This window comes from Pecten maximus, chromosome 4 (assembly GCF_902652985.1).
Source record: "Pecten maximus chromosome 4, xPecMax1.1, whole genome shotgun sequence".
NCBI classification, from domain to species: Eukaryota; Metazoa; Mollusca; class Bivalvia; order Pectinida; family Pectinidae; genus Pecten; species Pecten maximus.
This window is the reverse complement of record NC_047018.1, coordinates 34108990-34250323: the sequence shown is the minus strand read 5'-3', so window position 1 is coordinate 34250323 and position 141334 is coordinate 34108990. Positions and strand designations below refer to the sequence as shown.

The 141334-nt window shown below is 36.3% G+C and overlaps 3 protein-coding genes across 4 annotated transcripts; 2 read left to right on the top strand and 1 right to left on the bottom strand.

Moving 5' to 3' along the window:
- Positions 1–27193: 27193 nt before the first annotated feature.
- On the top strand, positions 27194–41629 carry LOC117325904 (nucleolar GTP-binding protein 2-like). The gene is made up of 14 exons (XM_033882410.1): positions 27194–27348; positions 30792–30879; positions 31714–31808; positions 32807–32940; positions 33543–33641; positions 33904–34056; positions 34948–35106; positions 35296–35409; positions 36436–36564; positions 37092–37196; positions 37936–38094; positions 39291–39389; positions 40000–40722; positions 41486–41629. Exons 1-14 carry the CDS (start codon positions 27276–27278, stop codon positions 41576–41578), a joined length of 2223 nt encoding a protein of 740 aa, XP_033738301.1. The 5' UTR covers positions 27194–27275; the 3' UTR covers positions 41579–41629.
- An 8335-nt stretch (positions 41630–49964) lies between these two features.
- Positions 49965–93083, bottom strand: LOC117325903 (neurogenic locus notch homolog protein 1-like). 2 transcript variants are annotated; one of them, XM_033882408.1, is made up of 15 exons: positions 92972–93083; positions 88546–88581; positions 87429–87639; positions 85385–85590; positions 78442–78645; positions 77586–77692; positions 76570–77075; positions 75648–75799; positions 73669–73896; positions 72994–73131; positions 68375–68512; positions 66278–66340; positions 56171–56276; positions 55544–55668; positions 49965–50678 (listed from the first exon to the last, which is right to left on the bottom strand). In XM_033882408.1, the coding sequence occupies exons 1-15, from the start codon at positions 93021–93023 to the stop codon at positions 50086–50088; spliced, it is 2865 nt and encodes a 954-aa protein (XP_033738299.1). In that variant the 5' UTR covers positions 93024–93083; the 3' UTR covers positions 49965–50085. The 2 variants fall into 2 exon arrangements, with proteins under 2 accessions (XP_033738299.1, XP_033738300.1); XM_033882409.1 differs by having other exon boundaries at positions 55586–55668.
- Positions 93084–118076: 24993 nt separating this feature from the next.
- On the top strand, positions 118077–121127 carry LOC117324811. Its single transcript, XM_033880643.1, has 4 exons — positions 118077–118395; positions 119477–119713; positions 120224–120481; positions 120655–121127. The coding sequence occupies exons 1-4, from the start codon at positions 118317–118319 to the stop codon at positions 120864–120866; spliced, it is 786 nt and encodes a 261-aa protein (XP_033736534.1). The 5' UTR covers positions 118077–118316; the 3' UTR covers positions 120867–121127.
- The last annotated feature ends 20207 nt before the right edge of the window (positions 121128–141334 follow it).

Here is a 141334-nt window from a genome sequence, read left to right as displayed (position 1 = left end):
GTATAGTTCTTATTTGTGTTAAAGAAAGGATTGGTGATATTGTGAAGATATTTTGGTACATGGTCATTCATAATTTTATACATTAGTATGAGTTTGTGATGATTTCTTCTTGTATGTAGTGTTTCTAAATGAGTTTCCGAATAAAGGATATGATGTGAAGTTCCTCTTCTTAGACCTGTAATAATTTTCATGGCTTCAATTTGAATAGATTCTAAGAGGTCTGATTCATTTTTTGTACAATTGTCCCATACAATATCTGCATATTCCAAAATAGGTCTAATATATGATATATATAATGTTCTTAGAGAGTTTCTATCAAGTGTACGTTTTAACATTCTTAGTATTTTTAGTCTGGATGAAGCTTTATCATAGATGCTATATATATGATCAGACCATGTACCTTTGCTATTAAATGTTAAACCTAGGTGCCTATGAAAGTCATGTATAGATATGAGTTGATTATTGAACATTAGGGGAGGATGTAAGTTGGTATATTTTCGTGAGAATGTTAGAGATACAGTTTTATTGGGGTTAAAAAGAATCTGCCATTGATTAGCCCATGATGATATAGAAGAAAGATCATCATTAAGAATACTAGCTGGTGTAACCAGATCATCTTTATTATCAATTATTATATATAATGAAGTATCATCTGCAAATAACTTAATGTTTGAAGAAACATTGTCTGTTATGTCATTGATGAATAAAAGAAAAAGAAAGGGGCCAAGAACAGATCCCTGAGGTACACCAGCATTTATGAATTTTGTATTAGATTGGTAGTCATCAACAATTACTCTTTGTTTTCTGTCAGATAAGTAGGCCTCAAACCAATTAAAAAGCTGTCTCTTTATACCATATTTTTGTAATTTATACAATAGACCTTTATGCCATACTCTGTCAAAGGCCTTACTTATATCACAGAAAACAAATCGTAAATCATGTCCCTTATCCAGATTAGAGCTTATCGTGTTAAAAAATATCAACAAGTTGATTAGTAGTTGAGTCTTTTGGTTGAAATCCAGATTGATTTTCACTTAACATGTTGTATTTCATAATGTAATTGTACGTATATTTGAAAATAATTTTTTCCAACATTTTAATAAACATTGAGGTTATTGCAATAGGTCTGTAATTATTTAGATAATTTATTTCACCTTTGCCTTTATACAGAGCATTGACATTCGCAGTTTTAAGTATGTCTGGAATTTCACCTTGAGAAAGCGTCCTATTAAATAATAGTTTGAGTGGATATGTTAAAGAGGTAGATAGGTTTTTTATTAGTCAAGGAAGAATGCCATCAGGACCAGCAGGTTCATTTGCATTAAGTATATTGAATTGATCTTTAATATCTTGTTCAGTTATGTTTATTTCATTGAGTTCAAAAGGGCATAGGGAAGGTAAGTCAGGGAGGTTATTAGTATCATTAATATCTGCTGCTATAGAAGTAAAAAACTGATTAAAGGCTTCAGCTTTATCTAGAGGGTGGGTTAATGTTTTACCATTAATTTTAAGAGGATTAGAGCTTGTGTTGGTATTGTTTATTTTTGTAATTGATTTTACTATATTCCACCATTTTTTTGGAGTTGTAGATTTATCACAAATTTCATTTTGTAATTTTTTTAAATAATTATCTTTAGCTTGCCTGATTAGATCTATTGTTTCATTACGGATGATTCTGAATTTAGCCCAATCTTGATCTCTATTGTTATATTTAGCTTTTTTATGAATTCTATTTTTTTGCCTTAGTTTTAGTCTAATTTCCGAACTCATCCATGGTTTATCATTGGGACGGATCATAACTGACTTGTGCGGAACATGTAAGTTAATAACTTCGTTAATTTTATTTATAAGTGCTGTATACAAATCATTAATATTAGTGTTATCTTGGGATATTGTATTCCAGTCAGTATTAAGTAAATCCCTGTTAATAGTATCCCAATCAGCTCGATTACAATCATACATTCTTTTCTTGTATGACTTAGTTTTTAAAGTTTTAAAACAGATATGAGTTAGAATTGGACAATGGTCACTACATAATGGATCTAGAACTTGACAATGGGTTAAATTAATATTGTAAGTTAAAATTATATCAATTTGAGTAGCTGTTGTGTTTGTGATGCGAGTTGGTTTATGTATAATATCTTGTAGTTGATATTTAGTAAGAATTCTTGATAAATGAGAATTTGTTTTGAGTGTTAGTAAGTCTATATTAATATCCCCAGTAATAACTATGTTATGGTTAGTATTTGTGAGATTATCAATAATGTTATCAAATTTGTTCCAGTAATCAACAGAAGAATTTGGAGGTCTATATAGGCCACAAAGAAGAAATTTTTTGTTTGGTGTGCTTACTTCAAGTATTAATACTTCAATGTCTTCAGTTTCTAACTCTTTTCTATGGGTAACTAAAATGTTATGTTTGGTATATATACTGATACCACCACCGAAGTGAGTTAATCTATCTTGCCTATAAATACATTGTATTAGGATGAGAACTTAATTGTATGTCAAGTGTTAGAGCACAGTATAATCATAATCAGAGAATTCCGAGGAGACAATATCAAGTTTGTTTCGAAGAGATCTAATGTTTAAATTAACTTAAGATAGGTCATCATAAAAGTGTCTATTGTTATCATTTCGTGATGAAGGTCCCGGGTTAGGATGGATATCACCAGCTCTCAATAATAATTTAATCAAAGTTATTAACAAAAAACCAATATTGTTTAGTAGATATGTGGAGTATAGGATAGAGGATATAAATAATGGGACACTATCATTCCACACATTCTGAGGCTGAAAGTAGCAATGTTCTATGTATCTATAATTCTATTTTTAAAAGCATGGCCATAACTTCCAAATCTTCATTATGACGTCATTATTATAGTGACGTTATAATTGTCACGTCGGCGATAACGAAAGATGGCTGTTGAAAAGGCTGTCTTTGACGATAATAAGTTGTTTATTCATTATCAGAGTTAAATTCCTGGATATAGTCTTTCAAATTTGTTGTCAAATGTAAATATAAGCATTGAACTGCTTTCGTTTGGAAGTTATGGGCTGAAGAATGCCAACTGGACAAAGGCAAATTCAACATGAAGCGCTAGCGCGCTTCATTAAATTTGCCTTTGTCCAGTTGGCATTCATCAGCCTATAACTTCCAAATGAAAGCAGTTCAATGCTTAAATACATGTATCAGGAAGAGAACTTGGTCCCTTGATCTAAAAAATAAATTTGCTGCAAGATGTGGCCATCATGGATTTTGACAATTAAAGTTTACTATCGCTATTTCTTCAGAAGTACGTTTTTTTCTCAAACTTCACAGGTACAAAGGTTCCCCTTCCTGCCTAGATGTGCCCATTTGATTTTGAGTCTGATCTGAGAACCAAAATGACCAGCAGGTGGCCATCTTGGGTTTTTGACAATAGAAGTAAGCTATTAATATGGCCATTCAAATCAAGTAAGGTTTTACAAATAGGGACACCCCCCTTTCATTCGGTTGATGCCATATATACCCACTCCCCTATTATTATGACATTGACAATAAGATACTGGACCCAAATCTATCGACCAATAAGATAATAAGGTACACTGGACCCAAATCTATCGACCAATAAGATAATAAGATACACTGGACCCATATCTATTGACAAATAAGATAAGATACAGGACCCAAATTTATCCACCATTAAGATTAATGTTAATGCATTCTTCTATTCTAAGGTTTTATTCAAATTCCTTATAAAAGCTGGTGAGAGAAGGCAGTGTATGTTTGAGTTTCTGTTTGAATATCAGATATGTTGCTAAAATCATTAGCATGTTTATATTTTTAATATTGTGGTGAAAAAAACCTAAAATTACACAACGTTATTTAAATGTAGAACAATACCTGTAGGGTTTCTATGCACAAAGCTAATTCTTCTCAGAAGTTAAGATATTTTGGGACGTTCCCAAAATAAGTGAATAATTTATTTAACATTTCTATCACAGAATGAACAGATCGGGGAGTTTTTAATCTTAAATGTGTTCAGATATTTGTTTGTGGCTATTATATATCCTGTGTACAATCTTAGACTGAAACCGTGGTACTTTGGAGTCAGATGTTGTTTTTACAATAATTGCATTTATTCTTTTCCACCAAAATTGATCGTTTTGTACATCAAGATCGATTGACCATTTGTCTTGATATCTTGAATTTATATTTAGCTGATTAATAAAGCAAATGTATACAGAGAGTCCATGTTCCATGTTTGTTAAAACACGATACATATAGATGGGGCAACATTTCTAAGAAAATTTCAATTAGCTAGAAAAGCATTCCTTCTACCATAGAATTATGTCATTATAGAATGAAATTAACATTTCTTCGTATATAGCACTAAATTTCCTCTATATTTGGGAGATCTTATATATATATATAGAAACAAGTGGAGATTGGCTTAAACCTTTTTCCAGACCCGATTCTTAATAAAAGGTAGGTATACCCTTTTATTCCTTGAAAAATTGTGATAATAAACTTCAACTATCAAAATATGAGATGGCTCTCTTCCTGCCATTTTGTTTTTCTGATCAGACTGAAAATTGAATGGACACAATTAAGGACCAAGGGGAAAATTGGTCAAGTCCACCTTAGGATCATTCCAGGTAAGCTAGAGCTGAATCCGACTGGTAGAACTTGAGAAGAAGTTTGAAGTAGCTGTTGTTCAGGAAAACCATGATTGCACAATCATGTCACAAAATGGCTACTGTGCCTGCCATGTCAAATTTTTACCAGGTCAAAAACTAACAACACTGTTGACACCCCTTCCTTAACATCCCCACCAATTTCCAGTGTGATGGCACCTGCTGAACTGGAGAAGTTTAAATGAATTTTTCAAGATGGCAGCCATCTTGGATTTCCCATCAACCCAAAAAATAACAACACTTGGTAGGACCATCTCAGGATCATTTCAGGCAAGTTAAAGGTCAGTACCACCGGTACGCGGTGGAACTTGAGAAGTCTGAAATGTGAAAGTTTACACATGGCGTACAACGGACAAATAATAATGTAGTTGACCAGAACAAAATTCCAACTGATCAGCATACGGTAAATTCTCTTGAAGCGGTAACACAAACACTTTTTGATCCGTCTATATTTTGGTTATGGTTTGAAGTTTGTGACGCTCAATTAAGCTCATTTCTGTGAGTCCCCACCTCAATAGAGGTGCAGATGAAGTTTGGTCAAGATCCAACCTTCTTAGTACTCTTAAAGCTTTAACATAGCTGATGCAGAGATATAGCATTAGCATTAGCTGCCAACATCTGCGCAAGCTAAAATTGGTTACTCATAAAAACACAACCACACTGGGTACATCAAGATTGGAAATTGAGAGAGAAGACGTAGAGAAATAAAAGTTTCAGACTGACACACACACACCCTGACAAAACCATGCCATAATATACATGTCAAATTTGGACAAGCTTATAATAAAAATACTTTTGGTAGATATGCATTCTTATCTTATTAATTTCAATATATGAATTTCACATCTACACTGAATGATAGCTCTGTACCGGTATTTGGTATGAGAGATGTACATGAACTTGTCAGCAATCATTTAAAAACTTTCCCTGTTAAATCCCTAAATCATACAAGTAACAACTACCAAATATAAGCTGAAATTCCAATATATCAGGTCCATGTATGTTTCATTGTACTGCCAAATTATGATATAAACACCATGAACGTGTGCACATTTTTTGAAAACAAAACTTATCAGAAGACAACATAAATTGTGGGATGGGTTGAAATTCAGAATTAGTCTTTTAATATTAGGTCACTCTAACATCAGCAAATGTAGCACCACTTGTGACAAGGAACACATGAAAAAAAAACATGAAAGTGCCCTTGTATGTGGTTATTATATACTGTGGCCAAGGTGAACTTTTTTTAGAAGTAGGTCAAAGGTCATAGTCAAGGTCAGTAGGTACACAAACGTAGTATCAACGAAAATGCCATGTGACAAAGAACACACAATATGAAAACCCTCTACCTAGTATGGTTAATATATACTGTGGTCAAGGTTAGTTTTTTTTAAGTAGGTCAAAGGTCAAGATCAGTGTCAGTAAATGTAGTATCAATGAAAAAGTCTGGTGACAAGGAACACACGTCAAATATGAAAACCCTACCTGGTGCTGTTAATATATACTGTGGCCAAGGTTAAAGTGTTTTAAAAGAAGGTCAAAGGTCATGGTCAAGGTCAATGTCTTGGAACAAGGAACACACATGAAATACCTACATGTAAGCTGTGTCCTCATTAGTATTGACAATTTGACACAACACTGTTCTATATAAAAAATTTAAACCTAGCGGTCTATGGATGCTGACAACACCTACACTTGCAGAGGTATATATAGCCATATACCTCCCCAGGACTTATAATAGCTTATAATAAATGATTTACAGTTATCATTTCAGACGTTTTACAGTAGTTTGCATATATATGTAATCACATAATATGAATGTGAATTATCATACAATATCTGATAAAATCTAAATGCAATTCTCACTAGACCTGTCAAGTCTTATAGATGTACATGTACATACACAAAATTCTAAACAGTGACTATGAAAATTCCTGAAAATACTGAAATCATGTTAATATGAATCAGAGACGTATATACCTGCTTAACAAACACAGTTTACTGTTTACTGTACATGTACATAGTAAATATGCAATGACGGAAATAAAATCAGAAGTGGCATTATTCCATTGCACAAAACTTCAAACACAATGTACCATGACTTAAATAATATATTTATACAACTGGGTTACATGTTGCATTGATTCAAGTATATTTTTTACATTTGCTTATTTCAAAGATTGACTTATTAAATATTTAAGGGCATACCTAATCAATGCAGATTGAAACACTTTCTCCAGAAATAAAGTTAAGATAATCTACTGTTGTGACAGCTTTATTAAAACTATAACAAAGTTTGAAGCAAAAATGTCATTAATTACAGACAAAATACAGCAAAAGGCATAAGGGGCAATGAAATGATAGTCCAATGATAATGGTTGCTTTATGTAACTCTTGTCAAATTTTTCATGGTGAGAACAATTCTTTTAAATTAGAAGTTAATTTGTTGGTACAGTTTTAATTGAGTGATATTTAGTGGACACTTTGCGTGCCCATACAGCCGACCATTCAATCAGGTGGAAACAAAACATATCTGTGACAGGCACCTAAAATGTGAAAGCTGTTAATCAAACATTCAAACAATATCAGTGCTAGATAAAAACTTTATTCAAGTGTTTCATAATTCATTAATACTTAATAGCTGGATGTTATATAGTTTTTATGCCAATATGTCTCAAATACCTGTTTTAAATATGTATATGTATCAATATGCAGCACTTAATAAAACAATGATTAATTGATTGATTGCGATATTCTATTAGGAATCCTTTACAATTAAATGCTTGTAGACACACTGTTATAATCAGACCTTTAATTGTGAACTTTGACTGATATACATATATATATATACGGTAATTATAAGTTTACTCTAAAACCTTCATTGTTGGAATAGACCATAACTTATAGCAGTATTCCATTGAAAAATTGTCCAAACAGGTTGTAATCTCCTGTTAAAAGATATTTTTTACTTTCACACATAAATATCCTTCCTGTGAATGACATCTGCAAAGTCTGAACTTTCAGAAATAACTGTTCGTACATGTTACAGTTCTGCATTATTAATGTAAATGCTGAAAGCACCAGAGCCTCACTATAAAATGGCATGTTGGATATATGTGTCACTGACAGATGAATCAATGAGTCTATGCCAGGGAAAGGTTGTTTTCTTCTTGTCCATTCATCAGATGAGCTTCAACCTTTTAATGACTTCATCACAGACTGTAAATAAAATTGTAAAAATTGGTAACAAACTTGTCAATCTAATAAACTTACAATTTTATTAAAATGTGGTATTTTGAAAAAATGGTGAAATGTATTATAAACTGTGGTACATTTTATTGTCATCCAGCACTGCTTACAAAATCTTGCTCAAAATATTTTAAATTATATATAACCCCTTTTTGGACTAGTAATTATGTCTTGGCATATTGATAATTTTCCAAATCCATTTTTTTTTCTTTTCTTCCTGATATATATATATATACATGTACTGATAAACAAGATTTAACATATATAACACATGTGACTTGAAGTGTTTCATAGGCCCATATTGGTCCCAATAAGGATATCGTTCAAGATCTTATTGATATGTAGTTCACACCATAACAAATTTCATCACAATCTATTCATATTTACCCAAGTTATACTCAAAATGTCATATGGTAATAAAACTACAAAGGGCCAAAACTCTGAAAGTTACCTAGAATAAGTCTCATTGTTAAACTCATGTATAGATCTTATAATCAATGATATATGGCTGCATACCAAGTTCCATAAAAATTCACCCATAAAGACTGCTCAAGTTATTGTGTTCAGAATGTCTAAGGAATTAAAACTACAAAGGGCTATAACTCTGTAAGTTACAGCTGAACTGTTTAACTCATGTGAGATCTCATCAATGTAAGGCTGCATACCATATCTCATAAAAATCTGTTCATATTTACTCCAGTTATTGTGTGCACATGGAAAAGTTAACGCACAATGACATACAAAAGGCTATTGCAATATAGGTCAACATGAGCCTTTGGCTCGAGCTCTGGTGACATAAAGATGTTGTTCAGTATATTCAAATTCTTTTTATTAATGACTTAAGGTACTCGTCTCCAGTTATGTTTATTATTTTGTCCACCCCCTGACTACTCTGACAAATTGTGCTTTTGTCGTTAAAATCAATGTTTGCGGATGTTTTTCACCAGTTACGCCTACTGTTTTGTTCATCCCTCTATAACAATTAGTTACATATTGTATATATGTGTATGTTGATGCTTCTATGTTATACTTATGAGCCGTAAGGCTTCAAGTTGAATAAACTATACTATACTATTCAAATCATAATGTTTCAACTGTACAATAGGTAGTAATTAGATTACATGAAACATTGCAAAAATTTAATTGTCAATTAGATGAAATGTTAGAATGAATTGGTATAAGGAAACATTGTTACCAGGAATGATTAACTTGGAAAACTTTAAAAAATGGAAAAAAAATGAATTCTTTTATTGTATTAAACTTGAATTTGTGTTTCAATTATCACTTAATTATAAAATGTTGAGTTGCTACAAGATAAGTTTATATTTTTAAGACATCTTAAACTTTTACATGCTGTATATTTTAATTTACTACTGTAGTATTTTGATTAAATATAATAACTATTTTATGACCTTTAAAATTGAATAATTGCTGCATTGTAGAATCAATAATTTTATCATTTAATGTTTTTAGAAATCTTACAAGTACATGGTAATAGTTTATTTCTACCACTTTATGTTATATATATACAGTCTTAAGTTTAATTGTATTATATATATACAGTCTTAAGTTTAATGGTAATTATATATAAGATGCTACATAACTTAACATAAGTCTTATACATCATATGAAGTGGTCATTTCATTAACAACTAAAATATAGATCAACAGATTTTTTTTATCTCTTTGCATTGATCAAATTTAAGATATTGTTGGTCATAAATCTGTAAAAAAATAAATTTCAATGTCTACAAATTAAAATAATTATGAATTGTTTGAATACAATTAAATCAATATCAAAAACAAAATCTTCTCTGTACTTATAACAAAGTTCAATATAGATGACACCTTACCTGTAATTAGTGACAATGACACCCAATTACCTACAGCTCAGTCCCTAATTCGACTAATTTTCACACCTGTCACAGGTGAATCACCCTGATGACCACATCTGGCCCTTGGACATTTCATTGTTCTCACTTCCTTATCAACACAAAACAATTAAAATATTACTCTTGTGAAGTTCTTTGGAGTATGAAATAATTTAAGGCATGAACTGTGCTTGGTCTTGACACCATAACTCAAATTCAGGGCTGTATATAAGTCTGACCCAAACCACCCTCATCATTAGCGAGCAGGACAATCAGAGTGATAACACTTATATCAGGTAAGTAATTATTGATTAGAATTGAATCATTCTTCCTCTATGAACACTAAACTCTGATAGATATTGATTACATAAGCCAATGATATACTGAACCTCATTATTCAGGAGTCAAGTTTTTACCTTACATTTAGAATTTTTTTTTGTAAAACTCTGGATTTATTACTTTTTCAAAGTCCAATTCTTGGAATCACAAGATTTTCATCTTATTTCCCTTTCCCAATACAAGTTATGTGCTTATGTGAAACAAACGATTAGCACAGCTAGCTTGCACTGGTAAAGGGTCCTTTAATGAAAAGAACCAGTTTAATCTGCAGTTTATTTACATGAACTGCCACATTGTGGGCATTAAGAATTGAACATTTTTCTGTAAAAAAAAAACCCTTGAAAACATCTCTACCTGTATAATTTGCGCACTTTATTTTGGTACAAAACCTGTGCAAATTACACAAGTTTTTATGGTAAGCATTTTAGTTGTCTTGTAAGGCTCCTGTCTGTATCACTATAAAGTTCCTTATACATATGTTGTCGCTGATAATATATATAGTGTATATATACAAATGTATATATATATCACTAATCCTCTACAGGTAATGGATAGACTCAATCATCAGAGCTAGATAGATTTATAGCACTAATGGTGCTAAAGTTTTAATTTTCTTTTCACTTACTAGATTAGGGATTACTGTATTTAATGATTGAGGTTTGAAGAATATGTTGTGTCCAAGTATTGGAATTATTCCTAACTCTTTCTAGTACTTGCTATGTGTCGTTGTATAAAATGTCAACAGCACTAGTTTGTGCTTGTAAAGAGCAGGTTTCATTTTCCATCTAGCTAGCTGTGTTGTCATAAATTTGCAATATCATTGTATGTAATAGTACTAGATATACTTGCTATGTTCTGTTGTGGAAACTGTCTGTAGCACTAGCCCATGCTTATAGAGAGCAGGTTTAGAGCCACCCGATATAGCTAGCCAACACCTTAAGATCTGCACTACATTTCCTTTCCCAATACACACTTTGTGCTGGTTTGTAACCAATGATTAGCACTAGCCTGTGCTGGTAAAGGAATGAAGTCCTTTCTTAAAACCAACATTCAACTTTTCCTTTCAGATGTTATCATGGTAACTAACAGATTTGGCCTCACTCTTTCCTAGTACTTGCTATGTGCTGTCGTGTAAATCATCAGTAGCACTAGCCTGTGCTTGTAGAGAGAAGGTTTACTCTTCATTACTGACATCAGACATCTACTCCCAATACCATACAATCTGTGCTACATTTCCTTTCCTCATACATGCTATGTGCTGGTTTGTAACCAATGATTAGCACTAGCCTGTGCTGGTAAAGGAATGGTGTCACTCTTCCACTGACATTCCTCTCTACAATTCAGATGTGTTCATGGTAACTAATAGATTTGGCCTCATTCTTTCCTAGTACTTGCCATGTGCTGTTGTGTAAATCATCAGTAGCACTAGCCTGTGCTTGTAGAGAGAAGGCTTACTCTCCATTACTGACATCAGCAAGCTATTCCAATACCATATGATCTGTGCTACATTTCCTTTCCCAATACATGTTATGTGCTGGTGTGTAACCCATCATTAGCACTAGCCTGTGCTGGTAAAGGAATGGTATCACTCCTCAACTGACATTCCCCTCTTTCATTCAGATGCTATCATGGTCATCAATACAATTTGCCTGACTCTTTCCTAGTACATGCTTGACTCTTTCCTAGCTACATGCTATGTGCTGGTTTGAAAACAATAATTAGCACTAGCCTGTGCTGGTAAAGGACAGCATAAAAATCATCTTTATTATCAACCAACACCATTGGTGTTCCTTCACAGTTGTAATATCTGTCATGCAATGATAGTTAGAGTCATAATCACAAGATGTCTTAAAATCCTTTCCTTTCCTCATACATGCTGTGTGCTGGTTTGTAACCAATGATTAGCACTAGCCTGTGCTGGTAAAGGAATGGTGTCACACCTCCACTGACATGCATGATCCCAATATTCCATTCAGATGTTAATATTTGTTATTATATTATACAATCTGCCTCACTCTTTCCTAGTACACGCTATGTGCTGTTGTGTAAATCATCAGTAGCACTAGCCTGTGCTTGTAGAGAGCAGGTTTACTCTTCATTGCTGACATCAGACATCTACTCCCAATACCATACGATCTGTGCTACATTTCCTTTCCCAATACATGCTATGTGCTGGTTTGAAAACAATAATTAGCACTAGCCTGTGCTGGTAAAGGACAGCATAAAAATCATCTTTATTATCAACCATTGGTGTTCATTCCCAGTTGTAATATCTGTCATGCAATGATAGTTTGAGTCATAATCACAAGATGTCTTAAAATCCTTTCCCTTCCTAGTACTTGCTATGTGCTGGTGTGTAACCAATGATTAGCACTAGCCTGTGCTGGTAAAGGAATGGTATCACTCCTCCACTGACATCTCCATATTCCATTCAGATGCTATCATGGTCATCAATACAATTTGCCTCACTCTTTCCTAGTACTTGCTATGTGCTGTTGTGTTAATCATCAGTAGCACTAGTCTGTGCTTGTAGAGAGCAAGTTTACTCTTCATTACTGACATCACCTCGCTACTCCAATACTATACAATCTGTGCTTCATTTCCTTTCCCAATACATGCTATGTGCTGATTTGTAACCAATAATTAGCACTAGCCTGTGCTGGTAAAGGACAGCATAAAAATCATCTTTATTATCAACCATTGGTGTTCCTTCCCAGCATTACTATCTCTCACGCACTGACAGTTATAACTACAAGATGTTGGATATGTTTGACAATCCTTTCCTTTCCTAGTACATGCTATGTGCTGGTGTGTAACCCATCATTAGCACTAGCCTGTGCTGGTAAAGGAATGGTATCACTCTTCCACTGACATTCCCTATTCCGTTCAGTTGTTATCATGGTCACCAATACAATCTGACTGACTCTTTCCTAGTACTTGTTATGTACTACTGTGTAAATCATCAGTAGCACTAGCCAGTGCTTGTGGAGAGCAGGATTCACCATACCACACGATAATGGTTTGTGCTGCATTTCCTTTCCCAGTCGACTAGTTTGGACAATGATTAGCACTAGTCTATGCATGGTGCCTCACTTTCAATCATACTTCAGATTCAAACCTCACTTATCATTCTTGTAATCAAGCTTATAGCTTAGAACACTTGCACGATGTTTTGCCTTTTGGTAATTTTTCATCCTTTTCTATTCTAGCATATTCTAGTACAGGTTATCTGCAAATTCAGATAATAATGATTTGCTTATACTGGTTATACTATTGTGTCACCTCTTCAATCAACATTCAACTTTTCCTTTCAGATGTTATCATGATGACTAATAGATTTGGCCTCACTCTTTCCTAGTACTTGCCATGTGCTGTTGTGTAAATCATCAGTAGCACTAGCCTGTGCTTTTAGAGAGCAGGTTTACTCTTCATTACTGACATCAGACATCTACTCCAATACCATACGATCTGTGCTACATTTCCTTTGTGCTATGTGCTGGTTTGAGTATAGCAATTAGCACTATCCTCTGCTGGTAAGAAACAACAACAAAATTATCATTTGATATCATCCCACAATATAAGGTTGATAGTTTTTAGAATTAGTATTTTTTCTTTCTTTGTAGTGCTTTCTCTCTTGACAATCATTTATACAAGATGCTTTAAAACTTTTCCTTTCCCAGTACTTGCTATGTGCTGGTATGTAACCAATGATTAGCACTAGCCTGTGCTGGCAAAGGAATGGTGTCACACCTCCACTGACATGCATGATCCCAATATTCCATTCAGATGTTAATATTTGTTATTATATTATACAATTTGCCTCACTCTTTCCTAGTACACGCTATGTGCTGTTGTGTCAATCATCAGTAGCACTAGCCTGTGCTTGTAGAGAGCAGGTTTACTCTTCATTGCTGACATCAGACATCTACTCCTAATACCATACGATCTGTGCTACATTTCTTTTCCCAATACATGCTATGTGCTGGTTTGAAAACAATAATTAGCACTAGCCTGTGCTGGTAAAGGACAGCATAAAAATCATCTTTATTATCAACCATTGGTGTTCATTCCCAGTTGTAATATCTGTCATGCAATGATAGTTTGAGTCATAATCACAAGATCTCTTAAAATCCTTTCCTTTCCTAGTACTTGCTATGTGCTGGTGTGTAACCAATGATTAGCACTAGCCTGTGCTGGTAAAGGAATGGTATCACTCCTCCACTGACATCTCCATATTCCATTCAGATGCTATCATGGTCATCAATACAATTTGCCTCACTCTTTCCTAGTACTTGCTATGTGCTGTTGTGTTAATCATCAGTAGCACTAGTCTGTGCTTGTAGAGAGCAAGTTTACTCTTCATTACTGACATCACCTCGCTACTCCAATACTATACAATCTGTGCTTCATTTCCTTTCCCAATACATGCTATGTGCTGATTTGTAACCAATAATTAGCACTAGCCTGTGCTGGTAAAGGACAGCATAAAAATCATCTTTATTATCAACCAACACCATTGGTGTTCCTTTCCCAGCATTACTATCTCTCACGCAATGACAGTTATAACTACAAGATGTTGGATATGTTTGACAATCCTTTCCTTTCCTAGTACATGCTATGTGCTGGTGTGTAACCCATCATTAGCACTAGCCTGTGCTGGTAAAGGAATGGTATCACTCTTCCACTGACATTCCCTATTCCGTTCAGTTGTTATCATGGTCACCAATACAATCTGACTGACTCTTTCCTAGTACTTGTTATGTACTGCTGTGTAAATCATCAGTAGCACTAGCCAGTGCTTGTGGAGAGCAGGTTTCACCATACCACACGATAATGGTTTGTGCTGCATTTCCTTTCCCAGTCGACTAGTTTGGACAATGATTAGCACTAGTCTATGCATGGTGCCTCACTTTCAATCATACTTCAGATTCAAACCTCACTTATCATTCTTGTAATCAAGCTTATAGCTTAGAACACTTGCATGATGTTTTGCATTTTGGTCATTCTTCATCCTTTTCTATTCTAGCATATTCTAGTACAGGTTATCTGCAAATACAGATAATAATGATTTGCTTATACTGGTGATACTATTGTGTCACCTCTTCAATCAACATTCAACTTTTCCTTTCATATGTTATCATGGTAACTAATATATTTAGCCTCACACTTTCCTAGTACTTGCTATTTGCTGTTGTGTAAATCATCAGTAGCACTAGCCTGTGCTTGTAGAGAGCAGGTTTACTCTTCATTACTGACATCAGACATCTACTCCAATACCATACGATCTGTGCTACATTTCTTTCTCAATACATGTTATGTGCTGGTGTGTAACCCATCATTAGCACTAGCCTGTGCTGGTAAAGGAATAGTATCACTCCTCAACTGACATTCCCCTCTTTCATTCAGATGCTGTCATGGTCATCAATACAATTTGCCTGACTCTTTCCTAGTACATGCTATGTGCTGGTTTGAAAACAATAATTAGCACTAGCCTGTGCTGGTAAAGGACAGTATAAAAATCATCTTCATTATCAACCAACACCATTGATGTTCCTTCTCAATTGGAATACCGGTATATGTCATGCAATGACAGTTTGAGTCATATAATCACAAGATGTCTTAAAATCCTTTCCTTTCCTAGTACTTGCTATGTGCTGGTGTGTAACCAATGATTAGCACTAGCCTGTGCTGGTAAAGGAATGGTGTCACACCTCCACTGACATGCATGATCCCCATATTCCGTTCAGATGTTATTATGTGTTATTATATTATACAATCTGCCTCACTCTTTCCTAGTACTTGCTATGTGCTGTTGTGTAAATCATCAGTAGCACTAGCCTGTGCTTTTAGAGAGCAGGTTTACTCTTCATTACTGACATCAGACAGCTACTCCCAATACCATACGATCTGTGCTACATTTCTTTTCCCAATACATGCTATGTGCTGATTTGAAAACAATAATTAGCACTAGCCTGTGCTGGTAAAGGACAGCATAAAAATCATCTTTATTATCAACCATTGGTGTTCCTTCACAGTTGTAATATCTGTCATGCAATGACAGTTTGAGTCATAATCACAAGATGTCTTAAAATCCTTTCCTTTCCTCATACATGCTGTGTGCTGGTTTGTAACCAATGATTAGTACTAGCCTGTGCTGGTAAAGGAATGGTGTCACTCTTCCACTGACATTCTTCTCCACAATTCAGATGTTATCATAGCCATCAATACAATTTTCCTGACTCTTTCCTAGTACTTGCTATGTGCTGTTGTGTAAATCATCAGTAGCACTAGCCTGTGCTGGTAAAGGAATGGTATCACTCTTCCACTGACATTCCCTTTTCCGTTCATTTGTTATCATGGTCCCCAATACAATCTGACTGACTCTTTCCTAGTACTTGTTATGTACTGCTGTGTAAATCATCAGTATCACAAGCCAGTGCTTGTGGAGAGCAGGTTTCACCCTTCTTTACCTTTAACCAATAACCCTGTTACTAATTACTTGTTACTTCAGTCAAATATGTACATGTACTTTAACTACCCTCTCCATGTAGATTTCATTGATAGCAGTACATGCACCTGATGAGATAGGGCGTATTTAACCATATTGCATTCTTTCATTTTCCATTACCTGCATTCATGGGTTCTAACTGATGCCTAGCACTAGCCAAGAGGATAGCATTGACAGATGACTAGCACTAGCCAAGAGGATAGCATTGACAGATGACTAGCACTTTCCAGGAAGTATAGCATTGATTAAGCATCACTGCAGAGTTTCTCTCATCTTTTCTTTTCCTACTATTTGCTATGTGCTGATTCAATAAGTAGCCCTAGCCTGTACATGGTGCCTCACTTTCAATTATACTTCAGATTCAAACCTCACTTATCATTCTTGTAATCAAGCTTATAGCTTAGAACACTTGCATGTTGTTTTGCCTTTTGGTATTTTTTTTTCCTTTTCTGTACTAATATATTCTAGTACAGGTTATCTGCAAATTCAGAAAATAATGATTTGCTTATCCTGGTGATACTATTGTGTCACCTCTTCAATCAACATTCTCCAAATTCTTTCAGATGTTATCATGGTAACTAATAGATTTGGCCTAACTCTTTCCAAGTACTTGCTATGTGCTGTTGTGTAAATCATCAGTAGCACTAGCCTGTGCTTGAATTGTAGAGAGCAGGTTTCATCTTCCATCAGTTAGTCTTCTCCCAAACCACCTGATCTAAGCTACATCTCCTTTCCCAATACATACTATGTGCTTGTATGTAACCAATGATTAGCACTAGTCTGTGCTGGTAAAGGAATGAAGTCCTTTTCTTCAATCATCACGGTTTTCAATACAATCTGCCTGGCTCTTTCTTAGTACTTCTATGTGCTGTTGTGTAAATCATCAGTAGCACCAGCATGTGCTTGTAGAGAGCATTTCATTATTGCCATCAGCTAGCTACTCCAATACCACACCATTTGTGAATTCCCTTTGTGCTATGTGCTAGTTTGAGTATAGCAATTAGCACTAGTCTCTGCTGGTAAGAAACAACAACAAAATTATCATTTGATATCATACAATGGTTGATAGTTTTTAGAATTAGTATTTTTTCTTTCTTTGTAGTGCTTTCTCTCTTGACAATCATTTATACAAGATGTTTTAAAACTTTTCCTTTCCCAATACACGCTATGTGCTGGTATGTAACCAATGATTAGCACTAGCCTGTGCTGGTAAAGGAATGGTGTCACTCTTCCATTCAGACATAATCATGGTCATCATTACAAGCTACCTATAGCTATTTTTCAATCTTTCCTCATACTTGGTATGCGTTTTTGTGTAAAACATCAGTAGCACAAGTCTGTGCTTGAAATGGGGTTTCATCAGCTTGCTATAATCCAAAACCATATGATATGCTGCATTTCCTTTCCCAATACATGCTGTGTGCTGGTTTGTAACCAATGATTAGAACTAGTTTGTACCGGGTAGAGGGATGGTGTTACTCTTCAATGATCACGGTGGATGAATATTACAAATTTGGCCTCACTCTTTCCCAGTACTTGTTATTTGTTGTGTAAATCACTTCTACAATCAACATTCAACTTTTCCTTTCAGATGTTATCATGGTCACCAATACAATCTGACTGACTCTTTCCTAGTACTTGCTATGTGCTGTTGTGTAAATCATCAGTAGCACTATCCTGTGCTTGTAGAGAGAAGGTTTACTCTTCATTACTGACATATCAGCTAGCTACTCCAATACCATACCATCTGTTCTACATTTCCTTTCCCAATACACGCTATGTGCTGGTTTGTAACCAATGATTAGCACTAGCCTGTGCTGGTAAAGGAATGAAGTCCTTTCTTCTATCAACATTCAACTTTTCTTTTCAAATGTTTTCATGGTGACTAATATATTTGGCCTGACTCTTTCCTAGTACATGCTATGTGCTGTTGTGTAAATCATCAGTAGCACTAGCCTGTGCTTGTAGAGAGAAGGTTTACTCTTCATTACTGACATCAGATATATACCTAGCCTGTGCATGAAGATTTCATCTTGCATCTGCCATCAGCAGCTACTCCGAAACCCGCACATGTAACACAATAGCTAGGTTCTGGTTTCTTATTACATAATGTAAGTAAATTTTTTATGTTTATGTATCTTCAAAAATTTTCTGAATTTACGTAACTACTGTACAAAGATATATATTAATATAATTATAAGTAATGAGGAGAGACTACAGCTAAAGCACTCTATCCAAATACCATCAGATATGTACTGCCTGGTGGAGCTACAACGAGCATGACCACCTTGTGACAATATCCATATAGTGTGTCCCATTTAATGGCCATTTCATAAGGTTAAGAATTTAGTATCCTGAGATTTCAGACCATGTATATGTATTTGTCTGTGCTTAAAGTGAGGAGGTTTCATCAGCTTGCTATAATCTGCAACAATATGATCTGTGCTACATTTCCTTTCCCAATACATGCTGTCTGCTGGTTTGTAAACCATGATTAGCACTAGTTTTAATTTGTACTGGTAGAAGGATCTGGTGTCACTCTTCAATGATCACAGTGGATGAATATTACTATTTCCTAGTACGTACTTGCTATGTGTTGTTGTGTAAATCATGAATGCTGTCCCTTCTACAATCAACATTCAACTTTTCCTTTCAGATGTTATCATGGTGACTAACAGATTTGGCCTCACTCTTTCCTAGTACTTTCTATGTGCTGTTGTGTAAATAATGAGTAGCACTAGCTTGTGCTTGTAGAGAGCAGGTTTACTCTTCATTACTGACATCAGACATCTACTCCAATATACCATACCATTTGTGCTACATTTCCTTTCCCAATACACGCTATGTGCTGGTTTGTAACCAATGATTATAGCACTAGCCTGTGCTGGTAAAGGAATGAAGTCCTTAGCTTTCTTCAATCAACATTCAACTTTTCCTTTCAGATGTTATCATGTTTACTAATAGATTTGGCCTCACTCTTTCCTAGTACTTGCTATGTGTTGTTGTGTAAATCATCAGTAGCACTAGCCTGTGCTTGTAGAGAGAAGGTTTACTCTTCATTATTGACATCTGCTAGCTACACTATATAGCTAGCTTGTGCATGAAGACAGCAGATTTCATCTTGCATCTGCCATCAGCAGCTACTCCGAAACCTTTCTTATTACATAATGTAAGGTAAATTTTTTATGTTTATGTATCTTCAAAAATTTTCTGAATTAATGTAACTACTGTGTATAGATTTAATATAACATAATTGTAAGTAATGAGGAGAAAGTAAAGGTAAAGCACTCTTTCCAAACACCATCAGATATGTACTGCCTGGTGGAGCTACACCGAGCATGACCACCTTGTGACAATATCCATATTTTTGCGTGTCCCATTTAAATGGCTATTTCATAATCTCAAGAACCTGTCAGCTATTGTTATTGAATTAGCCTGGTGGAACTTCATAACATATCGTCATAAGTCATAAACTGATGTAAAATAAATGAACTTATTGATCACAATCTGGGATGTAGTTGATTTATCTATAAGCACATATAAACATATATTGCTTAATTTTGGTGCTGTGACCAGGATTCCATGGCTTCAAAGGAGGAGGACAAATTTTGTGAAGAAAACTTTTGGTTTGTTTAACGTCTTATTAACAGCCAGGGTCATTTAAGGATGTGCCAGGTTTTGGAGGTGGAGGAAAACCGGAGTACCCGGAGAAAAACCATCGGCTTAGTACCTGGCAACTGCCCCATGTAGGTTTCGAACTCGCAACCCAGAGGTGGAGGGCTAGTCTTAAAGTGTCGGGACACCTTAACCACTCGGCCACCGAGCTAAAGCTGGAGTCTTTTGTAACTTTTAAAAAATAACTTACTCGTGTGAAATAAATTCCATATCCAACAACCACTCGTTGTGTAACCTCTATTTCTTATACCAATTTATTGTTCAGGTATGTAAATCTTTGATACTTCAGAGGATATATACATGTATATTCAATGCTCACTTTCAGTCGATCATGATCAGTGTAAGCCTGGAAAATCGTAATTGTAGTTAAATCAGTGACTCAGTATATACATGTACAGTCAAACCTGTTATAAAGGACACCTCTATATAAAGGACACTTGTCTATAAAGGACAGACTTGCCAGACCCACTCCTTCCAATTTAACCTCTGTATAAAGGACACCTGTCTATAAAGGACACTTTATCTGTCCCTTGGGTGTCCTTTATAGACAGGTTTGACTGTAGGTCACTGCCATCTAGTGGATAAAAAAAAAAACAGTTCTTAGGTGGTGGCATCATCACGATCTGATGTCTGTGGCAGTATCTTTTGTCGCACTTCCATCCAAGAAATCTTGTATGTGATGTTTTGTAACATTTATCAAGAAAATTGATTGTTGAAGTTTAATATTTGAACAAGAAACCAAAAATAATCCTTTACTAAAATCAATAAATTTTGGCCACCTTGAATGGGTTAGACATTTTCACCACACTGTTGTAAGTGTCTAGAGATATGTTGTCTATTCTTGAGTGAACGGCATTTGATCCCTCGATGTATAACGTACATATTTAAATATATATATCATGCCATTGAATTACCCCCCCCCCCCCCCCCCCCCGACTAATGAAATTGTAAAGTCGCCTTACATTTTCCCATGACCTATTACAGAGGTTCATGAACGGTGCATCTTTTAATTTAACCAACTTAATTCATGAACCAACCAGAGTCACCCAAACATCATCTAGCCTCATTGATCCTATCCTGGTAAGCTTAGCTTTCTCAACATGTGAAAGTGGGGTTATTAACACAGAACAACACATCAGTGATCACAGAGCAACTTACACATCCATACCTGTAAACTACAAATGTAAATCCTTATCATACAAACGCACTATCTGGTTATACAATCATGCCAATTTTGTACAACTAAACTACGAAATAGCCAACACTGACTGGAATAACATCATTAACAGTCCAGTTAGTTTAGATCTAGCCTGCGCATCCTTTACTCGAGCAATAGTTGACTTAACACGAAAACATATACCCAACAAACAAATCACTATTCATCCCAGGGACAAACCATGGTTTGATTCCGCTCTAAGACGTCAAATCAGGAAAAGAGATAGGCTAAGGAAAAAAGCTCAGACATCACAAACAACAACACTTATCAACTTGTATAAAGCAGCTAGAAATAAAGTATGTAACATGAAAAAACACGCCATCTTAAATTATTACAACAATATTGATGAACAAATTTCTGATGCATCTGTCAACAACCAGAAATTATACTGGAAACTATTTAAGCAGCTAATTTACAAAACATCATCATCAGACATTCCTCCTTTGCAACATACAAATTATGATGGAAGCACTTCAACCTCCTTTTCGGATTCAGATAAGGTTAATGCTCTTAACTCTTATTTTGCATCAATATCAACTATTGACGAACCTAATACTGACCTACCACAACCAGTTACTTCAAACTTCTCTCTTACAGATGTAAATCTTAATGAAACAGAGGTCGAAGATGTATTAAAAACATTAGATATTAACAAAGCTACAGGACCAGATAAAATTAGTAACAGGGTGTTAAAGAATACAGCTTCTACTATTTGCAAACCATTGTGTATTTTATTTAATAGATCACTTTCTGAAAATTGTTTCCCAAATAGCTGGAAAATCGCAAATGTTGTTCCTTTATTTAAAAAAGACAATCCCAGCCTTGTGTCAAACTACAGACCAATTTCATTATTAAGCTGCATAAGCAAAGTGTTTGAGCGTCTTGTTTTTAAAAATCTATATAACTTTTTTCAATCTAATGATTTATTTTACAAATATCAGTCAGGATTTTTACCAAATCACTCAACTGTCTTTCAGTTATTGGAGATCTACCATAATATTGCTTCTGCCATAGATATTCAAGAGGAATGTTGTATTGTTTTTTGTGATCTATCTAAAGCTTTTGACAGGGTATGGCATAAAGGATTACTACATAAACTAAAAAAATATGGAATAACTGGAAATTTTTTATTATGGTTAAAAGATTATCTATCAAACCGAAAACAAAGAGTTATCTACAAGTCATGTAACTCTAAATTATTAAACATATCAGCTGGGGTACCCCAGGGCTCAGTGCTGGGTCCTTTATTTTTTTTAATTTATGTTAACGATATTGCCGAAAATATGATAAGCATCAGTAGACTTTTCGCTGATGATACCTCACTGAGTAAGTCATCCCGATCTACTCAGGAGATTGAAGCCTTTATTAATCATGATATGCTAATATTAGAAAATTGGTCTAAAAAATGGATGATGAGATTTAATGCTGAAAAAACTAAGGCTATCCTTTTCTCAAGAAGACGAAACTCACAAATACCAGATATTGTTTTTCAAAATGTCAGCTTGTCATTTACTCAACACCATAAACATCTAGGGCTCAATTTCTCAAGTGATGGTAGTTGGTCTTACCACATCGATTGCATTGCCAAATCAGCTTATAAAAAATTAATTTTACTAAAAAAACTTAAATACACAGTGTCCAGATTTTCATTATCAATACTCTATAAAACATATATCCGTCCTCTTTTAGAATACGCATCTGTAGTTTGGGACGGTTGCTCTCTTCAGGACTCAGAGAAACTTGAAAAAGTTCAATTATTGGCCGCTCGAATAGTCACAGGTTTACCTGTTTATGCATCAAGACAATCTTTATATTATGAAACAGGTTGGGAACTACTGTCAGAACGTCGTAAACAATTAAAACTATCAACTATATTTCGCGTTCAAAACAATATGACACCAAATTATCTTTCAGATCTTTTACCAAACTTGCGCTCTGTAGCATCTGCATATCCCACTCGAAACTTAAACGACTTTACAATCCCAAGATGTAGGACCGAATTATTTAGGAAATCATTTATACCCTCTTCTATATCCCAATGGAATTCCCTTGCCCCCACATTAAAAACCACTAACTCTCTTGTTGGCTTTAAAAATCAAATAAAACCTGATATAATCTCAACTCCAAAATTTCTCACTATGGGAGACAGGAAACTCACAATTTTACACACAAGACTTAGAAATAAATGCAGTATTCTCCAGGATGATCTATTTAGGGCCAATTTAACTAACGATCCGTCGTGTTCATGCGGAGATTTTGAAAACAATTTTCATTTCTTCTATTCTTGCCCTTTATATACACTACCTAGAAATCAATTACTAAACAATCTCAGAAGTTTAAATCTTCCAGACTTTTTGTTATATGATATTAATACCTTGTTGTGGGGAAACCCAAATCTGTCTGAAGACCTGAATAATGAGATTTTTAACTACGTATGCAAATACATTAAAGATACAGACCGTTTTTAGCACCTCAACATCTTTTTTAAGAAATACAACTTTTAATCAATTCATGCGGCAACCAGGTAAAAAATGTTGTGCAAAAAATTGGGCATCGAAACAGCTGTCAACAACCAGTTTTAAACTATTTTCTTTCTATCTTTTTTTTTTTTTCTTTTCTTTTTCTCCTTTGCTTATCCTTTTCAACAGTGCTATTTATCCAAATAATAACAGTCGGACCTTGTTATCTTGAACATGAATTATCACATATCCAGAAATCATAAGCAATGTATAATCCTAAAAAATTGAACACACAACTTAATTATTATTGAGTCTATATTATTAAAATTGATACAGTCCCATTTCTAGCAATCAGGAGAGCTCGAGATAACAAGGTCCAAATGAAATTGAAATTGAAATTGTAATTCTAATTCACTGTAAAGTATTTACAAATTTATTTATAGCCTATATGCAGCCTTTATACACTGTAAACATTTGATGTATGTTCAGGAGAGGGCCTCGATAAGTTTGAGAACTTGTGCCCAAATCCTATTTGTCACTATAATTATGAACCATTTAAAGGCAAATAAATATGTTTAAACCAACGGTGCATGCAAAGAGCAAAGGAGAATACAAAACCTTGAGCATCAAGGATGCATCTTGTACACATAGTGCATGTAATAAACATTTAAAATCTCATTAAATTTGTTTCATTATGTCTGTAGATCCTGTTTCCCGGTACCTTTTTGACTTTTTGTATGTGGATAGCAGAAACTGTGGGGACTTTGTCCTCCTTAGCTGCATCCTGTGCTGCATTTGCTAGTCTTTGCATCACAAGCAGATATTCCAGCCAGAGCTGTAAAACGTAATATGACATCAATCATTAACAGTGTACCTGCTACTCTGCAGCGCAAAACCATTTGGCACTATTCACTAAGTAATTTTTTTGGAAAAGTAGTCAAAACTGCGAAGTGTCAATTGTTTTTCCACTACAATAGTATTTTAATTTTAAGTTATTCATGTGTAATTATATTTGTAGTAGTATTTATTTAGGTTACCATATAAGGTCATTACACATTAATTGTTCTTATCACATTTAATGTATAAATAACAAGGAATCACATCATAAATGGTAATCAATTCAAGTATAACAAGACTTCCATTCATAAACATATGTTTGACCCTTCAGATTTCTGAGAAATAATGATTTGACTTTTGGAACTGCTAAAAGTCAACGGTCAACTACAGGATGCTCTGGATAGGTGATCACTGTGTTCTGGCCATGGGTAGTAACAAAGATTTTATTCAATTTGAAAACTGATTTTTGTCAGACAATTTGCAACATTTACTTGAACAATTTTTAAACATGTCAACCAGTATAACATAAGTTATATAGTAAGTTATTATGAAGTTGATAAAAACTCATATCACAGTGACAATTGAAATATATAGAAACCTAACTTTTGAAATTATTATTAAGAAACATGTTTGACTTTGTAAAATAAAAGTTAATCCCCACATCAAAACCAGATATTATATTTTATAGCCTTCAATATACCGTATTTGACCTAATAAGGGCACCCCTACCTTTTTTCAAGGAAATAAATCTTTGACTGAGTGTCAAAATGGTGTTCAAAAGTAATAATTCATGTGAAATGTTTTGCTACTCCAGTGTTCAATTTTCTTCAGCAAATTAAGTAACTGGAGCACAAGTTTTCGCCACATTTTGTCTATTCCTACAGATTACATGTCAGTGCAAAGAGCACCCAAAACTAAACACACATACAAATAACAACTTACCATCTTTATTTGAAGATAAAGTAAAACACTTCATTCTTGCTGATAAATAACTTGTTTTGAACAGAAAGCTATAGTAAAAGACATTGTAAATGAATTACAAATGTATTAGGTCAAAGAAAACGATGTCTGATATGATTGGGAAAATCACCTGTGTCTATAAATAGAACACAAAAGAGTTCCATTTGAACATTAATGGTGGAACACACGTTCTCTGGTCTAAAGATCAGCTGGCATGGTTTACAAGTTTACAGGAATATTCAAGTGATGTTTATAAGCTTAATATATGATAATGAATAGATATTTTCATCTGGAATATTTTTATGACTGAATATTTTGCCGTTTCCACAGCCTTGGGTGTTCTGCTATAAGGTATAGTTTGTTTCATAAAACTTCAGAATAACTAATCTTAATTTAATAAGGGCGCCCCCAATGTCAATTACCCGCGCCCTGCGCCCTTATTAGATCAAATACGGTAATTATAAACAGATTTACTGATGCCTTTCAACACTTGTATCAAATTTGGATTAAAAAAACTTATCAGATTTAGCATAAAAAGTTTAAGTCCAAAAATGCTTTTTTAAATAGACTATTTTCCTAAAAAGTATTCATGATAGATCATTCTGACTCCAGGGTGTATATATATAGTGTACACTACAGTTTAATTATTGATTCCTGATGTCTTTGTTGATTCCTTCTAACACTTGCATTACGTACATGTAATTGAGTACTACAGTATCCAAGGATGTACATATCAGGATTGGAAACTGTCTCTATCTATTAGTAAGGGTGTAGCAAGATAACATCAAGTTATAATACAGTACCTTTTTGTGAACCAATCATTTCAATTTCTATTTTTGAATCTGTAAAAATCTGAATGAATTGGTCCAAGTGTACGTATACTGATCAAGTTTTTCTAGCAAATGATTTTGAGTAATTAGTTCAAATTTTACATGAATAATCACTGATTTTATGTAATGGCCGCATATATACTTTTCATAGCAAAAAAAACCCCAAATATTATTGAAATAGCGGCTCAGTGCCCCAAGCAGGTTTTATATCCATAAAACCTCTCTCTTAAAAATCTTTTATTGACCGGCTAGCAGACATTTTTTTAACACTAGCCCCTAAGGAACTGTTGCTGCAATAGCTTAAGATTGTACTTTTAGGCTGTATATGTTAGGTCTCTGTCTCTATGTATGGACCTGCTTTTCGACGGGTGTAAACAACTTACCAGAAGATCAACTTTAGATTTCATATGAGTTGAACGTTTTACATTCTTCTTCACTTCTGACCTAAATTTTGTCTGTGGGCACTTTGGAATCATTTTCTATCTTGCATCGATTTACTTCAGCTTTCGTTTTGATTCGAAAAGTGCGCGTCAATCGTGTTCTTCCGGTACTCGGTAGAAGATTTCCATATCCGGTATTTCACTTCCTGTTTAGGTCTCCCTCGTGTCATACATAACTTGTGACTGTCTGGTTCAGTATTCTAGCAGTCATAATGGCAAAAACAAATGCGAAGAAACCGAGAATCAGAGATCATGTTAATAAGTCGAAGCATAGCATGAATCCAGGTAAGACTGAAGTTTGTTCTCGATCAAAGAAATGGATGTACCGTAAGATTATGGTGGAAATATTGTCAGTCTCAGTCTGTATCTATTTCACAATTTCGCTTTCTAAGGTGGTTCCTGACACTTTTACTCTCCATATTACGCCAGCATCAATATTAAATATCATCATATATAATAACGGAATCATAAAAGAGAATATATTTATTATATTTATGCCACTTAGTTGATATCAATAAATGACTGGTGTAGATCAGTATACGTAGTTGACAAATAACTTTAGTATGAAAATTTGAGAAAAGGTGACTAGCCGACGAATGGTCTGAATGGCAACGCACTTGCACAGGACACCGGGCCGTCTGTGTCAAGACACACCTGGAATAAGTGTACACGGGTTAGACACACGCTTAGCTATGTCTGGTTAACTTGCATGCCTTTTTGTGTGTAATGTAAAACTAAAGAATCCAGAAAGCCTGGCATGACATGTACATAGATATATACAATGATATAATTGTAAATGTTTCACAAAAAATATTTTAGATAAGCTCTCTGAATTAGACTATACGGACCAGTGCTCGAACGGGACCAGTGCTCGAACACTTTGTTTATTTTTGCTTCTCATGATCATTTCACAAATCGTACTTTCCGTCCGTTTTTTCCACATGAGTATTATGGGGTGTAACAGCACTTTCTTACCTCCGGTAGCGATAGCTCTCTATCAAGGACGATAATCCAAATTTGAGCAGACGACAATGGTCATCATATAGTGTACAATCAAATATCATCAAACAAACATCGTTTCCGGAAAGGTTATAGCATTCATGGAAAAATCTGTATTTTGAAAGAATTATAGCAAAATACATAATTTAAAAGAAAAGTAATGATTCAAATGTAGATCTGACACAGTTTTGAAAAAAATATCAAAATGACGGACGAAGACAGATTCTGAGTTGGGTGCGACAGCAGGTACCACTACGATTGTCTACCGTCACTTGTCCCAACAAAGGTTGACCTTAGCTTGATTGTCGACGAGTACCAATGGTTGTGTACCATATGTAGACAAGAGGAATAAGTTTTTTGTCATTTCTAGCAAAATATAATAGGTATGGGACATCTTTACTCGTCAATGCTACTATGATCTGAATCGGAAGATATGCGCACTGGTCCAAAATGTCAGCTTCCGCTGTGTTCCGATCTATTTTTATCCCACGGGATGTTTGATAATATGAACAATATTTTTTTAAGAAAGGATGTATGTAACATTACAATATAACCGACTTTACCACAAAAAAAACTGAAAACAAAATTTTTATAGGGGTGTTCGAGCACTGGTCTGTACTTACGTAAATACCTGCCATTGCACAGATGTCATGTGACCTGCTGCCAAAAATAAACCAACGTGCAAAAGTCACGGTGATAGGCTTGAAATTACTAACGGTAAGTCTGTCCTGTATAATCACAATTAAACTTTAACTTTTCAATAGGTATTGGAAATAAAACAACAAAAAACTATGTTTTGTGTTCGAGCACTGGTCGAATGAGTCTATATAGTTTCTGAATTGATTATATACCAATTATAAACTTGGTCATTTTATCAAATTCAAATAATTTTATATTGAAATACAGTGTATATGTTTTTAATGTTTCTGTAACTGTCCCTTAATTAACAAATCGTCCACATCAAAATATTAGTGGATGAGTTCATCATTGATTACAAACCATTTGGTTATTTCTCAAATCTTTCTCGACACAAGTTTGCTGAAGTACCTGAACTCGGTTGTTGCTTATCATATACCACATCATATTCTCTAATGCTGTTGAGAATTGAAGGAAATTTAGACTGATATCTTTTATAAAATATGTAATAAAAAAGCATAAAGAAAAAAAAAAGAAGGTAATGTGGTCTGATCATGAAGAGTGTAAAAGCCGATATTGTCGAATCCAAAAATCGACAAAGTTTCACATTCTACTAGAAAATAAAGATAAAAAACATTTCTGATCACTGTACAAAGACATGCAATGTATTGTAGCATTGGAGAGACCAATACTTTTTCTGTCATTTAAATATAACCCAATACATTCATAGGTAATTAACATTCCATATATATGCATATAATATATATTTTATATCTTTATCACCACAGTTTCTTTCCTATTCGATTTCTGTGTGTTACAAAATTCTGAGTCATACTAGTTATTTTTCTATGCTCTGATCACAATAGTCTGGACATTAAGAGTTTCCCTTTATCAGACGTCCGTCACAGGTAACAGGTTGGGGAAAACCAATAACTTGTGTATAATAAGTACACAATCTTGCCTATTATATGCCAATTGAAGTAAAGTTTCGTTACTAAAAATAGAAAAGTAAACTTTTTAGAAGTTTACGTCCAAGTCACATCTATTTAGTCATGTACATGTATAACCTCATACAAATACAAATACAAAAATAAAAATTATTTGCACATATTCAAAAATACCAAAAATTGATGCAATGTTTCCTTTAGCGTAACATCAAGTTTCTAAGAAGACAGCTTTCAGTTGACATGTTTTAGTAAAATATTATTTACCTTTTAGTAAATTAAAGCACCAGTAAATAATGTATTGCACATTTTTCTGTTTATGAGATTTTGGTTGTTAGTAACAAATCCATACACCAACTGGTGTATGATATGCTAATTTGTGTATTATACATACGCAAGTTGGCAGTTTTTCCCCAACCTAGATAAAGAAGTATTGAGAAGTTTGTTGCAGCCATTGATACTAAATATAGATATAGCTAGCTAGCCGTCTCGCCGCTGCACAGGTAAACCCTGGCAGCACTCAGGCGTGACGGGAAAATGGCAATTTCCTCGGACAAAAATGTCAATTTCCTCGGACAAGAGGCATTTTTTAAGGACAATGTCATTTTCCTGAATATAATGTGATTCTTCAGAACTTGATGGCATTCTCCTCGCCCCGAAGATAATATTTCAAGAAAATGTTAATAATTCCCTTTGGGGCGAGGAAAATGCCATTTTTGTATTCCCCAGTGAGTGCTGTCAGATATTTTTCAGTCAAGTTCTTTGGAGTCAAAAATCACTATTCTGCAGCTAGCTATCAAATTGACTTTTTTTCCTGATTTTAATATGTTTTGAACTTTGGCTGTCAAACCATGACCAGGAGCAGAGCTTTCATTTAGTTCTAAAAACATGTTTGTAGTTTAATATTCATTTTGAAATTATTTAAGCTGTTCAAGCTGTCACAGGCAGTGAACATAGATGGTATGGTTCTTACTAAGTATGTACCAGTATATATACTACTGTATTTTCCGAAAGAAATATGAACTTGTTAAAATAACAAACCCTTATAGTGGGACACATGACCAGGTAATATAAAACAGAACAACCTTGTTTGTGATTATGTTGATGATTTTGTTTGACTTAACATTTGTTGTTGTATTTGTGTTGTAGATAGAAAAAAGGGTGAAGGAGGAGCAAATATGCGTGATCGATCTACCATTAAGCGACTTCAGATGTATAAAAATTTTAAACCAAAAAGGTAAGTTTGGATGCTGATGGAAAATGTACCCTATTATAGTATTCTGTTGTATATTTACAGTCTCGTGGAGGTGTCAAATTTAATAAGTGTACATGAAAACACATGACATTAAGTAAGATCTCGAAACAATTATTGGAAATTATTGAATGTTATACAATACAGGTAACTGCACCTGGCCGTATATTTTGATGGGAAAGAAGATAAGTGCTCTTGATTAAAGTCCCAAAAAGATTTCCTATCTACTGCTCTGCTAACACAATTAAGTCTTTTAACCTAAGAATTCATGAAAAAAAAACCAGTCTATTTCTAAAAATCAAAACCTGAATTCACATGGAAACTTGTCCTTGTAATATTTTTGTTTTTTTTTGGTTATTGTACCCCACATTTTATTTTGGAAAGCGCAAAGTGTGGCTATTGGGGTGAGTGTGATATATGTTATATAAAGTAATATAGATATTATACTATCTTAACAGTATTTAATACAATTTGTAGTACTTTATCTTATATAAAGTACAGTATTTAATATGATTTGAAGTACATTATCATAAATAAAGTATAATATCAACCGTACTATAATGTATTTTGTAAATCTGTCTTTGTCTTTAATACTGACAAAATAACAGGTATATCATGTGAGGACACAGTTGTTAACTTGATCCATCAGAGACTATTGTAATCTCAGGTTACACTCTTGAGGTCTTTGGTTCGATTCCTACCTGAGTTGGTTTGTAGTTTTAAGCAAGGTAAGATCACATTCTGTCCTTGGCATGCATTGTCTCCCCTGTGGCACTCACGTATAAATGTCTTTTATAATCTGTATTTGAAATCTCACAGGGACAAGACAGGGAAGATCACTAAACCGGCCCCTTTCCAGTCTCGTCTGCCTTCTGGAAGTGTAGCTAGAGTCGAGCCAAACAGGAAGTGGTTTGGTAAGGATTATAAGTTATGAGTTAATGTCCTTTTGTGTCAGTACTGAATCGCTTTGGTGCAGTGTTAGGGTTGAAAAAGAAAAAGGTCTATATGAGGATGAAAGGTCTCCTTTATTTCAAAGATGACTATATGGTACTTATGAACACAATTTCTAGCTCAAACCAATTTCAAAAAATGGCTATTGCTATTAATGGTAAACAATGAGTAAGTTTTTGATGTGCATGATAAACCAATGTATTGAAATTAGAGTCACCATGTTGTATACTATCTTTTTGTATATACAATATATTGTTATACCTGGAGTGGTTTTAAAATGAATTTTTATTTGAACCTGTATGGACACAGAAAAGGTAAAATTAATCATTGTAGAGAAATAATGGGTCTCGATGTACTAAACATGAAAACAGAGGTTTCTTTATGGCTTAACTAAAAGTAAACTCTGTGATCTCTGTGGGAATTCTTCATAATTTTCCTAATTAATAAAAAAAAGCAGCATTAATGATAAAAAAAACATGTTTTGAGTAGCTTGAATGTAATGGATTTGCTCCAAATGTCAATTCAGATATTTTTATGGAGTTGATGGCTGATGTACATGTTCTTATTAACATACTCTCTTGACTTATGTGTTACTGATTCAATCAACAGATCTTTTTCAAACAAACTGATTTTTCATCAGATATTCAAATTTATTACAAAGTCCGACTTTTCCTAAATGTCTGTGTTTCTATATCTTCTTTTATCTTCCCCTTTCTTTCTGTTGTTGTGGGTGTGTTTGAGTGGGTTTGTGTTATTGTAATGTTGTATGAGTGTCTGAGTGAAATTGTGTCAGAACAGGTGTTGTATCTGTGTCATGGTTTGTCATTGTACATTACATATTGTCCTTTTTTGGTATATGTTGAGGAAAGCATTGAGCTCCCTTTGGGGCATACTGGGGGTGTGCAGTCCTCTTTTAAAAGAAATAAAGAATTAAACCAAATTATTTTATTCCAACATCCAGGTAACACAAGAGTAATAACACAAAACGCTCTACAAACCTTCCAGGAGGAAATGACCAAGGTTAAGAACGACCCCTACAAAGTGGTCATGCGACAGACCAAACTCCCAATCACCCTTCTTAATGAAACGGCAAAAGTGAGTAACTAGCAATGATAGTTTTGTTTTGTAATCATCTACTATGAAATAATTTTCTGTCCCATCAATTTTATCTTTATGGATGCTAATCAAACATTACTTTATTCAAAGCTATTGTTTTAAGGTCAAATGACAAGAACATGTACTTTTAAGTTCAATTTGTATGTACAATATTGAAATAATAATTTCATGTAGATTTACAGACTCATAATTGACAGATTCAATATGTAAAATGTACTTTTGCATGTAAAAGTCATTCAGCATGTTTTTTATATATCCCTGGTGACAATGATGACACAAATTCAACCTAGATTTGCTTGGCAGATGTTGTCAGTGTAACAGAAGATGCTTTCCCTTGTGGAGCTTTCACTGTACTTTTTCAATGGTCCCCATGCAAATCTTTATTTTCTTCCTACTTTAAATTTGCGCTTGTTCTATTGGTTACAAGTTAGAATTGCAATTTTGTTTTCTATATTTTTTGCTTTTTTTTATCTGCTATATTTTTGTAATATATTTTTTGTAAAGAGAAATTTATTATCTCCTTAAATTTTCCAATATGGGGGTATTTTATAATCATGAGTTATTCTTTAATCTTTTTACAGCATGCAAGAGTACATCTCTTAGATACAGAAAGTTTTGAATCTACTTTTGGAAAAAAGTCACAAAGGAAACGCCCCAACCTAAAGTTTGAAGACATGGAGGTATTGACCATTTTATATTTACACTAAGTTATTTCTAGTTTCTTTTAGAAGTACATTATATATATATTTTTAATGGTAACACTACTTTTTATTGTGAATATATATGTCTTGAGGGAAAAATTATATTGAATTTGTTTCATAATATAAAATGTAAACTCTGAATGTAATTTTTATATCAGAATAATTATTTGATATTATTGTCGTTTCATTGTTAAGATGATGTTATTATGCGATAGTTTCATGTTAATGTAACTTTTATAAGGCTTTGGTGGAGCAGGCTTCATCTTCAGTAGAAAAGTATGACTCGGAGAAGGACCGTGATCTGGTTACAGAGGAGCCAGAATTTAGAGAGGAAATGCCAGAGGTCATTTTCAAGGCTGGACAGTCAAAACGAGTCTGGGGAGAGCTTTACAAGGTGAGACTAATCTTACCTAGTTGTATTGGATTGTAGCAGTTTGATGTAAAAAGTCTGGACAGTGATTTATATATTGGATTGTAGCAGTTTGATGTAAAAAGTCTGGACAGTGACTTATATATTGGATTGTAGCAGTTTGATGTAAAAAGTCTGGACAGTGATTTATATATTGGATTGTAGCAGTTTGATGTAAAAAGTCTGGACAGTGACTTATATATTGGATTGTAGCAGTTTGATGTAAAACGTCTGGACAGTGATTTATATACATGTATTGGATTGTAGCAGTTTGATGTAAAAAGTCTGGACAGTGACTTATATATTGGATTGTAGCAGTTTGATGTAAAAAGTCTGGACAGTGATTTATTTATTGGATTGTAGCAGTTTGATGTAAAAAGTCTGGGCAGTGATTTATATATTGGATTGTAGCAGTTTGATGTAAAAAGTCTGGACAGTGATTTATATATTGGATTGTAGCAGTTTGATGTAAACAAGTCTGGGCAGTGATTTATATAGTGGGCTGTAGCAGTTTGATGTTAACTTAAAATGAATTTTACAAAAAATGTAAAAATAAAAAAACAAACCCAACAAATTTAGTTTGAAAATGAGTCCTTTTTGAGGTCTGCAGAACACCATTTCCAAAATGTTTATGAGTACCAATTGTAAGAGATGAAGTAATTATTCAAAATTTAAGTGAGTCCCACAGGAAAGCTTGAGTCTACAGAACTCAAATAACCTAGTCTTAAAGATCACTGTAAAGTTATAAAACAATTTTTGTTCTTCAATGAAAGTTGTCTCCCTGCATTTATTTTCAAAACATTTTGTAGCAAGGTGACATTTAGAAATTAAGTTACCAAATATATCCAAAATTAATGGGAAAGTTTTGTTGTGTAGGTGATCGACTCGTCTGATGTAGTGGTACAGGTGTTGGATGCCCGAGACCCACTAGGCACCAGGTGTTACCAGATAGAACGCTACATGAAAAAGGAGAAACCACACAAACACCTTATCTTCGTTCTCAACAAAGTTGACTTGATTCCGGTCTGGGTAACTGTGAGTAAAATTTTTTTTGAATTATTTTAATCAGATCTAGGACTACTGTGATTGTTGCTCTTTGTTCAATACATGTACATGTATTACAAAATTAATTTGGATAATGCAATACAAATATTTTCAGATCCTTATCAAATTTTTGTTTAAAATTGCAGAAGGAAATTAAAAAGTTATTTTGTTATTCTCCAGCAAAAATGGGTGGCTATTCTGTCTTCCGAGTATCCTACAATGGCGTTCCATGCCAGCATCACCAACCCATTCGGAAAAGGCTCCCTCATCAATCTCCTAAGGCAGTTTGCCAAGGTAAGATGTCTGTGGTAAAGACACTTCTCAGTTTAAAGTTGAGAATAGATGAAACCTACACTCTGATATCAAAGTTAGGAGGGTATAGTGTAATTCTCCTGTGTATTTGTGTGTCAATGTTTGTTTGTGTGGAGGATACAACATGGTCTGAGCTGTTTATGTGTCAGAATTTATGACACAATATTCAACAAAGTTTCACTGTATATATAGGATAACGTATATAACATGTTATAGTTAAAAAATCATTTGAATGGCAATTTCATATCATTCATAGATCATTCAAGATATATGTTTGTAGTGAATAATATGCATTGACAAATTAATTTCTCTGAAACTATGAAATTGCTAGATACACTGCCATCTATATATTGCTATACACTTTGTAGAAAAAGTTTTTAGATGCAGTAGATATCAATAAAATATTGTATATTGTATTATTTTGCTGTTTACTTCTTATGGTAATCAAGGGAGATTGATGATCGATATTACTGTAATCCTCCACCTGATATAAATTACTGTCATCCTCAGCCTGATATATAGAGGATATTGAATGGTGTCCTGTTGAATATAACATATTTCACGAGTATGACAGATTACCAATATTTTCACAAGTGAAAAATATCAAAATATTCTGTCAAACGATTTCATATTTCAGAAATACAGCAAAATAACCCATTTATCTATGTTAGCTCGTTTGGAAATATTATTTAATATAAAGTTTCAATGAGGTAAATACAAAGGTTCCGTCTGATTGGTCAAAACGAAAATCTTATATTTTCACTGCTCATCATATGCATATTATTAGTTTGATAAATCTATATTTCACTGAAAAAATGCAATAAACAAAAGTATTCCTGTCCTCCTCAGCCTGATATATATTGGTGTCTCCCTCGGCCTGATATATATTGGTGTCTCCCTCGGCCTGATATATATTACTGTCTCCCTCGGCCTGATATATATTACTGTCCTTGGTCTGATATATATTATTATCTCCCTCGGCCTGATATATATTGGTGTCATTCTCAGCTGCACATGGACAAGAAGCAGATTAGTGTTGGCTTTATAGGCTACCCCAATGTCGGCAAGAGCTCCATCATCAACACACTCCGTGCAAAGAAAGTCTGTAACGTCGCACCTATAGCAGGTGAAACTAAGGTAAATTTCTTAGTGTTGTTTGATCAACTTGAATTTTGTCTTAAAATGAAAAGGAAGAATTTTAATAATTAGTATATTTTGATCAAGGCATTTGTCAAATTTTGTACATGTATGTCTTGTCTGTCAACTTCATGTTTCAAAATATTAAGAACATGTACATTCTTTGTACCATATTTTACGGGGTATATTAGCCCAGGAGGTTAGAGGACTGAAAATGAGCAAAAGGAGGGATTTGGCTTATACAATTCTGTATACCAGACAACGTTTGCCCTCTGAAATTTTTTTTATTTCAATTTACTCCGTTAAGAATTTGCCTGGAGCATTTTGTGAGATGTCTACAGTATGGAATTCTGAAACTTTCACTGCATTGTTAAATTCACTCTCTTCTTATTTGGCAAAAATAGTAAAAGCTAAACGGTGATGAAAATGACCATTTGTTAATATTTTAGTGGTGAAAATGCATCATATCCTTAATCATAGTTCAGGTAGCAAACAGATTTGGAATTTTTTTCCTTTGTGATTACTAGGTGTGGCAATATGTGACACTGATGAGGCGGATCTACCTGGTCGACTGTCCAGGTGTGGTGTATCCTTCTGCAGATTCTAAAGCTGAGTTTGTCCTCAAGGGAATCGTAAGTAGTTAACATAGTTTACAGTCACTAATGTTCTAAAGTTGTTAGAATTGTTCTCATTATAGTGCTGATTTACACCCAACTCTTCTTAGAATTCCACCCGACTCTACCTAGACTTACACCACAACTATACCTATATCTATACTGAAGTCTACCTAGACTTACACCCCAACTATACCTATTTTTATACCTAAGTCTACCTAGACTTACACCACAACTATACCTATATCTATACCTAAGTTTACCTAGACTTACACCCCAACTATACCTATTTTTATACCGAAGTTACCTAGAATTACACCCTAACTATACCTATTTTTATACCGAAGTCTACCTAGACTTATATTTACACCACAACTATACCTATATCTATACCCAAGTTTACCTAGACTTACACCACAACTATACCTATTTTTATACCTAAGTCTACCTAGACTTACACCACAACTATACCTATATCTATACCTAAGTTTACCTAGACTTACACCCCAACTATACCTATTTTTATACCTAAGTCTACCTAGACTTACACCCCAACTATACCTATTTTTATACCGAAGTCTACCTAGACTTACACCCCAACTATACCTATTTTTATACCGAAGACACCTAGACTTACACCCTAATTATACCTATTTTTATACCTAAGTCTACCTAGACTTACACCCTTCTCTAACTAGATTTACCCCCTAACTCTTTGTTAGTTTATATCTTACACCCACTTTTGTCTTCATTGTAGGTACGGGTAGAAATGGTGAAGACCCCAGAGGACTATATCTCAGAGCTGTTAAAACGTGTGAAGAAAGATTACATCAAGCAGACCTACAAGATTGAGGAATGGACTAGTGCTGAGGACTTTCTCGAGCAACTAGCCAAAAAATGTGGAAAACTGCTCAAGGTAATTGTCAAGTGTAACTTCTACTCTGTATTAATAGAATTGACAACCAGAGGTAATAGGTATTTAATATGTGACTACATGTGGTCACTACATCTACCAGGTTGAACTTTCATTTGCTGTGACAAGAGATCATTTTTTGAAGTTCATAAGCTCATAATGTATATTACTATCACATAAGCCGGAATCTATATTGCTATACATATATACTGATATTTTAACAAAAAAAAAAAATAATGCAATATACAATGTATTTGATTTCATGTCCAGAGAGGGGCCGCGGTCGCCGAGTGATTAAGGTGTCCCAACACTTTATCACTAGCCCTCCACCTCTGGGTTGCAAGTTAAACCTATGTGGGGCAGTTGTCAGGTACTGACTGTAGGCGGGTGGTTTTTCTCCGGGTACTCTGGCTTTCCTCCACCTCCAAACCTGGCATGTCCTTAAATGCTGTTAATAGGACATCAAACAAAATAAACCAAATGTCCAGAGATCAACATATTTCAACCAATTTCTTTGAAGCTTGGTCGGGTTTACCATCATGATATAAAGCCATGTGCCCCTCAACAGCACTTTGATTTTACTGCCCTTTGTTCATTATTGCATCCATCGTGCGTCGTCCGTCATAAACAATTTACATTTCAACTTCTTCTGAATTACCAACAGTCCCAGAGACCTGATATTGAGTCTGTAGCATGCTGGGATGAAGGGCTACCAATTTGTTCAATTGGATGACCTTGACCTTCATTCAAAGTCACAGTGGTCAAATATGCTAAAATATTTAAAGGACTTTAGTAGTTTTTGATAAATAAAAGGCCCAGAGACCCAATATTAGGTCTGTAGCCTGCTGGGATGAAGGGCTACCGAGTTTGTTTAAATGGATGACCTTGACCTTCATTCAAGGTCACAGGGGCCAAATATGCTTTTATGTATCAAAACTCAGGTTACCGTTAAGGCCCATAGGCCTTTTCGTTTAAATGAGGCTGGTCTAACTCCTGGGGCCCCAGTGTATGAAACATCATTAGGGAAGGGCAATCCTAATCGATCGCTGGTCTGATCTTTTGGGACAGAGGGGCATGGTCCAAAAATGGGAACTTGGCTGAAATTTTGCTTTAAGCTGCTGCTTCTCCTTTGCTTTGATAACATTTAAACATATTTTATTTTACAATCCATTTAAGTAGAATATTTGTGTGTCCACTAGGGAGGAGAGCCAGACTTCAGCACAATGGCTAAAATGGTCCTGAATGACTGGCAAAGAGGGAAAATTCCCTACTTTGTACGACCTCCAGGCAGTGAAGAAGTAAGTACATTTTTGTCTCAATTTGTTTATGTTATGTTTGGAAACAAATTGACATTTTATGAAAGATATTTCATTTTGGAAGCTCATTTACCAGTACAGACTTTTTAATTTTGGCAGAATTAAGTACCCTTAATAGAAATTCATAGGTGAAAGTGTCTGACTCTTGATATGATGAAATTCCTGTTGTGCCAAATTTCAATATATTGTAAACCAACTTATTTTTACAACCAATTAATTTTTCTTGTATTCTACTGACAATTAAAATTCGCAAAAAAATGATCTCTGCAAAATAGTTTCAATCCACAGCTACAGTAGGCCTTTTATGGCTGTAAATCATCAACTGAAATTGCTGAGATAATCAAGAAATTTAAACGCTGAGAAAAAAATGTATGGCATGAAAATGTGAAAGTAAGTCACTGCAAAAACAATTTTGTCTACAGGAGACATAAACAACAGTTATTTTCCAACAAAATACTGATTTCAATGTTATGGCTATTGATACGGAAACTTTCCCTCCTGGAACTAGAAGAATAGTTCAACACGTATGAAAAATAATGAAAAAAATCATTCCAATTAATCAGAATGTTGAAATGATTTGTTTTTTTCCAAGGATGAGAGTAGCACACGTAACATTGAAGATCCGACAGGAAACACTGTTAAACAAGGACAGGCTGTGGAGAATACTGCAGAGGTACAGGAAAAACAAGGGGAGACAACTCCATTAGAGGACGAAGAAGCAACAGAGACCACTGTTAATGCGAATGTGAAAAAAGGAGTTATACCAAAGGTACGACAAGACCTGAGTAAAATCAATGTAGCCCCTGCCTTCATACCTGAGGACATAAAAAAACTGGAACTGGACATGTTGGAAGGGGATGATTCTGAAGTTTCTGAGGAGGAAGAAGAGGAAGAGGAGGAGGAAGAAAAGGAGGAGGAAGATGCAGAGAGCAATGAGGAAGTTGTGAAGAATGAGGAAACCAAAACTGAGACAACTGTAGACACTAAAGAGAAGTGTAGAAAAAACAATATGAAAGTCAGTAGAAAAACAGCCAAGAAATGTGAGGAGGATTCTGTGAATGATGACGAGTGTGAGGTACAGGATATAGATAATGACACTTGTGATAAGGTCAAGGACACTGGGGACAGCAAATTAACAGGGAAAAGAAGCTCAAAGAAAGTCCAGTTTGAGGCTACAGCTTGTGACACCAAGTCCCCAACACAGGGACGCAAGAGAAAGCCAGAGATAAAACAGAGCAGAAGTGGCAAGTTCCTTGTTACAGAGGTGGACGAGGAAGAAAACGTGACGAAGAAACAAAAATTAACCAGCAAACAGGTTTGTCAAGATAAAAGATTGATATTTCTCTGTCACAAGTAACAATAATCTGACTGGTTTAGTACTGTCTTTATGGTTTCTACACCTGAATATTGCATACTTTATAGATTTCAAATAGCAGCCAAAACTATTACACATTGCAGATATTCAGATCATTGATGTTTAGAGGGATACAATTTATATGGGAAGCTTGTGATACACAACTGAATCTGTGATCGTATGTGTTAAGAATGTAAATCCAAATGAAAATGAAATTCTTTGATACAATTCTTATGCATCATAGATGTTGGATTTCAAAATTTAAGAAACTTCTTTACACACGGAGAGGCTTTGATAGCAGTTTGTTATTTTCTGTTTTGTTGTGAGAAAATTTCTCAAATCAAGAGGTTTCATAAAACAATAGTTTGTTAAACATCAGTTTATTTTTGCTTGATGGGGTGGAGGGTGGGAGGTGGGTGCTAAAACAGTTTAAAGAGGATATAGTTTTGGTACATTATTTCTTCATTAAAAAAACACTTCTTCTGAATGTAATCAATTTTCAGATAAAAAGGAAGTTCTAAATCCATGAAACTACTACTAACATAACAATATGCTACTGATGTCAATGATAATGATTGGTTTGATTTTTTTGCCCATTTTTTGACAGTAAATTGGTCAAATGATTTAGTTTTAATTTTACACACCACTGAGAAAAACACATTGACTATGTATTTAAACTTTCAATATGAATAAAGCTTATGGTTACATTTCTTTTGTGTTACAGAGACGACGCTTAGATAGAGACTCCAAAACCAAGAAGATAGGCTCTCAGTTTTACACACAAACAAATGTGAAAAATAAAAGCCGACGAAAATAATACGGAAAACCTGGGTATGTTGTTGGGATATTAAAGTGTTTCAGGACAAGATCATATTGTTTGACTTTATTTTACCAATACCAAACGACGCCTCTATCTGTCCGTCTTTCTGTTCGTCTTTCCGTCCATCCAAGATACAATCAGGCCCAAGTTTCATCAATATTAACTTAAAATTTTGCATTACAGAATTTAAGAAAAGTTCCTCAATTAGGACTTTTTCCTTCAATCCAATAATGCTTTCCAATGGAAAATTTAATGTTAAGGAGCATTGATAAAACAAGGGTCTGGTTGTATGTGCCATTACTAGTAGAACAAGAGGTCCAATGTGCTTGTGTCACTCACCTCTTCTACAGCTTGTCAAGTGTGTAGACTACTTCAACACTATAAGTACCATTTCTATTCAGTAATGTCAAATATCAGAACACTTGGATTTTAATGAGATCAGGTTCACCAAGGTAAATGATTTGACCATTGACCATGACCATTGACCTTTTCAGTATTTAAAAGAAGCTGAATTAAAAAAGTAAACTTTTAACACATATGACCCCTTTGACCTTATAAACAGGTCAAGGTAATTTATTTTAACAAACTCAGTTGCCTTTCATCCCAGTATGCTACTGACCCAATATTGTTGGTTATTTAAAAGAAGCTGTGTAAAGATTTTAATAGATTTGATCCCTGTGACCTTGAGAGCAGGTTAACATGATTCATTTGAACAAATTTGGTAGCAGCACTTCATGCTAGTAAGGTGTTGGCATGATATCATGACCTTGGACCTCTTGGTTATTGGAAAGTGTTTTAAAGGGAAACTTGATGACAGGCAGATGATGATGCCAAGATGATGACTGGCTAATGAGCCCATCTAGCTGCCTTTTTGGCAGGTGAATAAAAAACAAAAGCATGTACACTCTGTGAGGTCATGAATATATAATCAACCTTACTGAATATCTTAGTGTGAAAATGAGTATTTTCAATTGCTACTGTATTGAAATAAAGCAATTTGAAAATGCAATAAGCTGTAAATACATAAACTGCTGAGAAGGATGAATCATACATTTATTTACAATCTGGTAAAATATATAAAGCACAGTTTTATTTGACACACATTTGGTAAAAATTGCATAGACATACATTGATAGACTTGATCTGAAATAATTTTTTCAAAATTTTGCATTCAGTTGGACCTTAACAATCAAAATGTTGCTGAATTTCAGATGAAGTTGAACATATAGAGACCCTATCGTGTGTAAACTGTTTCAGTGGCTAGTGGAATTGAGAAGCAGCTCTCTGATATGTCTCATATCAACAAAGGTCAATTTATGCCTTTTGGAAGGTAGCTATATCCTGTAAATATATATATTTTGGCATACTCAGATTTTAGTGCATAACTGATTTTAAACAGATTAGCGAGATGATTTATTGGTGCACTTATGATAATCGTCATAGGAAACAAATATAAGAAACTACAATTATCGCAATCGTAATCTAGCAGAATGCTTACAATACGAAAGACTGCTTCTGAGGAAAATTACTTGAAGATTGTAACCAAAAATGTTGGTCAGCATGGAACATCTACTTGTGCCCAAGCATTCAAATGACTATGATGAAGCATCTTTCTGTTCATTGACATTGACTGAAAAATCATTAATGATCCCTTTCACTCTGGTTTTCTAGCATCAGTCTATATATGTTCTTCATGTCCTGGTATTTCATTATTATAAAGTTTATTATAAAATCAAACTTTATACTTGTGCCACTATCAGACATAGCTTTACATAAACTGATCTTTCAGAGTTCAGCCACTGAAATAGTGGAAGGAAAAACTGATACAATATTAATATAAATGAGCATATCACTATTGTTATACATGATTCAAATGCAGTCATTGTAATATATTATATATAAGAACAAAGTTTCATTGTCATTTACCGTCTTAGGAATCTTGTACCAGAAGGTGTATATCAATACATACAGAGATTTTACATACAAGAGTCAGTAATACAATACACACAAGGACATGGGATGTAATACACACAAGGACGTGGAATGTGATACACAAGGGCGTGGAATGTAATACACAAGGACATGGAAGATGTATATCTACAACAGAATTGATGTAATACACAAGACGTGGAATGTAATACACACAAGGCCAAGTGGAATGTAATACAATCATAACGGACATGGAATGTATACACACTAGGACATGGAATGTAATACACACAAGGACATGGAATGTAATACACACGAGAACGTGGAATGTAATACACACGAGGATGTGGAATGTAACACACACGAGGACATGGGATGTAATACACACGAGGACATGGAATGTAATACACACAAGGACATGGAATGTAATACACACAAGGGCGTGGGATGTTATACACACAAGGGCATGGAATGTAATACACACTAGGACATGGAATGTAATACACACAAGGACATGGAATGTAATACACAAACAGGACATGTGGAACAAGTGAAGTACACACAAGGACATGGAATGTAATACACACAAGGACATGGAATGTAATACAACGAGATGGAAGTAACACAAGGACATGGAATGTGATACAAGGACATGGAATGTAATACACACAAGGACATGGAATGTAATACACACAAGGACATGGAATGTAATACACACAAGGACATGGGAATGTAATACACACAAGGATGTGGAATGTAATACACACAAGGACATGGAATGTAATACACACAAGGACATGGAATGTAATACACACAAGGACATGGAATGTAATACACACAAGGACATGGAATGTAATACACACAAGGACATGGAATGTAATACACACAAGGACATGGAATGTAATACACACAAGGACATGGAATGTAATACACACAAGGACATGGAATGTAATACACACAAGGACATGGAATGTAATACACACAAGGACATGGAATGTAGTACACACAAGGACATGGAATGTAATACACACAAGGACATGGAATGTAATACACACTAGGACATGGAATGTAATACACACAAGGACATGGAATGTAATACACACAAGGACATGGAATGTAATACACACAAGGACATGGAATGTAATACACACAAGGACATGGAATGTAATACACACAAGGACATGGAATGTAATACACACAAGGACGTGGAATGTAATACACACAAGGACATGGAATGTAATACACACAAGGACGTGGAATGTAATACACACAAGGACGTGGAATGTAATACACACAAGGACGTGGAATGTAATACACACAAGGACATGGAATGTAATACACACAAGGACATGGAATGTAATACACACAAGGACATGGAATGTAATACACACAAGGACGTGGAATGTAATACACACGAGGACATGGAATGTAATACACACAAGGACATGGAATGTAATACACACAAGGACGTGGATGTGAATACACACAAGGACGTGAATGTAATACACACAAGGGACATGGAATGTAATACACACAAGGACTGGAATGTAATACACACAAGGACATGGAATGTAATGCACACAAGGACACTGGAATGTAATACACACAAGGGACATGGAATGTAATACACACAAGGACATGGAATGTATACACACAAGGACAGTGGAATGTAATACACACAAGGACATGGAATGTATACACACAAGGACATGGAATGTAATACACACAGGACAGTGGAATGTAATACACACAAGGACATGGAATGTAGATACACACAAGGACATGGAATGTAATACACACAAGGACATGGAATGTAATACACACAAGGACATGGAATGTAATACACACAAGGACGTGGAATGTAATACACACAAGGACATGGAATGTAATACACACAAGGACATGGAATGTAATACACACAAGGACGTGGAATGTAATACACACAAGGACATGGAATGTAATACACACAAGGACATGGAATGTAATACACACAAGGACATGGAATGTAATACACACAAGGACATGGAATGTAATACACACAAGGACGTGGAATGTAATACACACAAGGACATGGAATGTAATACACACAAGGACGTGGAATGTAATACACACAAGGACATGGAATGTAATACACACAAGGACGTGGAATGTAATACACACAAGGACATGGAATGTAATACACACAAGGACATGGAATGTAATACACACAAGGACGTGGAATGTAATACACACAAGGACATGGAATGTAATACACACAAGGACATGGAATGTAATACACACAAGGACGTGGAATGTAATACACACAAGGAAGTGGAATGTAATACACACAAGGACATGGGATGTAATACACACAAGGACATGGAATGTAATACACACAAGGAATGAATGTAATACACACAAGGAAGTGGAATGTAATACACACAAGGACATGGAATGTAATACACACAAGGACGTGGAATGTAATACACACAAGGACATGGAATGTAATACACACAAGGACATGGAATGTAATACACACAAGGACATGGAATGTAATACACACAAGGACATGGAATGTAATACACACAAGGACGTGAATGTAATACACACAAGGACGTGGAATGTAATACACACAAGGACATGGGATGTAATACACACAAGGACATGGAATGTAATACACACAAGGACATGGAATGTAATACACACAAGGACATGGAATGTAATACACACAAGGACGTGGAATGTAATACACACAAGGACGTGGAATGTAATACACACAAGGACGTGGAATGTAATACACACAAGGACATGGGATGTAATACACACAAGGACAGTGGAATGTAATACACACAAGGACATGGAATGTAATACACACAAGGACGTGGAATGTAATACACACAAGGACATGGAATGTAATACACACAAGGACGTGGAATGTAATACACACAAGGACGTGGAATGTAATACACACAAGGACATGGAATGTAATACACACAAGGACATGGAATGTAATACACACAAGGACATGGAATGTAATACACACAAGGACGTGGAATGTAATACACACAAGGACGTGGAATGTAATACACACAAGGACATGGAATGTAATACACACAAGGACGTGGAATGTAATACACACAAGGACAGTGGAATGTGATACACACAAGGACAGTGGAATGTAATACACACAAGGACGTGGAATGTAATACACCACAGGACATGGAATGTACACACAGGACATGGAATGTAATACACACAAGGGACATGGAATGTAATACACCAAGGACATGGATGTAATACACACAAGGACGTGGAATGTAATACACAACAAGGACCGTGGAATGTAATCCACACAATGACGTGGAATGTAATACACACAAGGACATGGAATGTAATACACACAAGGACGTGGAATGTAATACACACAAGGACATGGAATGTAATACACACAAGGACATGGAATGTAATACACAACAGGACATGGATGTAATACACACAAGGACAGGGATGTAATCACACCAAGGACGTGGAATGTAATTCACACAAGGACGTGGAATTGTAACACACGAGGACATAAGGAATGTAAATACACACAAGGAACATGGAATGTAATACACACAAGGACGGTGGAAATGTTAATACACACAAGCAATGGAATGTAATACACATCATGACATGGAATGTAATACACACAAGGACAGGAATGTAATACACACAAGGAAATGGAATGTAATACACATAAGGACATGGAATGTAATACACACTAGGACATGGAATGTAATACACACAAGGACATGGAATGTAATACACACAAGGACGTGGAATGTAACACACGAGGACATGGAATGTAATACACACAAGGACATGGAATGTAATACACACAAGGACGTGGAATGTAAGACACACTAGGACATGGAATGTAATACACACAAGGACATGGAATGTAATACACACGAGGACATGGAATGTAATACACACAAGGAAATGGAATGTAATACACACAAGGACGTGGAATGTAATACACACAAGGACATGGAATGTAATACACACAAGGATGTGGAATGTAATACACAAGGACGTGGAATGTAATACACACAAGGACATGGAATGTAATACACACAAGGACGTGGAATGTAATACACACAAGGACGTGGAATGTAATACACACAAGGATGTGGAATGTAATACACACAAGGACATGGAATGTAATACAAACAAGGGCGTGGAATGAAATACACACAAGGGCGTGGAATGTAATACACACAAGTGCGTGGAATGTAATACACACAAGGACGTGGAATGTAATACACACAGGGACGTGGAATGTAATACTAACGAAGGCATGGAATGTAATACACACAAGGACGTGGAATGTTATACACATGAGGATGCGGAATACATATAAAATGGAATGTAATGATAATTCATACAACTATACTGGAGTAATGTAATGGACATGGAAGGTAATATATACATTGCATATGTACTGAACAAATATTACAGTCAATACAAAATATATAAATGATAGATACAGTCAATGACAGATATGCAGGTCCACATTGGCCCCGTTGACTTTAGAGTAATACTATATCACATTGAGATACATGTATCTGCAATATCAAGCATATAAATTACAAAATCTAACATCAGCATAATTAATCTGTATTTCTACCACAATTTGTCGGTGTTGTTTTACTCCGAAAACATCAATTAATCTTTACAACACTCGGAATGACATTCAGTTTATACACCACACCTGGACTAAACTGTAAATGCATTTTGATTGGCTGACACAGTGAACTTTGAGCGGGACTACTTTTAATCACGTGATTCATTGCGTTTTGATTGGCTGACGCCAGAAGGCCGCTTCACGTCGTCGCGGAAATGAGAGCACACAGAAAGAAGTTGTAATTGTTTTTCTAATATTTATTTTTAAATTTGATTTCTCTCATGTAAATGTTTTGAAGTAATGAAATTATTAGTTTCCTGATACGATTGGTGATAAATATTAACATTTCCACATATTTCTGAAATTGTCAGTTTTGCATATTAATTAGGGGCATTTCACTACTGGTCATAGTCATATCCGTATGCCCCAAACGATTCCAAATACAAGGTACATGGGGGTCAATTTATACTTATAGTGCCTTTTAAATATGGTAGAAACAGGTCAAACAAAGTCGTGCTTTTTGTATTATTTCAACTTTACAAAATAACATTTGCGAAAGCTGGTGTTATCCTATTTTTTGAAAAATAAATCAACTCAAGAGAAACAAATACGACATACAACAACCACTCGTTGTGTAACTTCTTTGTATACCGTATATATGCCAGACCTGTGATTTGATGTCTGGATCATATGTTTATACATCGTGTATATTGATACACTGTATATTTTATACACAGTATTTGTATACACTGTATGTTTGTACACCGTGTATATTTATACACTGTATGTTTGTACACCGTGTATATTTATACACTGTATGTTTGTACACCGTGTATATTTATACACTGTATGTTTGTACACCGTGTATATTTATACACTATATGTTTGTACACCCTGTATATTTATACACTGTATGTTTGTACACCGTGTATATTTATACACTATATGTTTGTACACCCTGTTTATTTATACACTGTATGTTTGTACACCGTGTATATATATACACTGTATGTTTGTACACCGTGTATATTTATACACTATATATTTGTACACCGTGTATATTTATACACTGTATGTTTGTACACCGTGTATATATATACACTGTATGTTTGTACACCGTGTATATTTATACACTATATATTTGTACACCGTGTATATTTATACACTGTATGTTTGTACACCGTGTATATTTATACACTGTATGTTTGTACACCGTGTATATTGATACACTGTATGTTTGTACACTGTGTATACAGTGTATTTATACACTATATTTTATACACTATATTTTATACACTGTATGTTTGTACACAGTGTATATTTATACACTGTATGTTTGTACACAGTGTATATTTATACACTGTATGTTTGTACACTGTGTATATATTGATACACTGTATGTTTTAACAGTTTGTAGTTTAAACACTGTATCTATTTATACACTGTGTATATAAATCATGAATGTATATACATCGATAAGTTTATATACTGTATAGCATATGTTGTATAGCACTCGGCATAATTAAAAATCATTTTCGTTGATTTAAATTGACTTGCTTGAAATCAAATAGAAACGCTGACTAGATTTGTAAATCTCATTTTCTGGTTATTTACCTCCATAATACGTACCCCTCCGATACTAATACCTGAGCAATGAGAACTCCGGTAACAGTTTTGGTAATATAGACTCCTGTATGTGAGTTACATTTTCAACATTCATTTCATTTACATTTCAACTTCAGTGTCTGGTGTTGAATATTCCTTTTTGTCGTCTCTTCCATTCTAACAGCAGTACATACATTCACATGGATTTCTCCGAAGTTTTTATTGTCCATATACTACATATACGCGTATATTTCATTTTCATGAATATGGACATTGGCAAGGGAATTAGTGGTCATACTTCACCTCTTCGTTTATAGAGTAGCTACATCGGAGGGGGTGATGATGGGGGTGAAGGTGGTGTTTCTGATTTGGGTGAAGGTGGTGTGTCTGATATGGGTGAAGCTGGTGTGTCTGATTTGGGTGAAGGTGGGGTGTCTGATATGGGTGAAGGTGGTGTGTCTGATTTGGGTGAAGGTGGGGTGTCTGTTTGGGGTGGAGGGGAGGGAGGGGTAGGAAGGTCGGCTTCAGTGTCCTGTTGTACAGGCGGAGGGGCCACTAATTCTTCAGGTGTTACAGGAAAGTTTGCATCGTCGGAGACTTGTTGTACATCTGATGATTCTTGGTCAACTTCAACATCATCAAGTGTGGGCCCCTTAGGTCCCACATACACCCCTCCAGGGCCACCTTCCTTCTCTGTCGGCGGTAAGTACTTGCTAGCGGTCTTCATTTCTCGCGACTCTCTCATCGGTTCATCTGGATCATCCTGCTCTGCTGAATTTTCTCTGTCTTCTGGCTCCTTTCTCTCGCTATCTGGCTCTGGTTTCATCCCATCCTCTATTAGGGGTTTTGTTTCACTCACATGAGATGTCTGTAATGTAGTTTCCGACACAACTGCTACCTCGTGTGGTCCGGTACCTGTAACACGTTAGCAATTGTTTAGAAGCTTCATCATCCACAAGACATCAGGTGTTTGATGTTTTCAGGACGGAAAATGAGTATTATTTTTTGCCTTTTTCCGCCCATTTCATATTGTTGTATTACCAGTTAATGCATTAAAGATGAATTCCTGATTATTCATGTTTTGAGAAGAAGTTTAAAACAAAACAAGAGGCCCAAAGGGCCGTAACGGTCACCTGAGATTTGAAATATTTCAGTTAATCTAATTGACCCTTTTTGGCCCCACCCATCAGTCCTTGGGGTCAGTCAGGGCCAATATGTGCATATCATTAAGCTGTCATCCCATGCTGATAATTTTAAGAAAGTTAGAATGAATTGCAATAGAAATAAAACAAATGATTGTCAAAAATATGAATTCCCTATATAAACTATAGCAAAGTTTACCCTCTCCCTAGGAGCAAACATGAGACCCCAGGGTCATGAAATTCACAATTTAAGTAAAACACCATGAAACCCTTCCTTCTATGAAAAGTATTTCATTCTATCTTATATAGGTATTGAGAAGAAGATTTTTGAAATTTCATTCGATTTAACCCTTTTTAGCCCCGCCCATCAGCCCCTGGGGGTCAGTCAGGGCCAACATATGCATACCATCAAACTGTTATCCCATGCTGATAACGTTGACCAGGTTAGAATGAGTTCCAATACCAATCCAACAAATAATAGTCAAAAATGTGATTTCCCTATTTAAACTATACTAAAGTTTACTCCCCTCCCCAGGGACAAACGTGAGACCCCAGGGTCATGAAATTCACAATTTTGGTAAAGCACCACAAGACCCTTCCATCTATGGAGAGGTTTTGATTCTACCAAATATGAGAGTAGAGAAGAAGATTTTTGAAATTTCAGTCAATTTGACCCTTTTTAGCCCCGCCCATCAGCCCCTGGGGGTCAGTCAGGGCCAATATATGCAAACCATCAAACTGTTCTCCCATGCTGATAATGTTGACCAGATAAGAATGAGTTCCAATACAAATCCAACAAATAATAGTCAAAAATGTGATTTCCCTATATAAACTATTGTAAAGTTTACCCCCTCCCCAGGGGCAAACGTGAGACCCCAGGGTCATGAAATCGACAGTTTTGGTAAAGCACCATAAGACCCTTCTATCTATGGAGAGTTTTTGATTCTACCAAATATGAGAGTAGAGAAGAAGATTTTTGAAATTTCAGTCAATTTGACCCTTTTTAGCCCCGCCCATCAGCCCCTGGGGTTCAGTCAGGGCCAACATGTGCATTCCATCAAACTGTTCTCCCATGCTGATAATGTTGACCAGGTTAGAATGAGTTCCAATACAAATCCAACAAATAATAGTCAAAAAGGTGATTTCCCTATATAAACTATACTAAAGTTTACCCCCTCCCCAGGGGCTAATGTGAGACCCCAAGGGTCATGAAATTCACAATTTAAGTTAAACACCATGAAACCCTTCCTTCTATGAAAAGTATTTGATTCTATCTTATATAGGTATTGAGAAGAAGATTTTTGAAATTTCAGTCAATTTAGACCCTTTTTAGCCCCGCCCATCAGCCCCTGGGGTTCAGTCAGGGCCAACATGTGCATTCCATCACACTGTTATCCCATGCTGATAATGCTGACCAGGTTAGAATGAGTTCCAATACAAATCCAACAAATAATAGTCAAAAATGTGATTTCCCTATTTAAACTATACTAAAGTTTACCCCTTCCCCTGGTACAAACGTGAGACCCAAGGGTCATTAAATTCACAATTTTGGTAAAGCACCATAAGACCCTTCCATCTATGGAGAGTTTTTGATTCTACCAAATATGAGAGTAGAGAAGAAGATTTTTGAAATTTCAGTCAATTTGACCCTTTTTAGCCCCGCCCATCAGCCCCTGGGGTTCAGTCAGGGCCAACATGTGCATTCCATCAAACTGTTATCCCATGCAATGTTGACCAGGTTAGTTTTGTTTGGTTTGGTTTATTTTGTTTAACGTCCTATTAACAGCTAAGGTCACTTAAGGACGGCCTCCCGTGCGTGCGCCATGCATGCGTGTGGTGAGTGCATATGTGTGTTTTGGGAGGCTGCGATGTGTTCGTGTTAAGTCTCCTTGTGATAGGCCGGAACTTTTGCCGATTTAAAGTGCTATCTCACTGAAGCATACTGCCGAAGACACACAGCAGCACACCCCACCCGGTCACATTATACTGACAACGGGCCAACCAGTCGTCCCACTCCAAATATGCTGAGCGCTAAGCAGGAGTAGCAACTACCATTTTTAAAGACTCTGGTATGTCTCGGCTAGGGGACAGAACCCAAAACCTTCCTCACAGCGGTGAACGCTCAACTAAAGGCCAAAAGTGAGGCATTGTCAAGGGAGACATTAGGAAGAAGAAAGTTATCAAGAAAGAAGAGAAAAGATAAGATCCCAAGTTTAGTCGCCTCTTACGATCATGCCATGGGGGCAGCAGGTACACTTCTTACGCCCTACCTGCAGGGCAAGACCAGGTTAGAATGAGTTCCAATACAAATCCAACAAATAATAGTCAAAAATGTGATTTCCCTATATAAACTATTGTCAAGTTTACCCCCTCCCCAGGGGCAAACATGAGACCCCAGGGTCATGAAATCCACAATTTTGGTAAAGCACCATAAGACCCTTCCATCTATGGAGAGTTTTTGATTCTACCAAATATGAGAGTAGAGAAGAAGGTTTTTGAAATTTCAGTCAATTTGACCCTTTTTAGCCCCGCCCATCAGCCCCTGGGGTTCAGTCAGGGCCAACATGTGCATTCCATCAAACTGTTCTCCCATGCTGATAATGTTGACCAGGTTAGAATGAGTTCCAATACAAATCCAACAAATAATAGTCAAAAAGGTGATTTCCCTATATAAACTATACTAAAGTTTACCCCCTCCCCAGGGGCTAATGTGAGACCCCAAGGGTCATGAAATTCACAATTTAAGTTAAACACCATGAAACCCTTCCTTCTATGAAAAGTATTTGATTCTATCTTATATAGGTATTGAGAAGAAGATTTTTGAAATTTCAGTCAATTTGACCCTTTTTAGCCCCGCCCATCAGCCCCTGGGGTTCAGTCAGGGCCAACATGTGCATTCCATCACACTGTTATCCCATGCTGATAATGCTGACCAGGTTAGAATGAGTTCCAATACAAATCCAACAAATAATAGTCAAAAATGTGAGTTCCCTATTTAAACTTTACTAAAGTTTACCCCTTCCCCTGGTACAAACGTGAGACCCAAGGGTCATTAAATTCACAATTTTGGTGAAGCACCATAAGACCCTTCCATCTATGGAGAGTTTTTTATTCTACCAAATATGAGAGTAGAGAAGAAGATTTTTGAAATTTCAGTAAATTTGACCCTTTTTAGCCCCGCCCATCAGCCCCTGGGGTTCAGTCAGGGCCAACATGTGCATTCCATCAAACTGTTATCCCATGCAATGTTGACCAGGTTAGTTTTGTTTGGTTTGGTTTATTTTGTTTAACGTCCTATTAACAGCTAAGGTCACTTAAGGACGGCCTCCCGTGCGTGCGCCATGCATGCGTGTGGTGAGTGCATATGTGTGTTTTGGGAGGCTGCGATGTGTTCGTGTTAAGTCTCCTTGTGATAGGCCGGAACTTTTGCCGATTTAAAGTGCTATCTCACTGAAGCATACTGCCGAAGACACACAGCAGCACACCCCACCCGGTCACATTATACTGACAACGGGCCAACCAGTCGTCCCACTCCAAATATGCTGAGCGCTAAGCAGGAGTAGCAACTACCATTTTTAAAGACTCTGGTATGTCTCGGCTAGGGGACAGAACCCAAAACCTTCCTCACAGCGGTGAACACTCAACTAAAGGCCAAAAGTGAGGCATTGTCAAGGGAGACATTAGGAAGAAGAAAGTTATCAAGAAAGAAGAGAAAAGATAAGATCCCAAGTTTAGTCGCCTCTTACGATCATGCCATGGGGGCAGCAGGTACACTTCTTACGCCCTACCTGCAGGGCAAGACCAGGTTAGAATGAGTTCCAATACAAATCCAACAAATAATAGTCAAAAATGTGATTTCCCTATATAAACTATTGTCAAGTTTACCCCCTCCCCAGGGGCAAACATGAGACCCCAGGGTCATGAAATCCACAATTTTGGTAAAGCACCATAAGACCCTTCCATCTATGGAGAGTTTTTGATTCTACCAAATATGAGAGTAGAGAAGAAGGTTTTTGAAATTTCAGTCAATTTGACCCTTTTTAGCCCCGCCATCAGCCCCTGGGGGTATTCATACCATTAAACTGTTATCCCATGCTGATATAATGTTATTAAGGTTAGAATGAATTCCAATACAAATCCAACATATAATTCACAATTTTGGTTGACTTTCAGCCATAGTAACTTTCTGCCAAATTTCATTGAATTTGGTAAGTGGTTTTGGAGAAGAAGTCGAAAATGTAAATAGTTTACGGACGCACGACGCACGACGGACAAAAGGCGATTAGAATAGTTCACTTGAGACTTTGTCTCATGTGACCTAAAAAGTCGACAATGGGCAGGCGAGGTGAGCTAAAAATCTTCTACTTTGACCTTAATTAATAATAAGGATATTGATTTGATTGTGGATGAATCCGAAATTTGAAAAATAACACCATAACCTTTGATATTGAGCCCATAGCTTGTTAGGCTGCCTGGCCATTTCACGCGCACACACAATATGGCAAACAGTGGACTCCCACAAAGTGTCATACCTTATTATTGTCAAATGAAATCCCGTATATTATGAACAGGAATTAATTATATTTCCTACCAATATTTGTATTTCCAGCTAAGAAAATTGTCATGTTTTTAACGAACCAGTTGTCATGGTAACCATTGGAGTTTCTTGATTTCCATTACCGCTTTCTATGTGATCTGCATTTAGTGGCATCTCATCTCCCTTCTTCTCGTCAAGGTCATATACACCTGCCTGTGATCGCCGCCTGTTGTGGAAATTAACGCAATTGGATCAGTCAGTTCAATGCAGTTGCTTATCTCTTAGAGCATCTTAATCATAGCATCAAGGAAAATAACATTTCAACCTAACTTTCAAGATTCATCTACATATTTGGCTAAAGAGGTACAATGTATTGTACGTGTACACAGTTGAGGAAGCAAATAAATTGTTGCCCTACAATTAATCGAAATATATCAAACCATGCTTTGCATTTCAACATTTGAAATACTGTAAACGTACTTATTTTAGCGCAATCAAATTTTAGCGCATTTGCATATTTTAGCCAGTTAGCGCAATGATGAATTAGCGCATCCACAGAACTTTCTATAGAAATAAAACGTACAAAAAGTAATTAGCGCAATCATAATTTAGCGCAAGGCTTCCAGCGCGAAAAGCACTAAAATAAAATTACCGCTAAAATATGTACGTTTACAGTATGTCCTTTCTGCCAATACTTGATTCCTTTAATATCTCTAAGGCACACTTACCAGAGCACATATGCTATGATGAGTGCAACAACAATGAGGATGACTACGATGATGATACCGGCGATGACAGCTTTCTCTGAATTGTCTGCGGGACTTGGCGTCGTAGCTTATTGAAATAAAAGAAACCAATAAGAATGACCATGTATATTATGTTATATTATGGCATGGTGAATTACACCTGTACTTAGATGAGCAAAGTAAATGTTATAAACCAATTATCATGGCTGATTCCCTGTCTGATAAACAAGAGTATTTATACTTAAGTGCAATATTCTTATTCAGACAATGCGAATGGAAAATGGAAGTATTAAGCACAGACAAATAAGATACAGGATTAAAGAACAGCCTGTTTCGTCATTTTAATGACTGTCTAGAATAGTAAGTCTGTTGTTATACCAAGTCTCCTGATGACTGTTATTGGGTGTTGTAATAGTCAGTCTGTTATTGGGTGTTGTAATAGTCAGTCTGTTGTATTGGGTGTTGTAATAGTCAGTCTGTTGTATTGGGTGTTGTAATAGTCAGTCTGTTATTGGGTGTTGTAATAGTCAGTCTGTTGTATTGGGTGTTGTAATAGTCAGTCTGTTATTGGGTGTTGTAATAGTCAGTCTGTTGTATTGGGTGTTGTAATAGTCAGTATGTTGTATTGGGTGTTGTAATAGTCAGTCTGTTATTGGGTGTTGTAATAGTCAGTATGTTGTATTGGGTGTTGTAATAGTCAGTCTGTTATTGGGTGTTGTAATAGTCAGTCTGTTATTGGGTGTTGTAATAGTCAGTCTGTTGTATTGGGTGTTGTAATAGTCAGTCTGTTGTATTGGATGTTGTAATAGTCAGTATGTTGTATTGGGTGTTGTAATAGTCAGTCTGTTGTATTGGGTGTTGTAATAGTCAGTCTGTTGTATTGGGTGTTGTAATAGACAGTCTGTTGTATACCAGAGTCTCCAGAAGACTGTTATTGGGTGTTGTAATAGTCAGTCTGTTATTGGGTGTTGTAATAGTCAGTCTGTTATTGGGTGTTGTTATAGTCAGTATGTTGTATTGGGTGTTGTAATAGTCAATATGTTGTATTGGATGTTGTAATAGTCAGTCTGTTATTGGGTGTTGTAATAGTCAGTCTGTTATTGGGTGTTGTAATAGTCAGTCTGTTGTATTGGGTGTTGTAATAGTCAGTATGTTGTATTGGGTGTTGTAATAGTCAGTATGTTGTATTGGGTGTTGTAATAGTCAGTCTGTTGTATTGGGTGTTGTAATAGTCAGTCTGTTGTATTGGGTGTTGTAATAGTCTGTCTGTTGTATTGGGTGTTGTAATAGTCAGTATGTTGTATTGGGTGTTGCTATAGTCAGTCTGTTGTATTGGGTGTTGTAATAGTCAGTCTGTTGTATTGGGTGTTGTAATAGTCAGTCTGTTGTATTGGGTGTTGCTATAGTCAGTCTGTTGTATTGGGTGTTGTAATAGTCAGTCTGTTGTATACCAGAGTCTCCAGAAGACTGTTATTGGGTGTTGTAATAGTCAGTCTGTTGTATTGGGTGTTGTAATAGTCAGTATGTTGTATTGGGTGTTGTAATAGTCAGTATGTTGTATTGGGTGTTGTAATAGTCAGTCTGTTGTATTGGGTGTTGTAATAGTCAGTCTGTTGTATTGGGTGTTGTAATAGTCAGTCTGTTGTATTGGGTGTTGTATAGTCAGTCTGTTGTATTGGGTGTTGTAATAGTCAGTATGTTGTATTGGGTGTTGTAATAGTCAGTATGTTGTATTGGGTGTTGTAATAGTCAGTATGTTGTATTGGGTGTTGTAATAGTCAGTCTGTTATTGGGTGTTGTAATAGTCAGTATGTTGTATTGGGTGTTGTAATAGTCAGTATGTTGTATTGGGTGTTGTAATAGTCAGTCTGTTGTATTGGGTGTTGTAATAGTCAGTCTGTTGTATTGGGTGTTGCTATAGTCAGTCTGTTGTATTGGGTGTTGTAATAGTCAGTATGTTGTATTGGGTGTTGTAATAGTCAGTCTGTTGTATTGGGTGTTGTAATAGTCAGTATGTTGTATTGGGTGTTGTAATAGTCAGTCTGTTGTATTGGGTGTTGTAATAGTCAGTCTGTTGTATTGGGTGTTGTAATAGTCAGTCTGTTGTATTGGGTGTTGTAATAGTCAGTCTGTTGTATTGGGTGTTGTAAAAGTCAGTCTGTTGTATTGGGTGTTGTAATAATCAGTCTGTTATTTGGTGTTGTAATAGTCAGTCTGTTGTATTGGGTGTTGTAATAATCAGTCTGTTATTGGGTGTTGTAATAGTCAGTCTGTTATTGGGTGTTGTAATAGTCAGTCTGTTGTATTGGGTGTTGTAATAGTCAGTCTGTTGTATTGGATGTTGTAATAGTCAGTATGTTGTATTGGGTGTTGTAATAGTCAGTCTGTTGTATTGGGTGTTGTAATAGTCAGTCTGTTGTATTGGGTGTTGTAAAGTTGTTATACCAGAGTCTCCAGAAGACTGTTATTGGGTGTTGTAATAGTCAGTCTGTTGTATTGGGTGTTGTAATAGTCAGTCTGTTATTGGGTGTTGCTATAGTCAGTATGTTGTATTGGGTGTTGTAATAGTCAGTATGTTGTATTGGGTGTTGTAATAGTCAGTCTGTTATTGGGTGTTGTAATAGTCAGTCTGTTATTGGGTGTTGTAATAGTCAGTCTGTTGTATTGGGTGTTGTAATAGTCAGTCTGTTGTATTGGGTGTTGTAATAGTCAGTATGTTGTATTGGGTGTTGTAATAGTCAGTCTGTTGTATTGGGTGTTGTAATAGTCAGTCTGTTGTATTGGGTGTTGTAATAGTCAGTCTGTTGTATTGGGTGTTGTAATAGTCAGTATGTTGTATTGGGTGTTGTAATAGTCAGTCTGTTGTATTGGGTGTTGTAATAGTCAGTCTGTTGTATTGGGTGTTGTAATAGTCAGTCTGTTGTATTGGGTGTTGCTATAGTCAGTCTGTTGTATTGGGTGTTGTAATAGTCAGTCTGTTGTATAGGGTGTTGTATAGTCAGTACTGTTTATTGGGTGTTGTAATAGTCAGTCTGTTGTATTGGGTGTTGTAATAGTCAGTATGTTGTATTGGGTGTTGTAATAGTCAGTATGTTGTATTGGGTGTTGTAATAGTCTGTCTGTTGTATTGGGTGTTGTAATAGTCAGTCTGTTATTGGGTGTTGTAATAGTCAGTATGTTGTATTGGGTGTTGCTATAGTCAGTCTGTGGTATTGGGTGTTGTAATAGTCAGTCTGTTGTATACCAGAGTCTCCAGAAGACTGTTATTGGGTGTTGTAATAGTCAGTATGTTGTATTGGGTGTTGCTATAGTCAGTCTGTTATTGGGTGTTGTAATAGTCAGTCTGTTGTATTGGGTGTTGTAATAGTCAGTATGTTGTATTGGGTGTTGTAATAGTCGGTCTGTTGTATTGGGTGTTGTAATAGTCAGTCTGTTGTATTGGGTGTTGCTATAGTCAGTCTATTGTATTGGGTGTTGTAATAGTCAGTATGTTGTATTGGGTGTTGTAATAGTCAGTCTGTTGTATTGGGTGTTGTAATAGTCAGTATGTTGTATTGGGTGTTGTAATAGTCAGTCTGTTGTATTGGGTGTTGTAATAGTCAGTCTGTTGTATTGGGTGTTGTAATAGTCAGTCTGTTGTATTGGGTGTTGTAATAGTCAGTCTGTTGTATTGGGTGTTGTAATAGTCAGTCTGTTGTATTGGGTGTTGTAATAGTCAGTCTGTTATTGGGTGTTGTAATAGTCAGTATGTTGTATTGGGTGTTGTAATAGTCAGTCTGTTATTGGGTGTTGTAATAGTCAGTCTGTTGTATTGGGTGTTGTAATAGTCAGTCTGTTGTATTGGGTGTTGTAATAGTCAGTATGTTGTATTGGGTGTTGTAATAGTCAGTATGTTGTATTGGGTGTTGTAATAGTCAGTATGTTGTATTGGGTGTTGTAATAGTCAGTCTGTTGTATTGGGTGTTGTAATAGTCAGTCTGTTGTATTGGGTGTTGTAATAGTCAGTATGTTGTATTGGGTGTTGTAATAGTCAGTATGTTGTATTGGGTGTTGTAATAGTCAGTATGTTGTATTGGGTGTTGTAATAGTCTGTCTGTTGTATTGGGTGTTGTAATAGTCAGTCTGTTATTGGGTGTTGTAATAGTCAGTCTGTTATTGGGTGTTGTAATAGTCAGTCTGTTGTATTGGGTGTTGTAATAGTCAGTATGTTGTATTGGGTGTTGTAATAGTCAGTCTGTTGTATTGGGTGTTGTAATAGTCAGTATGTTGTATTGGGTGTTGTAATAGTCAGTCTGTTGTATTGGGTGTTGTAATAGTCAGTCTGTTGTATTGGGTGTTGTAATAGTCAGTCTGTTGTATTGGGTGTTGTAATAGTCAATATGTTGTATTGGATGTTGTAATAGTCAGTCTGTTGTATTGGGTGTTGTAATAGTCAGTCTGTTGTATTGGGTGTTGTAATAGTCAGTCTGTTATTGGGTGTTGTAATAGTCAGTCTGTTGTATTGGGTGTTGTAATAGTCAGTCTGTTATTGGGTGTTGTAATAGTCAGTATGTTGTATTGGGTGTTGTAATAGTCAGTCTGTTGTATTGGGTGTTGTAATAGTCAGTCTGTTGTATTGGGTGTTGTAATAGTCAGTCTGTTGTATTGGGTGTTGTAATAGTCAGTATGTTGTATTGGGTGTTGCTATAGTCAGTCTGTTGTATTGGGTGTTGTAATAGTCAGTCTGTTGTATTGGGTGTTGTAATAGTCAGTCTGTTGTATTGGGTGTTGTAATAGTCAGTATGTTGTATTGGGTGTTGTAATAGTCAGTCTGTTGTATTGGGTGTTGTAATAGTCAGTCTGTTGTATTGGGTGTTGTAATAGTCAGTCTGTTGTATTGGGTGTTGTAATAGTCAGTATGTTGTATTGGATGTTGTAATAGTCAGTCTGTTGTATTGGGTGTTGTAATAGTCAGTCTGTTGTATTGGGTGTTGTAATAGTCAGTCTGTGTATTGGGTGTTGTAATAGTCTGTCTGTTGTATTGGGTGTTGTAATAGTCAGTCTGTTGTATTGGGTGTTGTAATAGTCAGTATGTTGTATTGGGTGTTGTAATAGTCAGTATGTTGTATTGGGTGTTGTAATAGTCAGTATGTTGTATTGGGTGTTGTAATAGTCAGTCTGTTGTATTGGGTGTTGTAATAGTCAGTCTGTTGTATTGGGTGTTGTAATAGTCAGTCTGTTGTATTGGGTGTTGTAATAGTCAGTATGTTGTATTGGGTGTTGTAATAGTCAGTCTGTTGTATTGGGTGTTGTAATAGTCAGTCTGTTGTATTGGGTGTTGTAATAGTCAGTCTGTTGTATTGGGTGTTGTAATAGTCAGTCTGTTGTATTGGGTGTTGTAATAGTCAGTATGTTGTATTGGGTGTTGTAATAGTCAGTCTGTTGTATTGGGTGTTGTAATAGTCAGTCTGTTGTATTGGGTGTTGTAATAGTCAGTCTGTTGTATTGGGTGTTGTAATAGTCAGTCTGTTGTATTGGGTGTTGTAATAGTCAGTCTGTTGTATTGGGTGTTGTAATAGTCAGTCTGTTGTATTGGGTGTTGTAATAGTCAGTATGTTGTATTGGGTGTTGCTATAGTCAGTCTGTTGTATTGGGTGTTGTAATAGTCAGTATGTTGTATTGGGTGTTGTAATAGTCAGTCTGTTGTATTGGGTGTTGTAATAGTCAGTCTGTTGTATTGGGTGTTGTAATAGTCAGTCTGTTGTATTGGGTGTTGTAATAGTCAGTATGTTGTATTGGGTGTTGCTATAGTCAGTCTGTTGTATTGGGTGTTGTAATAGTCAGTCTGTTGTATTGGGTGTTGTAATAGTCAGTCTGTTATTGGGTGTTGTAATAGTCAGTCTGTTGTATTGGGTGTTGTAATAGTCAGTCTGTTGTATTGGGTGTTGTAATAGTCAGTCTGTTGTATTGGGTGTTGTAATAGTCAGTCTGTTGTATTGGGTGTTGTAATAGTCAGTCTGTTGTATTGGGTGTTGTAATAGTCAGTCTGTTGTATTGGGTGTTGTAATAGTCAGTCTGTTGTATTGGGTGTTGTAATAGTCAGTCTGTTGTATTGGGTGTTGTAATAGTCAGTCTGTTGTATTGGGTGTTGCTATAGTCAGTCTGTTATTGGGTGTTGTAATAGTCAGTCTGTTGTATTGGGTGTTGTAATAGTCAGTATGTTGTATTGGGTGTTGTAATAGTCAGTATGTTATTGGGTGTTGTAATAGTCAGTATGTTGTATTGGGTGTTGTAATAGTCATGTCTGTTATTGGGTGTTGTAATAGTCAGTCTGTTGTATTGGGTGTTGTAATAATCAGTCTGTTTATTGGGTGTTGTAATAGTCAGTATGTTGTATTGGGTGTTGTAATAGTCAGTATGTTGTATTGGGTGTTGTAATAGTCAGTATGTTGTATTGGGTGTTGTAATAGTCTGTATGTTGTATTGGGTGTTGTAATAGTCAGTCTGTTGTATTGGGTGTTGTAATAGTCAGTCTGTTGTATTGGGTGTTGTAATAGTCAGTCTGTTATTGGGTGTTGTAATAGTCAGTCTGTTGTATTGGGTGTTGTAATAGTCAGTATGTTGTATTGGGTGTTGTAATAGTCAGTATGTTGTATTGGGTGTTGTAATAGTCAGTATGTTGTATTGGGTGTTGTAATAGTCAGTCTGTTGTATTGGGTGTTGTAATAGTCAGTCTGTTGTATTGGGTGTTTGTAATAGTCAGTCTGTTGTATTGGGTGTTGTAATAGTCAATATGTTGTATTGGGTGTTGTAATAGTCAGTCTGTTGTGTTGGGTGTTTGTAATAGTCAGTCTGTTGTATTGGGTGTTGTAATAATCAGTCTGTTATTGGGTGTTGTAATAGTCAGTATGTTGTATTGGGTGTTGTAATAGTCAGTCTGTTATTGGGTGTTGTAATAGTCAGTCTGTTGTATTGGGTGTTGTAATAGTCAGTCTGTTGTATTGGGTGTTGTAATAGTCAGTCTGTTGTATTGGGTGTTGTAATAGTCAGTCTGTTGTAATGGGTGTTGTAATAGTCAGTCTGTTGTATTGGGTGTTGTAATAGTCAGTATGTTGTATTGGGTGTTGCTATAGTCAGTCTGTTGTATTGGGTGTTGTAATAGTCAGTCTGTTGTATTGGGTGTTGTAATAGTCAGTCTGTTGTATTGGGTGTTGTAATAGTCAGTATGTTGTATTGGGTGTTGCTATAGTCAGTCTGTTGTATTGGGTGTTGTAATAGTCAGTCTGTTGTATTGGGTGTTGTAATAGTCAGTCTGTTGTATTGGGTGTTGTAATAGTCAATATGTTGTATTGGATGTTGTAATAGTCAGTCTGTTGTATTGGGTGTTGTAATAGTCAGTCTGTTGTATTGGGTGTTGTAATAATCAGTCTGTTATTGGGTGTTGTAATAGTCTGTCTGTTGTATTGGGTGTTGTAATAGTCAGTCTGTTATTGGGTGTTGTAATAGTCAGTATGTTGTATTGGGTGTTGTAATAGTCAGTATGTTGTATTGGGTGTTGTAATAGTCAGTATGTTGTATTGGGTGTTGTAATAGTCAGTCTGTTGTATTGGGTGTTGTAATAGTCAGTCTGTTGTAATGGGTGTTATAATAGTCAGTCTGTTGTATTGGGTATTGTAATAGTCAGTATGTTGTATTGGGTGTTGTAATAGTCAGTCTGTTGTATTGGGTGTTGTAATAGTCAGTCTGTTGTATTGGGTGTTGTAATAGTCAGTCTGTTGTATTGGGTGTTGTAATAGTCAGTCTGTTGTATTGGGTGTTGTAATAGTCAGTATGTTGTATTGGGTGTTGCTATAGTCAGTCTGTTGTATTGGGTGTTGTAATAGTCAGTCTGTTGTATTGGGTGTTGTAATAGTCAGTCTGTTGTATTGGGTGTTGCTATAGTCAGTCTGTTGTATTGGGTGTTGTAATAGTCAGTCTGTTGTATTGGGTGTTGTAATAGTCAGTCTGTTGTATTGGGTGTTGTAATAGTCAGTCTGTTGTATTGGGTGTTGCTATAGTCAGTCTGTTGTATTGGGTGTTGTAATAGTCAGTCTGTTGTATTGGGTGTTGTAATAGTCAGTCTGTTGTATTGGGTGTTGTATAGTCAGTCTGTTGTATTGGGTGTTGTAATAGTCAGTCTGTTGTATTGGGTGTTGCTATAGTCAGTCTGTTGTATTGGGTGTTGCTATAGTCAGTCTGTTGTATTGGGTGTTGTAATAGTCAGTCTGTTGTATACCAGAGTCTCAGAAGACTGTTATTGGGTGTTGTAATAGTCAGTCTGTTGTATTGGGTGTTGTAATAGTCAGTATGTTGTATTGGGTGTTGTAATAGTCAGTCTGTTATTGGGTGTTGTAATAGTCAGTATGTTGTATTGGGTGTTGTAATAGTCAGTCTGTTGTATTGGGTGTTGTAATAGTCAGTCTGTTGTATTGGGTGTTGTAATAGTCAGTCTGTTGTATTGGGTGTTGTAATAATCAGTCTGTTATTGGGTGTTGTAATAGTCAGTCTGTTGTATTGGGTGTTGCTATAGTCAGTCTGTTATTGGGTGTTGTAATAGTCAGTCTGTTGTATTGGGTGTTGTAATAGTCAGTATGTTGTATTGGGTGTTGTAATAGTCAGTATGTTATTGGGTGTTGTAATAGTCAGTATGTTGTATTGGGTGTTGTAATAGTATGTCTGTTATTGGGTGTTGTAATAGTCAGTCTGTTGTATTGGGTGTTGTAATAATCAGTCTGTTATTGGGTGTTGTAATAGTCAGTATGTTGTATTGGGTGTTGTAATAGTCAGTATGTTGTATTGGGTGTTGTAATAGTCAGTATGTTGTATTGGGTGTTGTAATAGTCTGTCTGTTGTATTGGGTGTTGTAATAGTCAGTCTGTTATTGGGTGTTGTAATAGTCAGTATGTTGTATTGGGTGTTGCTATAGTCAGTCTGTGGTATTGGGTGTTGTAATAGTCAGTCTGTTGTATACCAGAGTCTCCAGAAGACTGTTATTGGGTGTTGTAATAGTCAGTATGTTGTATTGGGTGTTGCTATAGTCAGTCTGTTATTGGGTGTTGTAATAGTCAGTCTGTTGTATTGGGTGTTGTAATAGTCAGTATGTTGTATTGGGTGTTGTAATAGTCAGTCTGTTGTATTGGGTGTTGTAATAGTCAGTCTGTTGTATTGGGTGTTGTAATAGTCAGTCTGTTGTATTGGGTGTTGCTATAGTCAGTCTGTTGTATTGGGTGTTGTAATAGTCAGTATGTTGTATTGGGTGTTGTAATAGTCAGTCTGTTGTATTGGGTGTTGTAATAATCAGTCTGTTATTGGGTGTTGTAATAGTCAGTCTGTTGTATTGGGTGTTGTAATAGTCAGTCTGTTGTATTGGGTGTTGCTATAGTCAGTATGTTGTATGCCAGAGTCTCCCGATGACTGTTATTGGGTGTTGTAATAGTCAGTCTGTTGTATTGGGTGTTGTAATAGTCAGTATGTTGTATTGGGTGTTGTAATAGTCAGTCTGTTGTATTGGGTGTTGTAATAGTCAGTCTGTTGTATTGGGTGTTGTAATAGTCAGTCTGTTGTATTGGGTGTTGTAATAGTCAGTATGTTGTATTGGGTGTTGTAATAGTCAGTCTGTTATTGGGTGTTGTAATAGTCAGTCTGTTGTACGCCAGAATCTCCAGATGATTGTTAGTAGGTGTTGTATCATCCATTAAGGATGAACAAGTACAGACATACCCGGTTGTAATATTGGTCTGTTTGTATGTAATAGAAATAGGGAATATATTAAAATAGCAACATTGTCCTTGTAATTAAACCGGGGAAATATTATAATTAAACCGGGAAATATATAACAAGAGCAGCACTGTTCTATGTAACTAAACTGAAAATATATTAATCATGCTTTGCAACATTGGTCTGTCTGCATGTATTTTTACTAAAAGGGAATGTACAATGGTAGACAGTGTAACATTGATATGTTTGAATTAAATGTTTAGGTATAGTTTAAGTAGAGGGTGTAACAACAAATACTATTCTGTTTGACCACATAGCTTTACCCACCGACCCATTAACGACAGTATTACATACCTGTTGTCGTGGTTGTTGTAGTGCACGCGCCGCAATTGGTCGTACATGTTGTTTGACTGCAATCTAAGAATAGAGACATTTACTGAAGACGCCAAATTGATCAATATTAGTCATGTAAATACTGAAGTAGTCCTTGACAAAATTCTGACAGAAAATAATACATGTACATATTTGTGTACTGGGATACAACATTCGAAGGAGAGGATCAGGATCCAGAGTCAGTTACGATAATATCCTTGTAATCATCTTTTCATGTTTAGGTTGCATACAATTATACATACACACAGTATTTAGTTATGTTGATCACACAGTATCTAGTTACGTTGATCACACAGTATCTAGTTACCTTGACCACACAATATCTAGTTAGGTTGACCACACTGTATCTAGTTACGCTGATAACACAGTATCTAGTTACGTTGATCACACAGTATCTAGTAACGTTGATCACACAGTATCTAGTAACGTTGATCACACAGTATCTAGTTACGTTGATCACACAGTATCTAGTTACGTTGATCACACAGTATCTAGTTACGTTGACCACACAGTATCTAGTTACCTTGATCACATGTATTGCCCCACTTGTCAGTAGGACATGGCCCTGTACAGTATCTAATTACCTTGATCACATGTATTGCCCCACTTGTCAGTAGGACATGGCCCTGTACAGTACCTAGTTACCTTGATCACATGTATTGCCCCACTTGTCAGTAGGACATGGCCCTGTACAATATCTAGTTACCTTGATCACATGTATTGCCCCACATGTCGGTAGGATATGGCCCTGTACAGTACCTAGTTACCTTGATCACATGTATTGCCCCACATGTCGGTAGGATATGGCCCTGTACAGTACCTAGTTACCTTGATCATATGTATTGCCCCACTTGTCGGTAGGACATGGCCCTGTACTGTATCTAGTTACCGTGATCACATGTATTGCCCCACATGTCTGTAGGATATGGCCCTGTACAGTACCTAGTTACCTTGATCACATGTATTGCCCCTGGTTTTGGTAGGACATGGCCCTGTACTGTATCTAGTTACCTTGATCACATGTATTGCCATTGCCCCACTTGCCGGTAGGACATGGCCCTGTACAGTATCTAATTACCTTGATCACATGTATTGCCCCACTTGTCGGTAAAACACGGCCCTGTACAATATCTAGTTGCCTTGATCACATGTATTGCCCCACTTGCCGGTAGGACATGGCCCTGTACAATATCTGGTTACCTTGATCACATGTTTTGCCCCACTTGCCGGTAGGACATGGCCCTGTACAATATCTAATTACCTTGATCACATGTATTGCCCCACTTGTCGGTAGGACATTGGCCCTGTACAGTACCTAGTTACCTTGATCACATGTATTGCCCCACTTGCCGGTAGGACACGGCCCTGTACAATATCTAGTTACCTTGATCACATGTATTGCCCCACTTGCCGGTAGGACATGGCCCTGTACAATACCTAGTTGCCTTGATCACATGTATTGCCCCACTTGCCGGTAGGACATGGCCCTGTACAATATCTGGTTACCTTGATCACATGTATTGCCCCACTTGTCGGTAGGACATTGGCCCTGTACAGTACCTAGTTACCTTGATCACATGTATTGCCCCACTTGCCGGTAGGACATGGCCCTGTACAATATCTGGTTACCTTGATCACATGTATTGCCCCACTTGTCGGTAGGACATTGGCCCTGTACAGTACCTAGTTACCTTGATCACATGTATTGCCCCACTTGTCGGTAGGACACGGCCCTGTACAGTACCTAGTTACCTTGATCACATGTATTGCCCCACTTGTCAGTAGGACATGGCCCTGTACAATATCTGGTTACCTTGATCACATGTATTGCCCCACTTGTCAGTAGGACATGGCCCTGTACAATATCTGGTTACCTTGATCACATGTATTGCCCCACATGTCGGTAGGACATTGGCCCTGTACAATATCTGGTTACCTTGATCATATGTATTGCCCCACTTGTCAGTAGGACATGGCCCTGCACAGTACCTAGTTACCTTGATCACATGTATTGCCCCACGTGTCGGTAGGATATGGCCCTGTACAGTATCTAGTTACCTTGATCACATGTATTGCCCCACTTGTCAGTAGGACATGGCCCTGTACAGTATCCACTTTCTCGGTTGCACATCTGATTAAGGCAGTTTGAGGAGCAAGTCATCGCACAGTTTCTACCATAAGTCCCGGAAGCGCAATCTGAAAAAAACCCAATTAAATGATGCAGATATGAAAGACAACAGTTAAACAGTACAGGGCTGATTGAAAATATGTTATACGGGTCAGGAAGAATCTGTAAAACCATACCGGAGTTATCAGTTAAACAGAATAACCATATAAACAGTATAGAAGTCAAACAGAAAGATAAAGTACTATGAAAACATCAGCAAAAATTAACATATATACTAAGCACATTGTATTGTACTGGAATCCAGTATGAAATTTTGACTGCTGCTTCAACTGTAGCAACAGTGGGAAACTGACCAATGTACTGTCGGTACAGCAGGAAACTGACCAATGTACTAACTGTCGGTACAGCGGGAAACTGATCAATGTACTAACTGTCTGTTTAAAGGGAGACTGAGCCCCTTATATATACCAACTGTTGGTTTAGTTGGAGACTGGTCCCCTTATATATACCAACTGTTGGTTTAGTGGGAGACTGATCCCCTTATATATACCAACTGTTGGTTTAGTGGGAGACTGGTCCCTTATATATACCAACTGTTGGTTTAGTGGGAGACTGATCCCCTTATATATACCAACTGTTGGTTTAGTGGGAGACTGGTCCCCTTATATATACCAACTGTTGGTTTAGTGGGAGACTGGTCCCCTTATATATACCAACTGTTGGTTTAGTGGGAGACTGGTCCCCTTATATATACCAACTGTTGGTTTAGTGGGAGACTGGTCCCCTTATATATACCAACTGTTGGTTTAGTGGGAGACTGAGCCCCTTATATATACCAACTGTTGGTTTAGTGGGAGACTGGTCCCCTTATATATACCAACTGTTGGTTTAGTGGGAGACTGGTCCCCTTATATATACCAACTGTTGGTTTAGTGGGAGACTGGTCCCCTTATATATACCAACTGTTGGTTTAGTGGGAGACTGGTCCCCTTATATATACCAACTGTTGGTTAGTGGGAGACTGGTCCCCTTATATATACCAACTGTTGGTTTAGTGGGAGACTGGTCCCCTTATATATACCAACTGTTGGTTTAGTGGGAGACTGGTCCCCTTATATATACCAACTGTTGGTTTAGTGGGAGACTGGTCCCCTTATATATACCAACTGTTGGTTTAGTGGGAGACTGGTCCCCTTATATATACCAACTGTTGGTTTAGTGGAGACTGGTCCCCTTATATATACCAACTGTTGGTTTAGTGGGAGACTGGTCCCCTTATATATACCAACTGTTGGTTTAGTGGGAGACTGGTCCCCTTATATATACCAACTGTTGGTTTAGTGGGAGACTGGTCCCCTTATATATACCAACTGTTGGTTTAGTGGGAGACTGGTCCCCTTATATATACCAACTGTTGGTTTAGTGGGAGACTGGTCCCCTTATATATACCAACTGTTGGTTTAGTGGGAGACTGAGCCCCTTATATATACCAACTGTTGGTTTAGTGGGAGACTGGTCCCCTTATATATACCAACTGTTGGTTTAGTGGGAGACTGGTCCCCTTATATATACCAACTGTTGGTTTAGTGGGAGACTGGTCCCCTTATATATACCAACTGTTGGTTTAGTGGGAGACTGGTCCCTTATATATACCAACTGTTGGTTTAGTGGGAGACTGAGCCCCTTATATATACCAACTGTTGGTTTAGTGGGAGACTGGTCCCCTTATATATACCAACTGTTGGTTTAGTGGGAGACTGGTCCCCTTATATATACCAACTGTTGGTTTAGTGGGAGACTGGTCCCCTTATATGTACCAACTGTTGGTTTAGTGGGAGACTGGTCCCCTTATATATACCAACTGTTGGTTTAGTGGGAGACTGAGCCCCTTATATAGTACCAACTGTTGGTTTAGTGGGAGACTGAGTCCCCTTATATATACCAACTGTTGGTTTAGTGGGAGACTGGTCCCCTTATATATACCAACTGTTGGTTTAGTGGGAGACTGGTCCCCTTATATATACCAACTGTTGGTTTAGTGGGAGACTGGTCCCTTATATATACCAACTGTTGGTTTAGTGGGAGACTGATCCCCTTATATATACCAACTGTTGGTTTAGTGGGAGACTGAGCCCCTTATATATACCAACTGTTGGTTTAGTGGGAGACTGGTCCCCTTATATATACCAACTGTTGGTTTAGTGGGAGACTGGTCCCCTTATATATACCAACTGTTGGTTTAGTGGGAGACTGGTCCCCTTATATATACCAACTGTTGGTTTAGTGGGAGACTGGTCCCTTATATATACCAACTGTTGGTTTAGTATATACCAACTGTTGGTTTAGTGGGAGACTGGTCCCCTTATATATACCAACTGTTGGTTTAGTGGGAGACTGGTCCCCTTATATATACCAACTGTTGGTTTAGTGGGAGACTGGTCCCCTTATATGTACCAACTGTTGGTTTAGTGGGAGACTGGTCCCCTTATATATACCAACTGTTGGTTTAGTGGGAGACTGGTCCCCTTATATATACCAACTGTTGGTTTAGTGGGAGACTGAGCCCCTTATATATACCAACTGTTGGTTTAGTGGGAGACTGGTCCCCTTATATATACCAACTGTTGGTTTAGTGGGAGACTGGTCCCCTTATATATACCAACTGTTGGTTTAGTGGGAGACTGGTCCCCTTATATATACCAACTGTTGGTTTAGTGGGAGACTGGTCCCCTTATATATACCAACTGTTGGTTTAGTGGGAGACTGGTCCCCTTATATATACCAACTGTTGGTTTAGTGGGAGACTGGTCCCCTTATATATACCAACTGTTGGTTTAGTGGGAGACTGGTCCCCTTATATATACCAACTGTTGGTTTAGTGGGAGACTGGTCCCCTTATATATACCAACTGTTGGTTTAGTGGGAGACTGGTCCCCTTATATATACCAACTGTTGGTTTAGTGGGAGACTGGTCCCCTTATATATACCAACTGTTGGTTTAGTGGGAGACTGGTCCCCTTATATATACCAACTGTTGGTTTAGTGGGAGACTGGTCCCCTTATATATACCAACTGTGGTTAGTGGGAGACTGAGTCCCCTTATATATACAACTGTTGGTTTAGTGGGAGACTGGTCCCCTTATATATACCAACTGTTGGTTTAGTGGGAGACTGGTCCCCTTATATATACCAACTGTTGGTTTAGTGGGAGACTGGTCCCCTTATATATACCAACTGTTGGTTTAGTGGGAGACTGGTCCCCTTATATATACCAACTGTTGGTTTAGTGGGAGACTGGTCCCCTTATATATACCAACTGTTGGTTTAGTGGGAGACTGGTCCCCTTATATATACCAACTGTTGGTTTAGTGGGAGGACTGGTCCCCTTATATATACCAACTGTTGGTTTAGTGGGAGACTGGTCCCCTTATATATACCAACTGTTGGTTTAGTGGGAGACTGTCCCCTTATATATACCAACATGTTGGTTTAGTGGGAGACTGGTTCCCCTATATATACCAACTGTTGGTTTAGTGGGAGACTGGTCCACTTATATATACCAACTGTTGGTTTAGTGGGAGACTGAGTCCCCTTATATTACCAACTGTTGGTTTAGTGGGAGACTGGTCCCCTTATATATACACCAACTGTTGGTTTAGTGGGGACTGGTCCCCTTATATATACCAACTGTTGGTTTAGTGGGAGACTGGTCCCCTTATATGTACCAACTGTTGGTTTAGTGGGAGACTGGTCCCCTTATATATACCAACTGTTGGTTTAGTGGGAGACTGGTCCCCTTATATATACCAACTGTTGGTTTAGTGGGAGACTGGTCCCCTTATATATACCAACTGTTGCTTTAGTGGGAGACTGGTCCCCTTATATATACCAACTGTTGGTTTAGTGGGAGACTGGTCCCCTTATATATACCAACTGTTGGTTTAGTGGGAGACTGGTCCCCTTATATATACCAACTGTCGGTACAGCGGGAAACTGAGCCCCTTATATATACCAACTGTTGGTTTAGTGGGAGACTGGTCCCCTTATATATACCAACTGTTGGTTTAGTGGGAGACTGGTCCCCTTATATATACCAACTGTTGGTGTAGTGGGAGACTGGTCCCCTTATATATACCAAATGTTGGTTTAGTTGGAGACTGGTCCCATTATATATACCAACTGTTGGTTTAGTGGGAGACTGGTCCCCTTATATATACCAACTGTTGGTTTAGTGGGAGACTGAGCCCCTTATATATACCAACTGTTGGTTTAGTGGGAGACTGGTCCCCTTATATATACCAACTGTTGGTTTAGTGGGAGACTGGTCCCCTTATATATACCAACTGTTGGTTTACTGGGAGACTGGTCCCCTTATATATACCAACTGTTGGTTTAGTGGGAGACTGGTCCCCTTATATATACCAACTGTTGGTTTAGTGGGAGACTCAATATACTCAATATTGTTAACTGATTGTTTCGCTTACTTAATGGCGCTTTATATTACTAACCCCATATGTTGTTTTTTGTTGAGTATGATCACTTCACTTACTTTCTGTACAGTATGTGCCCATACGACCTGCATTCTTGCAGCCCTGTGCACAAACTCCATTCATGTTATCGCAGTCATCATTAGCACAGTCAGCACACGTCATGTTGCAGTCTGCACCATACTTCCCAGTGGAACATGCTGAAACATGCAATGATACATGATTATACGTAATTAAACATATATCATTTGGTTTTTGGTTAAAATGATACATTGACAAACATCCTTGATTTGAGAAATACATCAGATAGAACCTGACATCTGTTATTAGGTAATGCGTTCGGAAACATATGTTAATAGGCTAAACGTCAGAAAAAAGACATTAGGTTATGCGTCATGAAACATTGTTAATGGGCTATACGTCACAAAAAAGACATGAGGTTATGCGTCATGAAACATTATTAATGGGCTATATGTCACACACAAAAAAAAAGACATTAGGATATGCGCCAGGAAACATCTGTTAATGGGCTATACGTCACACGCACAAAAAAGACATTAGGTTATGCATCATGAAAAATTGTTAATGGGCTATACGTCAGAAAACGTCTGTTTTTTGTTAATATATCAGAGAACTTCTATACATATGAAAATACACATATTGGTCTCGCTGACATGACAAATGCCAGAAAATATCGCCATTCATTTGGTAAACACATTTTACTTCAGGTAACCTACCCTGGTCACAGTTGTCGCCTACATAACCGACTTTACAGCCCCCGATGCACTGTGTGGAGTTACATGTCCCGGCGCAGTTCGGACTACATTGCACATCACACGTGTTACCTACGTAACCATCGTTACAGTCGACACAACTTCCGGTCTCCATAGCACAGACTGATTTACAGCCGACGTTACATAGGGTTCCACAGCTGCCGTTTATAAACTGGTAACCCTCTTGGCAGGCTGTTACGAAGAACACATAATAAAATGTTAGTTAACCTTAAACCTTTCGTCTCATAAGTATTACATTCATAACACCCATATACAACATATAAAAATGCACAATTCGTTAAAGCGATGGAAAATCTAATAAATTATACGTTTACTTATCAAGCTTGTACATTATTAATCAATTGACGGACAGTTGATTGCTACTCACAAACGGCAAAATGCGCCAGAATTGTAAAGAAAATAAAAAGAAACCAAAATGATCATATGTAGTTAGTTTGAAAAGTCATATGACAAAGAGAAGCCAGTTTTTACGTTAAAAGGAAGTGACCGTCTTAATACGTTAACCATATTGCGATGAAGCAATGTCATCATGGAAAGGAGCATGCATAATTAAGTATTCTACCACGTTTGCTATAAATCGCCAGTTTTGATTGGTTTAAAGCCGTGTATTATTTACCAGTAATACACTCTCGTGAGTCACAGCTGTTACAATCTTTTCCCTCCAAAATCGTGCATTTGTAAACAAACATGGCGGCGCCAAAACGTTTGAACGTCGGAGACCGTGCATTTTACAACGGAGAAATTTGCCATATTGTTAATTTCTATCCACCCAGAGCAGACTTTGCTAAACATTATATTGTAAGGTCAATTTCCACAGGAAACCTTTGGAGAGCATTTCTACATGAACTGCTGGCCGACATTACCGAAAGTTCTCGCAACGTTGCCGTCAACTGACTTGGGATTGACGTCAGCTTTTGAATATTCATCAGCACGCGTTGCCATTTTTTTCTATCAGGAAGAGGTAGATCTCAGAACTAAACAGTACATGGTAGAATAGAAATAATCAACTTTGACACGTGGATTGTTGCAGGATATACAACTCAGACTCGGATATTTTGCAATTTTAATTAATAACTCAGGCCTTCGGCTTTCGTTATTAATTTAATTGCAAAATATCCTTCCTCGTTGTATATCCTAATACACGAATCATTGTTAATTATTTCTTAATTTTGCGCTGCAGTACAGTTAAGATACACTCTAAACAGGTCGCAATACTTGGGTCTCAGTAGCACTGTTATATAGCTGCACTATTGCCGAAATAAGACAGAGGGTCAATGGAATGACAAGAGTGTCATGGACATGATAAAGGATCATGGGAATGAAGGAGGATCATGGGAATTATGGAGGATCATGGGAATAATAGAGGATCATGGGAATGACAAGAGTATCATAGGAATGATAAAGAATAAAGGGAATGTCAGGACCATGGGAATGATTGAATATTATGGGAACGATAAAGAATCATGGGAATCACAGGATCATAGGAATGACGGAGGATCTTGGGAATGACAGTTTGGCAGTTTCGTAATATTTCTGTAATAGTTTTCAGCTTTGGTGCATCTAGCTTTGCGACTCTTGTGAAGCTTTCTTGCCACATGGTGTTCGGCTTCTGTACAGCGAACCTAGTGCAGCAAAGTTTATTTGCATATAAATTCTGACTAAATGCCGCAACTATCTACCAGAAGTCATTCTGGTTATGGCGAGGAAAGCGCAAAATAAAAATAACCAATAAGATATGAACTTTGAAGATAATACAAATATATACGTGATCTCTAATATGACGAACATAAACATTTACTAGACTCTGGATTTTATTTACATCACATGTGTCATGACCTTGAACGTAACACGTGACATGCCCCTGAAAATTAACAACAGGTCACGTGTGACATGTCTTAATGTTCATGCGGTATATAACTTACTGGTTATATTCCTGAAGGATAAGGACGCAGCGCCAGGTGTTGGAGAGTACATCCACATCAAAGCTCCTATCATCTTTTCGGCAGTCTGCACGTCCGTTACACACGAATTAGGCATGGTACAGTCAGACGGCTGCTGGATGTCGAAGTAAGCTCTACAATGTCAATAGATTGTACAAAATAGATGTAAAAGGGTTTACATGAGATACCAAAAGACACCTATTTTACCAACACTGCATACCGTATATGTATACCATTTATAACTATCTCGAACTTTGCCATAACTTCTCAGTGTGTAAAGAGCAATGCTAGAAATGTTCTAAAAAAAGCTTCATTAGTGTTAAAATGAGACCATTCACTGTGTTTAAACATGAATATGATTTTGTGGTTGTCTACTTTAGATTTTTTTCTGTTCACATCTTGATGCAGGATAAACATTGGCTGTTGATGAGCTCATTGATGTTATACAAATGATGGTCACTGATTGGCCAGCTTTTGGTGTTATACAAATGATGGTCACTGATTGGCCAGATTTTGGTTAATGATTTGCCCGATGTTGTTCTGCTTTGTTTTGTCAAAGATAAGCATGATGATTTCAATTTCCTTATAGTAAATTTTCCATTTCGTGATATTAACAACCCTGTTGTCCTATAACTGTGCATGTTACATGTTAAATCCAACGAAAAGCTAGACGAAAAGGCGGATTTATAGAAAGACGCTGACACAATACGGTAAAATTTTTGTCTTTGGGTTCAAACGGTCTACTTCATTTGATCAAAAGCAAAAATGCATTTTTGTACATATTGCAAAACCGGCTATATTTTTTTTTATATTTCTGGTTTTATTACCAAAAATACTTAAAGCCTCTAAAACCTAAGAGCTAAAACCTCTTTAGTATTATCTCTTCCGGACGAGGTTTTCTTACCTGATGTCTGCCGTATTAGAGTTCGCTACCCTGTAGACCATCTTCTCGGTTCCGTTGTTTTGTCTGATGTATACTCTTGTCTTCAATTTGCGTGATAGTTGGTAGCCCATAAAACGTGCCTCGGCGAGTCTACCGTACGTATCGTTCATAGGGGTGAAAGTCAGGATCAACGTGTCCGTGTTTTGGGTTGCAGTGTTGGCGCAGTCATGACCACCATATGCACATGCAAGGTTGTCACATTCGGCTGCACACACGCCATTCCCAATACTCTCATAGCAATGAGAAGAGTTGAAACAATCGGACAGAGTAGTTCCGTTACTTGAACAGTCAAACCCGTCATACAGACAGTCATAGGTATTACAATCCTGGTCGCAAACACCGTCCATAAACAGCACTGAACAATGTCTCCCTCTACTGGTCGGCACCACATTACAGGACACCCAGGGGTCGACACCTAGGGAGCAGTCCAATCCATCATAGCCACACTCCTCATACCTACAGTCGGTCTAAAACATTTATGTTCATATTTGTAGATATTCTTTTACAATACCTCTGTCAAATGCGATTTTCAAAGCAAATTGTTCCTTTATCGACTAACTCGATTTAGTAAATCTATCCAATGCTGTACTTTGGTTTTTAAATAAAAGTATTTCTTCATCGAGGATCAAAGTAAAACCATGGGGTCAGAAAATTTTAGATTCTCATCAAAAAGGGCATGGCGAATAATGAGAAATCCGCTTGCTTGCCAACAGGAATTCATAACAGATATAATCTTTATTGATCAATATATGAAACTATGAAAACTATTCTAAGGTATTCTCCTACATGAACAATATGTGAAGTTTAAAAAAATGAATTTGACAGAGCGATGACAATGGTTTTCTTTAAATAGTAAATGTGATCTTGACTCTGACATACAAACTCGTTCGAGGCTCTAGTTATTTCACATGCATTTAAATAGGAAAGTAGATATTTAATTATAATGCTACATTGCAGTGGTGTGCGGTGCTACTCACATCACAAAATCCATTTCCACTCAGACTGGGACAGTTCCTAGCCACACAGTCGGCCTTTTCACAGTAAGTCCCGGTATATAGAGCAGGGCAGCTACAGTTGAACGATACTGAAAAGACAATACATAATGCAAACATTGTCCTGAAATAGATTCTGTGGGGTTTTACAAAGATTTGATTCCAATTATAAAATAGATTCCATGTTTTGAATCATACAACTTTGAAATGTAATAAATGCATTTTGTATCGACACACTTAACCATAAAGATGAAGGTTCAGTGGAATGCTGGGTATTTCAGTAACCACAACACATAAGAAATATTACGCACTTTGGGCTCCGTTTCTTAGTACCTATATTTGGTTTCAGTTCCAATTGATGAATCAAAACAAATTTTGTTGATTTTAATTCACTTTAACCATCTTTCTCGTCCAAATGAGTAGCATCTTTTTACCTGAGCAGCCGCTTACCTTTTGACATTTGTCTAACATTACGCCCCCTTTATCCATGGACTTGACATATACTATTTAGATAAATTCGAATTATCTGAATATAACATTTAATTCACCGAAACATAAAAAAGTATTCCTGGATTGTATTCAACTTTACCAAAGGATGAGTCAGGTTAAAATTGATCAATATTATTATGCATTTTGAAACAATTTCTAGAGTTTTTATTAAGCTTCATCCGTCTGCCCCAGGGGGATCACACTTTCTGTCTATGTTTAAAATCTAAATATAAATTTCGACAAAATCTGTTTTGACGTTCTTACAAGTAGTCGTTTGAAGGAAAAAGTTTGTCGATATAAGAACATTGATTTACACAGAAAATATAGGTAAACGATTTTAACGAAAGCGTACCGATTCCGTCCACACATGTCCCTCCGTTTTCACAGGTAACGCCAACACAGTCGTCAATGTTCTGCGTACACGATGATCCATTGTATCCCGCCATGCAAGAACACGTGCTGCTGTCAACGCTATTACCGTTGAAATTGCAGACACCATTTGATGAACAGTTGAACAAACCAGTGTTCAAACAATTACGCCTTTCACAATATGTCCCTGTATGATAAAAACAAATATATGGAATTGTAATTTAATTACAATGTCAAAAGAGCAAGCATTTCTGAACAAAGTCAAAATAAATACCATATGTTTAAATGTTAACACTATAGTTGTTTGCCTCTTATATGCAACAGAAAGAAAAATGAACACCCAAAACTGCTAAATAGGTTTACTGACAAAAACTGCTAATGCTCAATAGGTCCACTGACAAATACTGCTAATGCTCAATAGGTCCACTGTCAACAACTGCTAATGCTCAATAGATCCACTGACAAAAACTGCTTATGCTCAATAGCTTCACTGACAAACTGCTAACGATAAATAGGTTCACTTATAAAAACTGCTAATGCTCAATTAGGTTCACTTATAAAAACTGCCGATGCTCAACATGTTCACTGTCAAAAAACTACTAATGCTCAATATGTCCATCGACAAAAACTACTAATGCTCAATAGGTCCATTGACAAAAACTACTAATGCTCAATAAGTCGACTGACAAAAACTGCTGATGCTCAATAGGTCCACTGACAAATACTGCTAGTGCTCAATGAGGTTCACAGACAAAAACTACTAATGCTCAACAGGTTCACTGACAAAAACTGCTAATGCTCAATAGGTCCACTGACAAATACTGCTAGTGCTCAATGAGGTTCACAGACAAAAACTACTAATGCTCAACAGGTTCACTGACAAAAACTATTAATGCTCAACAGGTTCACTGACAAAAACTGCTAATGCTCAATAGGTCCACTGACAACTACTGCTAGTGCTCAATGAGGTTCACAGACAAAAACTATTAATGCTCAACAGGTTCACTGACAAAAACTGCTAATGCTCAACACGTCCACTGATAAAAACTGCTAATGCTCAACAGGTTCACTGATAAAAACTACTAATGCTCAATAGGTCCACTGATAAAAACTGCTAATGCTCAACAGGTTCGCTGATAAAAACTACTAATGCTCAATAGATCCACTGATAAAAACTGCTAATGATCAATAGGTTCACTGACAAAAACTGCTATTGATCAATAGTTTCACTGACAAAAAACTGCTAATGATCAAAAGGTCAACTGATAAAAACTACTTACGCTCAATAGGTCCACTGTTAAAAACTGCTAATGATCAATAGTTTCACTGACAAAAACTGCTAATGATCAATAGGTCCATCGACAAAAACTACTAATGCTCAATAGGTCCACTGATAAAAACTGCTAATGCTCAACAGGTTCACTGACAAAAAACTGCTAATGATCAACAGGTTCACTGACAAAAACTGCTGATGATCAACAGGTTCACTGACAAAAACTGCTAATGCTCAATAGGTTCACTGACAAAACTGCTAATGATCAATATGTTCACTGACAAAAACTGCTAATGATAACAGGTTCACTGACAAAAACTGCTAATGATCAATAGGTTCACTGACAAAACTGCTAATGCTCAATAGGTCCACTGATAAAAACTGCTAATGCTCAACAGGTTCGCTGATAAAAACTACTAATGCTCAATAGATCCACTGATAAAAACTGCTAATGATCAATAGGTTCACTGACAAAAACTGCTAATGATCAATAGTTTCACTGACAAAAAACTGCTAATGATCAAAAGGTCCACTGATAAAAACTACTAACGCTCAATAGGTTCACTGTTAAAAACTGCAAATGCTCAATAGGTTCACTGACAAAAACTGCTAATGCTCAACAGGTTCACTGACAAAACTACTAATGATCAATAGGTCCATCGACAAAAACTGCTAATGATCAATAGGTCCATCGACAAAAACTACTAATGCTCAATAGGTCCACTGATAAAAACTGCCAATGATCAATAGGTTCACTGACAAAATGATCAATATGTTCACTGACAAAAACTGCTAATGATTAATAGGTCCATCGACAAAAAGTACTTATGCTCAATAGGTCCACTGATAAAAACTGACAATGATCAATAGGTTCACTGACAAAATGATCAATAGGTTCACTGACAAAAACTGCTAATGATTAATAGGTCCATCGACAAAAAGTACTTATGCTCAATAGGTCCACTGATAAAAACTGCTAATGCTCAACAGGTTCACTGACAAAAACTACTAATGATCAACAGGTTCACTGACAAAAACTGCTAATGCTCAATAGGTTCACTGACAAAACTGCTAATGACCAATAGGTTCACTGACAAAACTGCTAATGATCAATAGGTTCACTGACAAAAACTGCTAATGATAAATAGGTTCACTGACAAAAACTGCTAATGATTAATAGGTTCACTGACAAAAACTGCTAATGCTCAACTGGTTCACTGTCAAAAACACTGCTAATGATCAATACATCGACAAAAACTACTAATGCTCAATAGGTCCACTGATAAAAACTGCTAATGCTCAACAGGTTCACTGACAAAAACACTGCTAATGATCAATAGGTTCACTGACAAAAACTGCTAATGATAAATAGGTTCACTGACAAAAACTGCTAATGCTCAATAGGTTCACTGACAAAAAGTGCTAATGATAAATAGGTTCACTGATAAAACTGCTAATGATGAATAGGTTCACTGACAAAAACTGCTAATGATCAACAGGTTCACTGACAAAAACTGCTAATGATCAATAGGTTCACTGACAAAAACTGCTAATGATCAATAGGTTCACTGACAAAAACTGCTAATGATAAATAGGTTCACTGACAAAAACTGCTAATGCTCAATAGGTTCACTGATAAAACTGCTAATGATCAAGATGTTCACTGACAAAAACTGCTAATGCTCAATAGGTTCACTGACAAAAAATGCTAATGATCAATAGGTTCACTGACAACACTGCTAATGATAAATAGGTTCACTGACAAAAACTGCTAACGATAAATAAGTTCACTTATAAAAGATGCTAACGCTCAACAGGTTCACTGTCAAAAAATTGCTAATGCTCAATAGGTCCATCGACAAAAACTACTAATGCTCAATAGGTCCACTGACAAAAAACTGCTTATGATCAATAGGTTCACTGACAAAAACTGCTAATGATCAACAGGTTCGCTGAAAAAAACTGCTAATGATAAATAGGTTCACTGACAAAACTGCTAATGATCAATATGTTCACTGACAAAAACTGCTAATGCTCAATAGGTTCACTGACAAAAAATGCTAATGATCAATAGGTTCACTGACAAAAACTGGTAATGATAAATAAGTTCACTTATAAAAAAATGCTAATGATAAATAGGTTCACTGACAAAAACTGCTAATGCTCAATAGGTTCACTGATAAAACTGCTAATGATCAATATGTTCACTGACAAAAACTGCTAATGCTCAATAGGTTCACTGACAAAAAATGCTAATGATCAATAGGTTCACTGACAAAAACTGCTAATGATCAAAAGGTTCACTGACAAAACTGCTAATGATAAATAGGTTCACTGACAAAAACTGCTAACGATAAATAAGTTCACTTATAAAAAATGCTAACGCTCAACAGGTTCACTGTCAAATAATTGCTAATGCTCAATAGGTCCATCGACAAAAACTACTAATGCTCAATAGGTCCACTGACAAAAAACTGCTTATGATCAATAGGTTCACTGACAAAAACTGCTAATGATCAACATGTTCGCTGACAAAAACTGCTAATGATAAATAGGTTCACTGACAAAACTGCTAATGATCAATAGGTTCACTGACAAAAACTGCTAATGCTCAATAGGTTCACTGATAAAACTGCTAATGATCAATATGTTCACTGACAAAAACTGCTCATGCTCAATAGGTTCACTGACAAAAAATGCTAATGATCAATAGTTTCACTGACAAAAACTGCTAATGATCAAAAGGTTCACTGACAAAACTGCTAATGATAAATAGGTTCACTGACAAAAACTGCTAACGCTCAACAGGTTCACTGTCAAAAAATTGCTAATGCTCAATAGGTCCATCGACAAAAACTACTAATGCTCAATAGGTCCACTGACAAAAAAACTGTTTATGATCAATAGGTTCACTGACAAAAACTGCTAATGATCAACATGTTCGCTGACAAAAACTGCTAATGATAAAAAGGTTCACTGACAAAACTGCTAATGATCAATAGGTTCACTGACAAAAACTGCTAATGCTCAATAGGTTCACTGACAAAAACTGCTAATGCTCAATAGGTTCACTGATAAAACTGCTAATTATCAATAGGTTCACTGACAAAAACTGCTAATGCTCAATAGTTTCACTGACAAAAACTGCTAATGATCAATAGGTTCACTGACAAAACTGCTAATGATAAATAGGTTCACTGACAAAAACTGGTAACGATAAATAAGTTCACTTATAAAAAAAATGCTAACGCTCAACAGGTTCACTGTCAAAAAATTGCTAATGCTCAATAGGTCCATCAACAAAAATTACTAATGCTCAATTAGGTCCACTGACAAAAACTGCTTATGATCAATAGGTTCACTGACAAAAACTGCTAATGATCAACAGGTTCACTGACAAAAACTGCTAATGATCAACAGGTTCACTGACAAAAACTACTAATGCTCCATAGGTCCACTGACAAAAAAACTGCTTGTGATCAACAGGTTCACTGACAAAAACTGTTAATGATCAACAGGTTCACTTACAAAAACTACTAATGCTCAATAGGTCCACTGACAAAAAACTGCTTATGATCAATAGGTTCACTGACAAAAACTGCTAATGATCAACAGGTTCACTGACAAAAACTGCTAATGATCAATAGGCTCACTGACAAACCTGCTAATGATCAATAGGCTTACTGACAGCGATACTTAAATCCGTTTTCAACACTCCTGATCTATATGTGATTCTCTATTACACACCAAGCATCAACATATAACACTTTGTCGACCTTAGAATTGGATAAGTTAGTCTCAAAGACATTGATCATCTTGCATTCCTGAAGGATTCTAATAGGAATATTCCGAACAAGATAAAATTTCATTTGATGGCTTTTTAAAGATTTGTACAGAGAAGCATCTACCAATGCAAGTGACCCTTCAGCTCCTGATTTCCCAATGTGTTGTATGTAATAGGTCCGACTGTACATTGGCCGTGGGTATTCACATCACTTTTGCTTGTCTAAACTGACCAAAGGAAAGCTATTTTGAAGCTGGCAATAGTTTTAAAGGTTTTGAAGGCACAGGACGTTCACAAAGTTTGCCACTTGTACGAAATACTGTATAGTTGCTTTTATTCACGGGGGATTTAATTTCGCTATATTCGCGGTAAAGGTAATGTCCGCGAAATTAAATACCCGTGAATATTTTTCACCTTGTGATGAGTGACCACTATGACAATGAATAATAAACAATCTTTATTTAAAGCATATTGTTAAGCAGAACATGTACATCGTAAGTATACATGTAGTTTCTACTGTTTCACGATATCATATCAGAGTCGCATAAAATGTGTACATCGTAAGTATAATTTCTACTATTTCCGTATATAATTCATGTTTGTAAGAAATTGAAAATGCGCGAAATTTTCTCCCCGCGAAATAGTCCTGAACAGAAAAACGCGAAATTTTCACCCCGCGAAATTAAACAACTATACAGTAGCCCTTTTAATTTTCATTACTGCAGGTCTACCTTTTGTCGTTAGAAGGAGTCATTAGAGCGGTTTTAGACAACAGACTCATTGAATTGAGATTCAATTTGACTCTTGAAGAAGCTTCATTCCAACCATTATTAGTGTCATAAGTTTGAAGATTACTTGACAAGATTTGTCATTGATGTCATGGAGTGTCATGCTCAGTTATTTAAATATAACTAAGAGTAATAATGCCCAGCCTGCTATTCATGTACATTCTTATTGGGTAGCTTTCCTTTATTTAGATGAAGTCATTTGCCTTTTCACCATTTAGAAGAAGTCGTTAAATTGTTTTTGACACATTTTGTTATAATAGTGATCTCGTATGTAGTTAATTTCTGTCATTATTCATAAGAAGTATTTTGAGTATTTGACACATTTAACCTGTGTGGACTGAATATGGACCAACATACTATATTAATAATTCAAACACAAACCCCTATAACTTAAACACTGCAGAAATGGAATTACATTCATGAACTACCAGTCCTATTGGACCAATTAAAGCAGATTGACTAAGAAATTAGAATGTAAATATACGCATTAAATGGATTTATTTATCAAACGGACATTAATGGTCGCCCATTAAGTAAAGCTATATTTATTTCAAAGAACTTCAAAAATCTTGTATACTTGAGGGCATACACTTCTCTTCGATTCCAATTTATTGAACAAAGATTACACTTTCTCTATTTCGACAAGTTATAGATATCCATGCCTGTGACCTACATCCATCGTCCTGACATTGCGGGAAAGATTCTAGAGCTTTAAAACACAGAAACCTTGCACGACCTAGCATTATAGTGCCCACCGTTTGGACCTGGTAAATTATCTTGGTTAATAGCCCACCGGTATTATCACTGTGGTAGTGAGACTCATGACGAGGTTCACTTTTTTTTTTTGGATTTGCAACTCGCATCCTACATCTCGCATTTTGCAAATCGCAACTTGCATTTTACAACTCGCACTTTGCAACTCGCAATTTGTAACTCACAACTCGCATTTTGAAACTCGCACTTTGAAACTCACAACTCGTAATTTGCAACTCGAAATTTGTAATTCGCAACTCGCAGCTCGAAGAAAATAAAATAATGACACACCTGTGATATCACCGTGGTAGTGTAGCAAATGACCCACCTGTGATGTCACTGGCGCAGTGGCACATCGGCCCTCCGGACTCTTGAGTGCAATTGGCTGTTCCAATTGTCGAGCAGCTTGTTCCTGTGCACGATATGATGTTTGTGTTGTTGATCTCACAGCGTGATCCACTGAACCCGTCCATACAGCTACACACCAACTTCCCATCCATGTCAGTGGAGCAATTGCCGTTGTTCTGACAATACCTTGATAATGAATAAACAAAAATTCAGTTGAGGTAATATGACCTACTGGAGAGCTAGATAATGCCTAGACCCCCCCCCCCCCCCTACAAGTGATAGATATTTAAAAAGGGCGTCTTTTGTTAGTTCTTTAGTTTAACTCTCTTTCTGATTTTTTACTTCAATTTTCGCTCCTATCAGAAACATATTTCCTGTTTTAAATATTTTAACCAAAGACCAAAGATAATAAGCCCTTGCATTGTTGTAACCATCTACTGGTCTTGGTTTCATCACCGTTTCGTAGCTTAAAGATGTTACACAGCCGCTAGCATTGTACTTGGCTTGACACACGAATACATACTGCATATAAGCACACACGGTATAGAAATATATCTAATTAACACCAGCAAGTAAAATAATACCAGTGCTTCAAAACGTTTATAAGACCGAAAGTTATACGCTAAGTATAAAGATGGAGCATCAAATAATTTCTTCAATGTGCATGCATTATTTTTCACTTTCAATTTCAAAGAAAAAAGAAGTTAAAAACTTTTGAGGAGTTTCCTTATCTTAAATTCAAATCTATAAATTTACTTTATAAAATATCTCATATAATATATAAGATATCTGATAAAATATATATGATATTTTAAAAAATATAGACATTTCATTTAATTTTCCTTATACAATATCATATCTTTCATGAGATATCTAGATTTCTCATGAAAGATATGATATTGTATAATGGTTTGATACAGATTTAAAATCAAGATATGTTGTCATTTTATTAAGTTGATATAATATACTAGAATAGTTAAACATCTAGTATATTATATAAGATATCTTTTATCTTTTATGAAATATCTTAAACGATATATAAGATATCTTATCATATAAGATATCTTACAAAACTGATATTAGATATCTCATTTATTATATAAGATGTCTTATACAATTTGGAAAATTATTGGATCAACTTTGCTCCGCGAATAAATGACAACTTGGCTTGTTATACATAAGTGTCGGTACAGTTTTTATTTAGATCGAATATCGCTACAGTTGTTTTCGACCTTAGTGTCAATACTGTTGTTGTTTAGACCCAAGAGTCGGTACAGTTGTTTTCGACCTTAGTGTCAATACTGTTGTTGTTTAGACCCAAGAGTCGGTACAGTTGTTTTCGACCTTAGTGTCAATACTGTTGTTGTTTAGACCCAAGAGTCGGTACAGTTGTTTTCGACCTTAGTGGTCAATACTGTTGTTGTTTAGACCCAAGAGTCGGTACAGTTGTTTTCGACCTTAGTGTCAATACTGTTGTTGTTTAGACCCAAGGCGTCGGTACAGTGGTTTTCGACCTTAGTGTCAATACTGTTGTTTTTTAGACCCAAGAGTCGGTACAGTTGTTTTCGACCTTAGTGTCAATACTGTTGTTGTTTAGACCCAAGAGTCGGTACAGTTGTTTTCGACCTTAGTGTCAATACTGTTGTTGTTTAGACCCAAGAGTCGGTACAGTGGTTTTCGACCTTAGTGTCAATACTGTTGTTGTTTAGACCCAAGAGTCGGTACAGTTGTTTTCGACCTTAGTGTCAATACTGTTGTTGTTTAGACCCAAGAGTCGGTACAGTTGTTTTCGACCTTAGTGTCAATACTGTTGTTGTTTAGACCCAAGAGTCGGTACAGTGGTTTTCGACCTTAGTGTCAATACTGTTGTTGTTTAGACCCAAGAGTTGCTACAGTTGTTTTCGACCTTAGTGTCAATACTGTTGTTGTTTAGACCTAAGAGTCGCTACAGTTGTTTTCGACCTTAGTGCCAATACTGTTGTTGTTTAGACCCAAGAGTCGGTACAGTTGTTTCCCATACTTACGTTTCTGCACAACTGTCGTAACACATGGGTCCAATGTAATCCCCGGGACATAGACACTGGGAAGTATTCATGTACATGATGCACCTCCCGCCCACACACTTGGTTGTGTTACACATCAGTTCACACGCGTCACCGTAGTACTGGACTGGACACGCACAGTACGTTGTGCTATCTGACCACACACAATATCCTCCATTCATACACGATTTTGCTGCAAAAGATCAATTACAGATAATTGAAATGATATTGCTTACGGAAATAGGTTTCATATGATATTCTTGTTAAAATGCTGACTTAGAAAAGCAACCTCTTTGCACTTATAGTAGGCCCTCTTATTTTATTCACTGACCATTGTTGATAAAGTACTTCAGGACATTACAGGATAATGTAAAATATATGACTTCACAAACTTTTCTTGATAAGATATTTAGTATATCAAGTTTATAGCTCTCGCATGTTCCTTAATCAAAGCAATTTGTTCACAGAAACATGGTGTCGCCTAAAATGAGATGTTGGCCAGCGGGGTTGGTATACTACAAAAACAGCCGGAAATACCGACATTTAAACGTGACCGTAATCCTATATCACAGTTGGCAAAAAAAAAAAAAAATTTTTTTAGAGACAATCGAAAAAGTACGAGGATAATAAATCAACGTGTTCAAGTGGATGAAGCGTCTTCTGATCAAATCTGGTCAAATCCGGAATAAAGCACATTCTCAAAATGAGAACTAGGGTGATGACAAACTACAAGAATCGGTTACATCTTACAAGGTATTTGCTTCTTTGTCCAAATTGTGTATTATTTTCACTCCCATAATGATAATCGTTTATTTGTGTGCGGATATTTCATATAATCAGCAAAGGAGATATTCTGCTTTGATCAAACAATGAACCGTTCCTTGTTAAATCATGCAAGTAAGCTATAATTGATTGATTTTGAGTTATAATTTTGTTTACATTTACATGTAATACTTCTTTATATGTAAACTGTGTTTTAATTAACCATACATTGTTACTGTATACGTTTAATACATTAGAGAACATCATGTATATCATGCGGCGTGTCTCGCCTTTGATTGTAGGTTTAGACATGTTTTATTACACTGTTCATACTTACTACATTGGCCAGACGTTGTCATGACCGCTCTGCAAACTGAAAAAGAATAAAAAAGATTTGTTTTGCATTGTTGAAGTATTTTTGTTTGTATTGTTGAAGAGTGGTGTTGTTTTTTCTCTCGTTCTTTTTTCTACTATGCATTCCCTTCATCATAAAACGATCGAGACATCTTTTGTCATCTTATCACACATTTACATACTTATGTACGTCATCCCTTACGTGCGTGCGTGAATGGGCAGGTAGGTAGGTAGGTACTAGGTACATTGTAGGTAGGTAGGTAGGTAGGTAGGTACTAGGTACATTGTAGGTAGGTAGGTAGGTAGGTACTAGGTACATTGTAGGTAGGTAGGTAGGTAGGTAGGTACTAGGTACATTGTAGGTAGGTAGGTAGGTAGGAAATCACTTATTTAAGACAAACATTATGCATTATTTTACATGCTCGCTCTCTCTCTCTTACAATTCACACCTCGCACGTACATAATACATGAACAAAAATCATTAACAGATACATTATCATAGCTTTTAGTTTTGTATATATTTAGTGTATAAAAGAAATACTCCTTCAATACCAGATATATTCCGAGGATTACAAGCATTTTATGCGGGAACTAGCGAAATACTTTACTTTAAGTTTAAACCAGTGTTGGTGCCATTGTGTTTGTGGATGACTGGTGTTATCATGTACTGAAGTTATAAGTTGTTGTTTAGAAATGGTGATAGGTTGACACAAGTGTCTGTGACACTTGTTCCTATTTCCCAGTGTCATATTGTACAATTTTTCATTATACTTGAAATGAAATAAAAAGAAAGTTTAAACTAAATACTTATTAACGCAACAACCGTTAAGCATTTTAAAATTACATAACACTATCTTAAAATAGGCCAACAAAACCGGAAATATTGCATCAAAATATAAGAGGTCTATCACGTGGTTTGGGACGAGGAAATGAAAGAGTAAATAATTTTTATGAATTTTAATCCCGCTAAAGTCCGTTTTAGAAACATTTTTATACAATTTAGTATACACTTTAAAACTGTTTTGAACGTATGTAATCTAAGGAGCCGAGCTATTAGATCGTCACTCCTAAGCACTTGTCACGAGGTTTATCAACCCATGCATATAGGAAGTACTTATGATAATTATGTATCGTGTTTGAAAGTTTTAGATATGGAGGTCACCATGTATGTAGACAGTAACAGTGAAGACAGTGGTGGGTTGTATATGATTGACTAGTACCTAGTTGAGCTACCCTGTGGTTGGCCAGTAAATGACCTTAGTCGACACCAAGTCACAGAACTTTACACTAGAGGTTTATATTGCATAAAAATACATACAGATAGTGCCGATGACAGATAATTAGGAAGGGTGAGCAAGCTTAAGGTCAATGGATAACGCCATGCAATCTCATACAATGCACGAGAACTGTGACCAGAATGGATTACTAACTAGATGTGACGTCATCAAAGACCGAATCCCCCCACCTCCAATGCTCTGTTAAATAAGTGTTTGAGCAACAAAAAGTAAAAAGCATCTTATCAAAAAGAGACTTATTAATACTCAGTATCCCGGTAGGTATGGCAGCTTCATAACGCTTGCACTATCCATGTCACGGTACACACAGTAGAAAGTAAGCAATAGGCATGAAAAATGACAGGTACTACGAAGTAGGCATTGGATATATTTGACGGAGGTACCCAGTAGGCAGTAAATAGTGAATTAAGTTAAAATAGGACTTGAAAATATTACATTCAAGTATCAGATTAATCACCAAAAGTAAATAGAGCGTAGGCTGAAAATGTATGTTTAAGTATCAGTACAGTTTAAAAAACTTATGGCCCCTAGCCTTTTACTAGCTCGGTCAATAACAGCTAAATACAGATTGAAGTTTAAATAGTGTGTCAGTTATCTCCCTTCTTGTATGTAAATTATAATAAAATGGTCGTTCTGAATGATATGACACAAATATGGCAAATAGAGAGGCAATTCAACCATCAAAAATGCTCTAATTAGACACAATTAGGAATTCTGAACATGACAAGAATATTAGTCTTAGGAAATAGTGTTGAGTTAGAGGTAAAAGATGCAGATTTCTAAAACATGTCCCTAACTGTACATTTTATCATTTCTCTTGTAAAAATCCCCTTTACTGTGATCAGATGTCTTAATTATATTCTATAGACGCATTTTTAAATACCTCCCTTTTTGCTATATTTGTGTAATATTATTCACAACCGCGAGGTTAAAACATAGATTAAAAATGGTCCAAAATGCCCCTATCGTGTGTTAAAGACAATTGTGAGCGTGCCGACATGGCTATTGTTTCAGGTTTGATTATTTGTGTGACTTATAATTGTTCACTGCTATATCTTACTACATAGTAACTCTACAGAAGGAACTGCTAGCGTCTATACCAAATTGATGATTTTCAGATGCCCATAAAATTATTTTCTTTTATTACATGACATTTTTCCTGTTTTAAATTTTTTTTCTAATATGAATTTTTGGAAAAGGGAGTTCATGCCATTATAGGAAATGGAAGATAAATCATATTTCGTGTACTCATTTTCGAGCCATTGTTGATAAAAGTCACAATTTTGACATATGTGATTTTACATGAATTCTACTGCTTTATCTATAAACACAATTATTCAAAGCAATATCTTCAAAGTGTGTTATCAGATATGTATGAATGGCGTCAGTCTCCTTACCTTTTTTACGTCCTGAACTAATATTTGCTATTTTTCAATTTTTCGAACACAAAATGGAAGAAACACACGTTTACAAAACGGCCGCCAAATGGGCCAATTTTTTTTTTTAATTTGTTTTTGGAACGGACTAAGGACCTCGTGCCAGCTATGCGGGTCCAGTATCAACAGTTGAGGTCTTTGGGGATCGCAGTTCATTGATACATGACCATAGTTCTGTGTGGGGCGTCCTGGGTTATGTAGTATCTAAACCGGGTCGGGTTACCTCGAACCTAAAGAGGTCAGACACATATAATGCCGATGTTGACGACCGCCGTGGGTGTACGATTCGTCATCTGGATATGAAACCTAAACATCTACCTCTGCCTGTACTTCCCTCTAGTTAAGTAAAAGTTTCCTGCTTTACTTACATATATACTTATCTTTCACTTGACTGAATTATTGCCAACTACCCATGCAGTATATATAGTTAACTACCCATGCAGTAGATATAGTTAACTACCCATACAGTAGATATAGTTAACTACTCATGCAGTAGATGTAGTTAACTACCCATGCAGTAGATATAGTTAACTACCCATACAGTAGATATAGTTAACTACCCACACAGTAGATATAGTTAACTACCCATGCAGTAGATATAGTTAACTACCCATGCAGTAGATGTAGTTAACTACCCATGCAGTAGATGTAGTTAACTACCCATGCAGTAGATGTAGTTAACTACCCATGCAGTAGATGTAGTTAACTACCCATGCAGTAGATATAGTTAACTACCCATGCAATAGATGTAGTTAACTACCCATACAGTAGATATAGTTAACTACTCATGCAGTAGATGTAGTTAACTACCCATGCAGTAGATATAGTTAACTACTCATGCAGTAGATGTAATTAACTACCCATGCAGTAGATATAGTTAACTACCCATGCAGTAGATATGGTTAACTACCCGATAGATGCAGCTACTTATTGATGAGCTGGTTCCATTAGTATACAATATACAAATTATGGGAATACATGGAGTAATGTGTTCATTATCGTAGGATATTCACGATAAATCAAGGACGCGATTCTGACTCATCTACAGACGAGCACAGCTCCGTTATACGGTAGTGGAGCTAGGCGAAATCACATGCAATGTTTGCTGTATTTTAGAATGCGTAATTGTATTGACAACCAGATAAAAGGAAGTTATTTATCGGCGGCGAGGTTCTCATCACATTTCCGATATAGTATGATTTATATAAGATTTTATATTATTCCGTATGAAAATTAAATAAAACATAAGATTTGATATCTACAAGACTTACATATATCATATATATATAGATATATATTAACGTTACATACAATGTAGATACTTAGAAAATGCGAGGCTTATTACATATTTTGTGACAATGTACGCTTCTGATGTGATTTTTTTGTTTATATTTGTTTTTATGTGAAGATTAGATTTATCCTGTTATTTATATGGTACGTTAGCACGTATACATGTATAGCATCTGTTGTTTTACAAATCTTTGTAAGACAGTGAAATTTTAGAAAACTAAAACGGGACTACTCAACTAGACAAAGGTGGTGCACTGTCTGCAGAGGCAACTGCTTCGGAGCTGCACATGGCGACAGAGGCAATGGTCACGATTGTAAAGGAGGGGCGGGGTGCATCAATTCACACACAGTAACAATGGGAGCGTGTCAACAAGGGGTGTGAACTTACCTAGTATACAGCCCAGAGCTAAAAACACCGGCAATATCCCTCTAGTCGCCATATTGGACTAACACGTCGTATGGGTATCCAGTGCTCGTGTATAGTAGTAGCTTTGAGGATGTTTAGGAGGAAACGGGACCTTGGTCATCGTTTTAAAGGGAAATAAGGTTCCCGGCCCGGATTGTAAGATGACGTCAGCGTATTATATTGTCGCGTGTTGCGTTGTGCAAATGCTCTAATTTGCATTTTCACGAGACACGTGTTCCAGGCTTGATGTGGAGGAGTCGTGCACTCATAGAGATATCTAACAAAGAAATATGCATTCAACTCACAACAATGATACAAAAGATTAGGAATATTTAGTTTTGTTGTTGTAGACTATATAAATACGATCGTGTGTAAATGATAAACAATATCAAGTTGATTTGACTTTTCTTGGAGTATTACAGGTTTCATGCTCAAAAATTCATTACAATTTGGGTCGGTCAGATCATAAGTAACCGTTACGATTTGTGGAAGCGTCAGATTGGGTGAATAGGAGAGGGCGTCAGCGGATAGTTTTTGGGAGGGCGTTAGGGGATGTACGTGTATATTGGTATCCCCTTTCATCAATCGTAACGTGTGGCTACATCATATTAAGTCGGAAGTCCTTTCACGTTGTGAACGTACATGTTATCTTAAATTAACTTGGAGACATAAAAATAACGGAACCTCTAGAAACGGCATATACTATAGAATAGTAATCGGAGTGGTCCAGATATACTAGAGATGGAGTTTACTTTAGTAATCGGAGTAGTCCAGATATACTAGAGACGGAGTTTACTTTAGTAATCGGAGTAGTCCAGATACACTAGAGATGGAGTTTACTTTAGTAATCGGAGTAGTCCAGATACACTAGAGATGGAGTTTACTTTAGTAATCGGAGTAGTCCAGATATACTAGAGATGGAGTTTACTTTAGGGATCGGAGTAGTCCAGATACACTAGAGATGGAGTTTACTTTAGTAATCGGAGTAGTCCAGATATACTAGAGATGGAGTTTACTTTAGGGATCGGAGTAGTCCAGATACACTAGAGATGGAGTTTACTTTAGTAATCGGAGTAGTCCAGATATACTAGAGATGGAGTTTACTTTAGTAATCGGAGTAGTCCAGATATACTAGAGACGGAGTTTACTTTAGTAATCGGAGTAGTCCAGATATACTAGAGATGGAGTTTACTTTAGTGATCGGAGTAGTCCAGATATACTAGAGACGGAGTTTACTTTAGGGATCGGAGTAGTCTAGATATACTAGAGATGGAGTTTACTTTAGTAATCGGAGTAGTCCAGATATACTAGAGACGGAGTTTACTTTAGTAATCGGAGTAGTCCAGATATACTAGAGACGGAGTTTACTTTAGGGATCGGAGTAGTCCAGATACACAGGAGATGGAGTTTACTTTAGTAATCGGAGTAGTCCAGATATACTAGAGATGGAGTTTACTTTAGTTATCGGAGTAGTCCAGATATACTAGAGACGGAGTTTACTTTAGTAATCGGAGTAGTCCAGATATACTAGAGATGGAGTTTACTTTAGTTATCGGAGTAGTCCAGATACACTAGAGATGGAGTTTACTTTAGGGATCGGAGTAGTCCAGATATACTAGAGATGGAGTTTACTTTAGTAATCGGAGTAGTCCAGATACACTAGAGATGGAGTTTACTTTAGGGATCGGAGTAGTCCAGATATACTAGAGATGGAGTTTACTTTAGTAATCGGAGTAGTCCAGATACACTAGAGATGGAGTTTACTTTATTTATCGGAGTAGTCCAGATACACTAGAGATGGAGTTTACTTTAGTAATCGGAGTAGTCCAGATACATTAGAGATGGAGTTTACTTTAGTGATCGGAGTAGTCCAGATACACTAGAGATGGAGTTTACTTTAGTAATCGGAGTAGTCCAGATACACTAGAGATGGAGTTTACTTTAGGGATCGGAGTAGTCCAGATACACTAGAGATGGAGTTTACTTTAGTAATCGGAGTAGTCCAGATATACTAGAGATGGAGTTTACTTTAGGGATCGGAGTAGTCCAGATACACTAGAGATGGAGTTTACTTTAGTAATCGGAGTAGTCCAGATATACTAGAGATGGAGTTTACTTTAGGGATCGGAGTAGTCCAGATACACTAGAGATGGGGTTTACTTTAGTAATCGGAGTAGTCCAGATACACTAGAGATGGAGTTTACTTTAGTAATCGGAGTAGTCCAGATATACTAGAGATGGAGTTTACTTTAGTTATCGGAGTAGTCCAGATATACTAGAGATGGAGTTTACTTTAGTAATCGGAGTAGTCCAGATATACTAGAGACGGAGTTTACTTTAGTAATCGGAGTAGTCCAGATATACTAGAGACGGAGTTTACTTTAGTAATCGGAGTAGTCCAGATATACTAGAGACGGAGTTTACTTTAGTGATCGGAGTAGTCCAGATATACTAGAGACGGAGTTTACTTTAGTAATCGGAGTAGTCCAGATACATTAGAGATGGAGTTTACTTTAGTGATCGGAGTAGTCTAGATATACTAGAGATGGGGTTTACTTTAGTTATCGGAGTAGTCCAGATATACTAGAGACGGAGTTTACTTTAGGGATCGGAGTAGTCCAGATATACTAGAGACGGAGTTTACTTTAGTTATCGGAGTAGTCCAGATACACTAGGGATGGAGTTTACTTTAGTTATCGGAGTAGTCCAGATATACTAGAGATGGAGTTTACTTTAGTTATCGGAGTAGTCCAGATACACAGGAGATGGAGTTTACTTTAGGGATCGGAGTAGTCCAGATACACCAGAGATGGAGTTTACTTTAGTTATCGGAGTAGTCCAGATATACTAGAGATGGAGTTTACTTTAGTAATCGGAGTAGTCCAGATACACAGGAGATGGAGTTTACTTTAGGGATCGGAGTAGTCCAGATATACTAGAGATGGAGTTTACTTTAGTAATCGGAGTAGTCCAGATACACAGGAGATGGAGTTTACTTTAGGGATCGGAGTAGTCCAGATATACTAGAGATGGAGTTTACTTTAGTAATCGGAGTAGTCCAGATACACTAGAGATGGAGTTTACTTTATTTATCGGAGTAGTCCAGATACACTAGAGATGGAGTTTACTTTAGTAATCGGAGTAGTCCAGATACATTAGAGATGGAGTTTACTTTAGTGATCGGAGTAGTCCAGATACACTAGAGATGGAGTTTACTTTAGTAATCGGAGTAGTCCAGATACACAAGAGATGGAGTTTACTTTATTTATCGGAGTAGTCCAGATACACTAGAGATGGAGTTTACTTTAGTAATCGGAGTAGTCCAGATACACAGGAGATGGAGTTTACTTTAGGGATCGGAGTAGTCCAGATACACCAGAGATGGAGTTTACTTTAGTTATCGGAGTAGTCCAGATATACTAGAGATGGAGTTTACTTTAGTAATCGGAGTAGTCCAGATACACAGGAGATGGAGTTTACTTTAGGGATCGGAGTAGTCCAGATATACTAGAGATGGAGTTTACTTTAGTAATCGGAGTAGTCCAGATACACTAGAGATGGAGTTTACTTTATTTATCGGAGTAGTCCAGATACTCTAGAGATGGAGTTTACTTTAGTAATCGGAGTAGTCCAGATACATTAGAGATGGAGTTTACTTTAGTGATCGGAGTAGTCCAGATACACTAGAGATGGAGTTTACTTTAGTAATCGGAGTAGTCCAGATACACTAGAGATGGAGTTTACTTTATTTATCGGAGTAGTCCAGATACACTAGAGATGGAGTTTACTTTAGTAATCGGAGTAGTCCAGATACATTAGAGATGGAGTTTACTTTAGTGATCGGAGTAGTCCAGATACACTAGAGATGGAGTTTACTTTAGTAATCGGAGTAGTCCAGATACATTAGAGATGGAGTTTACTTTAGTGATCGGAGTAGTCCAGATACACTGAGATGGAGTTTACTTTCACAAGTACATCGAAACGCAAATCAATCTTCGGAACTGGACACACCTTATTTCAATAAGAAATCCACAACAATAAACATACATCTAGATATGTTGACTAGAATTCATTGTAGAGATGATTCGTGACGCCTTATGCTGTACGTACAATTCATTTATAGAGCTAAGTATAACATATAACACCACACAATAATGTCGGTTTGTTTAAGAAATATAAACTAAAACGTTAAATTAATTTGGCAAATTATTGTTTCTCGTTTTTTTCCTGTTTTTAAAGTAAGATTCACGCAAGACTAAGATCTAACTATAAGATACGTATTTTGTCAGATTGTGGTTTAATTGTCACAAGATAGTAATAACAATAATGCCTACTTTCAACTAATTCTCAGCTACTTAATGGACTTTCCTCTAAATTTCTTATAGTCGGATTGCTATAGATTTTATTATATCCTCTGATTCCGTAACTCGTGTACGTGGGAATGAGAATGTGTAGTATTGTCTCTGTATTCACGCATGGTAATTCTGTTGATATAGTTTACCCATATTACAGATATCCGTGCTACCACTTTCAAAATCTAAATTTTATCATATCGCTCTTTTTCGTAACTCTTGTACATTGGAATGAGAATGTTCATTTATAATTGTCTCTTTAAGAGGGTGCGATAATTCTGTTAATATAGTTCATCCATATTTTAGATATCCGTGCTTCCACTTCCAAAATCGTTTATTGTGAACTAAATCACCCCTTAAAATATTCCGAAACATCTCACATAGTTATACATCTTGTGAGATATGAACACACCAGCCTTCTTACATGAAATAATTTGAATCTCGATAGACCTTGGTTATTTACTTGTGCATACACATTTACTTATACGTCCATACACGTTAAGGTTTTAAGTTTACTTTCTTTCCGGATGTATATCGTCGAAAACGGATATGAAAACTTCCGTAGCTTTGATGGTGTTCACCACTAGACTAAGACAGTCACCGTCTGAGTGTCTGAATCCGTTACTACGGATCCACTATCTCTACTTCCGGGACAGCTCGTTCAGTGGAGTTAAAACACCGTCATGATTGTATGATTTTCAAATTGTCTTTCGGCCGTGGTCTGTCCACCCGTCTCATAAACCATTCTTGTTATAAAGTACCACTATTATGACTATTTCTCAAGAACCACTGATGCGATCTTCATGAAAATTGAGAGACGTGTTCACTATAGCGTCTTGTGCATGTTACATGCTGAGCTTGATAACGTGTTCAACCGGATTCCAGACACCATTTGGAATTTTGACGTTCAAAGTTTGTTAACGTAAGGCTATTTCTCAAAAATTATATCTCAGTTCTACGTGTTTGATATAGACAGCTCATGATCAACTTTACTACATACAGTGTAGCTAAAAGTGTGATATATTTTGGTCATTCCTTCTGGACACAGTGACACACCCTGACAGTTATTATTTAATATATATTGTCAAAAACCGGATGATAATTAAGTAATTTTAAAATTACTTTATACATAGATGTGGCAGACACACCACCGTAACTACCTGTAACTTGGACCCGTACAATGTTCAGTCTGTGCACAGGGACACGTTACAATAGTAATGTATGTATAAAATATATGGGGGGGGGGGGGGGGGGGGGGGGGGGGGGGGGGGGCGATATAAACATAACATGTGTTATGTTTATATCGACCCCCCATATATTTTATACATACATTACTATTGTAACGTGTCCCTGTGGTCTGTGCGTGATTATACATGTATGTACCAGTTAAAATAGTAGATACAGCACAGTTATCTGCCCCTAGAAACACGCCTTCTTATGTCCCCGGATGACACCATCGTTGTGTGTTAATGACCCGCACTGACACCATCTTTGACTGTGTAATAATGACCGATACCATCTTTGTGTATTAATGACCATCACCATCTTTGTGTATTAATGACCGACACCATCTTTGTGTTAATGATCGACACCATCGTTGTGTGTTAATGACCGACACCATCTTTGTCTGTGTATTAATGACCGATACCATCTTTGTCTGTGTATTAATGACCGATACCATCTTTGTCTGTGTATTAATGACTGATACCATCTTTGTCTGGATATTAATGACCGACACCATCTTTGTGTATTAATGACCAACACCATCTTTGTGTATTAATTACCGACATCATCTTTGTCTGTGTATTAATGACCGACACCATCTTTGTCTGTGTATTAATAACCGACACCATCTTTGTCTGTGTATTAATGACTGACACCATCTTTGTCTGTGTATTAATGACCGACACCATCTTTGTCTGTGTATTAATGACCGACACCATCTTTGTCTGTGTATTAATGACCGACACCATCTTTGTCTGTGTATTAATGACCGACACCATCTTTGTCTGTGTATTAATGACCGACACCATCTTTGTCTGGATATTAATGACTGATACCATCTTTGTGTATTAATTACCGACATCATCTTTGTCTGTGTATTAATGACCGATACCATCTTTGTCTGTGTATTAATGACCGACACCATCTTTGTGTATTAATTACCGACATCATCTTTGTCTGTGTATTGATGACTTATACCATCTTTGTCTTGATATTAATAACCGACACCATCTTTGTCTGTGTATTAATGACCGACACCATCTTTGTCTGTGTATTAATAACCGACACCATCTTTGTGTATTAATGACCGACACCATCTTTGTCTGTGTATTAATGACCGACACCATCTTTGTGTATTAATGACCGACACCATCTTTGTGTATTAATGACCGACATCATCTTTGTCTGTGTATTAATGACCGACACTATCTTTGTGTATTAATGACCGACACCATCTTTGTCTGTGTATTAATGACCGACACCACCTTTGTGTATTAATGACCGACACCATCTTTGTGTATTAATGTCTGACACCATCTTTGTGTATTAATGACTGACACCATCTTTGTGTATTAATGACTGATACCATCTTTGTAAAGTAATGACTGACGCCATCTTTGTGTATTAATGACCGACACCATCTTTGTCTGGATATTAATGACTGACACCATCTTTGTGTATTAATGACTGACACCATCTTTGTGTATTAATGACCGACACCATCTTTGTGTATTAATGACTGATACCATCTTTGTCTGTGTATTAATGACCGACACCATCTTTGTTTTTGTATTAATTATTTACACCAGTCTAGAGTAGGCTTAATGAGGTACATCTACTTTGGGAACTCGCCAATAAAATCAGAGAAAGATCCCTCAAATGCTGCCTGAGAAATAACAATAAAAACCTTGCCTGACAGTAATTTTGTTTATTAGATCAGTCTCAAAAGCAACAAGGTACAACTAGGTATGAAGTAGATATTGCATATAAGATTTAAGAAAGATCCGTTAAACTCTTTCTGAGCCGTAGCTCTAACAAAGAGTGCTAAAGAACAAATGACAGATTGATGAGTAACAGACCATGGACACAGGCTGAAGTGAATCATCAGATAGTTGGCTAAAACTTGTTCAATTTTCTTGTCTATTCCAATTTGCTGACGATTTAGTTTCCTTTAACATTTTATCGTACAAATCTCAAACAAATGTTGTGTCCCAAGGGAAACCTCTACACCAAATCAGAGAGAATGTTCTATTGAAATACAAGGTAGCCACTGATCAGTGGCCATATTGTTCTTCAAATTCACAAACAAGAATATTTTCACAATGGGTTTTATGAACAAAAACTTGTCTAAGAATCAAGATAACACTAGAGAATCAATATCTTCAAAAACAGGTAGTAATGGTAAATCATAATTTACAAAACAGTGAAATTCAAGAAAAGCCAAATTATAACTATGGTATCAATCCTAATTTCTGACTCTCCATTTGGAAAATACCTAAATAACTTAAGTTGTTTCTTGATGTGGAATAAGTAGTCATTTTTAGAGTCGTACAGACAAATCGTAAATGTTCTGATGTGGCTCCAAATGCTGGGATCAGGAAATCTGACAGCGAGTTCCCGTTCATGTTCACCTGAGCAAAGCCATTTGTTATAGCTTGAGCTAAGATTTGCTGTAAGGCTGTTTGACCCAGAAGAACAATGTCATGTTCCTTGCCATAGTCAGTCACCTCAACAGGGATATCACATTTTGGTTTCCTTCCAGGTTCACCTTCATATTCATTCCCATTTTCACTTTCTACCTTTCTTTGTTTCCCTCCAGGTTCACCTTCATATTCATTCCCATTTTCATTTTCTACCTTTCTTTGTTTCCCTCCAGGTTCACCTTCATATTCATTCCCATTTTCATTTTCTACCTTTCTTTGTTTCCTTTCAGGTTCACCTTCATCAGATTCTTCTTCCTCTTCATCTTTGCCTACCATTACGGCCACAGCAACTGTATGGTTCACAAAAATATCTGCTCTGCCATGCCATGTTCCAGGAGACCCTGTTTGAAAACATCAATATGAATATACATGTACCTTGTTTGACCTAATAAAACAAACATGAGCTAATAAAATGTCCCCATTATATTTTGCTTATTTACTGTTCTGGGCTACAACTAGGACAATTGGCTTGTATTGCTCACCTGGCTCTACAGCATCTTTGAAGTTGATCTAGGCCATTTCTGCAGATACTATGCTGATAAGCACTTTATCCAAATATCAGTTTAAGCTAGGTTTATTCATGTCAATAAATTTTCTAGCCCTTCATTCCAGCATACTATTGGTCTAATATCAGGTTTCTGGGCTATTGAGAAATCATTGCTTTAAACCTATAGATTTAAACCTATTTGACCCCTGTGACCTTTGAATGAAGGTCAAGGTTATTCATTTGACCAAACTTGGTAACCCTTCACCCCAGCATGCCGCAGGCCTAATATCAAGTCATTGGGCATATTGGTTACTGAGAAGAAGTTGTTAAAAGAAACAAGAGGCCCATGGGCATTGACGGTCACCTGAGTTTGGAAATATTTCAGTTGATTTAATTTACCCTTCTTAGCCCCATCCATCAGTCAAAGGGGTCAGTCAGGGCTAACACATGCATACCATCAAACTGTCATTCCATGCTGATAATGTTAACCAAGTTAGAATGAATTTCAATACAAATCCAACAAATAATAGTCAAAAATGATTTCCCTACATAAACTATAGTAAAGTTTACCCCCTTCACAGGGGCAAACGTGAGACCCCAGGGTCATGAAATTCACAATTTTGGTAAAGCACCTTAAGACCTTTTCATCTATGAAAAGTGTTTGATTCTGCCACATCTGAGAGTAAATAAGAAGATTTTTGAAGTTTTGGTAAATTTGACCATTTCTGGCCCCGCCTCGTAGGCCCCTAGTAGATGGGGACCATATAATTCACAATTTGGGTGACCTTTAGCCATAAAGGCTTCTTGCCCAATTTCATTGAATTTGGTTCAGCGGTTTTGGAGAAGAAGTTGAAAATGTAAATTGTTTGCGGATGCACGACGGACGACGATGGACAAAAGTCGATTAGAATAGGTCACTTGAGACTTTATCTCAGGTGACCTAAAAAGTTGACGCCAGCCGGCCGGCCAAAGGACAAACGCTGCACCACGGCATAAGCTCACTTGCCCTTTGGCAGACGAGCTAATGATTGGAAAACAAAAGAACAAGAGGCCAAGAGGGCCCATACCTGTCATTTGGATCTTATAATGGTATAATTAATATATGGTTGTGGGATGAGGATCTTGGCTATTTCAATGACCCAAGAATTAAGTTCCTGGGGATGAGGCCAGACCCCAAGGTCAGTTCTAATACATGTACATGGTATATTTATCTCAATGTCAAACAATCCTAGGCTTTCAACTGGTTCAATTTTGGAGCCTCACCAACTGGTATTTTTAATGCTTCCAAATATGGTTGAGCTCCATGCTTTGTTCCACAGAGAAGTGTCTTACATTCAAAGTATAATGGTAAAATACCTTGCCCCTCAAGGTCATTTCTTTTCTAAAACTTTGTCAGGTTCAGCACAGACGATGAATGTTGCAACATGGTATAAGCCAACGTGCAGTTTATGCAGGTGGACCTCAGGTAACTAAAAATAGTGGGTCTATGCAGATGGACAGCTACATATATCTATGGGATGAGCTAGAACACTGTAGGTTTCTGGATAGTTCGGACGGGTGTATGGCTTGGAGGATAGAATGCCACTTGGAGATTGTCCTTGTTTTTAATGCATCAGAATACAAGTGGAAAGCATAAATTGACCATCATGAGGGTGGGTTCAGGATGGGTGACTGTGAGAAAATGGGACTGAATGGCCTATACATAAGGAAGCAGATGTACTGATCAAAACTTTCAGGTCAGAGGCAGGGATCACAGGTTGATAACTAGGCTATTGTTAGTGTTTGGAGCAGGCAGGGCAGACAGGATCCTGCTCTCAATCGGATTGTCAAGAGTTTTATCAGGTTATAGTATGTCAAGGCTGACCAGGATGAGCAATCAATGTCAGGTAGTGAAAATTTATATTAGAAAGCTTGGTAAGCTGTCCAAGTATATTCTGGATGGCCTTGAAGGAAGGGATGGTAGACTTGTTGATACAGAATATCTTATATCTAGTATCTGTATTGAAGGTAATTAGGTTACTGATATTGATTGATTAGGGAGATATGAGAATTAATCTACTGATATTTACCAAGACTTATATATGGCAAATATTTCCAAGAGAGATAAGAATTTAAAAAGACTTATATAACAAGTGAGATCTCCCAAGATGTTTGCATTTGCTTCATTCCTGCTAGAGCTAGGGACATTTTCCTGTTGCTGGATGCTTGGATACTAAGTTGAACCTCAGGGAAACTTAAAAAAAAAAGATAAACGAAAAAATTGCATAATGTCAGTTGATTTCATTGCCATCTGCTGATTCTCATCTAATACTTATGACAGATCTTCAGACAGGTGAGCTAACAATATCGGACAGGTGAGGGTACAACATCAGACAGGTAATTAAACAACATCGGACAGGTGAGGGTACAACATCAGACAGGTGAGCTTACCACATCAGACAGGTGAGCTAACAACATCAGACAATCGAGCTAACAACATTGGACAGGTGAGCTAACAATATCGGACAGGTGAGCTAACAATATCGGACAGGTGAGCTAACAATATTGGACAGGTGAGCTAACAACATCGGACAGGTGAGCTATCAACATCGGACAGGTAAGAGAACAACATCGGACAGTTGAGCTAACAACATCAGACAGAAGGGCTAACAACATCAGACAGTTGAGCTAACAACATCGGACAGTTGAGCTAACAACAGACAGGTGAGCTAACAACATCAGACAGGTGAGCTAACAATATTGGACAGTTGAGCTAACAACATCAGACAGGTAATTTAACAACATCGGACAGGTAAGAGAACAACATCGGACAGTTGAGCTAACAACATCAGACAGGTGAGCTAACAACATCGGACAGATGAGCTAGCAACATCGGACAGGTAAGAGAACAACATCAGACAGGTGAGCTAACAATATCGGACAGGCGAGCTAACAACATCGGACAGATGAGCTAACAACATCGGACAGATGAGCTAACAACATCAGACAGGTGAGCTAACAATATCGGACAGGTGAGCTAACAACATCAGATAGGTGAGCTAACAACATCGGACAGGTGAGCCAACAATATCGGATAGGTGAGCTAACAATATTGGACAGGTGAGCTAACAATATTGGACAGGTGAGCTAACAACATCGGACAGGTGAGCTATCAACATCGGACAGGTAAGAGAACAACATCGGACAGTTGAGCTAACAACATCAGACAGGTGAGCTAGCAACATCGGACAGGTAAGAGAACAACATCGGACCGTTGAGCTAACAACATCAGACAGGTGAGCTAGCAACATCGGACAGGTAAGAGAACAACATCGGACAGTTGAGCTAACAACATCAGACAGGTGAGCTAGCAAAATCGGACAGGTAAGAGAACAACATTGGACAGTTGAGCTAACAACATCAGACAGGTGAGCTAACAACATCAGACAGTTGAGCTAACAACATCGGACAGTTGAGCTAACAACATCAGACAGGTGAGCTAACAACATCAGACAGGTGAGCTAACAACATCAGACAGGTGAGCTAACAACATCGGACAGGTGAGCTAACAATATATTGGACAGTTGAGCTAACAACATCAGACAGGTAATTTAACAACATCGGACAAATGAGCTAGCAACATCAGATAGGTGAGCTAACAACATCAGACAGGTGAGCTAACAATATCGGACAGGCGAGCTAACAACATCGGACAGTTGAGCTAACAACATCAGACAGGTGAGCTAACAACATCAGACAGGTGAGCTAACAATATATTGGACAGTTGAGCTAACAACATCAGACAGGTAATTTAACAACATCGGACAAATGAGCTAGCAACATCAGATAGGTGAGCTAACAACATCAGACAGGTGAGCTAACAATATCGGACAGGCGAGCTAACAACATCGGACAGATAAGCTAACAAAATCAGACAGGTGAGCTAACAATATCGGACAGGTGAGCTAACAACATCAGATAGGTGAGCTAACAACATCGGACAGGTGAGCTAACAACATCGGACAGGTGAGCTAACAATATCGGATAGGTGAGCTAACAATATCGGATAGGTGAGCTAACAATATCGGACAGGTGAGCTAACAACATCAGACAGGACAGGTGAGCTAACAACATAGAACAGGTGAGCTAACAACATCAGACAGGTGAGCTAACAAAATCGTACGGGTGAGCTAACAACATGTCAATAACTGAGCTTACCTAATGAGGTATTTCCTTCACAAATCCTTGCCTTACAGCCACAACTGCAGATTTTTGGGATTTGCTTTGCCTGATCATCTACCTCATATACCTTTCCAGGCACCAACTGGGAAAACAGGTGATTGACCAACACAGCAATAACAACATCAGACAGGTAATTTAACAACATCGGACAAATGAGCTAGCAACATCAGATAGGTGAGCTAACAACATCAGACAGGTGAGCTAACAATATCGGACAGGCGAGCTAACAACATCGGACAGTTGAGCTAACAACATCAGACAGGTGAGCTAACAACATCAGACAGGTGAGCTAACAATATATTGGACAGTTGAGCTAACAACATCAGACAGGTAATTTAACAACATCGGACAAATGAGCTAGCAACATCAGATAGGTGAGCTAACAACATCAGACAGGTGAGCTAACAATATCGGACAGGCGAGCTAACAACATCGGACAGATGAGCTAACAACATCAGACAGGTGAGCTAACAATATCGGACAGGTGAGCTAACAACATCGGACAGGTGAGCTAACAACATCGGACAGGTGAGCTAACAATATCGGATAGGTGAGCTAACAATATCGGATAGGTGAGCTAACAATATCGGACAGGTGAGCTAACAACATCAGACAGGACAGGTGAGCTAACAACATAGAACAGGTGAGCTAACAACATCAGACAGGTGAGCTAACAACATCGTACAGGTGAGCTAACAACATGTCAATAATTGAGCTTACCTAATGAGGTATTTCCTTCACAAATCCTTGCCTTACAGCCACAACTGCAGATTTTTTGGATTTGCTTTGCCTGATCATCTACCTCATATACCTTTCCAGGCACCAACTGGGAAAACAGGTGATTGACCAACACAGCAATAACAACATCAGACAGGTAATTTAACAACATCGGACAAATGAGCTAGCAACATCAGATAGGTGAGCTAACAACATCAGACAGGTGAGCTAACAATATCGGACAGGCGAGCTAACAACATCGGACAGTTGAGCTAACAACATCAGACAGGTGAGCTAACAACATCAGACAGGTGAGCTAACAATATATTGGACAGTTGAGCTAACAACATCAGACAGGTAATTTAACAACATCGGACAAATGAGCTAGCAACATCAGATAGGTGAGCTAACAACATCAGACAGGTGAGCTAACAATATCGGACAGGCGAGCTAACAACATCGGACAGATGAGCTAACAACATCAGACAGGTGAGCTAACAATATCGGACAGGTGAGCTAACAACATCGGACAGGTGAGCTAACAACATCGGACAGGTGAGCTAACAATATCGGATAGGTGAGCTAACAATATCGGACAGGTGAGCTAACAACATCAGACAGGACAGGTGAGCTAACAACATAGAACAGGTGAGCTAACAACATCAGACAGGTGAGCTAACAACATCGTACGGGTGAGCTAACAACATGTCAATAACTGAGCTTACCTAATGAGGTATTTCCTTCACAAATCCTTGCCTTACAGCCACAACTGCAGATTTTTGGGATTTGCTTTGCCTGATCATCTACCTCATATACCTTTCCAGGCACCAACTGGGAAAACAGGTGATTGACCAACACAGCAATAACAACATCAGACAGGTAATTTAACAACATCGGACAAATGAGCTAGCAACATCAGATAGGTGAGCTAACAACATCAGACAGGTGAGCTAACAATATCGGACAGGCGAGCTAACAACATCGGACAGTTGAGCTAACAACATCAGACAGGTGAGCTAACAACATCAGACAGGTGAGCTAACAATATATTGGACAGTTGAGCTAACAACATCAGACAGGTAATTTAACAACATCGGACAAATGAGCTAGCAACATCAGATAGGTGAGCTAACAACATCAGACAGGTGAGCTAACAATATCGGACAGGCGAGCTAACAACATCGGACAGATGAGCTAACAACATCAGACAGGTGAGCTAACAATATCGGACAGGTGAGCTAACAACATCAGACAGGTGAGCTAACAACATCGGACAGGTGAGCTAACAATATCGGATAGGTGAGCTAACAATATCGGATAGGTGAGCTAACAATATCGGACAGGTGAGCTAACAACATCAGACAGGACAGGTGAGCTAACAACATAGAACAGGTGAGCTAACAACATCAGACAGGTGAGCTAACAACATCGTACAGGTGAGCTAACAACATGTCAATAATTGAGCTTACCTAATGAGGTATTTCCTTCACAAATCCTTGCCTTACAGCCACAACTGCAGATTTTTGGGATTTGCTTTGCCTGATCATCTACCTCATATACCTTTCCAGGCACCAACTGGGAAAACAGGTGATTGACCAACACAGCAATAACCTGTGTCTCTTTACTTCCATTGGCTGAAATTGTTTTAATTGCTCTTTCATGTGTTTTTCGCTCTGTAAAAATAAAGAAATAAACAGATAAATCAATTAAGATTTTTTGTTTATTAAAAGTTGTTTTGAAATTAAGTGTAGCAAAATTCCAGAGGGTATGCATTAGCAATCACTAGTTAATGAAATATCGATTTTTTTTTAAAGAAAACTCATCTCTCCCCTTCTTTTACAAAAGACATAACACTCAAGTAAATTCAAATACTAATACAGTGTAACACTGATGTATTGATGAATCTTACCATCAAATTTGCAAACCATCATTAATACAGTCAGAACCAATTTCCCAACACTTAAATGCACCCTCACACAATTGTGACTTTTTTTTAGAGATAAACAAGCAAATATCCTTTTATGTGTATGGACATATCAAATACACATTGTGTACGGACATATGAATATATAATGTTATGTTTACAGACATACATGTAGTCAATACACATTGAGTATGGACATATCAACAACAATTTGGGTGTGGACATGCACGTGTAATAGGAAGGAATAATGAAAATAACCTTTCCACACTGGGGCTCGAAGGACTTGAACAACTAAATCAGCGAATCAGCTGGTGTTTCACCTGAACCAAGTCCCTGAAGAAAATGTGTTAGCCTTGTAGCTGTTTTCCCCGAGTAAATACATGTACATATGAAATGAGTACTTTCTATATATGAGAATAAAGAGTAGGGTCTTGAGATTTGGAAAAGTAGAATGACATTGGTTGCAGGTGTAAACAGGCAGGAATTCCTAAGGTTTGGGTTCCCCACTGCACTGTAAATGTCACGGTTACTGTAGTTGTCTTTTGAGCACCCGTGTGCTCTTATTTGCCATGAAACCTGTTATACAATAACATCATTTATTAGGTAGCAAAACTTCAAAATTAAATTTGCTATAAATTGCACATCATTTGGACTTCAAATGAGTGAATGAAGGGACGGAGTCACTAGTAATAACATATAGTAAAAAATGTCCTTCAACATAGTCAATATTTAGGTGTGCGAGCCAACCGGCGGAAAATGAATATAGCAAATTTGCAATCATTCGGGATTAGGCGCGGACCCAGAATTTAATAATGTCCTTCTACATTCGTATAATTATTAACATGCATCCCTGGAATATTGTATTCATCGGTATACTGCATAATATCATCTATCAATCTGGTATTCTCTCCTATGTATCGATCTGGAATAAATCCTATTTGGTCATCATTTATTAACTTATTTAAAACCTGTTTTCAATTTTCCTGCTTTAGAACCAGTCGCTATTCTATAAACAATATTTAATATAGGACACCAGTTTTTAATACAATGTCTTGGTTTACCTCCCTTCGGAATTCATGGGATAATTCACCCTTTCTAAATCAATCATTTATTAACCTTACTATAAAACTTCCTTCATATTTCCAAAATCCATCAGAGCCCGGTCTTTTATCATTTTTCAGAGTTTTAGCTGCTTCTTCCGGGGTAATTTCTCCTTCTATACAATCAGCGTCATTCTGCTCTAATTTTGAAACATTACATGTACTAAGAAACTCTGTTTCTGCTCTAAAATCTTACCTCGATCAACAGTTAAGCAGGAAAATACCTATCCACTAAACATTTGGAACCCGAAAGGGCCAAATTTATCATGTTCGTCTACGAATGGAATATAGTTCCTTAAACAGTTATTTATATAATAAAAATATTGTTCAATCTCCGCTTTGTCTGTGCGGCCAAGTTGAAAACGCTACCCATTAATTCCTTTTAGAATGTGCCGGTACGACGACATAAGAAGGCAGTATTTATATTCCTTACCTTTTGATATCACAACAGATATCTTACTACATGTATTTGGGAACCAGACACTTTCACCACAAGAAAATAAGGTCATTGTCTTAGCTGTTCAAGATTATAGACTTAAAACAAACAGGTTTTCATAAAATTTTATTTATCCCAAAAGCATGTTTTTGTACTTAAAGTCAAGTTGTTTGTATCAACAACCTAAACTATACACCAACTATTCACCCTTTTCCTTTTCTTCTCCTTGCTTAAACTTTTGTTATTCATTGTTAATGTATGGTCTTATATGCCAATAATATGTTGTCCATCCTCATTATATTTGCTGTTTATGATAAGGTGATATATTTACATAAGTGTCTGAGACACTTGTTTCTATTCCCTATTCTGTATATTTAATTTTGTAACTACAGTGTATATATGTTTTGAAATGCCTGAATAAAAGACAGTTAAACCAAACTCTGATAATTCGTCGAATACATTTTCATAAAATAACTTTTTCCAAAATACTCTCCTACTGTGTAATTACGGTGCTGCCATCTTTTTGTAATCATTTTGAAGGTATATTTTCTATTTTCCAAGCTAAAGAAATACTTTGTTGGGTTAATCTCCATCCTCTTGCCACTAAACTTAGATCTAATAACACTTCCTTTAATCTTACTCACTCGAATATTTTCTAACTATTTGTTTTACTTTCTAAATCCCCTCGCTTACCTGTCGAATATTTTCTAACTACATGTATTTGTTTTACTTTCTAAATCCTCCAGGCTTACCTGTTCTTGCTCTTCCATAACTTGTATTTCTTGTGTAAGATTTTTCTCAGTAGCAGTTTTTTATAAGTAAATATGAAATACATTTGCCTCTTTTTTCCATTAACAGTGTTTCAAAAATAGAAAAAAACTGACCATCAATTATAAACTGTATTTCTCTATCTGGAATGTTAATCATATATAGCATCATAAATAGGAAGAGACTAATGCAATTTCACATCTAAGATAGTTTTATTTATCATTCCAAGATACTCTTCCTTGTATAAAAGTGAACAATCAAATTCCATAAACCTTTTCCCAGTTTGAAATTAAACAAAAAACTAACAAATAATAAATAATATGTGCGTCATTTAAAACATCTGTTAAAACTGCAGATTACACACCAGTAAACGATAAAAAAAAAAGAACATTTCCTTACATAAACGAGTACCTTATATTAGTTAATAATGAGCACGTGACAAGGAAGTATTAACATAACAGAAATAGATCTGTAGGGAAAAGTACCCCAAGACCAACATGATAGGAATCTCTCTGTTTTGATCTAATGTCTCCACCCCTATACATTATGGAGAAATCCGGAAAAATACAAAACATTACCACAAATGCCTGTTGACACACTGTGCCACTTGTAAACGAACATAGAAGCCGCGTAAAAACTGTTCTTATCTTATCTTATTGTGTTAAAAATCTGCTACAGCTGAAATTGGAAGAAATATTCTGTAACTGAAAATTCCTGATGTATTTCATTCCTCCACAACAAACCGCAATTTTAACTGGTCTTCCAGGTACAATTTACAACGACCCCGAAATATAAATCTGGGCAGACGTACAATAAACCAGCACCATATTGTTCAACAGGCGATTAGGCTAATCACAGCTAAACAATTCTGACATCCTGATAACATAATTTGTAGTAAAAACTGACTTGACAAAATTGTATGAAACTATAGCACTCGTTAGTCATTACTACAGCCCATTTTAAGTAACATTGACCCGGAAATATTACAGTATTACTCTGATCTGAGGAACATCGACCACGAAATATTACAGTATAACTCTGATCTGAGGAACATCGACCACGAAATATTACAGTATTACTCTGATCTGAGGAACATCGACCACGAAATATTACAGTATAACTCTGATCTGAGGAACATCGACCACGAAATATTACAGTATAACTCTGATCTGAGGAACATCGACCACGAAATATTACAGTATTACTCTGATCTGAGGAACATTGACCCGGAAATATTACAGTATTACTCTGATCTGAGGAACATCGACCGGGAAATATTACAGTATTACTCTGATCTGAGGAACATCGACCACGAAATATTACAGTATTACTCTGATCTGAGGAACATCGACCACGAAATATTACAGTATTACTCTGATCTGAGGAACATCGACCACGAAATATTACAGTATTACTCTGATCTGAGGAACATCGACCACGAAATATTACAGTAAACATGTAACTCTGATCTGAGGAACATTGACCCGGAAATATTACAGTTTTACTCTGATCTGAGGAACATCGACCGGGAAATATTACAGTATTACTCTGATCTGAGGAACATCGACCACGAAATATTACAGTATTACTCTGATCTGAGGAACATCGACCACGAAATATTACAGTATAACTCTGATCTGAGGAACATCGACCACGAAATATTACAGTATAACTCTGATCTGAGGAACATCGACCGGGAAATATTACAGTATTACTCTGATCTGAGGAACATCGACCACGAAATATTACAGTATTACTCTGATCTGAGGAACATCGACCACGAAATATTACAGTATTACTCTGATCTGAGGAACATCGACCACGAAATATTACAGTATAACTCTGATCTGAGGAACATTGACCACGAACTATTACAGTATTACTCTGATCTGAGGAACATCGACCACGAAATATTACAGTATTACCCTGATCTGAGGAACATCGACCACGAAATATTACAGTATAACTCTGATCTGAGGAACATCGACCACGAAATATTACAGTATAACTCTGATCTGAGGAACATCGACCACGAAATATTACAGTATTACTCTGATCTGAGGAACATTGACCCGGAAATATTACAGTATTACTCTGATCTGAGGAACATCGACCGGGAAATATTACAGTATTACTCTGATCTGAGGAACATCGACCACGAAATATTACCGTATATAACTCTGATCTAAGGAACATCGACCACGAAATATTACAGTATTACTCTGATCTGAGGAACATCGACCACGAAATATTACAGTATTACTCTGATCTGAGGAACATCGACCACGAAATATTACAGTATTACTCTGATCTGAGGAACATCGACCACGAAATATTACAGTATTACTCTGATCTGAGGAACATCGACCACGAAATATTACAGTAAACATGTAACTCTGATCTGAGGAACATTGACCCGGAAATATTACAGTTTTACTCTGATCTGAGGAACATCGACCGGGAAATATTACAGTATTACTCTGATCTGAGGAACATCGACCACGAAATATTACAGTATTACTCTGATCTGAGGAACATCGACCACGAAATATTACAGTATAACTCTGATCTGAGGAACATCGACCACGAAATATTACAGTATAACTCTGATCTGAGGAACATCGACCGGGAAATATTACAGTATTACTCTGATCTGAGGAACATCGACCACGAAATATTACCGTATATAACTCTGATCTAAGGAACATCGACCACGAAATATTACAGTATTACTCTGATCTGAGGAACATCGACCACGAAATATTACAGTATTACTCTGATCTGAGGAACATCGACCACGAAATATTACAGTATTACTCTGATCTGAGGAACATCGACCACGAAATATTACAGTATTACTCTGATCTGAGGAACATCGACCACGAAATATTACAGTATTACTCTGATCTGAGGAACATCGACCACGAAATATTACAGTATAACTCTGATCTGAGGAACATTGACCACGAACTATTACAGTATTACTCTGATCTGAGGAACATCGACCACGAAATATTACAGTATTACTCTGATCTGAGGAACATCGACCACGAAATATTACAGTATAACTCTGATCTGAGGAACATTGACCACGAAATATTACAGTATTATTCTGATCTGAGGAACATCGACAACGAAATATTACAGTATTACTCTGATCTGAGGAACATCGACCACGAAATATTACAGTATTACTCTGATCTGAGGAACATCGACCACGAAATATTACAGTATTACTCTGATCTGAGGAACATCGACCACGAAATATTACAGTATTACTCTGATCTGAGGAACATTGACCCGGAAATATTACAGTATTACTCTGATCTGAGGAACATTGACCCGGAAATATTACAGTATTAACTCTGATCTGAGGAACATTGACCCGGAAATATTACAGTATTACTCTGATCTGAGGAACATCGACCACGAAATATTACAGTATTACTCTGATCTGAGGAACATCGACCACGAAATATTACAGTATTACTCTGATCTTAGGAACATCGACCACGAACTATTACAGTATTACTCTGATCTTAGGAACATCGACCACGAACTATTACAGTATTACTCTGATCTTAGGAATAACTCTGATCTGTACAGTGTAACAGGAGAAGGAGAAAACGTAGCAGCCAGACCTGGGTTTGAACCCGGGATCCTCCGAATTCTAGACGGACACTCTACTACTGAGCTACCTGGTCGCCGATGTTCGACCCAGTCCAGTTCCGCTACAACAATATAACTCTGATCTGAATCTAGAGTGATTACTATTCAGCAAGTAGGCGACCATTAATTCTGTATTATCTTAACTCTCTACTCATTGTTGACTTTAAAATAAGTTTGTTGTCTCCCTTTCTTTAAAGGATATCTAAGCAGATGGAGTACTACTAGAGATGTTTAACATTTTATTCGACTCCCAAACGTGTCATCATACCAGAGAGCTCTGATTCACCTTCACTTCTGTAAGTCACACTCCCACACACACAGTAAGCTATACAAACAAACATGCATTCTCACATACAAACCGCCCTCGTAGCTTGAACTTTCGATATGTTTTGAAAGACGGAAAGTCGATTTGAAAAGAAGATGGTCATGTTTATAGCCGCATTTCAAAAATGCAAGATATGTCGAGACCTACTGATATCTATATGAAAGCATGCCTTAATTTTAATAAGATATACAAGTAATGCTAACTTTTTGTCATTTTGAGACCCCTTTTTGACTGATAGATACGGATACTGTCAAGGAAAGCTTCAATGGCTACTTTCACCGAACATTTATTTTATTTCATAATTTATGAATTATTTGTTTGTCGTCAATCGTTCGACGTTTGTATTTAACTTAATTGTTTATAAATGATCTAGAGACATGTTCCGGGTCAACCTCTACTTAGAGTTGTTGTCAGAGGTGAGGTACTCTGTAGGTAGAGGTTGGTAAGAGCACGTGCTGATGTACATAGTAAACATAAACAGTTTGCCTGTGTTGATATTAACAACACGCATTGTTATCCTTAATTGTATATCGATTAAATATTCCATTTCTGTTCTTGAGAACGTGACACATGAGCTTGTGTTGTTGTTGATAAAGTGTCCTCTGTTAATTGGTAAGGATTCCACCAAGAGAATACATTATGTATGCCTTAATTTTCATCAAAGCGTTATCAGATCGACTCGGAAATATTGTTATGCTAAAGTGATCTGGACTCAATCGCAGACATATCAATCAATTCATTGTTTGTCTCGAATGCATCAGGCATCGCGTTGTTTGTACGTGACCTTGGTATTCATAATACAAACAACAAAGGCGAGCAAGTTTAGGTGAAGAACCGAGGTTTATTACCTCAGCATACGTAATGCTACATACATTTACGTAGGCGGCTTCATATTAACGACTATGATTATTTTTACCCTGCATAAATTCTTCCCCTGCTCTTCATCACCCAATGCACCATATGCAGTGAGTCTGTGTTGACTCACAAATAGACAACAAACAAACAAAGGTATTGGTGTGAATGGCTAATCAGGGTTGCCCCAAATATATTGATTTTTGTAAATATTTATTTTTGATTAAATGTTTGTTACTTGTTCAAATATCAAACTTCAATAACCAAATTTCTATAAAAAAGAAATTTTACAAAACAATATGTGCTATGTCACCTAATGAGTCACCGACTGACTGACTCATACAATCTCTCATACATTTTGTACTTATGTTGAAATGCAATATTGAGCCTTAAAGATTCAATTAAAATGGACAATTTAGTGAAATTTTAACCATTTCCATTTACACCAATTTTAAAAAAAACATCTGCTGTATAACCAACCTTATATTGAGAATGATTACCAAGATAAATAATATGATATACTAAAAATATAATGAAGCTAGATCTGAATATTATTTATGTTGATTGATAATGAAATAATCTGTACAAAACAACTCCTATTCTTCACCATACAGACTCTGAGCACATTCTCACTGTGTTTTTTCGTTAATCACCAAACACTTCCACTTTTAGACCTAGCATCTAAGAACGCTCTCACGATAAAGGCCCAATAATCAAATACAAAAACAATTATAACGCTGACTATTGCGTTTTGGTGATCTGATGGTTTTTAAATCAGTTAATATGTTTTGATTTGCAGTCTCCAATAGTCATAATATGCGATATCCAGTTATTTTGGATATGACAAATAATTAGAGTTTTTGCTTGATTATTCAGACATTGATCTGATATATAAGAACTGCAGCAAGTCTATAATCATGAGTTTTATAGGAACCACGGAACCAAAAGATTTCCCATAGACGATAATGATAACGTTTACCACTGTCCTGCTTTAATTTAATTCTTCAACACTGATCCACCAACAACGGCATCTCACACGCCCGTAAATAGAACATTTAAAAAATTTACCAATTTGAACTTGAAATTTTTTAATATGGGCCCACCATCATTGAATTTAGCATCAACAATTCACATACATTTTCAGCAAATAATACACTTTATGAACTCCTCCTGATAAAACCAACTAGATAAGCAATAATACAATATACACAAACAATTACTGAATAGTTAAATACCAATGGCAACACATATATTATACATGAAGATACCTGGCAGTAGAGGTGCTCTCGGGTCACCAGTTGACTGAAATGTTTGCAACGCAATATAATGGCAATTACTTACTTTGTTTCAATTGTTTATATTCGTATGCTTCACAGAATACATACTGAGCCTGTTGTCCAATCCCTTTTACCAACACCAAATCTTGATGGTATTCTAAAATTGGTATTGTAAAAATACCTTGTTATTATATCATGGCCATGTGTCTTTCTGTTGGCATCTGAGTTGTTAGGCTGCTTGTAAATTTCGGCAAAATACGCGAAAATACATGTTTCAAGAGAACATCATTAGCTTATGTGGATCGCATACATTGCACAACACAACCATGTCGTTATGCTCACAAGTGTCTAAAGGAACCACAGACCATGGAGATTTCCCATAGACGATAATGTTAACGTTTACCACTGTCGTGCTTAAATGGAGTTTTCAAGACTGGTATACTTACCCTAATTTTGAAAAATGTCATCTCACACACTTGTTAATAGAACGAAAAGTTAAAAATTATACCAATTTAACTAATATAGGGGCTATCATTTGTATTTAATTCAGCAACAAATTACACACTTAATGAATAGCCTGACAAATAGACTAAAAATTATATCTTACATCTTTGAAAACTTCTCTCACCTGGATATCCAATCAGTAGGCCCCGATGGATTTACCTTCCTACTAAATTTTCTCCCCAAGCGGGAAAACCCACACTCTCATTTTTATTTAGTTCTGTGGTCCCAATTCAAATGCCGATGTATTCTTCGTAATGCTTTTTGGTCCACCTAGGTAGTGGTAGACACTACATATATATCACAAACAATAGCACGTAATGTGATTATTTCTGCAAATCTTTTTCATTCATATCGACTATATATGTCACATCATGACACATTATTATATTTATCTGTAAACAGGGTTTACGTTTTTTTTATGTAGAATCAGACGACATATTAAAACTATTGGTGAATTATAATTGTAACACAAGAATAATCAATAGTAAATTCATTTGTTTGTGAGGGCGATCTACTGTTGAACTACTAGTGATGACGTTACCTAATTATAGAACTACTAGTGATGACGTTACCTAATTATAGAACTACTAGTGATGACGTTACCTAATTATAGAACTACTAGTGATGACGTTACCTAATTATAGAACTACTAGTGATGACATTACCTAATTATAGAACTACTAGTGATGACATTACCTAATTATAGAACTACTAGTGATGACATTACCTAATTATAGAACTACTAGTGATGACGTTACCTAATTATAGAGATATATTAATACATGTCATAGTCATGTGATTATCAAGCTGCCACAGTATCGTGGCGTGTGTTGATCGACAAGGCCGAGGACAGTTGAACACAACATATGTATCAGACTGTATGAACACTTTATGCTAGATACTTATGTTCCGAATTTTACCTTAAAGCAGGTGAATCCTATTGAACGTTGCATTGTTCTTAACAATTGAATTGTTATTTTTCGACAAAATGTGGAAGGATCATTTCCGGACTTTTACCGCAGTATGTGGAATATTGCAGTACCTGTGGTGGGGTTGCTTTGGGTCAGGTATGTTTGTTTTGTTTTTAAGTGTTTAATGTTTTTATAACAGCCAGAATAATATGAGGACGGTTGGGTCATATACGCTATATTTCCAACAATTGATTTCCCAGTTTCCTCGTTTCCATGTAATCACTGTATCGATACCATGTGCTCCTTTTTTCCGGGATTTTCATTGCTCTGCTCTTACCTTTGAAACTTTTCTGCTCTTTTTCATTTCCATGATCCCTCACAATCACTTTTAATATGAAATTGTATTGTTTTTATTTAGGGACAAACAGTTAACAATTTTCTTGAAATTTTAAAATTCATTTTCAATAAATCATAAAACCTTTCGCGTGCTGACGTAAACAAATGTATAGAATGTTTGTGAATAACCTTTTGTTCACCACAGTCAGTATTGGATTTCATAAACTCATATTCATCAAATAGATACTCAATCGTATTAATTCTAAAGTTCGCAAAACAAAAACAACAAACAAACCACAAACACAAACACAACACAACTATGTGACCACACCTCTCATAAGATTTTAAACGAAGCGTACCTGTACAATACCCTCGATGTTGTTAATTAACCTTTATCTTTTATATAGAATATTACAACATCGTATCTTTCGGTTGTGTTTTGTTTTAGATTTATTTCACCCGTCTGTAACTACTAATATCATTTATTACATCTTTACCATTGACATTTTCTACTTGTAGAAAATATCACCTTTTCTGATTTGACCAATCAAAACACTGCTTTCAAACGACAATGAGGGAATATTAAAAGCTGATCCGTATATTTTGCTATAAAAATGTAATTAACAGAATATCTAATAGTATCTTCAGAAATACTAGATATATTTCACTCGTGTGGCTAATATTTGATATTTAAAAATATCAAAATATTAGCCCCACTCGTGAAATATATTTGGTATTACTAAAGACACTTGCTAGATATTCTCCATTCATTGATACCTAGAAGTATGAGATTGCCGATAATAGTGAAAATTAACTATTCGAAGGGAAACCGAAATGAAATCATTCTGTTAGGGAATGATGATATACGTCAATATAATTACTTCTATTGTCGTTCTTTTAGATATTAAAAGTATTCATTACCGAATAGACGAGAGGTACGCCAACAGAATACCCCAAAAAGGTATTTTATGGACGAAAAATAACATCTTAGTCCGATGGTGTGTGTACACGTGTCTGAGAGATGTTAATTGCGCCATCATCTTCTTCAATAATGGTGTCTGTTACGGATATTCCGAAAAACTCCATGATATGATACTGACAACGGCAGTCCCCGGTACGACTTACTACGAATTAGCAGGTAATTTATTTGACTTTAATTGATGGCTAAAACTTTTCAGTCACAGCGACCATGTCTGGGTGACTTAATAAGAAACGTTGTTTTCGGGGAATTTAAAATCATTGTTATAGCATGAAGTTACTTTTTCCTGGGCGACATTTTGATTTCAGCATTTGAAATTTCTGTTCATAACCAGTTTAAGTAACTTTGTGTGTCCCGACATGTTTTTTTCCTAAAGGACGTGTGGATAATTCTACATGTCTCTTTCTTTATGTGTTTTGTTTTACAGAGTGGTACACTTGTTTCCCAATGTTTATGTGTTTTTTTTACGGTGTGGTACAGAAACATTATTTGAAATTGGATAAAACATATTTGTATTACTGTCAGACAAATCAGATTCAAAGAAATCTAGTAATATAGCAGTAGATTTTATTAAATAAGCATCATCAATAAACCACTTGATTATATTGACTGATACTGAAATTCCATATCTCGAAAGAAAAACAAAAGTTAAATTTTAATGCTATCCAGGTCCAATTGGAAATCTAGCTGGCGGTAAAGCTGTCATCCAATCGTCAACCTACCAGAACAGTATGAATTTCGGTCCAAAGAAAGCAGTTGATGCTATAAGGTATCCACATGCTAACGCCAACCTACTCTTGGCATGTGCTCACACGAGCTTTAAGAGGGAGGACGGAAATAACGACAATTTTCCGTTCTGGGAGGTCAACCTAGGGTCACGGTGCTTGGTTTTGTCTGTCTCGTTCCTGAGTAGGATCGACTGTTGTGGTAAGTGGAAACACAATTTGATTTCTTTACTTTTTTGTTATGCGTGTCCTTTCTTGAAAACAAAACCCACTATCGTTGAATTTGTCGTAAATCTAACGGATAGAAACGGAAATGTTTTTTTAAGAGCTTTAAACAACATAGATTCAAGGTTTATTTCCTTTGTTAAATTTCAGGCATACGTAACGAGCGCTTAAGAATCACGATAGCGGAAACAGCCAGCGGACCTCGAGCGCTGTGCAAGTATTACCCAGGACCTGCATTCGCCGGGGAGATGAAAACTTTTTTCTGTGAGAAACCTTTATATGGGCAGTTTGTTCGAATCTCGCGTGATAGGACCTATATCAGTGCATGCGAAGTCGAGGTGTATGGGTACCCATTGAATTGACCAACTATTCAATAATAACAACAAGATAAATATTTTCAAAATGATGTTGAAACACATAAAAATGGGAAACAATTCACAAAAACCACGCTAACCTTAAACAATTGATAACAAGAAGAAACATTTTGTAACTATGCTTGAAAAAAAAAAAAAAAAAAAAAACTCACAAAATCTCTATTTGTTTAAACACAGATACAAATACTACATTATGTCTTGGCAATAAAACTAGAGCAATATGTTGTAAAGTACTTTGTATCTATTCTATTATCTGTTTGAATCTTCTTACGTAATTCCTATTTGAGGGACATATACATGTATGTATGGACTGTTTTTATAGGCGATATTCAAACGTCCTGCTTAATCATAGTAAATGACTTTATCAAAGTGTAAATGCTGGTATTGATCCTCCTCTGTCAATGGTATGTTGATTTACGAATTCTCTTGAGAAGATGCGTTATTTATGATCATACTCAAGTATCTAATTAATCTTTGAACTTAAGTCGTTACAACGGAACCTTTTGCATATCAACAAGTATCGAACAAGTCTGACTCCATATTATCGAATGAGATCATGATTTTGACAATAACACTAATCCATTTACCAACCTGCATCTCTCGATAATCTGTGTTTTTATGTTTTTTTTTTTTTTGTAAGGAACGTTAGTCGATATATATCAAGAAATCATAATCAAGTTAACAAGTTCTTGAACATCGAACCAACTGGGACATGTAAATATCTTAGGAAGGGAAGCTTACTACGACCCATATCAAAATATAAAATGAACATACATATATAAGATAATATACAAATCGGTGATAAGCTTACATGTATATAAATGATCTAGATATTTGGTCATGTAGTAAATATCTAGATATAGATATTTTCGTATTTATCTCTGTACGTTGTGAACTAATGGCTACTGAATTATTAATGTTTAATTGGAAAGCAGACTCATTCATTTCAGACCAAAAGAACAAACCTCTGCCTAATTTATCGGTTACTTTATACTTCATATAAAATTCATTACTACAATTACATTCACGGCTCCCTAAGGACAGCCTTTCAACTGGCTTATCTAAATATAAATTACCTGATAACGTTGCTAAACAACTTATTTAGTAAAGCATATATTGACAAGATTCTTGATAAAGAACCGTTGGAAACCTGATTTGATTGGAAACAGGATAGTATTGTTTCAATGATGACAATGTTAAGAATGAAACGATATTTTCTATTGGTTGTGGCAATGCCACGCCTGACAGATAGACATGGTTATTGGATGAAGGCAGATAGACACAGTTATTGGATGAAGGCGGGGCTTCGTCCTTGTCTGATCGTATGCCTCTGCTTATTACCAAGGAATGCTACAATATTGTAGATGACAGGTCATAAAAACACACCAGGCCAATGATAATATTGAAATTACTTGATCATGAACTTTAAACATTAAAGATCGGTTATTTACAAATGCTATCAAATGCATTATGCACCATTTCGAATTTAAGGGTGTGAAACGAAGCTGCATGGTGTCACAAAAAGAAACCTGTTTCACTTTACATGCACTTTATTCTGTTATAAATGGCCCGGTTGTCACATTAAGCACACTTATTGTTCCAGTAACCATGGGAACTGTTGTTTCCTTCTCTTTGTGGTCGTCTCCCTATGAAGCCTAATCATTAACACGGTGAGTGCAATGCTAAATTAATTTATGATACAGGAAGAGACAAGTGTATTACTTTTTAAGTATTTTTTATTTCCTAGTCCAGCGGTATTAATGACACAGATTGCACGACGTTGGAATAATTAGGAGGAGAAAAACTGAGAATGTAAAGACAATAAAAATAGTATTGAGCACTGATGCCGACATAGCAGAAGATGTCAGATGATAACAGTTATACATAGTAGAAGATGTCAGATGATAACAGTTATACATAGCAGAAAATGTCAGATGAAAACAGGTACATAGCAGAAGATGTCAGATGAGAATAGTTATACATAATAGAAGATGTAAAATTATAACATGTCCAATGTGTTTAACGAAAAAAAACCTGGTTTATTCATATTAAAACGAGACCGTCATTTTATGAAGCTCAACATTGATAAATTGAAGGCAAACATCGCAGAATATTTACCATTGTATGGCACTGCCACTATATAACCCTACCAATTCAGTTGCGAGTTCACCAGCTTATGAACTGCAAAAAAATCGCACGACAAATAAAAAAATCGCAGATGGTAAATATAAGCATTGAACGGCTTTCAGTTGGCATTCATAGTCAATATGAATGCCAACTGGACAGAGGCAAATTCCATGAAGCGCGCTTAACGACAGTTATAGCAGAAAACAGTCATGGAAGTCCTCACGCTCTATAACTAGGCGTCCTCCCTCTGTTAAAGTAGCTTGTTGATCCTGTTGTGGATATGTTGACTACATACTTCCTAGCCTGCGTTCAATATTAACAAATGTATGAGCCTAACTTCCTGATAAGCCACAGTCGTATAGTCCACGACTCTTTGTCATAATGTGCCGTGGTGATCAATCTTATGAATGAAAGGTTGAGTAGGAATCGGTGCATTCTTGTATACCCCAAATAAAGTACGTATTCTTCGACCATCAGCCAGTGATAACAGGCGACATGACTACTCAAATATGACCTAGTACCATGGGTAGAAGATAATCCATTATCTTTTTGCCGTCGATACTTTAACTATCTGCAGAGGTACATCCAAAGCGAAGACATTCCGGCCGAAGCACACCCGACATCTCTGCATAAAAATGGCGACCATGGTACAGTGTACATCGTGCCAGACACGTGGGGTACCAATGACTAGGCGATTAGATGCGAAATGATCCTATGGTTCTACGTATTTGACATGTATGTGAGTTTTCTTTTTATCAAAGATACCTTTAAGATGCATAAATTCACAATATTACATATCACCCGACTATTTCACACATTCACTGGCGACAGGACGTCAGCAATGCCACACCTGTGTCACACATGCTCAACTTATTGAAACGTAATAATCCTAAGGAATTTTATCGCCATTTTCAAATCGTAAGGCATCTTAGAATGGTGATATTTCATTCACGGGTTTTTTCAGTTATTTTAAAGAAATGGCAGGTGAGGTGAATAACAGTGATATTATAAATAATAAAAATGCCGAATGTGTATACCCTGAATTAGATGTAGATTCTAATAATACTGGTAATTGATAAGTTACTGGAAGTAATTAGGGATTTACCGAAGAGTAAAACTGTGGGTGTTGATATGGTACTTGTGGTACTTTATTGAATATAAAGATGTATTTGTGCCAGTTCTACTGAAGTTATTTAATACTATGTTACAAATTGGATATTTTCCAGAGTCATGGGCTCAGGGTGTAATCATTCCTTTGCATAAAAAGGGTGATAGAAATAATATTAATAACTATAGGGGATTACATTGATAAGTCATTTAGCTAAGCTGTTAATAAATAAGCGTTTTGTTAAAATGGAATACTCGCGAAAATGTTTCAGATCCTCGGTTTGGTTTCAAGCCTGGTTTTGGTACTAGAGACACAATTTTATCATTACAAAGTTTAATAATTAATTCAATAGAACAAAACAAGAGACTGTATTGTGTTTTTATCGATTACGGTAAGGCTTTTGACAGTGTTAATTATAAAAATTAATGGTATAAACTTTGGAGAAATGGTATTAGGGGGTGATTACTCAATGTAATTAAATCAATTTACGATAATGTACGTTCATGTTTTAAACTAAATGGTAAATTATCCGCCATGCTCGATTTGCATGTCGGATTATTGCAAAGATAATCTTTATCCCCCATGCTCTATTCTCTATTTGTAAACGATATGGAAAGTGAATTTATAAATCCTAGTTGTCTAAGTTATTCATTGCAGCTGATTAACCTCTTTATGTTGATGTACGGAGATGACACAGTCTTGTTTTCAGAGGACGTTACTGACCTCCAACATATGCTTGATTGCTTACAAACCTATACTCTAAAATGGACCTTAAACGTAAACACAGATAAAACAAAAATGGTTGTTTTTAGGAAAAGAAAAAGAATGCTACCCTCTGAAAGCTGGACTTTTAATGGAAACTCAATAGAAATTATCGAAAAGTTTTGTTACCTTGGCCTGATTTTTAACTTTGATGGTAGATGAAAGATTTCACCCTTAATATTGAAACGAAAATGTCTTTATTTGACAGTATGGGGACAAGAATTATGGGTACAAGAATTATGGGTACAAGATGTATCACGACAAATTGAAAAAAATCCATCTTTTTCTCAAAGACTTGCTTAATGTTAAGAAAATGGTAAATTCTGCTAGTCTTCTTCGAAACTGGTAGATATTCATTGTATGTACAACGTAATTACCAGTAATGGAATGTTGGCTAAAAGTATTAAAAACTAATAATTGTGCTTTAAAATCATGTTACGATACATATGTCGAATTGCATAATAAAAAAAAACCTAATTGTAAAAGTAATTGGGTTTATGATATTAAAAATGAGCTTTGTAGATTGGGTTTTGGTTATATTTGGAACAGCTAATACGTTTTAAATGAAAATCATTTAATCAACATGTCCATGATGTATTTATTCAAGAATTACGAAGTGCGTTTGATATATCTTCGAAATGTTATTTATACAAAGATATTGTGGATACCTTCAATACTCAATTTCATTTCATTAAGCCAATTGATTATAAATTAAAAAAAGTTATTGAGTCAATTCTGTATGCAAGGACACAGTCTTGATAACGAATCGGATCGCTACAATAAAATACCTAGAAGGCAAAGACTATGAACAGTTTGTGACAAAAATGACGTCGAGGACGTAGTACATTGTGTGCTTCTTTGTCCTGCATATTCTGAATTAAGGAAAAACATACATCAAAAAGTATTATTATTGTCGTCCAAGTGTATATAAACTGATATAATTGTTTTCAAGTAAAAGTGTAAAAACTTTGGACAGATTTGGTAGATTGGCAACATCTTATGCAAACATTATTCAAACAATAACAAATAATGAATACTGCATCTTTAAGGAAAAAGGAACGGTATGTGTAAATTCTTTGTACATTGTAGAGCTGACTGTGTACAAGGGAGATAAATCGTACAGCCTTACAGGAAAAATTGAAGAGCGATCAAATACCGACATAGAATGTGCAATATGCAAGCTGTGTGCACAAGATATTAAGTTGTTCGTACACGATATCTCTTTGTAGTGGCCCAAATATATCGCCGTAGAGGAATAAATGCTCTTATTTATTTAGGGGAGGAGTATTGCTTGTGGCAGATATCAAAGTAGCGTTACAATTGATCCGAAATTTGAAGAATATATCAACTTCCTGTTTCTAAAAAGAAAATATCAAATTAGTCATAAAATATTGACAAATTGCTTTGGCCAATCTGTGTTTTGGAAATGCAGACATTTCCTAATATCGATATTGTCTCTTTGTCTGTTTGGTTGGACTAGTTAAATGAAAAAGCAGGTATACTAGCTATCCTTTCCAAGTGGTTCACATATCGAATTATTTTTAATATATCGATTCATTTTTCTAGGAATCGTGAAGAAAGTCCCAATCTCCCCACAAGCCAATAGTCTACCAAAAATCTACGGAAGTATTCAACACATGTGAATGAATATGGATAATGCCGGAACTCTTACTACAAGCATTGTGATAAAAAAAGAAAACCCACAAAGACATACATTTACAAGTGTGTAAAACAAAATGCAGTTTATGATATAAAAAACTTTTGGTATAAAAAACGGTAGCGTGAATTAAAAAAAACACCCTAAGTTTGGTATAAAGGAAACGGTGTACCCAAAGGCTCCATCCTTGCCCCCCCCCCCCCCCCCCCCCCCCCCCCCCCCTTTCATTTTTACACCATCAGTGATGCAACATTACTAAATAATTCATCATGTCCACAAATCTAGAGAAGCATCATGGCCTAGCTATTGGAAAAGAGGCTTTTGAACAAAAACCTATTTTTTTCATTGACGACAACAGTGTATCGTGTGAGGAATCAGTTAAACATTTTTTTCAACATATCACAAATATTTGTAACAAGACATCAAAACAGATCAGTGGGAGGCAGTTTATGGTTCTTTTATCCTATCAAATTTAAACATATGCCCCTTGTTTGGAATTCCTGCAATATAGGTAGCACTGACAAAATTGAAAAGGTCAGGACTTTGACTCAAAATACGAGGTCTTATTAGGAAAGTCTTGGACAAAAATGCTTCATGTGCATTGTTTGTTTGTCAGCCAGGCTCATGTGAGGACGGGTGTCAAGGGGATACCTAGAGTATGAAAAGAAAGCACAGAAAGACGTATCGCTGAGGAATGATCCCAAATATTGTAATGGGGCAGAAGATCTATTTTGGTCTCTTCAATATACCCAAATAAAAGACACAGAAGAAACCCCCCCCCCCCCCCCCCCCCCCCATTCTTCAGCGGCCCACCATTAGTTGTGCAACATACAATGGGATACAGCGGACCTTATTCCTTAGCTCTCCAATCTCCAATATCTCCTGATCAGGAGACAACGTTTGGTATAGTATTGTCCTAACGTCCTATCAACAGCTCAGGTCATTTACAGACGGCCTTCCCTGTGTGCGAAATGCATGCGTATGGTGAGTGTTTGTGTGTTTAGGAGGATGCGATATAGTGAAGCATACTGCCAAATACACCTAGTATTATACCCCACCCGTTCACAAAGTACTGGCAATGGGCGAACCAGCCGTCCCGCTCCCAGAATGAAGCAGGAGCAGAAATTCCATTTTTTAAAGACTCTGGTTCGTAAAAGAAAAACCATCTCCGATGGAGGAGAGGCCACTATGAGTCACATTTTACAACATGTAGCGATATTCCTCGCTACTGTACGGGTTGCTATCTATGGGGAGAATGAGGGAAATTGAATTGAAACTGTTAAAATTATCCATGATTATACCTCCGCCTTGGTAAGAATGGGACAATATGGTCTAAACAGCTTCTCAATTTGCGGCGAAACTATGGCAAGATCTTCCGGCTGATGCTATAAAAGCTATGAGTATTACTAGTTGCAAGGCATGTACAGCCATGTGCTATGTGCAAAATCGACAAAACTACATAAATCAACAATGCTATGCCTTGCATGCCTGTTCAAATTATTCTTTTTAAACATGCTTTAAATGTTCTTATGTATGGCAAGATCTGTCGTGAAGTATACTGGCCGTAGGGGTGTCATGTGCAATGGACTACTGTACTGTATTAGTGATTATAGATGACATAGCATATCATATAATTAGACTAACTGCCTCTCTATCTAAGCTTGTGTACTGACATGTGCTTTTAAAAAAAATAAATGCTAATTATTGACTACTTCCTTTCTATCTGTAAGCAGCATGGAAGCATCTTGTTAGATTAAAGACACCCTGTTATTTATCTTTTATGTACTTCGACGATTGTACAAGGTAAATTAACGAGCTTGTGTATTCAAGTTGTACATTTATTTCAAGGTTAAATAAATTAACTTGAAATTGAACTTGATAAAGGGATATAGCCTTTAAGCTTAAAGTAGCCAGGGTTTCTGTAGCAGTCTTCTATCTACACTGTACGATATCTCCCTAATTTAGTATATTGTACGCAGTGCTTAATAAATACACTGAATGGTAACCTTAAGAAAAAATAAACTTTCTCATCTTAAATAGAAGTAAAAACTATGTTACCTTCACATTAACGTCCTTATAGTCGGGGCCAGTGAACTACAGTATAAACAAAATGACTCTCTGCACGCACGATTAAATCATTCTGGAACCGGCTGCACTTTCCATAGGTTTTCTCATTTACGGAAATTACCGACGGTTCCCGATTGCGGGATACACATTGGGACTGGAATTATGTACTGCTGCAAAATATGGATTTTACGAAAGATTTACTTGATACCGACCCTTTTCTTATTTTCGAAACATACTTTAACTCTTAATTTGTTTCTGTGCAAAGATAATTATTTGTATTGGTAATATTAGTTATGACATCGCAATGTGTGAGATGCGTGTCCCAAGATAATTTTCTAATTCTACTTCGGGTTCCAAACAATCGTTTTTCTGTTCCTTATCTATGTGTCCTATACATCTTCACGTTAATTTAATTATCGACTTCTCGGTTTTAACGCTGATTAACCTTTGTGTAAGAGCTTTACAAGAACAAAAGAGGAGATATACCAGGCTAAGACAAATTGCAAGCAATATTTCATCGCTGATTAACCTCCGTGACCCGTTTTGTTTTGTTCCACGATGGCACAAAACATATTAACCGTTCGCTGCAACATCTAACTGTAACCGGCAAGATAAACGTTGTACATTGGATAGAAATATGACACGTGCTCTCGAGATTTGGTGTTCTATTTTGCTATGTGTTATTTGTTTGTTTGTTGCTTGTAATTTGTTAGTTTTTTATGTGTTATGTGCTGGTTCTCTTTTAGGGATTTTATCATCCAGTGAATTCATCCCTAGAAAAAACATTTGTTTGAAATATTTTCCTGTCAAAGGTGAGCTTCTGGCTTCCGATAGGGTCAGAGTTTAAAAGAGCTATTTTGAGTAACACAATTTACAAAAATTAGATTCTTTTTAGGTTTTACTATGTTACACATTAACCCTTAATTCATAAAGGTATTGCAGCTTAAGGTCAAAAGCCTGCTTTTGCTGAATGTATATTATGTATTTTACAAAAAACAATTAAATCAATTATTTAGATCATGTGAAAAACCCGCCAAATTCTTAATCAACGGTTTCCACTTTTTGCTTTTTTATTCGTCTCTTTCTATTATTTTTGTCATTGATATATTTGATATGATATGTGTTCGATTATATATGAGTTGTTTTAATTAAAACTGTCTGCTGCCGAGATACATGAAGTAAGTTGAACAATGGTCGTTAAGACACTTGTCCAACATACATGATTAAGTAAAAGTACAATGAATATATCTGCTGTTGTTACGATTGTGTGTCATTAGCGGCCACTGGTCATGGGAAATGGTACCCGCTGCCCTCCGCTTGATGTTCATATTGTAATGAGTAGGAATGGATTTAGTGAGTCTGTCTGCAGTATAATGTGATCATACAGAATCCAATGCTTTAAACTGGTCCTATCTGTAGACATTGTATTTATGATCATAGCTGTTGCAATGACATTAAGTGTTATTGACATTGTTAAGATGTGTACTCATGACTTTTACGAAGTGACAAAAAGTAGGACTGGAAGGACGATCCTTCACGATTAGTATACTTTTGCAGCGTATTTTTAATCATTGATCTCCTTAGGAGTTCGGCAAGGTTCTCGAATTCTAGCAACAACATTTTTGCGAAAATTTTAATTGAAATCATATTTCATGAAATGGTGGAGGCAAAGGAAACATATTGTTTGAGATAAGGCAACTGGAAAGTACTCGTACAATAGCTCATTATTGTTTACAAATACTTGAGTATTGAGAGTCCATATTTTTTCACCATTTATCATTTATCTAAAATATGTAACTTCTGCAATGACAGATGTTTGCATAGTTAGTACTCGAAAGTTTTGTTTATTATGACAGACATGTTTTATTTTCATAAGGATACGAAGGATCATTATATTTGATATAATTTTTCTAAGAAAACAGCTTTAAAAACGGCAAGATAAGCTTGATCACCAAATTAGCATAATCCGGTAGATAGCACTTCAATTAAAATTGAGAGCTAAATAATGATATGCACGTTTTAACCGCTTGTAGATATCTCGGGTATAGTACATGTAGCGCTAGATAAGAAATTCAAAGCGTAGGCTGTTCACATAATATATGATCCAAAAAGCGAAATCGCACTTGGTAGTGTTAAGATTATTGGACAGAGTAACTGTCCTAAATGAGAATTTTCTTATGTTGGGAGTTAATTCACTTTATAAGATCTCACACAACCAATTCAGCCAATCAGCTGTTTCACTGCGAACCAAGTTCCTGAATAAAATGTGTTTCTTATGTTTGTGGTAGCAATTCTTCTGAATAAACAACATATGCAATGGATACTTCCTACATACATGTACGAGAATAAAGAGTTCGACAATAAAAAACAAACACTCCTATTAAAAATAGAATGACGTAGGATAACAGGTGTTAAAAGGCAAGAATTCTCCCATGTGGGAGCTCCCCGTCCGCTGTAAATACCAGGGTTACTGTTCTTTTATTCCATCAAATTTATCTAATAATATCAAGTAGCGAAAACTGTAAACTTTAATTTGAAATCAATTCCACATAATTTGCACATCAAATGAGCGATTGAGCGGATGGGGTCACTGTAAATAATGTAAAAAATGGATGTGTGAGACCTTTATCGACTCAAGGTAGCGAAAGATTCACTAGCACAGCTGCGTTATTGCGCGTTTTGCCAATCCTCGTGATCTGTGTGAGCAGCGGAACTGGTATACATAAAACAAGTATTTGTGTGAAACTTTGTTTAACTTATTTTGGGTGTATTTCTTCAATAAATGTCTTAAAATGTTACATAGTGTACAATATTTAAACCTACATTAAAAAGTTAGCTCTGATAATAGCTTGCCTTGCATTGGTTATGCAGGTTTTCGCATACGCGGAGACAATATCTAATTTTACTTTCCCGTATACGTACCATGTTTAAAATTGTTACGAAATACATTTTTGTACATCCATGGATATAGTGTCGGCCGTATTAATGTTTGACCTGAATTTGTCAAATTACGTCACCGAAGAGAGTCATAATTCCTTTAAACAGATTCCTCAGGCTGTTTGTTGTATGGAAATTTCAGCCTGCGCCTTTCAAACCTTTTTACAAATCAGCATGGACGAGTCGAACGCACCGAGTTTATAAATGGCTGAGTGAAGCAGGGGCGGGTCTATATTACATCAGTGCGATGGCAGCGATCCTATGGAAATCCAAGAGCAAACAAATTGTTATATATGTTGACAGTATATATGACAAGATGAATCAATTTTGCAGAGGTTTTCCGTTCCGCAAACCACTTTCGGCACTACTCAGTATATATGGCATTTTGGAATCTATCTAATTTATTGACAATTTACTAAAGGAGTTTAATGTACGTGATGGTGTTATATGCTCGCCCTCATGGGAATCTACGTCTAGATTGCTCATATCACTTCAACGCAAATCGCTTAGCTAAATTCAATCGACCCAGCGCAAGTTTTGATTAACTTATCAGTCAACCTGAAATGTCGACGGCAGTGATATACCCTAAACCCTTCACCAATTAAGTACATGTGTCGATAGACTCGGATCTTCCATGAGATATTTCCGTCACATTTATTCAATATTAGATCAAATTTTGATATGAAACGAAGATATTTCCCCAATTGCCAGCCTCATGGTTCGAGTTTAGGCCAAAAGAACGCCCTGTACGGTATCAAACTATGCCTGCGGAAATAATTAGTTTAGTAATTGACAGCTGGCTAGGAATATATATGCACGTTCACTTAAGTGCATGCTAGTTCCTTCATGTTTACTTTGTTTATTTATTAATTTTATTTATGTATGAAGTTCGCTCTGGAAATACTGTTTGTATTTAGATCGATTTGGAAATGGTTGTTTATTTTGTATGAAGTTCGCTTCGGTATTGGTGTTTATTAATTAAGATGGTTGTTAATTATGTAATAAGATCACCTTGACAACGCTGTTTGTTTTTAACAAGGTTGTTTATTTTCTTTGAATATCGCTTTGGCAATAATGTTTGTTTATTAAGATGGTTGTTTATTTTTCTTTGAAGGTCGCTTTTCAATGCTATTTATGTATTAAGATGGTTGTTTATTATGTATTAAGATAGCTTTTACGATGATTCTTATTTATTAAGATGGTTAATTGGACACTCAAGTGCAAAGTTTGATCAGTTAAATTCTTTCATGTAAATACCGCTTTGTAACATTGGTCGGGGAAAATCTGGACGCCGGTCCCGGGCTAGTTTGCAGTACCCGGACTATGGACTTTACTTTTACCAAGAATGACTGTACTAAACATGGAATGTTTAACTGAGTGTTGGTTTCCTTTCTTTGTTCCTTTGTTGAGGTAAAAATAATAAAATAAAGATATCAAAGTTCATAGTGCAGACACAGAGAACTGGTTTACGGGTATGGTATACAAAAACATAGACTTTCATCCTCCTGTGCCAACTATGTACTATATCAGGTAAGATGAAGGCTTCTCCATTTCTTGTTTCATGATATTCCAGCAATCTATATTGTCGTTTTCTCTCTCTTTTTTTGTGGCGGACTCTGAGCCTTATATGGGAGCCTAATTTGCATACTATCTTGTCTAGTTAGATAGATCAGGGATTTCTATTTATTTACGTCATCACACATTTAAGAACTCACTGTGAGAAATAGCTATGCATCTAAAGAATCATAAATTCGTTCTCTGTTCAATTTCTTCAGAAAATTGCCATTTGCTTCGGCGATGACCACGTATAACATAACCAGTGAGTATTTGACATATAGAATACATTTAATTTCATTTTCAATATTGACACCATAAAGTTAAGGTAAACTATTTAATATGCTCGTTCCAGTGATCATTAACAGGCCTGGTAGAATGGAAGGCTACCTAAGTGTTTCGGCTGATCAGCAGGGTTCGGTTTAATTTGGGTTGAAAACATGTACGACCATTGATGCATTTTGGTAAGGTTACTATTCAGAATTTCAGTAGTGGTTTTATGATTTTAACGATTGACTCAAGAGTTACCTATCGCCAGCGAATATTTCTAGTTAGCTTTTATGTCATTACATTGCTATTCATATGAGTTAGGAGACAATCAAAATTGGACCACTGGGGAACTCAAGTTCTAATATCTATTTGTCTGAGTTTTCCCCAACGGCTCTCTCCCTTACCTCTGCTTGCGATTAAAAATATAATATTGAGATCAACTCAATAGTGAATTTCGAATCCTAAAACTAGATAACTTACGAGGAATGCGTTTATGCCAAACACGGTCAAAAACGTTTGCTTATCCGTCAAATGGTTGCCAGAAGCTGATTGTCTTGTCTAAATCCAAATTGATTGGCCATCAGAGTATGCAAGGTATAGTAGAACTATTTAAAGATACATCTTCCCACTCACTGAAAGCAGTGACATATACATTGATAAAAGGATTTAATTGTATTCCTGTGTTGCCATGGAGAAAGTAGGCAAATTTTATCTATTTGTCAACGGCATTTGCAAATGGCTGCGTTATGCATGGTTAACTTGCCGTCCAAATAAGTTTTACACAGGGTAATTTTTTGTCTGACCTTTTGATCGTTGTTAAAATAATATATTGTAAATATTAGTATTAGCCTTTTTCTTTTGTTTCGTTTATGAGATCTTAAATTCAATGGAGCAGCCAGTATATTGCTCGTAAACGCTCCATTGGATTTGTATATCATATACTAAACAAAATAAAGGACTAATCCTTAATACACTTCATTATTAAGATAAAATATGTCCATATTTTTTTTTCAATTTGTTTCATTAGTTACCAGATGCATGACGCCTTGCAATACTAATAAGGCATGTACCGCTTTGACGTCATAGGCAGTGTTATTTGATTTCACTTGAAATCTAATATTCTGTGTAAGATTATTCTTGTTCGTAATTAAAAAAACATCTTTGAAACTTGACAACGATTATAGCTCAAAAAAGTTTGATTAAATGATTACAGTAAATCTGGAGTGTTGCTACTGGTAATTAAACTGACATCATCAAGATCGACCGTATATTTACAAATGCATTTGTTATTTGATGACTCAGTCTTGCTGAAACAAACATTTTCATTGGCTAACATAAAATGATGACGTTGTTTGTTACGTTGTTTCTGTTTGGTGAAGAGAGCGGGTAATGGCTTGTATAAAGGAAGTATAATGTCTTCCAGACAAGATTACAAGTGTTAGGATTGTTTTTATATTATCGAGCTCCGATACAAAAACCGAAGTCTGACTAACCTATCTAGAACGTTATGTTATTGTTCTTTAACCTTATCAATCAGGTTAATCCTGAACTGTCCATTCAACTATTTGAAGAAAATTTACATCAGATTTGGTGAGGGTATATCTGTAAGTGAAACTACAAAATAAGACGTATTCTAGAAAATTTTGGTTTGCACAGAACAAAGTCCAATAACTCTGTTGCCAATAGTGTGTGAAGTACACATTAAGGACATGACGATACCGTGCTATGTTGACTTTAATTTACATACACCAACACTGTTTAAATTACTTGTGAATGTATAATTAACATGTTCCAATATTGTGTGAAGTACATCTGAAGTACGTTATAATGATGAAGTGTTTTCGGTGAATATTTACCTTTCCCATTCTATATTCGTTGTTGCTACCGCTTATAGACAAGTAAAAACTCTAACCTTCCATTAAGGGAAAACTTACGGATTAAGCAATGCTCTTGACATTTCATCGAATGTAATTGTAGCTTACGATTTAGACGGTGGCTTTATATCTACGTCAAATAACCATGTTATGCTTGGTGGTATCGATTCTGTTGCTCTATCTAACGTTGAAATGGACTCTACCCGTACTGGTCGGACTAAATCCACTCTTCTCTATCCAATTGTTTTATCGGACACGAGTTCCTGTATATTGATTCATCTTTAGTACCAATCGATAGGTCACTAAGTGACTCCGATGTTTGTATTGTATGTGTTAATATCACTTGTTAATTTAATATCAGAACTATAAAAATAAAATGTGACTTTATAAGAGAGCAGTTTATGATAAATTTATCTACATTTTTAATTTGATATAACTTTTAAGTAATTGTTATTTTACATAAATGTAGTTTGTGGCTGTTTTACGGAAATTTTCCTAATTTTTGCTAACGATTGTATTCCCACAAAAGAAGTATCAATAAATACAACAAAGCCTTGTCTTAGACACAGAACTTGGAATCAGGAATAAGTTGCATAAAATCGCTAGGTCAACCAAGTTTTTTTCCGGATATTAATAAAATCATATTGCAACGAATCAAAGTTAATAACATGTTAAATCATGTGCGAATCACCTTTTTCAAAAATGGTCTTGGTATTATTGATGGGTATTCATCTTTTAATCCTAAGTATTTGTTTGTGCCTCATTAAAAGGTCAATCAAATCGACGGGTTCTTCTCAACCAATACTTACTCTAGTTAATCTGTTCATAACTAGAGATCATAATTTGACCCAAATACATCAAAAAGGTATTTTTGTATAATTCTTTTTCTACTGTAAGTCTATTTGAAGCAGGCGTTCCTCAAGGCTTACCCTTAGACCTCTGTTTTAACTTTCAAAATAATACTCCTCTGGTCTTGAAATTCAAGAAACACTGCAATCTGGATGAATGCAAGTGCTAAAACATTGTTGGTTTCTGTAAATCCTAATAAGATAGATGTTTTATTCATCAATAATTCTGTAATCATTTATTGTAGACTTAGATTTACTATTTTATGGGACATTCCTAAACTTTATTGATCATCATAAACACAAAGGTGGAGATCATATCAATGGAATTTATACTTCTGTTTTGATGAAAATTAATGACTTACGGAAACTTTATCAATTTCTTAGTCGCGATGCTCTCTTGTCAATATATAAAGCATATACTATATACAAGTCATGGAATATGCTTGTGGATTGTGGGATTGGTGAGGGAGATTTAGGTCTGATAAGTTCGAGAAGGCGGAAAAGAGAAGCTGTCCGAATTATTACGGAACTTCAAACATATGCCTTATTGATAATTTGTATTATTAAACAGACTAAGAAACTCTTTCTATCCGCAGAAAAATCCAACTGCTATTAGCTCTTGACTTCCTTAATCATCTATCGCCAACTGTTATTGGTGAAAACAATCGCTTTGTTTGCGAATCAATAACAACTACAGTATTCTTCATCTGAGACACTCTCTCAACAGCTCCTCTTTTATACCGCCTACTCTTTACGGTTGGAATTCCTTAAATGATGAAGTACATTCAATGCCTTCATTAGTCTCCCCGCCTGTAATTTTGGTGTCGGTGATCGTAAGATAAATATTTTGCGCATAAGACTTAGAAACCAATGTGATACCCTTCATTATGTTCTTTTGTTGTCAGTAACACAACTGTTGTCATTGATTCGTCACTGTAGTCAGTATGACAACTGTGGTCAGTATGACAACTGTGGTCAGTATAACAACTGTGGTCAGTATGACAACTGTGGTCAGTATAACAACTGTGGTCAGTATGACAACTGTGGTCAGTATAACAACTGGTCAATACAGTCACTATGGTCAGTATAACAACTGTAGTCAGTATAACAACTGTGGTCAGTATAACAACTGGTCAATACAGTCACTATGGTCAGTATAACAACTGTAGTCAGTATTACAACTGTGGTCAGTATAACAACTGTAGTCAGTATTACAACTGTGGTCAGTATAACAACTGTGGTCAGTATAACAACTGTGGTCAAAATAACAACTGTAGTAAGTATTACAACTGTGGTCAGTATGACAACTGTGGTCAGTATGACAACTGTGGTCAGTATGACAACTGTGGTCAGTATGACAACTGTGGTCAGTATGACAACTGTAGTCAGTATAACAACTGTGGTCAGTATAACAACTGTGGTCAATATAACAACTGTGGTCAGTATGACAACTGTGGTCAATACAGTCACTGTGGTCAGTATGACAACTGTGGTCAGTATACAATCGCGAAATCATTGTGGCCTGGACAAAGATTATCGATGTCTCAAAAGCTAGCCAGCAAAGTAACGCCATACAAAATTAAGTGGCGTCATATACAGGGCTAATACAACTATTGAGTCCACCACGGTGTGTATGACTGTTGAACCAAAATGTGAAAATTACATTGTAACGTTGCAAACACACACGACGATAACTTAATTCAAACCTGACTGTACTTCCTGGTTCATTGTTGACGATTTCGGCGTCCTTAGTGACAATATAGGTGTGTGAAATTCTAAACTCCTTTTTCCACAATGATTGAACTAAGATGACATTTGGATCTTTCCATACCGTTTTGTTCTACTCCCAGGACACTATCGCTGACATAGGCAGCGACAAAAAATGTAAGAATTGGATATCTTATTAACAGAAAGTCAACCACAGGAACATCAAAACTACGACTTCTTAATAAATGTCATGATTGTGTTGACTCAACAAAATGACAGTTAAGTAGACACGGCGCATGCGTAAGATACAGAGTAAAAGTCTATTACTAAAGGTTACATGTACCTGCCCCTCAATCTAATGGGCCCGCATCGAAGTCGTATCATAACCGATTAACTCTAATTTGTCAGACAAACGATATGTAAAGGATACTGTATCTTAAAACGTAATTGTTTTAGATATTTAGCTTCGATAACCATGGAATCGGATAGTTATATGATGATCCTTAAGGGGATTACAAACGCATCGAATAAGGATGGTTTAGTCTGTTTAATAGGAAGTTAGTTTTTACGATGAACTTTTCCTCTGGGCCATGCAGGGATATCTATTATGACGAACAACACTTATATTGAATAGGAATTAATATTTAATTTCAACATCTCCATATTTACATTTTTTTGAGAGTGCAGCTTTAATTAAAGTAGATAAAGAATGTCGATTCAATATTTAGAACGAGAAAAGAGGATTGGTGTGAGAAAACAAAATAGAAGGCATGAAAAACAAACACAGCATTGTTTTATTAAATAGTTGTCTTTTTATTCTTTATTATTATTTTTATAAAGATATATATGTTTGCGATGCGATGCCATATAAAAATATGTTTCTATTGATAAAATGAAATTGATGACATCACGCCTGTATTGAAAGAGAGCAGCGTTTTACAACGTCATCACACAATGTACTAAAAAAATCGAACGGAGACCATTTCAATGTCGCCGCACAATATACATTTACGATACATTTCAAACTAAAACCATTAGTTTTTATCAGCGTCCTACTACAGATTATACAGTATTAAAATCAATTCTGGAGTCCGTGGCTCTGGTAGAGATTGAAATCGTACATACATGTATATAGCTTCAAAACTGGCCACCTTAACGACCGGACGTGGAAGAGAACGGACTCACCTGCTCGACCACGTGGGGTTGCTCGTGATTTCTCGTGATATTCCAATTCCCTTTAACAGTAAGAAAATTGGGCCAACAGGAGTTATTATTTAATTCTAGTTTTAATTAACTTTACCTGTTTCATAGTAGTGTTAAAACGAATAGGACAAAGTCTACACGATACATTACTTAACTCGTCACTGGACATTTCAGTAAATGGAAGGAGAATAGTCAGACACGTAAACCCGCGCCATTACAAGCCGAAGCCATATCCGTGATTACGTCCGAGACTGTCTGTCTAGTAGTCACCCAGCATCACTTCAAGTTCTACCACCATGTCTGTGTAAATCAACTCAACAGTGACGAGATAGTCTTCAGATGTACCAGTACGTTCTCAAATCATGCAGGTTACAAGGCATCAGCTTACTGCATAGGATCTTGGTATGATTTCCCATCCAACAGACCATACATACAGATAATCAATTTATCGTATAATCGTTGTGTTGTCAAGTAAATTTGCTCGATTGTGCATCAACCTATGGACAATGACGTGACGTCATGAATTAAGAATCGCACAGCAAAATGGCTGCCTCCGCTCAAAACCTGTCAACCTAATCTATATGAGTTATGTGATAAGAAGTGTCCTCAATTTGTTTTCATTTCATTTTTATGAAACTCGTCTTGAAGTTTTGATATTTACTCGCCGAGCTTCGCAAAAATAAAAACTAGTAAGCTAGCAAAAATCAAAACTTTCTATATTGAAAACTTACATGTACGAAACCGCCGTATTTTAACGGTATTATGTGAAATAGGTGCTGAAAAACTTCATGAAACAGTGTATCAACAGAGCCGTGTTCTGGCCATTAGTTGTTGTTGACGATGTTTATTGTTGACTGTCATAACACGACATGTCATATCACGGCCTGTGTATGATTTAAAAAAAAACCCAAATCTTTAACGATATAAATTGGAGGTTAAAAAGCATTCAATACCATAAGAATAGGCAACGTAGATATTTACTTATCAAGAATTTCACCTGCAAAGAACACCTTGCACTTTTTCAAGAGTCTCCATACAAATATATATATATATTTTTTATTCATTTTTGCCCTCGTTTGAATGTCAATGTTCTTTGATTTTTCACCTTGTTAAAAACTAGGACACCGGTATATCATCTCGAGGATATATTGTTACATATATATTCTGATCTGATCATCCTTCCATATTCGACAATAAAAGAACGTCTACTTGGATTAAGATTTTTTGTCTGTCCTGCTTTGGTTTTTGTTCTTTTTGATTATCATGTTTTACCTCTCACGTGTACACAATATCAGACAACGTTGTGGCGTTATTAAGGCGTGGGACCAGATTGGATGGTATGCCGTTGTTTCCTACTCAGTGCTAGCTGAGAGATTTTTTTTTCCGGACGTTTTGTTCATCCACCCGGGATAAGACAGATCTGTTTTCCTCCGGCCGGAAGTTTAAACCTATCTCTGTCTAGCGGTGTAGAATAACAGTCTTAAGAACACCAGACTTGTTGGCCATAATGTACAGACTGGGGCGGTGAAAATATACCGTTACGGATTTAATCTGGTGAACCGTTAAACCTGATGGGGATACTGACGTTAATTAAATAATCGTTATTTATTAATTTTGTCGATATTTCCTGAAAACCTTGAATCCCAACGCCTTGCATCCTTGTGTGCTGTGATCAAATTCAACACCGGAAGAGATCGAAACGACCTTTCCAGCAGACATAAGTTCGGTCAAAGACAATGATAATATGTAACGGTATCGGAGATGACTTGCCTATGAGAAGAGTGCAAAATACCGTTTATTGTCTTATCCACACCTACCATTTATCCTTTGTTATTTCGTCTAAAGAGAAACTTACCGCAGACCTATAAGTACATCTTCCTCCAGAGCGGGGATTACATGGTAAATGTCACCGTTTCTGTAGCACTCTTCTCATGTACTGACCTTTTATTTATTGCCAAGAAAGATTTTTTTTTATATCACATTGAACAATTCTTACGATCAATTCATCATTCGCAACACCTCCTTACTCCTTACATTTTACTTTTTACATCTTTTTCTGTTACATTAAATAATTAACAATTAACAGTTTTTTAAAAGAAAAGTTTAAAGACAAATATGCACATGCCAAAAACAAAAAACTTTTTTTCTGATTTCCTCTTTATTTCATGCATTAGCATCATTTTTCTTTTAATTTCCCAGAATTTATTGTTCAACCGACTTGTACAGGACTTAATGCGCTTCTCGAAAATTATCTTCTCTGTCAGCTTATAGTACCCATTTATTTGTTAAGAAATCAATGTTACTTTTGTGAACAAAAAGTTTGATGACGCCATTTTGGTAGG

What these genes read in the sequence shown, in the direction of transcription:
- LOC117324811 (XM_033880643.1), top strand. Translation starts at nt 118,317, where the DNA reads ATGTGGAAGGATCATTTCCGGACTTTTACCGCAGTATGTGGAATATTG. An exon ending in GTGGGGTTGCTTTGGGTCAG is followed by an intron (nt 118,396 to 119,476) that starts GTATGTTTGTTT and finishes TCGTTCTTTTAG; the next exon opens with ATATTAAAAGTATTCATTAC. An exon ending in GACTTACTACGAATTAGCAG is followed by an intron (nt 119,714 to 120,223) that starts GTAATTTATTTG and finishes AATGCTATCCAG; the next exon opens with GTCCAATTGGAAATCTAGCT.
- LOC117325903 (XM_033882408.1), bottom strand. Translation starts at nt 93,023, where the DNA reads ATGGCGACTAGAGGGATATTGCCGGTGTTTTTAGCTCTGGGCTGTATA. An exon ending in GTGGAAATGGATTTTGTGAT is followed by an intron (nt 77,076 to 77,585) that starts GTGAGTAGCACC and finishes TAAATGTTTTAG; the next exon opens with ACCGACTGTAGGTATGAGGA. An exon ending in AATGGTTACCATGACAACTG is followed by an intron (nt 50,679 to 55,543) that starts GTTCGTTAAAAA and finishes AACGTGTTACAG; the next exon opens with GTACCGGACCACACGAGGTA.
- LOC117325904 (XM_033882410.1), top strand. Translation starts at nt 27,276, where the DNA reads ATGGCAAAAACAAATGCGAAGAAACCGAGAATCAGAGATCATGTTAAT. An exon ending in TTCTTAATGAAACGGCAAAA is followed by an intron (nt 32,941 to 33,542) that starts GTGAGTAACTAG and finishes ATCTTTTTACAG; the next exon opens with CATGCAAGAGTACATCTCTT. An exon ending in GACCTCCAGGCAGTGAAGAA is followed by an intron (nt 39,390 to 39,999) that starts GTAAGTACATTT and finishes TTTTTTTCCAAG; the next exon opens with GATGAGAGTAGCACACGTAA.